Source organism: the organism of the source record quoted next, unplaced genomic scaffold, assembly GCF_019419815.1.
Source record: "Pyrus x bretschneideri cultivar Hongxiangsu unplaced genomic scaffold, Pyrus_bretschneideri_v1 Contig62, whole genome shotgun sequence".
Taxonomy (NCBI): domain Eukaryota; kingdom Viridiplantae; phylum Streptophyta; class Magnoliopsida; order Rosales; family Rosaceae; genus Pyrus; species Pyrus x bretschneideri.
In genome coordinates, this window is record NW_025999801.1 from 745,525 (window position 1) to 889,321 (window position 143,797).

At 38.5% G+C, this 143,797-nt stretch overlaps 8 protein-coding genes, 2 long non-coding RNA genes and 4 pseudogenes across 21 annotated transcripts in view; 2 read left to right on the forward strand and 12 right to left on the reverse strand.

Annotated features, from left to right (window-relative positions):
• Positions 1-3,600: 3,600 nt before the first annotated feature.
• LOC103946197 (disease resistance protein RPV1-like) lies at positions 3,601-8,369 on the reverse strand. The gene is made up of 4 exons (XM_048572677.1): positions 7,810-8,369; positions 5,995-7,099; positions 5,503-5,814; positions 3,601-5,403 (listed from the first exon to the last, which is right to left on the reverse strand). The coding sequence occupies exons 1-4, from the start codon at positions 8,286-8,288 to the stop codon at positions 3,601-3,603; spliced, it is 3,699 nt and encodes a 1,232-aa protein (XP_048428634.1). The 5' UTR covers positions 8,289-8,369.
• A 221-nt stretch (positions 8,370-8,590) lies between these two features.
• On the reverse strand, positions 8,591-12,198 carry LOC125471838 (annotated as a pseudogene).
• An 11,346-nt stretch (positions 12,199-23,544) lies between these two features.
• LOC125471879 lies at positions 23,545-24,356 on the reverse strand. Its single transcript, XR_007253990.1, has 2 exons — positions 24,214-24,356; positions 23,545-24,049 (listed from the first exon to the last, which is right to left on the reverse strand). It is a non-coding gene; the product is annotated as an uncharacterized LOC125471879 (long non-coding RNA).
• A 1,322-nt stretch (positions 24,357-25,678) lies between these two features.
• Positions 25,679-51,649, forward strand: LOC103946203 (annotated as a pseudogene).
• On the reverse strand, positions 31,256-37,655 carry LOC108866064 (disease resistance protein RPV1-like). The gene is made up of 4 exons (XM_048572799.1): positions 37,001-37,655; positions 35,176-36,277; positions 34,522-34,833; positions 31,256-34,422 (listed from the first exon to the last, which is right to left on the reverse strand). The coding sequence occupies exons 1-4, from the start codon at positions 37,477-37,479 to the stop codon at positions 32,299-32,301; spliced, it is 4,017 nt and encodes a 1,338-aa protein (XP_048428756.1). The 5' UTR covers positions 37,480-37,655; the 3' UTR covers positions 31,256-32,298.
• Positions 51,650-71,228: 19,579 nt separating the features above from the next.
• Positions 71,229-74,550, reverse strand: LOC103946200 (TMV resistance protein N-like). Its single transcript, XM_048572678.1, has 4 exons — positions 73,991-74,550; positions 72,133-73,270; positions 71,645-71,956; positions 71,229-71,543 (listed from the first exon to the last, which is right to left on the reverse strand). Exons 1-4 carry the CDS (start codon positions 74,467-74,469, stop codon positions 71,229-71,231), a joined length of 2,244 nt encoding a protein of 747 aa, XP_048428635.1. The 5' UTR covers positions 74,470-74,550.
• A 231-nt stretch (positions 74,551-74,781) lies between these two features.
• Positions 74,782-77,401, reverse strand: LOC103946205 (annotated as a pseudogene).
• A 10,791-nt stretch (positions 77,402-88,192) lies between these two features.
• On the reverse strand, positions 88,193-89,308 carry LOC125471839 (50S ribosomal protein 5 alpha, chloroplastic-like). The gene is made up of 3 exons (XM_048572679.1): positions 89,275-89,308; positions 88,867-88,923; positions 88,193-88,551 (listed from the first exon to the last, which is right to left on the reverse strand). Exons 1-3 carry the CDS (start codon positions 89,306-89,308, stop codon positions 88,193-88,195), a joined length of 450 nt encoding a protein of 149 aa, XP_048428636.1.
• Positions 89,309-89,626: 318 nt separating this feature from the next.
• Positions 89,627-114,504, forward strand: LOC103946208 (annotated as a pseudogene).
• On the reverse strand, positions 93,722-99,137 carry LOC103946094 (disease resistance protein RPV1-like). The gene is made up of 4 exons (XM_009356722.3): positions 98,381-99,137; positions 96,557-97,661; positions 96,043-96,351; positions 93,722-95,943 (listed from the first exon to the last, which is right to left on the reverse strand). The coding sequence occupies exons 1-4, from the start codon at positions 98,857-98,859 to the stop codon at positions 94,063-94,065; spliced, it is 3,774 nt and encodes a 1,257-aa protein (XP_009354997.3). The 5' UTR covers positions 98,860-99,137; the 3' UTR covers positions 93,722-94,062.
• A 911-nt stretch (positions 114,505-115,415) lies between the features above and the next one.
• LOC125471878 lies at positions 115,416-116,482 on the reverse strand. The gene is made up of 2 exons (XR_007253989.1): positions 116,342-116,482; positions 115,416-116,018 (listed from the first exon to the last, which is right to left on the reverse strand). It is a non-coding gene; the product is annotated as an uncharacterized LOC125471878 (long non-coding RNA).
• A 9,863-nt stretch (positions 116,483-126,345) lies between these two features.
• On the reverse strand, positions 126,346-131,859 carry LOC103946209 (disease resistance protein RPV1-like). Its single transcript, XM_018647171.2, has 4 exons — positions 131,320-131,859; positions 129,579-130,683; positions 129,006-129,314; positions 126,346-128,906 (listed from the first exon to the last, which is right to left on the reverse strand). The coding sequence occupies exons 1-4, from the start codon at positions 131,796-131,798 to the stop codon at positions 126,972-126,974; spliced, it is 3,828 nt and encodes a 1,275-aa protein (XP_018502687.2). The 5' UTR covers positions 131,799-131,859; the 3' UTR covers positions 126,346-126,971.
• Positions 131,860-135,546: 3,687 nt separating this feature from the next.
• LOC103946092 (50S ribosomal protein 5 alpha, chloroplastic-like) lies at positions 135,547-137,800 on the reverse strand. 3 transcript variants are annotated; one of them, XM_048572802.1, is made up of 3 exons: positions 137,636-137,800; positions 136,849-137,231; positions 135,547-136,067 (listed from the first exon to the last, which is right to left on the reverse strand). In XM_048572802.1, the coding sequence occupies exons 1-2, from the start codon at positions 137,760-137,762 to the stop codon at positions 136,873-136,875; spliced, it is 486 nt and encodes a 161-aa protein (XP_048428759.1). In that variant the 5' UTR covers positions 137,763-137,800; the 3' UTR covers positions 135,547-136,067; positions 136,849-136,872. The 3 variants fall into 3 exon arrangements, with proteins under 3 accessions (XP_048428759.1, XP_048428758.1, XP_009354995.2); XM_048572801.1 differs by having other exon boundaries at positions 135,547-136,080; XM_009356720.3 differs by lacking the exon at positions 135,547-136,067 and having other exon boundaries at positions 136,601-137,231.
• Positions 137,801-142,961: 5,161 nt separating this feature from the next.
• LOC103946090 (sucrose-phosphatase 1) overlaps positions 142,962-143,797 on the reverse strand; it is a 5,854-nt gene continuing 5,018 nt past the window's right edge. For 4 of the 10 annotated variants that reach the window (XM_048572629.1, XM_048572636.1, XM_048572637.1 and 1 more), the window contains 3 exons: positions 143,518-143,562; positions 143,308-143,412; positions 142,962-143,188 (listed from right to left, as the gene is read on the reverse strand). In XM_048572629.1, the coding sequence (XP_048428586.1) occupies positions 143,408-143,412; positions 143,518-143,562 (50 nt within the window). In that variant the 3' untranslated portion in view covers positions 142,962-143,188; positions 143,308-143,407. Of the gene's footprint in view, positions 143,189-143,303; positions 143,413-143,517 lie in introns of those variants that run through there. The other 6 variants (XM_048572633.1, XM_048572631.1, XM_048572630.1 and 3 more) reach the window with 5 other exon arrangements.

The following is a 143,797-nucleotide window of genomic DNA, read 5'->3' on the forward strand; positions in this document are numbered from 1 at the left end:
TATAGGGTTTAATTTGTGTCTTAGTTTATATCACATCAAAATAAGAGTTTATAGCATTAGCAGCCGCATGCAAAGAAGCAGAATGATTGAGAGATTTATTGTTCAACATAGAGTTGTGGCCACAACCAATGCCATCTATTTCTTTGTATTGCGATAGTGAAGCTACATTGTCTAGAGCTTATAGCAAAGTATATAATAGCAAATCTGGACATATTAGCTTTAGACATGAATTTGTTAAACAATTAATAACACAAGGAGTTGTTAATATAACTTATGTAAGGTCAAATAAAAATTTGGCAGATCTTTTTACTAAGGCATATGTCCCTTGTTATGAAATCAGAAAGTTATGATCTTTTGATAAATAAAAAAAAATACATACATGATCTAGCAATAGGATTGCATCTTTTCGGAAAATGAAAGGATGCAGCAAGTTGTGATTTTGATTAAAAGATGGATCCATTTGGTGGCAATGATGCAGGAAAGAACATGACTTTTATATGCACACTTTGATCCATCTTCAAAGGGTTCCATAGTATCTATATATAGCCCATGTTGGCTACATATTTGGATATACAATTATTCAAACAATAGTTTCTTTTACTCTTTCTCTCCATCAAAATCATACAGTTTGATTTTAGAAGATTTTAAGGGAATTTCAGTTCTTACTAAACTAAAATTCTAAACTTTGTTGTATCCTGAAAGTGATTTGCTTTAGACCCGTTAGCAAACTCATATTAGAGTGGGGGCAAATATCACTTTAAGGAAAACGTAATAACGTGCCTCAAAGTCATTTTTCTATCAATTTCTCAACCTTATCCTAACACATGGCAAAATAACATTTTTGGATTCGGATTCATCATATTGGAGAGATAATTATGGGAGTTTAAAAAATATTGGGAGACAATTTCTATATTTCTAGGGGTTGCAAACAAACTTCAGTTACAGGGTTTTTTATGCCATTCAGCCTACCCTGCATTCTTGGTTTAACATAATGTAAATGTTGGAGCAGAACTCGAGACAATTTCTACATTTTTAGATGAAAGGATTGCCTGAATCAACCAAATTTCTCACATCTACGACACGGAAAAAGCAAATGCATTTATGCGATCTATAATCCTAGTTCAGATCGTAATGGGCAATACTTTTTTTATTATTTTAATATCTACATGGCGCTCAATCATGGTCCATGTGGGTGTCACGTCATTAGTTAACAGAGGTTCTGACGGAAAACTTAACAGATGTATGAAAGTGTCCCAGAATTATGGTTTTGAGTAACAGATTGGGACCAAAAAAATCTTGATGTATGAAGTATTGAAAACCAAGAAAATTAAAGGTAGTAAACTAAGATTAACCCTATACAATTTGTAATTTTAATTGGTAGAATTTGATGAATTTGAGACGAAGGATTGAAAGGAAAAGAGATGAGAATAAGAGAGAAAATACAAGAAGGAATCGTTACAAACTTCACATGCATCGCACGCCTCGCATGCTCACATGTTTTGCACGAGTATATCTAAGACAAAGTCAGCTACTGTGACACCTAGCACAATCCTAGCCTATGAACTAGTCTAATCGCAGGCATCCAATTCCAATTCAAACAAATAAGGACAAGACTAAGGAACTTGAACTCTAAGACCATCTCCAAACCGGCCGGCCATAGGCCAAAGGATAGCCCTTTTTGACACAAAACTCATCTCCAATGGAGGTTTGGGCCAAAAAACCTTGGGAGCCACTAGGCCAAAATCTTGCCATATGGCCATCGCGCTGGGAATCCTTAACCAACCAGCCAACCCGTTCAGTTAGGCAATTAGATTTTTTTAAGACGAAATTTAAAAAAAAAAGAAAATTTTTAATTTTTTTTTCCTATAAATACCTAAGACATTTCTACACCATTTCTCACATCCTTTCCACCCTTCCGTACTATCTTACCTCATTTTATTTCAATTGTTCACATTCTATTCATCTCAAATACTCTTTTCATACACCCCTCTCTTACCTCTTCCAATAATCTTTCCTTTAATTATTTCAATAATTTTCAAATTGCCACATCTTAAAGTGGCACTCAAAATGTGTCTGGAGGCTTATTCATTTAGCAACAACTGGCACTCCAAATATGTCTAGAAACCTGATTTTAATATGGTAGTTTAATTCAATTAACCAATAAAATTAAAGAACATACTTAAAATAATATATTATTGAAAGGGCTAAAAAATAGCCCCATTCGGTTGGAGATGGTATATAAATATAGTCAGGCACTAATCATTAAAAAATAATTTCTTTCAGGGCTATAATCTGGATAGGGGCTAAACATAGTCATTTTGGTCCAAAGGGTTATAGGGCAAAATATGACATTTTTGACACAAAACTCATCTCCAATAGAGGGCTAGGCCAAAAAAATTTGGGACCCACAGGCCAAAATCCAGCCATAGCTAGGGGGCTAGAAAATATAACCAGCCAGCCCAAAAAGTTGAGCCTAACTGTCATCAACCCACTTGCTAGGTAACGTTAGCTAACTGTTGGATTTGAATTTTCTTGTTCTTTAAGACGAAATTAAAAAAAAAAATTAAAAATTCTAATTTTTTCCCTATAAGTATCTAAGTCATTTCTACACCATTTCTCACATCCTTTTCACCATTCCGTACTATCTTACCTCATTTTATTCAACTCTTCATATTCTTTAAACTCTCAACCGAAAAATTATTAAGATTACAAAGATAAGAAATATGGAGAGTTACACATTTAGAAATATGGTAGTTTAATTCAATTAACCACTATTTATTAAAGAATAATTTCTTTCAAGTTTATAATCTAGATGGGGGGCTAAACATAGCCCCTTTGGTTAAGATGGCCTAAGAAATCAGCTTCAATGCTTAATCACTAACTACATACCTGATTGAAAAGAAAGAAAAAAACAACTTTATCGTACAAACAGATAAGTAAATACTAACCACCACAGGTGAAGAAAGAATATGCGAAAAAGCAAAAAAACTAAATAGAAGAGCTCTCAGAAGCAGAAACCAACTCAAAACACGAAAGAGTCACAAACTCTTACCACACAAAATCACCATTTCTTCCCTCTCCCAGGTCCCTTAGTCTTACTACCATACCAGTGATAATGCGCCAAATACCTCAATCCCCATCACCCCGTGACCCACAGATACAATCCCATATCCTCCCACCTCTCCTTGAGGCAGCCACCGCCTTCTCATTCTTCACTTCCTCATGTCTCGACTGCTTGAGATCACTCAAAATTGCCTTAACAACCATCGCCTCCTTTTCCCCGTAGCTTGAGTCCACCATATCACTCAAAGATGCAGTGCTCTGACACTGATCCAAATACCCCCAAGTGCTAAGAAATTATCATTTTTAAAGAGAGAGATGCTACATTTCCCTCCACCTCAAGGAACTCCAAATGTCGCTGCCTTATCTCTTCCAAACGTCGACATCGCTGCCTCATCTCTTCCAAATGTCGCTGCATCATCTCTTCCACATCACTTGACTCCTCTGGATTAGTGAAAATGTGATGAGAAATTTGTTGGCAGTCTCACATCGGGGGGAAGAAAACGAATGAGTTTAAATACAATTACCCCTTTCTAACAATTACTGAGACCTTTTGTGGTAAAACCCCAGCCCCAAACGTCGACGTTTGATCTCTTCCAAACGTCGATGTCCCTGCCTGGTCTCTTCCAAATGTCGCTGCCTCATCTCTTCCATATAGCTTGACTCCTCAAGATCAATCAAAATTTCTGAATCATTCCTACCGGGGAAGAGGGATTCCACATAGCTTGACTCTTCAGGATCAGTCAAAGTTTCTGAATCATCCTTCCAGGGTAGGCAGGATTCCACATCATCCACCTTCTCATTTTGCTCATTGTTTGGGACCATCGCATTAATCATAGGTGCAGTGCTTCGAAACTGAGCCAAATCCCCCAAAGTGATGAAAAGCTGTTCTGGGCGGTAACCATGTATACCAGTTTCCTCTATGTCAAGGCACTTCAAATACCGTAAGTCTTCAGGCAACTTCGAAAGTTTTGAGCACCCATGGAGAGTGAGCCATTCGAGGCTTAACAAATTGCAGATACTCTCCGGTAGATATACCAGGCTTTTGCAGTTTTTCAGATTTAACGACACTAACCCCTGAAGCCGTTCAATTGATGCGGGAAGCTCTCTGATAGATGTTCTATCCAAATCAAGGCTGGCTAATCTTTCCATATTTTCTAATATGTCTGGAAACACCTGAAACTTTGTACAACCAGAAAGAGAGAGATAATTTAGGGACTTGAGTTGACAAATGCTGCTCGTAAGACTCTTAAAGTCTTTGCTATACCGTAGCGTTAAAGTAGCAAGTCCCGTAAGACTATAAATTATGGATGGCAATTCTTCAATTGCAATCCCTGAAAACTTAAATTGTCGGCTGCGAAAGGCTTGCTCATATTCAAGCTCAGTAAATATAGTCCAATCTAAATGAAGCTCCGTTAGGTTCTTCAGAACTTTTAGAAACTCTGGAAGATTCTCCAGATTTAAGCAGCCAGAAACATTCAGGGTTTGAAGAGATCTCATACGAATGCTGCCTGGAAGAATCTTTAATCTTCTGCAATCCTTCAAGCTCAGGGTAACGAGTCCTGTAAACTTTTTGATGGATGAGGGCAATTCTGAAATTGCAGTCTCATCTAAATTAAGCTCTAATAGGTTCATAAATTCAGGAATTTCTGAAAAATTATACAGATTTGAGCAGCTGGAAAGATTAAGGGTTCGAAGAGATCTCATATGAATGCTCTTTGGAAGGCTATGAAATTTCTTGCATTGCTTTAGACTCAAAATCTCAAGGTTTTCAAGAGATGAAATTGATGGGCAAAGGACTCCAACAGATGTCTCATCCAAGCGAAGCTCTCTTAATCCTTCCATATTTCCGACATTTCTTGGAAAGGCCTTGAGCTTTGGACAACCAGAAAGATTAAGAAATTGCAGTGACTTCAGTTGAACAATGCTGCTTGGAAGAATCTCAAGTTTTCTGCAGTATTCGAGATTCAAGGTAACAAGCCCTGTAAGATTGTTAATTGATTGAGGCAGTTCTTTTATTGCAGTCCCTTGCAAATAAAGCTTTGAAAGCTTCTTCGTAACTTCTGAAATCTCTGGAAACTTCTCAAGTATTGAGCAAAAAGAGAGATCAAAGGTTTCAAGAGATTTCATACAAATGTTGCTTGAAAAGGTCTTGAGTTTGCCGCACCAACTTAGATCCAAGAGGATAAGTTTTTCAAGGGCAGAAATGGATGGGTGAACCTCATATAACCTTGTGCATCCACTAAGAATTAGCTTCTCAAGATTCTTTGCCTCAGTGAAATCAGGTGTTTCCTTAAGACGATGAGAGCCTTTTAAATTGATAATCTTCAACTTTCCAAGAGGCTGTCAATATACATCAGGGAAAATATGTGTTACATACATAATAAGGCATTTAAAAACTAAACCATTTAAAAGTAGTATATAGGCAAATGATGAACGTACCTTAGTTCCTTTCCATAGGTGTTCAACCCAACTATATTGCATGTCAATTTCAACAAGAGTCTCTGGGTTAAAATTGGATGATAAAGACTTTAGGGGACATTTGTCCCAGAATAGATAACTTAATTTTTTAAAGAGAAACTTTAGATCCTCGTATTTCCATTGATCAACGGACTTCCTGATCGGTGGTCGTAAATAGTGGGTATAGACTTTGAGTAGTCTTAGTTTTGTCATTTCAACAAAAGCGGTGTTTAATTTCACCACATTGTCTCCATGTGGCCAACACACGATTATGCTTTCAACTGCTTCTGTAGCCTATAACCAAAATTACAAATTGAATGAGTACAAAACTTAAGATTATAACACCTAATGCACATGTTTCTCATGAATTGGATATTGATCAAAGTTGAAGCATTATACTTTTTATAATAATAATGGAGGGAGAAGATTTGAAACAGTTACATTAATGGAGGGGAGAAGGAGTGCATTTCTCACCGTTTTTTGAGTTAACACATGATGCACATCTTCATAGCTCCACAGCCTACTGCGCCTCCCGGGCTCTTTTATAGATTCCTGACGTACGATTTCACGACCCATTTCCTCTAATAAATCATGCATCTCAAGTACACCGTCAGATGAGATAACAACAAGAGCTCTTCCAACTAGGACGTCTAATCCGGTATGGGGATGCAAGTCGCAACCTTCCATAATCCGTATTGCGAAGTCTTTCTTCATTTGTTTAAAGAAACATGCAATATCAAGAAATATTTCTTTTTGTAAACCATCTAGTCCATCAAAGCTTGTTCTAAGGACTTTCTGAATTCCCAGGTGCGGGTTTCTCGCTATTTTCTTTAACTCATCTTTCCACAAAAGTACACTTTTGTTATCGAGAAATGCTCCCAAGACTTTAAGTGCTAAAGGCAAACCTTGAGCATATTTTATGAAATGGCCTGACAGATCAATGTATTCTTCTGTGGGTTGCTTTGTACTGAAAGCATACTGCATAAACAGCTCAAGAGCGTCATCGTCATTTAACAACTCGGGCTCATATATCTGATCACCAAGTCTACTTAGTGACTGCTTATCTCTAGTTGTTATAATGATTCGACTTCCGCCACCAAATGAAGGTTGCTTTCCAATTAAGGCTTCAATTTGGGATGAACTCTCCACATTATCCAGAACAAGTAAAACTTTTTTCTTACCAACTCTTTCCATCATCTTCTGAAAGCCATTTCTCAAAATCTCTGAACTCCCCACCTTCATATTTGTGATACTAGATAGAAGTTCTGCCTGCATATCTAGTGGTGCTTCACCTGCATCAGTGGAGGGAAAACGTCCCTTGACATTTTCAAGAAAGCAACGACCTTCGAAGTGATGATTGATTTTGTCATACACAGCTCTAGCGATGGTGGTTTTGCCTATACCGCCCATACCCCATATTCCAACAAGGCGAACGTTAACGACCTCAGGACATAATAGTGAATCCATTTTCTGTAAGCGGGAATCCATTCCAACCAAGCCACTCTTTTCACTTGATAAGTTGTTGATCAATTTATTAAAAATATCATCTACAATCAACTCAATAAGCTTGGCATCATCCCTGCCAAATTTGAAAAACAGTAAGTCCTGCGATTGCTAGTTATATAACACTCATCACACTGTCATTGAAAACACAAAGTAACGATCCAATAATTCTCAATTTATTCTTCTTTCATTTACTCAATGCACTCTTCTAAGTTCAATCAACGTATAAGAGAACTAGTCATGTATATCCTCCCCAGATGTTTTATAGACCCTTTAATCGTGGCCATATATATATTGATCTTGCGGTTTGAAGAATTAATTTAACTTGTTCTTGTTTACTTATTAACGTTGGACAACGTCTTTTGTAAATTATGTCTCCTCTCTGCTTCTTACACCTGGTCTTTCCTCATCATGAAAGAGGGAGAAAATTAAGAGGTTTTGTACAAATGACGTCTTCCCATGTGAAAAAGTAAATAAAAACAAGTGAATTCTTCACCGCAAGATCAATATCAAGGGCCCCTAATTTTTTAAATTAGTTTCCTCTTCCCTTCTCATAGAAAATATCTAGGTGTCGTGGTGGAAAGTTTTGCAGACGGTGGGTATTCATTTTTGTAGAGGGTTGGGAAGGAAGTCTTGGTTCTAGTTGTATTAACATTAATTATAACCACAGGAAATTAGCGACTATAAACGAAATAAGAATTTTCTTCGAGACTAAAAAGACCAAAACAGGAAATTAGCTAAACTTCTAAACTAGTAAGTTCATAAGATTATGAAGGAATGAGTTACTGGTAATTTTGTGAATCCCAGCCACATAAATTGGGGGCTCTTTGTAGAGCGGACCTCCACCGCTGCACTTCCTCCATGTCGGCGTTAGGATCATGTTCATGTTTAGAAAAAGCTTCCTCAAAACTTCCCTCGATTTTACGAACATGAGATGGGTCTACTTCGTAGAAAATGGGAATCACAATCTGCTTCTTCTGATCCATGCATTGCAGTATTTGGACGAGTTCTTTCAAGCACCATGTGGAAGAAGCGTAGTTTTGAGAAAAAACTACAATTGAAAGCCTCGAGTCGCTTATAGCTGTGAGTAGCTGCGAAAGGCCGTTGCCTTTTCTGAGCTCTTCAGCGTCAATGAACGTGTTGATTGAGTTCTGAACTAGAGCTTTGTAGAGATGGCCAATGAAGGTCCTGCGAGTGTCTTCGCCTCGAAAATTCAAGAAGACATCATATTTCCAATCAGGAACAGATGAAGAAGAAGAAGCCATCAACAAGCACAAGATCGACAGCCCAATGTGAGTCTCGTGTAGCCCCTTAACAAACTCAAGACTGCAGATCAACGACCCCCTTCATTGGTTCTCACTAGAAAAATGGGATGCATCTTCAAGGGGGGAGCTTTGAAGTTGCCGGGAAAGAATGGTCGTTTGGCTAAAGTCCAATAACAAACACAAATGAAAGAAAGTAACATTCATATTTTTTTGTTTTTTTTTTTACCCTAATTCCTCGTAGTATATTAAATTTGTTTTAATATGTGATGTTTTACTCCAAAAAATTAAATAAACTAAAATCCTTAACTGCAATCATTCTGTTCTGCCTAGAAAAGCCTTCCCCAGCCTCGAAGCAACATTTTCGGAGGTCGGGAGAGTCCTTAGGTTTCCAGCATCCGACATGTAAAAGTAATTGTAGTTGATCCTAGTAACCAAATCTGCTAAATGAGGAAAGTGTCCGACGTTGAGCTTGAACGAAAGCACTCTGAGCAGGAAAGCAATGCAATCATCAAACTGCTTCTCAATACGATCGACTTCCATTTCGCATTTGGCCTTAATTGCAGAAACTGTTCCGCCGCTAAGCGTCAGTTGTATAGAATAGAAGTCCAATGCTAATCCCAGGATGTTGTTTATCCTGCTTGCTATGAGAGCCCACAGCTTATCTGGAACTACAAAGCACTGCCGCTGAATTGTCAACAAGTACAATTCATGTACTTCTATGACTTCGTCCAGAGATCGAGCGGCTGCCATACCTTCGCATAGCTCACGCCATGCATTGTGATATACTCTGTCCATCACATACTGGTGAAAAGCATCGACAAAGTGGAGAAGTTTTTGCTCCACTAACCAGTGACGCTTGTGGTTGTTTGCGGCACTGCCTCTACCCTTCCACATCCACCTTCGAGCTATATCAAGTACGAATTTTGCTCGCTTAACCTTCAACAAGAACCCCATGACCTGGTTATATTTCTTGATTGCCTCCGCGTTTGCAATAAGTTCAAGTGGCCAAGAGACCTTATATGTGAAGTTTAGTTGATCAAGTCCATCCATTCCAAAGCTCTGAACACGACTTTTATGAGGAGTTGAGGGAAGGGAAGCCATCTTAGGTTGCTCATTTCCATTTAAGTCGTGATTTTTGGTGAGGGATACAATCAATGAATCAGGAAAACTTAGTAGCACTCCATCAGCAGAGTTTCTTATAGATTCCTGCAATATCGTGTTTAACTCTCAAAATCATCATCCCATGTTTCTCCTTTATCCAGCTTATTGAATATTACAGTCAAGAAGTGCTGTAGCAGATCACCTGACCATAGCAAGAAAATCGCGCACAAGACTGCTAGTTCATCCATCAATTTCCAGTCATTCATCAGTTTTGACAAAATATGCCTGCCAATACAATCCACCTGCTTCTGCATGTAGACAGTAAGACATTCCTGCACTATAACCACCGGAAGTGGAGTACTTCTTGGTTCAAAATGTTGAATCCAGGCAAGAACTCTTGATGAAAGGGTGCTATTTTTTTGGAAAGGTAAGAGCTCTGACATACAGAGCTCATCCTGAACAGATGGTAGAAGAGTAGGAAAAGGAAACAACGATTGTAACATATGTGAGTCATCTTGTGAACGAAGATATTCTGATTCACCAAAGCGGAAACCAAAAGTACAATTTGTTCCTTCAGCCAAAAAAGTTGATCCACTCTCCACACCGAAAATAGCCTTTCGTAAAGCTTCATCGTTTAAAGGGGGCAGACATAAATTTCTGGAGAAGTTCAAGGATTTCCATGCATCCCCGTTCTTAGAAGGGATCTTTTGGCAGACTGTTAGAACTGGATTTTCTGACAGAAGGATCTTGAATGAGGAAACCCATTTACCACACCTGCAAACATTTTCTCTTCATTTGCATCTGTAAATCCTTTTCCATTATCACGTGCAGACTCTGGTTCTGTTACTCTTTTCTCTGCCAGTGTATCAACCAAGAACTTACACCAAAGTTTCTCTGAGCATTTTACTGGCACAATCACACTATCATCACTCTCCACTTTTTGTTTAGTGGATATATGTTGAAAGATATGGTCACCATGGCCTATAAGGCCTAACTTCTGACAAAGTCAAAAGTTTCTCTGAGCATTTTACTGGCACAATCACACTATCATCACTCTCCACCTTTATTAAAACTTCCAAAACCATCAACCTCAGAGTCATTTCCGTTTCTATATACAACTGAGGATGTCATGGGAATATGCCGGATCAGCTGTAACAATTTTCCAGCAGAAACAGTAGACTTAGCTATGTCCTTAATAAACAATGGACATGATTGAAGGTCTTTATTGCCACATTCCTTTCCTTTCATAAAACTTGTCACTGAGGCAGAGGTCGCAACATCTAACATTTGATACTGTACTTGCCTTAATAGATAACTCTTCTCCCAAAAGTCAGTCTCGTAAACAGATATTGCTTTATTAGCATAAAGGAACATCTCCCCGTATGGATCATCTAGTGTTCCTTCAAAAAGCCAAGAATCAAGACCCTCATTATACGGCAATATACTTCCAATAAATAAATAAAGAAGCATCTGGTAATCTTCCTCCTCACCACCTCGCACTAGACACACTTCATCCAGCTTCTTGTAAAGATGGTCAAGGACGTGAACAGCCAAGTAAGCAGCAGGAAGAGACGAATTAGACTCAAAATACACCTGTGGGATGGCACCATGCACTATTTGCAACAGATACTCAGCACCTGAGCAGAGACTAGACAAAGAAGTGGCCAATCCCAATAACGTAGGGGTTGTACTAATGCCATCTTCTCTTATCTTCATTTCCTTCTTTAAAGCAATATCGCGCAACCTCTTAAGCCATGCAGAAACAGAACATGCAAAAGCCCTCAAAGTAGGCGGGGGTAATCCAGCAGACTTCTTGATTTTGTTGACTATAATTTCCACCAGTTGTAAGCATAAAAAGCACCAGTAGTATCCATAAGAGTAAATTCACAAAGCTCAGTGGTACTTCGAAAGTCCTCACACGAAGTTCGAGCAGGCAAGTGACCACCCATTTGCTCATGCGCTCCAAGGATAGCATTAAAGTCACCAATTGCCATCCATGGCATTGTAGTATTAGAACGGATATTTAAGAGGTCACACCATAAATCATGACGAAGAGTTGAGGTAGTAGCCGCATAAACAATAGTAAACTGAGAAAGAACACCTTCAAAAGAAGCCTGAAAAGTAACTTGTTGCCATGAAGAAGAAATTATAGTAGGAGAACAATAATCCGTAGAATACAAAACCCAAATATTAGGCAATAAATCACCCCTGTTATTGACAGTAAGTAAAGATAGACCTGATGAATTCCAATAAGCAGAAGGAATAGAATCAAAAGTAACCATGGGTTCAGAGATGCAAACCAAGTCGGGATGATGGGAGTGGCAAACATTTGAAAGCTCCGTACGTGTATCAGAATTACCAATACGGCGAATATTCCAATAAACTAGCTTCATTTGGAGGTAGAAATCACTTGTCTTCCTGCCCTTGTAACATAGGGTTCTTCTTGCCTACATGCGTCAACTTTTTGGTTTTTCTTTTGTTTCTTTTGCTGAGATTTACTAAGAACTAGAGTAAAGTCATTTGAATCCTTCCCTGCATCCACAACGTTGATCTCTTTCCTCGAACCAAAACCAGGTGGGACATCAACATCCACATTGTGGTCGATATTATTTTCTTCCGTAGGCTCATCTCCTATCTCCTCTGAAAGAGTACCATTCAAGTTGCGAGAAGGGGAATCATTAATAATATTGGTTGGTTGTACCTCTAGAAGCTGTCTATCTGAAATTGTCTCTAAGTGACCATGAAAATCTGTCGATGAATCAATGACCTTGTCAGCCAACACACTTAGCTCATTATTCACAACAGTCATTAATATTTGATTTACAAAATCGTTGACTTGTTCAGCAGGGCGTTGCTCAAGAGAGCTACAAAGTGGGACCCCCATATCATTATTAAGTCCAGTAGAACACTTATTGTGAATAATTTCAACTGAACGGGAACGTTCCATGTGTATAGTATCACCTGAGAAACAGTCTTAGCCGACGGTTTTGGACGATAGACTTGACGAGTTGGTGATCGTCCACGACGATGCGCCTCAACATCTGGATGCATCCCATCGGAATGATTACCCTTTAAATGTCGGCATTTGTTTGTATTATGGCCAATTACACCACAATGTCCACAGGTTGGTGGCAAAATCTCATAAATAATATCAGCAGAAAAACCATGTTGTTCCCGCTCAACCATAATAGATGAAGGCAAATCAGCAGAAAGATCCACATCGACCAGAATTCTAGCATAATAACCATATAACTTTTCACGTGTAGCATGATCCAACTGAAGTGGGGTACCCACCCCACAAGCAATTTCCATAAGAATGCGAGGGTGCCAATACTCTTGACTTAGGCCATATATTTTGATCCATACCTGTGCATGTGTTTGGGGAAGGACATCACCAAGTTTGAAATCTGGTTGCCATTGAGACAACCTAAAACGACCAAATTGAAGTGTACAGGTTCCACCACCCCATACTCTTCTCACATCTTCTTCGTTGGAAAAGTGAAGATCAAAATATCCCTTGCCAAGAGGTACCAGTTTCCATGAATTGTGAGGCTTCCATAAAGAAGCCAAAGCACTCTTGAGAAACTCAATCTTCATCGGCATCGTTCCTTTTCTTAACAAAAGCCTACCAATGAGGTTTGTTCGGCATGAACGTAATTGTTCTTGATAAAGGTCCTCACTGATTTTGACGTAAGTCACATCTCCCCGAACAGTAGGAGAGGGAAGTTGACTTAAATTAACTGAACTTTCCGAACCATTTGTGACAATGGCAGCAAAGGTCCGTGCTTTTGGAAGTTGACCGGATAATTGACCAGTGGCAATATTCAATTTGGAAGAAGTAGCAGAGAAGTCAAGAAAGCCCCATGGGCACAAGGCAACGGGTGACTTGTCCATGGAAACCAAGAGATTAACCTACAACAAAATGCATTCGAATATAATAATATAAAAAATTAAATATAAAATTAGATGATTCAACCTGTTGAAGAGTGTGTAGGTGCAGCCAATTGTTGAAAATCCTTCAAAAGCAAAGTCTGTTGGTGCAACTCTTTACTTTGGTTCTTGAGATTTAAAATCAACAAAAGTGGTTTTTGAGATTGTCCACCATCAATCATTTTGATCATCCTGTGAAAAAACTCGGTTAAAATTAAGGGCATTTTTGTCAAATGAACCCCTCCCTTAATTGATGCTTTCTTCAATTTGATGGAGATTTTTCACAAATTATGATGCATATTAGGGTAGTCCAAGGCTCCTTTATGTATGTAGCTTCTGCTTATGTCATGATCTTTCTACTTCTACCAATTATCGTTTCAGATGATTTTGTTTTTACTACTTGTTTTACTTTGTACATGGGGTGGCTTTTAGGTTCTCCTGCCATCTTTGACACGCCCCGACCCCGAGGTCCTAGGGACATCGAGATGGTCACGTGCTGGCCGACACCCGAAGGGTGACGAAACCATTTAATTAAAACAAAAACTGAGAAAATAAACTAAAGTACGCAATAAAGGCTAAAAACCCAAATAAAAGTTCAACTTCTAAAATATTGAAATTAGGTAAACACACAGCACGTCCAGAGCATAATTCTAATACAGAATACAAGTAGAACTAAGAATAAAGAAGTGATATTACAATAAGTGGCGAAGCGGAGCGAATATGACACAAATCACTGGTAGGGGAACGCCTCGTAGCTTAGGTCGTAATCCTCGTTCCTAGGTTCTGAAGGGGGCGCAAAACAAAGGTGAGTGGACCAAGTTTATATATATACAGTACTAGTAAAACAATTATTAACATACTAACCCACAGGTTTTATGAAAACACAAGTATAATGAGAAACATAGGTTTTCCGAAATCTAGCATGTCGTGCAATGTCTCAAATCATAAATCGCATAAATAGTAAACACTAGTGAATGTCCGATATAACACTTCAGGCCCCATGCCGGCTCCCCGTCTCTGAACCAACAGTCAAAGGAAAATACACTTCAGGGCCCTTGCCGGCTCCCCGTCTCTGAGCAGACAGTCAGAGGAAAACACACTTCAGGCCCTATGCCAATACCAAACCGTCGCCCGGGACGGACCGGATCTATCCCTACGTCCCGTAGCGGAAATGACCACTAGGTAAGTACAAAACCAATGAACATACATATATTGAAAATCAACTTCATAGTATAAAGTCATCCATCATCTATACTATAAAAAAGTGTTCTAAACATGTTCTAATTATCATATCGTCATCCATCAGATATTCTATAAGAACATGGGTTATAGGAAAAATAGTAATAATTCAAACTAGCCTTAGTAAGCATGTTATCTCAAAACGTTTCATAAAACATAATCATAAAGTCATGCTTTTCTGTGCATGCAATTCTATCATTAAAACATGCATTTTTAGAAGGGGTCCACTCACCGTACACCGATGGTGCAAGCCGTACCAAATAGGAATAACGGAATAACCGCTAAGAATCGCACCTAAACACATAATTGAGTACTTTCAGTCAAACTCTACTCAAACGATTGAATTTGAGAAAACGGACATCCGAAACGGATTTAGAACGTCGAAATTAGCCTAGGAGGGTTCCTGCACGAAAACTCAAAAAGTCAACGGTCAAAGTCAACGTTGATCGATGACCCGGTCAACGGGCAACGGGTCAAAGTCAACATGTCAGAGTCAACGGGTCAACGGGTCAACGGGTCACGGGTCGGGTCAGGGCTTTAGGGTTTTGGGTTAGGGTTTTGGGTAATTGGGTTTAGGTTTTTAGGTGGGTTGGGTTGGGTAAAAACAGAAAATGGTTTGGGTTTTGGGCTAACAGGCCCGAAGGCCTTAAATAAGAAAAAGGGAAATGGGTTTTGCGCTGCAACCAAGGCCCTAAGGCCTTTTGGGTTTTTAAAATGAAATAACTAAAAACAAAAAAGGAAAGGGTGGGGATATTGGGCCAAAGACCCAAGTCAGGCCTAAGGCCCGCGGGGAAACAGAATGGCCCGAAGGCCTGGGTGCCCGGAGAAGAACACCGGAGCTTCCATAGCTCCGGCCAACTTCAAACACTTGACCTAGACCCCGATCTAGGTACCAAAATGAAGCACTAGAGGAGAGGAGTAAGTTTATACCTTGGGTTCGCCGTGAAACGGCTTGTGGTGGCCAGAAAAGCCCTCGGAAAACACACACTCGCCGGAAAATTTGGGTGCCTTCACCCGTGCCAAAAACACTCCAAAACCTTGGAAATCAAGAACCCAAACTCAATAACCATATTTAACCAACATCTAACTTGACTAAAAAGGAAGAAACCATGCTTACCCAACCGGAAAACAAGCTAAATTCGCCGGAGTTGATGGGATTTTCTACCTCCTCACGGTGGTGCGGGCAAGGGGGAGAGAGAGAGAGAGCTAAGGTTTGGTGATGATGGTGGTGGCTGTGTCCTCAAGCAAGTGCAACAATGGGTGTGTGTGTGTGTGTGTTGTCATGGGTAGAAAAAGAAAGAAAGGGAGGAGTTTTCGAAAAGAAAGGAAAAAGGTGCAGACAAACCAAAAGAAAAGAAGGAAAAAAAAAAGAAAAAGAAGAAAGAAGAAGGGAAAGGATGTCACGGCAGGGGGGCCAAAAAGAGAAACAAAAGTAAGGGAGTTGGGGTGCTGCCACGTGGCAGCCTAGGGTAGAGAAATAATTTAAATTTTTCAGATCTTGAATGTATAACAAAATAAGGACCAAAGTGATAATTCTATAAATTTTTAAGGAGAAATACAGAATTATCCTTATAAGCAGGGGCGGGTGTAACAATCTTACTTGTGTTGTTATTTCTTCAACGAGGTTTGCTTTTTGTCCCCTTGTTTGTAAATTTCCTCCGTTAATTTTAATATGATAATGGGATAATTGGTGAGCACTATTACCCCATGCTTTTCACACTTGCACACAAAAAACTTTTAGAGAGTTTCTCGTCACAACCAACATTTATCAAAATACTCAAAAAGTTTAGAGAGTTTCTAGTCACAGCTAACATTTATAAAAATTTCATCCTCAAAATTTGCAATAATTTGCCATATAGTCAAAATGCTCAAAGTATAGAAAAGAAATATAAAGAAGATATCAAGTTAGAGCAGTTACATATAGAGAATGTCATTCCATCGCATGATGAGATTGCAATGATTTATCTATCATGCCTCTAAACCTACTTCTAAACACCAAACTGAAATGTAAAATGACCAAAATGCCCATCAAATCACTTTTCTCAAGGCTGTAAAATAAATAAATAAAAATTAAATACACCTAGAAATTCAAAATACTAAAAACAAATAATAAACTTGGAGTGGCATATCACAAATATAGACGGATGACTTTTAAATGAGATCAATCTTTTTAGAGAAGACTTGATTAGAAAAAAAAAAAAAAACAATTTATTTAAACCCAGTAATTTTAACTTCAGCCATTAATTTTTGTATAAACTTTATATTCCATTTCCAGTTATACCTTAAAACAGATGTGGATGTAGAGGTAAATTACTCAATTATATAAACTGATAAATGGGTTGGTGTGGCGTCACTCATGGGAGCCACCATTTGTCACCGGTCACAGGTCTGATTTCCCTGATATTTTTTGGTCTCTGTTGTGTCTTCTTTTTGCTAATATTTTGTCAAATGTCCTATGATTTAACTAAGAGATAGCTTTGTTAACTCTTTTATTTGACATTCAAAATAAATGAAACAACTCCAAATACAATGAAATACGTGTATGCAAGCGTATTGTTAAATATGGCGTATCTTCTTCTCAGACTATCATGTCTCAAACCCTATGAAAACCCAACTATCTGAATCTCTATCCTCATAATTTGCAAGAAAAACACCATTGATCTCATATCTTTTTTCTTATGCTTTCTCACAGCCCATTTTATCTTCACTTTTTTTTCCACCCATATACAATGATTGATAAAAAAAACTCTCTTCTACTACCTGCCCCAAAACACCAATCCACTACTTGTTCTTATGGTTTTAAATCATAATAAATAAGCAAAACACACGGTTTCTATATCTCCATGTGAACTCCAAATTCCAGATCCATAAGCAACCCCGCCTTTTACAGTTTCAAGTTTTAGTCGCCACCCCTTGCTCTTACTTGGGGTAGGTAGCAGCCCGCTACTCCTTATCTTCCTCCTTCCTTCCTCTCTTCTTTGCCCTTTCCTTCTTTTTCTCCCTTCTCATCTCCTTTGTCCATTCCCCATCCTGCATCCACCTCCTCTTCCTTTTTCTTTCTCAGTTTCCTTGGGATTTTTATCTCAGTTTTCCTGAGCCAGATCTGAACTATCCCCTGAGTTTGTCTCAGATTTGGACTTCATGGTCCTTATCTGGCGTTTTTCGCCTGCTGCTTTATATCTTTTATTTTTCCTTTTTCCCTCATCCCTAGCTGTGATACTTCATCCCATCCCACTATGTGCTCAAGTCAGCAGGCTTCGTTCAGAAAATTGGATATCAAATCCACTGCCCTCCTTCACTTCCCCTACCCCAACTGGCATGCCGAATCCTCATCGAGGTCAAGTGTGGGGTATTTTACAAACCCCTTAGCCTCACTCTCTACCCATATGATACTTTGTTTGTATATATTTGTGGGGGTTCGTGAAGGGGACCTGGATGTGGTGGCTACTTTCTTGATTCAGAGTTTGGCTTCCTCCGAGGATGTGACGACGGTGGCGGTGTGGTCTTTGCTTTTGCAACATTCAGGCCTAAGCTTGTGTAGGCTTCCCATTATATCTTGGATTGTCGCTATCATTTTGCTTCGACTTTATTTGTTGTTGTTTACCCGGTTTTTTTGGGTCTTGTTAATGTAATGAAAGATATATTACTTGACCAAAAAAATAATCACAATAAATTACTTTCCATGTGGAACAACCTAATTAGACTTTTAGGATCCACATGTGCACCACATTAGGACAATAAAACATATATGATAGAATTATATCAAAAGGAGACATTGGTTGGTTTTCACCTTCAAGGCGAGAGCATTTTTGCTCATCAGCATAACTCTAGTGCAAGCTCAGCATACACCTCATCTTCTGACACGTGTCATTTCAACTAATTTTGGTTAACTCTAATATTAAATATACATTTTCTAAAAAAAAAAAAAAAAAAAAAAAATTAATGAAGGTTAAGTGAAAGGACATATCATGATGAGGTATATGATGATCATACACCATAATTTATGGTGTTGAGCAAAAATGCACCACTGTTAAAACCAAAATGATTGGGGGGTGCCCATTTGTGACCAAAAGTAGACCTGCCAGCTTCTGACACAACACGAAAATAAAGGGTTTCGGGTCAACACGATAACTAATTGGGTCATTATCGGGTGACCCGTTAAGAAAAAAATTATTTTGATAATTTGAAAGTTTAATTACTAAAAGGTTTATTATAAAATACAATAGCCATATTAATAAATACAATATATTCTATATTCAATATATAGTTTTGTATTATTATTCTATATAAGTTAAAAAATAAAAAATTTTAGTCATTATTTATTTTTATTATGAGAGTTCCTTATCATCATTACTTGGATAAATTTTACTTAACAGTTAACATGTTGTTGTCCAAAATTAAAATAAACTAGTATAGTATTTGTATAGGCAAAAACTAAGAAGACATACATACAAGTATGAAAAATGTGAAAGAATATATAAACACTCGTGATTCATCATTATTCCTCCACGAGTAGATAATGGTTACACTTACATTATCATTTAGATTTTTAAAATCCTCCAAACCTTCATGAATAATGTTTTTTATTTGAGGGAAAAATTAATAAAATTAATAATAATTATTGTAGAAGTGTAAAAAATGTATTTAAAAAAAAAAAAAAAAAACAATCTCTCATAGTGACAAGCTTTACAACTTTCATGAAGGGGCCAGCTTTGAAATCCAACATGATCCATAAACCTTAATTTTATATTTAACCATCGATTGTCATTTACACTTTATTCTTCTTATTGAATTTCATTTTTAAAATTTTCTTTTTTGAAAACATGATCATCTGGTGGATATAAGAAGATGAATGGTTTAGATCTTTGATATCACGTTTCGATATTTACGGTTAATTGAAATATGAGTCGATATCATATAGTTTGTAGAAACTTTATAAACATCAAGCAATATTTTCACTAATTGTAAAACTCTGAATATAATATCAACGATCCAAACGGTTTATCTTCCTGCATCCTCTAATAGATCATGTTTTCAAAAAAGAAAATTTGAAAAAAGAAAATTTGATGAGAACAATAAAGCGTAAATGTAAACAATAATCGCTGTTATAATCTACATATTTGTATTGTTGAGATTTTTATCTTTCAGGATATTATATTAATTTATTTGAATTTAGATTTTAATTAAACTAGTTACGAAGAGTGAACTTTGAAAACTAAATATTTAAAATCTGTAGATCGTTCAATGTCACAATTTATATTTTTGAATAGAGCCCGATCTCATGAACGCGTAGGCGTAAATTGTTTATGAAATGGAGTTATAACAAGAGAGTTATTAATGTTTAAAGTTAGGGATATTTTTGTAATTTTGCCCTCATTTAGAAGGCTCCAAAAAATCTGGAGCAAAAGATGTGCCACGTGTGTGGCTAGAATGCAGGCAAAAGAAGAGATGGACAACTGGGATAAAAAGGAAAGAAAAGAAAGGAGAGAAAGGAGAGAAAAGGAGGGGGAAGAAGGACCAATCGAAAAGAGAAGCAAGGAGGGGAAAGGAGAGGGGGGGAGAAAGAGGGGAACTGGACCCTTATTCGACCCGGTTGCACTTCTTGACTTGACCCCGTCTTTTTCATATTCTCCAGTGGTTTTTCATCAGTTTTTCCAGCGAACCACGTTATCTAACCCCTGCAAAATGTTCTGCGACCTTTCCTCTACCCATTAAAACCCAAAATTGTAGAAATTTAGCCATGAAATTATGAAAACCGCACCAGTGGGTACAGGAACCCCTTGTCGTCGATTCTCCCATTATTGAAACGATTTTCACCAATTAGCACCACCATTAGACTCTCCTTGAACCCAGGAACAAAGCCCAAACAACCTTGGAGGCAGCGGAGCACTGGAGGTGACAGATCGAAGTCACCCAAATCAAGGGTTTCAGGCAGTTCATGGGCCATTTGAGGTATTTCCCGAAAAAAATTGGCCTTGGTCACATGTATGAAACTTACTCTACTCATTGAGATATTTATTTTAGTAAAACTTGAGAATTTTTGGAAATAGTTGAATTTTCCAGCAAGTCAGGACGGGCGACCGCCACCTGCAGCGGCGCATGGTTAGTGGGCCAACGATGTCTTTTTAAGTACTATTAGATGCCCTGGGTTCATGTTTCATATCCATATGACGTACATTGATTGTTTGAACTTAGTTTCATTACGACACATTACTTGATCAAAATATGAATCGCCAATCCGACCGTTGGATCGTCACTAAACCTTAATGTTTATAGAACATAATATTTGAGGATAACTGGAAATGATAGATCAGGAATCCAACATACAGATCTTCCCGAATTAGATTCTAAGTTAATAAAATTAATTGTTAACTACCACCTAATTCTAGCAATTGGCGGAGATCCGACTGTCGGATCGCGGTGAGATTTTAGTATGTTGTTTTTTTAGCATAATATGGACCTTAGGAAGTTACAGATCTATATTATGATGGGCGGATCTTCCGGATTAAATTGCTAGGGTGTGGACCCCACCATTGACGTTTGGTCAACAGGTCTTGAACCATTTGAATTACTAAAATTAGTATTACTAAAGACTCAGTGAAGCTTTAAGGACTTGTGAAAACGTGATTTGATTCATGGATTAGTAATATTTGTGAAAAAGTGATTCGAATTACGTATTGAAGTGTTTTGTAAATTGAGGGCTAGTAGGGGACTATGACCTTGCTTGGTTAGTCCGCATTAGGGGATCATACTCTATATGGATCGCGCTTGGTTAATCCGTGTTAGGCGATCCTTATGGCCATTTATACTTAGGGGTGATCATGTTTGGTTAATCCGCGTTGGGTGGTCACTGCCTAACAGTTATGTAGGTGTGACTCTGCTTGGTTAATTCACGTTGGGGGGTCACTACCTACCTGATTATCTTGACCCTACTTGGTTAATCCGCATTGGGGGGTCACTAGTGGCCCTGCTTGGTTAATCCGCATTGGGGGACCATATTGTATATGGTTTGCGCTTGGTTAATCCGCGCTGGGCTATCCTGATGGCCATGTTTGCTTAGGAGTGATCATGCTTGGTTAATCCGTATTGAGTGATCACTTCCTAACAGCTGTAGGAGTGACTCTGCTTGGTTAATCCGCGTTGGGGAGTCACTACCTACTTGGTTATTTTCTCAGGGGTGGCTTTGCTTGGTTAATCCTCTTTGGGGGGTCACTTCCTGTTTGGTTACTATGTAGGCTTTGGCTAAATTGCGTCCCTCTAGCCCTAGTTTTTAATGTACATATGAAAATTGGTTTTTTAAAATCTTGTGGTTTGAATTAGAAAAACCTGTTAGATGTCTGGGTGACTCATATGAAGTTTTCAGTGACTTGATTATGATTCCATAAAGCATGATTCTATACTTGATGTTTATAGATTGTGATCGATGGTCTGTTTTAATTGAATATCACATACTTGTATTATTGTCACTCACCCGAGCTCCGTAGGTTATCCGAGTTCCGTTTGGCTGGTGCACCATTTCTATGATGTAGGCACTGATTTTACATATGACAGGTCTGGGTGGATTATGAGAAACTGCTTGATATTTTGGTTCCGTTGAGTGGTCCAAAACCCGGTGTTGTTGGATTTTGTTGAGTGTTCCGGAATCCTTGCTTTCGCTCGTTCCCATAAGATTAGTCTAGAACCCTAGATTCGAGTGAATGGGAATTACCCACAATAGACCTTGTGAATATAAAATAGATTTACCATGTTATTGCTCATAATCCAAGTCGGAAATTATATAGAGTTCCTTGGTTAAATTTGTGAAATGATATGTTATCGCATTCATTGATTAACATAATTAAATGCTAAGATCATGTATCTTTGATTTATGAATTGATTGATTGACGGGATTGTGGAATGACCTTGGTTATGGTTGTCATTATTATAATTATTTTAGTTGATCAATGTGGCTTGAGAATAATATGTGCTTCGTTGGTTAATTGATGTTTACATGCTATGGATGGAAGTATCGTGCTGAAAACATGGAAGTTATACGATGGATGGAATGAGAATCGTGAACGGCATGTTGGTTTGTTATGTAACCTGAGTCCAGGAATTTCATGTTGTCAGGTTATAATAAATGATTATTGAGGAAGGGTATGCTTTTCTGCTTGAACTTAGTGGGATAAACGTCTGATTTTGTGAATGTTGAACTACAAATGGCTTGATCCCTATTGAGGGTACGTAGGCACTCTAACGAGGAGGTTAGATGCAGCCATAAAGTGTACGAAAAATTACTATGTAGTTGGATCGTGAGTTGTGTTTGCACATATCCCGGAGGCGGGGTATGTTAGAGATACAGATTCTTGGTGACATCACGGGTCGATCCTGGACGTATGTCGGGATCGGGGCGTGTCATGAAATTTGTAATACAAGCGTTTATACATTTTTCTATATGTTTTACACTTGTACATTAATTAAAAAACTATTAAAGACTTTACTTAATTAATTAAGCTAGTAGTTAATTTATACCCATTTTGTTTCAGAAGCAATGAATGCTAGAGATTCAGATTCAGTAAACCTTAGTGATGAGGAGTCCGTGGAGATTATAATGGGAACAGAACGAGATCTTAAAAGTGAAAGTATAGACAATACAAATACGAGTCTTGCAAAGAAAAAGGCTAGAACAATCAATTTAGGTAAGCGAAAATATACTTAAAAAAAAATGCGTTTTTATGTTTTGGATGTGTCAATATGATATGTATATACTTATTTAGTATTATGTTTTTTATTTGATTATTTATTGGTTTAAAATATATTTTCCTTACCGTGTAATGGGTCAGATCATTACTTGTTAATATTATCGGATTGATTTCGGGTCGGGTCATTTTACCTGTTTATTTTAACGGGTTTTACACGATACGACCCGTTAAGATATCGGGTATGACATGAAAACAACACGAACACGAAAAACACGACACGAATACCAGGTCTAACCAAAACTCTCTTTTTCGGGTGGAAAGGAGAATTTTCTTCATTCGTAATACGGGAGCAAACTACATGTTAGGAATAATACAATCAGCCCCGCATAGGGAGGGTTTTGCCATATAAATATTGAAACCCGGTACAACGGACAAAACTCATTAGAGCTGACAACAAATTAGCAATAGGATCTGCTTCACATTAAACACTAGTGTCGCAGCAACACTCAACAAAGATGGACCTCAAAGGGGAAATGGCAATTCCGCTCAATTTTCCCCTACCGCCCCGTTGGAGGGCCAAAGTACTTGCTCGTCATCAAAGACGGCATGAATTTGCTGATCCACTAGTGAAATATCGGCCACTCCTCTTTATATATCGATACAAACTCAAAACTTTATTTCTCCACCAGCTAAAGGAAAGATCCACACACCAGATCCGAAATAGATCTTCAGCCTTCGCCCAAAGCAAAAAAGAACGCTTGCATTGGATGTCTTGGAAGAAAGATCCAGCTATAAAACTGGAGAACAGCCCTGAACAAGCCAGGGGATGATCAAAACCTTGCAAAAACGTAAGGAATTTTTCCATTGACAGCATCAAGATTCAAACTAAGAAATTACATCAATACGAAGAGACATTTGATCTTGCAATAACAAAAATCACGCGTCCGCATAAACAAAAAGGGTCAGAACTAAACCTGCAAGAAAGCATGAGGTAAACCTCAGACATTCTTTAACTTCTTCATATTTGATGGAGGCCATCTGCCTTTCTTTCTCAGTTTTCGCTTGCGAACAAGTCGCTTCCTGCGAAGCCTTATTTTCTTCGCCAGTTGCATCTTCTTCTTCTGCTCTAGCTGCTCTTGCAGCTTTGACTCCAAAGGAAGCTTGTCGACAGGTACCACCGCCTTTTCCTTGCTATCTGGAAGGGGCTCACTGCCCTCATTTGCGGCAGCAGTTCCATCAATGTCAGAGGAGGCCTTAACAACTACTCAAGCTGACCTTGTCACAACGGGCATATGAAGTCGAACTCCGCTGAAAGATTTCGGATGCAGATTATTGTGTTTCATGTGCATCCATGAAACTGAAAGCCAGAGACACAAAATAAAATTATCATACGAATATGAGCCGAAAAATATACGAAAAAAAGCTGATATACAAACCAAATTAACTATAAAAACTAAAATAGTTGCTCAACAAGTTTTCAGTTTTCAAAAAAGCAAAAACAAAACCTGGAAGACTGAAAACGAAATGGAATAACTTGAGAATTAATTTACTGCAGCCGAATGTAGTACTTATTGCATCACATTGTGTAAACTAGCATATCAGATTGTGTACTTCGTAGCAGTAGGATTCTGCAATTGGCCTACACATCAATCAAACTTTAGTCACCATGTACTTTGACCTGGTCCTGGTAACTTATATGTACAAGGATGCCTTATTGTGACCAGTAAACCTGGAATTAACCACCGGATTCTGAACACAGCATTCAAGATAGATGTGTAAACAATATGGAATCAGATCCCCCAATCCCGACCCTAAGAAAGTGTGTCAAAATGTGTCTCCCGATCTTGACCCAAGAAAATAGATGCAGACCTGGTTAGGAAGCAAAAATAACCATCTTTCTTGTTCTTTAATTTCTGAACTGTCCAGCCATGTCCGATGCATGTGCAACCAAGTGAAAGCAGCTGTCACCTCAGCCTGGTAAAGCCATAACAAATCATGAGTAATATAACTACCAGATTAAAATCTCTCCCGAGTTATTACATTCTAGGCCAAGAGGGGACATGAACTTAAAAGGTTATACCTTCGACCTCATCAAAACTGTAGTCAGACAGCATTGCTGCTCGCTCTCTACACCAATAAATCCAACAATCTGTCATCAATAACAATCCATTTCTATCAGAAAACTAAATCATCAAGTTCGGCACGATAATTAGCACTCACAAAAAAGAGTCTGCATGATGACTTTTCTGGAGTGCCAATAGCAGCTTCCGTAATTTTTCCACTTACATTTTACATGACCCTTTCAGCTTTAATGTCTATACTTGGAGAGTCTCAGATATTTAACTAACGACTAGCTACCAGTTTTGATACAAATGTTAGATATTCTACTGGATTAACTCAACGAAGATATTCTTCAATTCTTATTCTATTCTCGTAAAAATGCTAGAAAGGAAGCCTTATCTCACCTTCAACACGCAGATTGATAGTAGTGTTGCCTCTGTTGATACTATGAAAACTTACTTCATTGGTATGTAATTTATCTATTTCAATACAACCTTCAACAGTGTTGGATGCACACCAACATAAATTGTTTGATTTCTAGTGTTCGTCTCATTCTGTCCGCATTTCATTCCTGTTATTTCTTCAAATCAAGCCGTTAAATGACTTTTTATGATGGCACAACACAATTCTTGTCTATCTTTCTTGTGGATTTTATCTTATTAAGAAAGGAGTTTACGCACGAGTTGAGGTGTTCTTTAGTGATTTAATTTATATATACGGATAAAATGGTTGAAGTAGCAAAATGAATAGCAAAATGAAGGGGTGCAGTTGGTAAAAATAACCCCTGCAATTGGGGTTATTCTGCAGAGATAATGTCTGTGCATAGGGTGTTGGAGATGTCAATATTAGGATTTTGTACTTACTGTGCAATTTTCCCTAAACATATGTCTAGAATCCTGCCTTGGTGTCACCAAAAACCACACGTTACCTCTTTTTGCTGCATTTCTAACTTTGTACAAACTAAACAGGAAGTATCACTTTGAATCTGGAGGCAGCAAGAACATATCCTGTTATGAGATTGGTTCTTCTTTATTCAATTAACAAGCCTTCAGATTGTTCTCCTTTTGCCCCATTCTTTTTTGCCTTTGAGGGAGGAAGACTTTTGGTAAAGAGAAAAATATTGAACACACAGATGATATGACAATGGAGTGAGGATGTGTTCTGATTTGTGCAGGTAGTGTATTGAGCGGTGGTGGCAGTGCACCACTTCCAGAAGCTAGTGCTGAAGACTGGGTTAACATGATTAACGGATTTCAGAAGGGAGCTCTATCTAGTCGTTTGGGCATTCCTATGATCTATCGCATTGATGCTGTTCATGGACACAATAATGTCTACAATGCTACAATATTTCCACATAATGTTGGGCTTGGAGCTACCAGGCAGGTAAAAGTTTCAGATTCTATTTGCTTCATTTCAAAACATGATAGGGCATTGTTCTATTTTTACACAAAGGATGAGATCTGTCACCGTCGTTTAAAAGCAGCACTCTGTAACTCTATAACTACAACAAGGTCCCATTAGGGTCAAATCCTTGCAAGTAAATCTCTATTATACTTCAGCAAGTATTAAAATAACTAACCATGCATTTCAAAATCCTTTTAGATGTTTTTCGTTTTATAGTTCATTGAATGTGTCTTCTTTCTATTAAATATTTCCAGTATACAGGGACCCTGAACTGGTACGAAGAATTGGTTCTGCAACTGCTCTTGAAGCCCGAGCTACAGGGATTCCTTATGTATTTGCTCCTTGCATTGCGGTAAATAATACATTACAAAAGGATTTATGCGTTCAGCATTTTCTTCTTTTACATGCTTAACAATGTCCTTTGAGTGCGTTCATATTTTCTCCATCTGATGACTTCTGTGCATTGCCTGGAAGATCCTATATAGGTATGTAGAGATCCAAGATGGGGCCGGTGTTACGAAAGCTACAGCGAAGATCACAAAATTGTGCAAGAAATGACGGAGATTATTCCAGGTTTACAGGGAGATATCCCTGCAAATTCTCAGAAAGGAGCGCCATATGTTGGTGGAAAGTACGAATTTTATGAAAATAAGCGTACTTCTATCTTTCCTTTTTTATTTTTCTCTGTTCATTCCATTTTCATTTTTCCTTCTTTTGATTTAAAAGATACAATCCTTTGTATTGTAACTATTACTCATGATCTCAATTTACTGGATTTTGCGAGCTTAGGGAAGATAATTTGGCTGAAATATAATTTAGAGAACACGCGTCGTGTTTTTCTAGTTATGGATTCAATTAATAAATCAAATGAATTTAGTGGTTCTTTTTATCTTTTATTTCCTTTACTAATGTTAAAATACTCAAGCTTTCAGTGATTCCTGATGTATATTTATTTATTTATTATATTTTAGTAAAAAGGTTGCAGCTTGTGCAAAGCACTTCGTTGGTGATGGTGGCACGAGCAAGGGCATTAATGAGTACGACACTGTGATTGACCAACAGGAATTGCTTAGCATCCACATGCCTGCCTATTCTGACTCCATCATCAAGGGTGTCTCAACCGTGATGATTTCCTACTTCAGTTGGAATGGGAAAAAGATGCATGCAAACCGTGATCTAATTACGGACTTCCTAAGGGCACCCTTAAATTTAAGGTATCATTTTATTCACTTTTATTTAATATCCAAGCTTGTTAAAGTTTTTCTGGAGTTAACAATCACATGCACAGAAAGATATAAAGTGCAATCATGTCTCATCCATGTACCGAGATTTGATGTAAGCACGAAACTAGCATGCGCAGTGTTAAATCTTACCATGAATTCAAAGAAAGGTTTTTGGCACCAAAACCTTTGCACATTGCTATTATCAGTGCTTTTATTTGTGTGGTTTTCTCTTCCTTGGCATCTCATAGCTTAAATTACAGATTTTCAAAATATATGCTCTTAATCGTGACTAGTTGACTGCTTTATAACTGTTCTTTCCTTCAATCTCTTCTTATTCTTCAAATGCTGTCAGCCTTATCTGTTTTTATTGCCTTTCTCAACCTTGTGTATTTCCTACATGTTGGGTTTTAATACATCCAATATTATCTAATCAAATTCAAATTACTTCCACATTACACATTAATGCGGTCAGGTTTTCTTGGACATTGCTTAGTGATTAGCATGATTCTTCACTTTCCCATGTTACCACTTTTGGTGTCTATAGATGGGTTCGCTGCATTTACATACTTTCTCGTATTTCCCCTCTAACGTCATCTTTATTTCATACAGGCAAACCCCACTTAGTAGGATAAGGCTTAGATGTTGTTGTTGTAGCCATTACAGATTATTGTCTTTGTAGCCATCATAATACATTCAAACAAACTTCTGATGCAGTTTTTGTGCATTTCTCTTGATACAATTGAAGTGCCTAGCATACATCAGTACCGCATCAGTTATATGATTTATCCTGTATTGCATCAGTTCCCACTTTTTAGCGTCTTTAAGCTTCATCTGTGTTAATGAGTTGAAATTTCAGATTCAATATGAAATTAAGGTATTTGTGATAAGTTGATAACTCAATAATATCACTGATCTCGAGTTCTGGTTGTTATCGGTCTCACAATAGGTGCTTCATTTTGGTGACTGTAGTGTACCTTTGTCTGTGTTCTGCACTGTTTCATGCTAACAGCACATGATGTTTTTGGTTGAACATTCAGGGTTTTGTTATATCAGACTGGGAGGGTATTGACAGGATTACCTCGCCTCCACATTCAAACTACACACTCTGTCCAAGCTTCAGTTCTAGCTGGAATTGACATGGTTCGTGGCTTATTTTATATAAAAACCTCTTACAGAAATGAAAGAAGACAATAGCATCTCTTTTACACTAAATAGAACTGTTTTTCTATTCTGGTTCGAAATTATAAAACTCTGAAAATGGTTCTCTTTGTTTTGAAGGTCATGGTCCCTATCAACCATAAAGAATTCATTAATGATCTCATTAACCTGGTCAAGAATAACGTTGTCCCAATGGATCGTATTGATGATGCTGTGGGAAGGATTCTGCTTGTCAAATTCACCATGGGTCTTTTTGAGAACCCGTTGGCTGATTTCAGCCTAGTCAATGAGCTTGGAAGCCAGGTCAGTTTATCCGAGATAATCAATTATCAGGATTTGCAACCCTCCTATTGGTCATTTGATTGATGTATATAGTCTGCTTTCATCGTTGTATTAAATACTAATATTCTGTCTATGTGCACTACTTTTGTGCTCTACAACAAAATGATAGAATTGAATATTCACAAAATAGAACATTAAGTACTTAATAAGAAGATTTCATAGGTGCTGGTTAGTTGCAACAAGAAAATCGTCCTCACAGTTTATTAGAATGTATGGAAATATAATCTTGTGCGTATAGGATGTTCATACATAAATGTATCTAATCTTGGCTGTATTTTTCATAAAACTTCCTTTTCATGATTAGGGACTACGATCCTTGGTGCTATAAAATCAGCAGTCGACTCAAGCACAGAAGTTATCTACAGTGAGAATCCTGATGGTAATTTTGTAAAGTCCAACAATTTTGCATATGCCATCGTTGTGGTTGGCGAGCATCCTTATTCTGAGACTGCAGGAGACAGCCCAAACCTAACGATGGCGGAACCTGGCCCAAGTGTCATCAGCAATCTGTGTGAAAGTGTCAAGTGCATTGTTATCGTAATAACTGGCAGACCTATTGTAATAGAACCATATGTTTCCTCGATTGGTGCTCTGGTGGCAGCATGGTTGCCGGGCTCTGAAGGCCAAGGCATTACTGATGTCCTTTTTGGGGATCATGGATTCAGTGGAAAGCTTCCAAGAACATGGTTCAAAAATGTCGATCAACTCCCAATGAATGTTGGTGATTCACACTGATCCACTTTTCCCGTTTGGGTTCGGACTGGAAACTGAGTCAGTAAAGGAGCTTGTAACAAGGTAACCCTTCATACATGTATATCTATATAGGACCAGCTACGTAGTAGGTATCCTGTTTTCCTGCAAGCTTGTTCATATAACAAAACTTGATGGGAAAAAGAAAGAAATGAAATTTACAAGGGATTTGGGACCGGTGGTGGCTTCTAGGTTTCAATCTATCAATACTACATATTGTTTTAAAGCATTCATGTGTTCCGGTGTAATATAAACCGAAGAACTTGGTTACCTGTATCGATACTGACTTCAGCTTCGTGATTCCTGCAGGTCAACCTCAGCTGGTGTTGTTGCAAGGCCATGCATACTTATCGTCATGGTTGCTCTGGTTCTCGGCTTATAGTTTAGAGGTATAGTTTTGGGTCTAGGATTATTGAGTTCTCGGCTTTTCCGAATTGCATAGGTTTCTGCTTGCACGGTGCCTTTTTCCTCTAAAACTTTCAGGGAGCTTTTACTAATGGTAGATTCCTACAGCAATTGGATTTGTTGACTGACACAGTTTATGGCAGAAGGAAGGGAAAAGCTTTGAGTTGATTAGATTGTGGCGGCCACAAATTCTGGTTAACAAACAAATTATAAGCATTCATTGTCGAGCCATTTTAACGATTACAATTTACATGTAGCAAATTTGAATAATAAATTAAATTGATTTTTGTTTTGAAATTCTTCGGTGAAAAGAATGTTAGGAGGATCACCTTCTATTGGTCTATTATTATTTGTTTTTTTTTTTAAGCAATTTTTTGCAATTTTGCCTCCATACTACGTAGTAATGAATTATGTGAAAAATGCATGTTTGAGATAGTTTGGATTTTTATCATAAAAGATCCTTGAAAGTGACATTGTTCGTCACCTTAGTCTTTGAAGTTGAAAATTAATCAACGTCGTTCCTAAAATTTACTAGAAACATCGAGGAGCTGATTATCCCAACTTTTTTTTGGGTATCACACCCCTTAGTCCCTTCTAATTGCCCAGATCACCGCCCACTGCAGCTCCATGACCCGGAACGAGAGGACGCAAGCTGAGAGAGAATACAAGAAGAAACCGTCACAAACTTCACATGCATCACATGCTTCTCATACTCATGTGTCTTGCACGAGTATATCTAAAACAGAGTCAGCTACTATGACAGCCGGCACAATCCTAGCTTATGAGCTAGTTTAATCTCAGCCATCCATTTCCAATTCAAGGCTTCATCACTAACAATACATTACCTGATCGAAGAGAAAGAAAAAAACAACTTTACAACATATACGGATAAGTAAATACTTACCACGTACCAACTGCAGGTGAAGCAAGAAATACCCCAAAAAGCAAAAACCTAAATAAAAGAGCTCTCAGAAGCCGAAACCAACTCAAAACACGAAGGAGTCGCAAACTCTTACCACACAAAATCACCATTTCTTCCCTCTCGCAGGTCCCTTAGTCTTGCTACTATATCAGTGATGATGCGCTAAATACCTCAATCCCCATCACCCCGTGACCCACAGATACAACCCCATATCCCCCCACCTCTCCTTGAGGCTGCCACCGCCTTCTCCTCCTTCTCTTCCTCATGTCTCGACTGCTTGAGATCACTCAAAATTGCCTTAAAAGCCACCGCCTCCTTTTCCCCGTAGCTTAAGTCCACCATATCACTCAAAGGTGCAGTGCTCTGACACTGATCCAAATACCCTTAAGTGCTGAGAAATTATCGTTTTTAAAGAGAGAGATGCTACAGTTCCCTCTACCTCAAGGAACTCCAGACATTGCTGCTCCTCTTCCAAACGTCAACGTCGCTGCATCATCTCTTCCAAATAGCTTGACTCCTCAGGATCAGTCAAAATGTGATGAAAAATTTGTTGGCAGTCCCACATCGGTGGGTGAAATGAAAACAAATGAGTTTAAATATGATTACCCCTTAGAAACAGGTACCTAGGCATTTTAGGGTAAAACCCAGCCCTAAACGTCAACGTTTGATCTCTTCCAAAGGTCAAAGTCGCTGCCACTTCTCTTCCAAATGTCGCTGCTGCCGCTTCTCTACATAGATGCGCCACATCTATGCCGCTTCTTCCGCAAAGAGCCGCTGCATCTCTTCCGCTTCTTTCACAAAGAGCCGCCGCATCTCTTCCGCTTCTTTAGCAAAGAGCCGCCGCATCTCTTCCGCTTCTTTCGCACTGCTTCTTCCGCAGAGCGCCGCCGTATCTCTTCCGCTTCTTCCGCAAAGTGCCGCCGCATCTCTTTCGCTTCTTTCGCAAAGCGCCACCGCATCTCTTTCGTTATCGCAAAGTGCCGCTGCATCTCTTCCGCTTTTTCCGCATAGTGCTGCCGTATCTCTTCCGCTTCTTCCGCATAGCGCCGCCGCATCTCTTCCGCTTCTTTCGCATAGCAGCGCCGCATCTCTTCCGCTTCTTTCGCATAGCGCCGCCGCATCTCTTCCTCTGCCGCCGCTGCCACCGCTGCCGCCGCTGCCGCAGAGCGCCGCCGCATCTCTTTCGCAGAGCGCCTTTCCGCTGCCGCTTCTTCCGCATAACGCCGCATCTCTTCCACATAGCTTGATTCCGCAATATCCTGCTGCCTCTCTTCCACATAGCGCCCCTTCCCTTCCACATATCTCTTCCACATAACTTGACTTCCGCATAGATCCTGCCTCTCTTCCACATGGCGCCACATCCAGGGGAGGCGGGATTCAACATCAGCCACCGCCTCATTTTGCTCAATGTTTGGGACCATGGCATTAATCTTAGGTGCAGTGCTTCGAAACTGAGCCAAACCCCCCAAATTGATGAATTGCTGTTCTGGGCAGTAACCATGTATACCAGTTCCCTTTATGTCAAGGCGCTTCAAATACCATAAATCTTCAGGCAACTTCGAAAGTTTTGAGCACCCATTGAGAGTGAGCCATTCGAGACTTAACAAATTGCAGATACTGTTCGGAAGATAGACCAGGCTTTTGCAGTTTTTCAGATTTAACGACACTAGTCCCTGAAGCCGTTCAATTGATGCAGGAAGCTCTCTGATAGATGTGTTATCCAAATCAAGGCTGGCTAATCTTTCCATATTTTCTAATATGTCTGGAAACACCTTAAACTTTGTACAACCGGAAAGAGAGAGATAATTTAGGGACTTGAGCTGACAAATGCTGCTTGTAAGACTCTCAAAGTCTTTGCTATACCGTAGCGTCAAGGTAGCAAGTCCCGTAAGACTATAAATTATGGATGGCAATTCTTCAATTGCAATCCCTGAAAACTTAAAATTTTCTTGGCCTTTTGCAACTAAAGTCCAATCTAAATGAAGCTCTGTTAGGTTCTCCGTAACTTTTAGAAACTCGGGTAAATTCCTCAGATTTGAGCAGCCAGAAACATTCAGGGCTTGAAGAGATCTCATATGAATGCTGCCTGGAAGAATCTCTAATCTTCTGCAATCCTTCAGGCTCAGGGTAACGAGTCCCGTAAAATTTTTGATGGACAAGGGCAGTTCTGAAATATCAGTCTCATCTAAATTAAGCTCTAATAGGTTCATAACTTCAGGAATTTCTGAAAAATTATACAGATTGAAGCAGCTGGAAAAATTAAGGGTTCGAAGAGATCTCATATGAATGTTCCTTGGAAGACTATGAAGTTTCTTGCATTGCCTTAGACTCAAAATCTCAAGGTTTTGAAGAGATGAAATTGATGGGGCAAGGCCTTCAACAGATGTCTCATCCAAGCGAAGCTCTCTTAATCTTTCCATATGTCCGACATTTTCTGGAAAGGCCTTGAGCTTTGGACAACCAGAAAGATTAAGAAGTTGCAGGGACTTGAGTTGAACAATGCTGCTTGGAAGAATCTCAAGTTCTCTGCAATATTTAAGATTCAAAGTAACAAGCCCTGTAAGGTTGTTAATCGATCGAGGCAGTTCTTTCATTGCAGTCCCTTGCAAATAAAGCTTTGAAAGCTTCTCCATAACTTTGGAAATCTCTGGAAACTTCTCAAGTTTTGAGCAAAAAGAGAGATCAAAGGTTTCAAGAGATTTCATACAAATGTTCCTTGAAAAGGACTTGAGTTCGCCGCACCAACTTAGATCCAAGAGGACAAGTTTTTCAAGGGCAGAAATGGATGGGTGAACCTCATATAAACTTGTGCATCCACCAAGAATTAGCTTCTCAAGATTCTTTGCCTTAGTGAAGTCCGGCGTTTCCTTAAGACGATAAGAGCCTTTTAAATTGATAATTTTCAACTTTCCAAGACGCTGTCAATATACATCAAGGAAAATATGTGTTACATACATAATAAGGCATTTAAAAACTAAACCATTTAAAAGCAGTATATAGGCAAATGATGAACGTACCTTAGTTCCTTTCCAGAGGTGTTCAACCCAACTACATTGCATGTCAATTTCAACAAGATTCTCTGGGTTAAAATTGGACGATAAAGACTTTAGGGGACATTTGTTCCAAAACAAATAACTTAGTTTTTCAGAGAGAAACTTTAGATTCTCGTATTGCCAGTGATCATCGGCCGGCTCGCCCTCTGGTAGTAAACAGTGGGTATGGACTTTGAGTAGTCTTAGTTTTGGCATTTGAGCAAGGGCGATATCTAATTCCACCACATTGTTTGAGTGTGGCCATTGCACAATTATGCTTTCAACTGCTTCCATAGCCTGGATTATCAAAATTGCACTTTGAATGAGTACAAACTTAAGCTTAAAACGCCCAATGCACATGGTTCTCATGAATTGCATTTTGGTCAAAGTTGAAGCTTTACTTTTATTATTAAGGAAAACTAACAAAAAATCCAAAAAAACTTTATTTTAATGAAAAATGACAAATAAAGGTGCAGTGAATAGTACTAGGAAAATGTAAAAATGTGGTTTTTTGTTAAAAGTGAACAATACCAAAAGTATTATTATTATTATTATTATTTTAAAATTTACTAATATTACTGGGAGAGAAAAGATTCAATGCAATTACATTAATGGAGTGGATGGGAGCGTATTTCTCACATTTTTTTTATTTAGCACATAATGAACATCTTCACAGCTCCACAATCTGCTGCGCCTTCCAGGCTCCTTTATATCCTGGCGTACGATTTGGTGACCCATTTCCTCTATTAAATCATGCATCTCGAGTACACCATCAGATGAGATAGTGACAAGAGCTCTACCAACTAGAACGTCTAATCCGGTATGGGGATGGAAGTCACAACCCTCCATAATCCTTGTTGCCAAGTCTTTCTTCATTTGTTTAAAGAAACATGCAATATCAAGAAATATTTCCTTCTGCAAATCATCTAGTCCATCATAGCTTGTTCTAAGGACTTTTTGGATTCCCGGGTGCGGGTTTCTCGCTATTTTCTTTAACTCATCTTTCCACACAAGTACACTTTTGTCATCGAGAAATGCTCCCAAGACTTTGAGTGCTAAAGGCAAACCTTGAGCATATTTTATGAAATGGCCTGACAGATCAATGTATTCTTCTGTGGGTTGCTTTGTACTCAAAGCATACTGCCTAAACAGCTTGAGAGCATCATCGTCATTTAACAACTCGGGCTCATATATCTGATCACCAAGTCTACTTAGTGACTGTTTATCTCTAGTTGTTATAATGATTCGACTTCCGCCACCAAATGAAGGTTGCTTTCCAATTAAGGCTTCAATTTGGGATGAACTCTCCACATTATCCAGAACAAGTAAAACTTTTTTCTTACCAACTCTTTCCATCATCTTCTGAAAACCATTTCTCAAAATCTCTGAACTCCCCACCTTCATATCTGTGATACTAGATAGAATTTCTGCCTGCATATCTAGTGGCGCTTCACCTGCATCAGTTGAGGGAAAACGTCGCTTCACATTTTCAAGAAAGCAACGACCTTCGAAGTGATGATTGATTTTATCATACACAGCTCTAGCGATGGTGGTTTTGCCTATACCGCCCATACCCCATATTCCAACAAAGCCAACGTTATCGACCTCGGGACATAATAGTGAATCCATTTTCTTTAAGCGGGAATCCATTCCAACCAAGCCATTCTTTTCACTTGATGGGATGTTGATCACTTTCTTAAAAATATCATCTGCAATCAACTCAACAAGCTTGGCATCATCCCTGCGAAATTTGAAAAAACAATATTGTCAAGTCCTGCGATTGCTAGTTATATAACACTCATCACACTGTCATTTAAAACACAAAGTAACGACCCAACAATTCTCAGGAGTTTATTCTTCTTTCATTTACTCAATGCACTCTTCTAAGTTCAATCAACATATAAGAGAACTAGTCATCTATATCCTCTCCAGATGTTTTATAGACCTTTTAATAGCGGCCATATATTTTGATCTTGCGGTTTGAAGAATTAATTTAACTTGTTCTTTTTTTACTTATTAATGTTGGACAACGTCTTTTGTACATTATGTCTCCTCCCTGGTTCTCACACCTGCTCTTTCCTCATCATGAAAGAGGGAAGAAATTAAGAGATTTTGTACAAACGACATCGTCCCATGTGAAAAAGTAAATAAAAACAAGTGAATTCTTCACCGCAAGATCAATATCAAAGGCCCCTAATTTTTTATATTAGTTTCCTCTTCCCTTCTCATGGAAAATATCTAGGTGTGGTGGTGGAAAGTTTTGCAGAGAGTTGGTGAGTATTCAATTTTGTAGAGGGTTGGGAAGGAAGTCTTGGTTCTAGTTGTATTAACATTAATGATAACCACAGGAAATTAGCGACTATAAACGAAATAAGAATTTTCTTCAAAACTAAAACGACCAAAACAGGAAATTAGCTAAACTTCTAAACTACTAAGTGAATAAGATTATGAGGTTATGAGTTACTGGTAATTTTGTGAATCCCAGCCACATAAATCGGGGGCTCTTTGTAAAGCGGACCTCCACCGCTGCACTTCTTCCATGTCGGCGTCAGGATCATGTTCATGTTTAGAAAAAGCTTCCTCAAAACTTCCCTTGATTTTACGAACATGAGATGGGTCTACTTCGTAGAAGATGGGAATCACAATCTGCTTCTTCTGATCCATGCACTGCAGGATTTGGACGAGTTCTTTCAAGCACCATGTGGAAGAAGCGTAGTTTGGAGAAAAAACTACAACCGAAAGCCTCGAGTCGCTTATAGCCGTCAGTAGCTGCGAAAGGCCGTTGCCTTTTCTGAGCTCTTCAGCGTCAATGAAGGTGTTGATTGACCTCCGACCTAGAGCTTTGTAGAGATGGCCGATGAAGGTCCTGCGAGTGTCTTCACCTCGAAAATTCAAGAAGACATCGTATTTGCAATCAGGAACAGATGAAGAAGAAGAAGCCATCAACAAGCACAAGATCGACAGCCTAATGTGATTCTCAAGTAGCCCCTTAACAAACTCAAGATTGCTGGTCAACGACCCCCTTCATTGGTTCTCACTAGAAAAATGAGATGCATCTCCAGGGGGGGCGCTTGGAAGTTGCCAGGAAAGAAAGGGTCGCTTTGGGCAAATAAAGTCCACTAATCTACGCGGTCCGATTGAATAAAGCAAGTGGGACTGCACATGTTGGCCGGCAACCCCATCGGGCTGGGCCCCAGTCCCTTCAGCATTCCCTTGCTTTTTGGCGCGTTGCCTTCCTTTTAGCGCGTCAAAGAGCGCAGCTTTCTCTCTTTCTCAGCGAGTCCACACGCAGAGTGGATCGGAAAGTTAGTCTAACAAATACAAATGAAAGAAAGTAACATTCATATTTTACTAAGCCTTTTAATTTTTATTTAAAATAGTCTCTAAGATTAACATAACTTCTCAGTTTGGTTCCTGAATTTAGATCGATAGAAGTGATGGTTGAAATTGTTTACCATCAATCATTTTGGTTATTCTATGAAAAATCTTGGTTAAATTAAGGGTATTTTTGTTAATCCCTTTGAATTGATCATGATGCAAATTATTGGTGATCCAAATCTCCTTTATGCCTGCAGCTTCTACTTATGTCATAATCTTTCAGCTTTTACCAATTATTGTTTCAGATGATTTTATTTTTACTATTTATTTTACTTTGTCCATGGGTGGCTTTTAGGTTCCCCTGCCGTCTTACTTGCTGTGTTATTTTCTCAACAAGTTTTGCTTTTATGTCCCCTTTGTTCGTAAATTTCCTCTTTTAATTTTAATATGATAATGGGATGATTGTTGAGCACTATTACCCCATGCTTTTCACGCATGCACACAAAAAAAAAATTTAGAGAGTTTCTCGTCACAAGTAACATATTTATCAAAATACTTGAAAAGTTTAGAAAGTTTCTAAGTCACAACTAACATTGCCATATAGTCAAAATGCTCAAAATATAGAAAAGAAATATAAAGAAGATATCAAGTTAGAGCATTCCGTTGCGCTATGGGATCACAATTATTTCTCTATCTTGCCTCTAAACCCACCTCCAAACACCGAAGTGAAATGTAAAATGACCAAAACACCCATCAAAACACTTTTCTCATGGCTCAAAAATAAATAAATAAATATAAATCAAACACACATAGAAATTCAAAATACAAAAACTAAATAATAAATTTTGGAATGGAACAACTTTTAAATTAGATCAATCTCTTTTGAGAAGACTTGATTAAAAAACAAAATTTATTTAAACCCAATAATGTTATCTCTTCACTCATTAGTTTTTGTATAAACTTTATATTCCAGTTACACCTTAAAACAAATGTGGTCCACATTCTGTGGGTGTGGAGATAAATTACTCAATTATATAAACTAATCAATGGGTTGTAGTAGCGTCATGGGAGTCCCCATTGTTGAATCGGTCACAGGTCTGATGACTCCCTTTTTTGTGTCTTTTTGCTAAATATTTGTGACATGTCCTATGATTTGGTTGAAAAATAACTTTGTTAACTCTTTTACTTGACATTCAAAAATAAATAAAACAACTCCTAATACGATGAAATGCGCGTGCGAGCACATTGTTAAATTTGACGTATATTCTTAGACTATCATTAGAAATTACGCCCTCGTGTTGCTGTGGGAATCAGCTGTTTCACACATATAATGTGTCCTAAAAGGCCAAGGAGAAAACAATGATTAGTCTTGTGTAAGCAAACCTGATATACAAGGTGTTGATTGAGTTCTGAACCAGAGCTTTGTGGAAATGGCCGATGAAGGTCTTGCGAGTGTCTTCGCCTCGAAAATTCAAGAAGACATCGTATTTCCAATCAGGAACAGATGAAGAAGAAGAAGCCATCAACAAGCACAAGATCGACAGCCTAATGTGAGTCTCGTGTAGCCCCTTAGAGCAGTTCCACCGGAGGTGGAATAGCCCATCACCCAGTCAAAAAACCAAGCTAGCACTTTGTCAATTCATTCCAGCCCGTGTGTTTGCCTGGCACCTAGCCTAAGTTGGTCTCCAGACTAGCCCCATTTTTGACAGACCTTGGGATGGGCCATTTGTGTTGTTACGCGTGGCGCGTGGCACGTGGGCGCGAGTAGCAGACAACAAAATCAGAGGCGGGGCCCAATGGCACAGGCGCACTAACATCTCCCCTGGGTGGCCGACGTGGTCCAATTTCTGTCATTGGATTTCCAATGGTAAAAAAAATTTGAATTTCACTTTTAAACTGGACCGTCCAATCACAGATCAACAGTACAAGTTTTTTCCCCCAAAAAAAAAAATTAAGTCAGAAATTAAAAATAAAATAATTAATTTTTATTATTTTATGATAAAAAATAATAATATTTTAATAAAATTGACCAACCTATTTTTTGTGTTTAAGGGTGGAGATGCTTTGGCTATTACTATTCATTGAGGTTTATTATTGTTCACTTGAGTGAATAAATACGCTGGATGCTAAAGTAAAATCTTTAGGGTGGAACTGCTCTTAACAAACCCAAGATTGCCGGGCAACGACCCCCTTCATCGGTTCCACCAAAAGTTTAAATTTCTTACCTTGAGTACAGAGGGCTTCAGAAAACGACGGCATTCTAGCCTGGAAATAAAATCCCCAAAATCAGAAAAATGAAATTTGCACAGAATTCACTGTTGTAAACCCAAAATTACCCACCCCAAATCGGCTAGAGAACTTCCCCTCTAAACTCGAACAAAATCAACTCCAATCTTAATTAAATTTGTTTTCTTTTCCAAAACTTCTCTCAATCTGCAACATCATGACCAAATCAAAACCCCTAAATGCAATTGATCACAAACTGGATCAGTGCTCTGTCTCTCAGACACAACGAAAGCATAACCATATTGCCCAATAATATATAAAGTTCGCTAAACTAATAGGATTTCAAAATTTTGAGACAAAGAGATTAATACCTTAGTCAATATCAGAAATGTTCGTAGCTGAAACACAGAAATGATGAGCCTAAAAATCATAACCTAAACAAATGATAAGATAACCATAATCTCACACAATAACATTATACAAAAATTTAACCACAAAAATAGAAAATGGACAGATTCGTAAGGGAAAGCAGCAGCAGAGCAACTAATGGACTCTCTCAAAAGATAATATTGTCAAATTTGTAAGATTAAGCATGGAAGAGCGACTGCTGGCTTGCGGAGCGGAAGTTGTTAATCGACACATTATTTTGTCCCAAGTTAAGCAACTAAAGGTTTGTTTAGGCACAATCGTAATTAAACCAAGCTTAAATATTCTTAAATATAACAGAAGAATTTTTTTTTTAAACCAAGATAAAAATCTGAAAAAAAAAAACTCACAAAATGCAAGGTTCTCCAAAAAATTAAAAACTCACAAACCAAAAACTTAAAATAAAAAAATTTAAAACAAAATCAAATTTCTTTCTCCAGAGGTTCTGATAAAGAAACCTCTTTACCTGCACAAAAAATAAAAAATAAAAAACCCACAAACCAAAAACCAAAAACTTAAAAAATAAAAAGAAAATCAAATTTCTTTCTCCAAAGATTATGACAAAGAAACTTGAAGAGATCTCCGATGGGTTTCCAAGGGAGAGGTCGAAATGGAGGAGATGTTGTCCAACGGATGGGGAGGAGGAAGGAAGAACAGCATATCATATCTATTTTTTCAGAAAAATATCTGCACAAATTTTGACTGGTTCGTCTTTCTTAGCAAGCAAGTGAGAGAGAGAGAGAGAGAGAGACAGAGAACCCAAGATCAGTGAGCCAGAAAACGTGAGGATTGAGAGGAAGAAAAGCATTTATGAGACATGGATCGAAAAGGATGGAAGGCTCCAGAAGACCAACGCGTCGACATCGTATGGAAGCAGACGGACGCGTGGCCAGCATGGGCAAAACTGAGAATTCACTATAGAGAAGCCAAAACAAAAGGCAGTCAGAGTAGCATTGCAAGGACATTTTCGCCATTTTACTGTTATAGAACAGTGCCTAATGACCAGCACGTGTGAAACATGGCACAAACGAAATAAACAAAGCAAGTAAGGGCAAAATAGGTATCACACTTCTTTATGAACAGTATTTCAGTTCATTTTCTCTTTTAGCGTGTGTGTGTGTGTGTGTGTGTGTGTGTGTAGAGTTGGAGTTAGTATCTAACAAATAAAATGAAAGAAAGTAACATTCATATTTTAGTAAGCCTTTTAATTTTTTTTTAAAATAGTTTCTAAGATTGACATAACTTTTCACTTTGGTTCTTAAATTTAAAATCGATAGAAGTGATCCTTGAGATTGTCCACCATCAATCATTTTGGTCATTCTGTGAAAAATCTCAGTTAAATTTAGGGTATTTTTATCAATCCCTTTGAATTGATGGTTTCCCTTATGTGTGTAGCTTCTGCTTATGTCATGATCTTTCTGTTTCTACCAATTATCGTTTCAGATGATTTTGTTTTACTATTTGTTTTACTTTGTACATGGGGTGGCTTTTAGGTTCCCCTTTCTTACTTGTTATATATTTCCTCAACAAGGTTTGCTTTTATGTCCCCCTCGTTCGTAAATTTCCTGTTTTAATTTTAATATGATAATGGAATGATCGCTGAGCACTATTACCCCATGCTTTTCACACTTGTACACAAAAGTTTTTTTTAAGAGAGTTTCTCATCACAAGTAACATATTTATCCAAATACTCGAAAAGTTTAGAAAGTTTCTAGTCACACAACTAACATTGCAATATAGCTCAAAGTATAGAAAAGAAATATAAAGAAAATATCAAGTTAGAGTAGTTACATAGAGAGAATGTCATTCTGTCGCGCTATGGGATTGCAATGATTTCTCTATCTATCATGCCTCTAAACCCACCTCCAAACACCGAAGTGAAATGTAAAATGACCAAAACACCCATCAAACTACTTTTCTCAAGACTGGAAGATAAATATATAAAAACCAAACACACCTAGAAATTCAAAATACAAAAAATAAATAATAAATTTTAGAATGGAATATCACAAATAATAAATGTGGGCCACCTTATGTGGCCAGGGATTTGCTGTCCCGAATTGGATGTCCCATTTGTGTGTCGATCTTAATTTTTTGACATTTGTCTATTAATTTAACACTAATGTTAACACTGTTAATTTTTTATAAACTAATTGAAAAATTAAAAATTAAAGAAAATAAAAACCCATTCGATAGCTATCCACTGCGACTACAGAATCCCATTGCCGATGACCACTGCAACCACACAACCTATCGCCGCCGACCACTGCAACCACACCAATGACACCACCCCATCGCCGCCGATGCTGCTCCTCACGGCGGCAAAGCTTTCTTTCCTTTCCCTTCTCTCTTTTCAAATTCCCGTACTCTCGTCAATACGTGTGAAGTTTAAAGTTTGAAAATTGGGATATCTAATCGGTCGGTATGTGATCGATCCGTCCCTTCACAGCCATCAAACAATGTGTGAAGTTTGAAATTTGAGAATATCACATCGATCGATTGGGGGAGGATGCTGAAGGGTTTAGGTTGGTGGCTGCGGTGACAGATTGAGAATATCTAATCTAATCGATCCATCTCGTGGCCGAAATGCATGGTGGAGAGGTTGGGTATGGTGGCTGCGGTGATAGATTGGGGGAGGATGTTGAAGGGTTTCTTAGGATGCTAAAAGGTTTCATCAGCTATGGTGCCTTTAATTTTACAGTTTAGTAAAAGTTAACAGAGTTAGGTTAGAGTTAAGTGGTAATACATGTGTCAAATAAACAAAGGAGTAGACATGAAGGAGACACCATTTTCAGGACAACATACCCGGAGCCACCTTATATGGGTGTGGAGATAAATTATTCAATTATATAAACTAATAAATGGGTTGGTGTAGCGTCATGGGAGCCATCATTGGTGACTTGGTCGTAGGACTGATGCCTCCCTTTTTTGTCTCTGTTGTGTCTTTTTACTAATATTTTGTCACATGTTCTATGACTTAGCTGAAAAATAACTTTGTTAACTCTTTTACTTGACATTCAAAAATAAATAATACAACTCTTAATCCGATAAAATGCGCATATTCGAGCGTATTGTTAAATTTGAGGTATCTTCTTCTTAGACTATCATGTCTCAAACCCTAACAAAACCCAACTATTTGAATTTCTATCCTCGTAATTTGCAATAAAAGCACCATTGATCTCATATTTTTTTTCTTATGCTTTCTCAAAGCCCGTTTATCTTCACTTTTTTTTTTCCTACCCATATACAATGATTGAAAAAAAAAAAAAAAAAAAAACCTCTCTTCTGCTACCTGTCCCCAAACACAAATCCACTACTTGCTTTTATGGTTTTAAATCCGAATAAATAAGCCAAAAAACGTGGTTTCTCTCTCTCTTTGAACTCCAAGTCCTAAATCCAAAGCAACGCCCTTCCTCTAGTTTCAAGTTTTAGTTGCCGCCCCTTGCTCTTGCTCGAGGTAGGTTGACAAGCCCCAACCTCAATATCTCCAAATAACAGGATAGGCACGTGTTGGCCAACACCTGAGAGTGACGAAACTATTTTAACATGCATGCAAGTTACAACGAAAGGACTAACATAAATAAAATATGTAATTTAGGAATATAATGAAGTATGCAATTGCAGGAACGTGTTCAGAGCATACAATTAATCAAGAGAAGTACGAAGGAATATTTTAAAATAAATGAGATTACCAAGAAAGTGGGTCCTACACTGAGAAGACTTGAAGATACCTAAGCGGAAGTGCCCTGATGTTAGGATTGTATGCCTCGATTCTAACTTTCAAATGGGGCGCAAAACTAAAAGGGTGAGTGGACCAAAGTTTATAATAATAATAATAATAAAAACCCTTTTCTTTATGACCATACTAACCCCCTATTTTGAAAACATATATGTAGTACTACATAGTAGGTTTTCTGAAAACTCTAACATGCCATGAAAAAATTCGTAAAACAAGTACGTAAAATCCAGTGCTCATTAATGGAAATATCGCTACCTGAATCCAAATCCATAAATCTCATCGATGATGTACTCACTAGGGGTATCATAGTGGCTTGAAGGCATAACCATCACCAAAGGTGAAGCTGTACGACATCAGGTTATGGCAATGAAGAAATCATAGTCCATCACCTGAAGGTGAAGCTATATGACTCTGGGTTACACCAAAGAAGAAACATATACATATAACATCACACATTGACACTAGCCTCAGGCTAGTGAAGCTAGGAGTATGTCATAAATATCCTCAATTGTGTCATATGGCCATAGACGTCTACATACTTGGTTGTGTGTATGTGCTGTATGATAACCCCTTAGATAAGCACCGAAAACATATCTCAAAAATCTCATATCAATCTGGGGCTCAAAGGCTTAAATCCTCATTTCATAAATCCATGATAATTCATATTCATAAACCATAAATAAATCATATCCGTAAATCCGTGGCATTTCATATACAAAAATCCAATAATTCATAACCTTTCGTAAAACGTAAATTCGATAAATCATAAATAATCATGCTTTTCGTGAATGCAAGCCTAATATTTTATAAAAACATGCAAGTTAAGAAGGTGTCCACTCACAGATATTTCATTGCCTGGAATCCGCTCGGACTAGCAAGGATGGTGTTACTTCCCACCGACGCACCTAAGCATAAATAGAAGCCATTTAATAAAACTCTACTAAAACGGTCGAATTTGGGAAAACGGACAATGAATTCAGATTCAGCACGTTGAAAAACTGAAGGTAAGACTTCGGGTTCCCTTACGCATCGAAAAACCTAAAGATACCTTGAGGCATAAATGACATAGTCCAAGAGCCTTGCTGGAGGTTTTCTTGCACGAGAAGGATTTTTTCGTACACCTTGGGTTGACTGTGATGGTTGTCTATTGTGAACTTGATCTTCAGATTCATGCTCAATGTTGCCTTGTGAGATGACCTGCGAATTTGAAGAATGAGTGACTTGGCTTACTTACTCATTACCATGAGTGTTATGCACCGCTGGAACATCATCATCATGCTTTGTGCACATAGGTAATGGAAACAAATCTTGTAAAGACTCCCCCTCACAAGAAGCATGCCTTCTTGGTTGAAAGAAAATGGTGTCTTCATCAAAGAAGACATCTCTGGAGACAATACATTTGTTGGAGCGAGGATTGAAACATTTATATCCCTTCTGTGTAGGTGAATCCCTACAAACACACATTTTTCAGCCCTAGCATCCAATTCGTCACAATGTTGATGTTGTATATGAACAAAACATGAGCAACCACACTTTCAAGTGAGACAACTTGATAAGTCTCTTTTCAAGAGTTTCATAAGGAGATTTAAACCCTAGAACCCGACTTAGGAGTCGGTTGATGAGGTATGTAGCTGTTAAAATTGCATAGGACCAAAACTTCTTTGAAACATTCATATGTAACATTAGTGCACAAGTTTTTTCAAGTAGGTCCCGGTTCTTTTGCTCAGTAATCCCATTTTGTTGTGGGGGTACCCACACAACTGGTTTGATGTACAATTCCTTGTGAACTCAAGTATTCAACCATGTCGTTGGATAAAAACTCAGTACCATTATCTAATCTCAGTGTTTTAATAGTTGAATGGAGTTGATTTGACACAAATGTATGAAAGTCTTGAAAGATAGTTGGAACTTCACTTTTAGCCTTCATGAGATAAAGAAAAGTGACACGAGTGTAATCATCCATAAAAATGACAAAATATTTGTAACCTTCCATTGATTCAATAGTAGGACCCCATACATCGGTGTGAACAAGTTCAAAAGATATTCTAGACCTAGACATTGAGGTTCCAAATGGTAACCTAGCAAAAATTGAGAAATGACAAGTATCACACTTAATCAATGGGCGACAAAACTTTGGAAATAGTTTTGACAAAACAACTTCGGATGGGTGGGCTAGCCTTTGGTGCCAAACTTGTTGATCCTTGGAAGGGCTTGGTTGAACTTGAAGGGCTGTTGATAAAGAGGGCTTCGTGCAAAAATAATAAAGGCCATTTTGATAGAATCCTTCACCAATCTTCCTTTTGGTGAAAGCATCCTAAAGGGAATTACATTTGTGGGTGAGAATATGGCTAGGCAATTTAGAGTGTTAGTGAATTGTCCTACTGACATCAATTGAAATAGAAAAGATGGTACTTATAAGGCCGTAGACTCTATGGTGTTTGAGACTAAACCTAGTTTTCCCTTTCTCATAACTGAGACATTTTTTCCATTTGCAACTGACACATGAGATGGTTTTGATAAGGCTTGGAATCATGTTGGTTTGAAGCTTTATTTGTCATGTGATCAGAGGCACCCGAGTCAATTATCCAATAATCATGATTAATACTAGTTTGTAGTGCAGTTGAGAATCTTTGAAGATACCTGGAGCTATATCACATGGAACATGATTATGATCAGCTAGAAATCCTACAAACTGTCCAAGAAGTGCAGTGTGATTGTTCCCTTCACCCTTTGATGTTTGTGCAGCTTCTCCATGGTTTTTAGTTTGCAAGTAGGTTGCAAACTCGTTGATAAGAGTCATAAGGTTGATTGTGAAGTACACCAAGCCATGAGTGAGAGAGCTGGCAGCATTGTTGGCAACACGTTGAGCTTTGAAAGGAACCACTGATGGAGATTTTGGAGCCATCATCTTGTTGTCTTTGAACTTGGGCTTAAGTTCATGATGTAACTCCTAACACCTCTCTTCTGTGTGACTAGTAACATTTCAGTACTTACACTTAAGATGTGGATTATTTCCCTTCTGTACCTTGGAATCATGGCTCTTGTGGTTTGCAACATATCCTCGAGTCTTTGATAGCTTGAGCTTAGACTCTATATTCATCACCCTCCTTGCTTCTTCATGTTGTATCGTAGCACAAACAGTCTTGAATGGTGGTAGCTCCGCACTCATTAATATGTAACTCCTCAGATCCTTATATTCTAAGCTGAGACTTGCAAGCAGTTGATAGATCTTATCCTTCTCAGCTCTTTTGAGAGGAATAATAGAGTCCGTGGTATGGGGAAGGTATACATCCAGCTCATTCCCTATAGTCTTTAAACTGCCAAGATGTTGAACAAAGGACTTCTTTTCTTGCTGAAGACAAGTGATATCTCTTTTCAACTGGAATACCCAAACATAGTTGTTCTGGTTTCCATACATTTGCTTCATAGATTTCAACAAATCTTGTGAAGATTCAGAATAACTAAATATCTCAACAACATGTTTCTCCATGGTGTTAAGTAGCAAGGACATAACAGTAACTTTCATTGATGAACCATAACTTTCCCCTTCCTCTTGGAGCAAGTGAAACTGCCTTAGACCAAGGAAGGTAGTTGAGCTCATTCAGCAACATCGAGCATTGGTGCTTGTTGATATTGACTTTGGAGTCTAAGAAACTCGAAATAGCTACCTGCAAGGTAAGGAGCTACTTGCGAGCCTTCTCCCTCAAGAATAGCAACGAAAACTAAACGGGCAGAGAGAGAGGTCAAGGATGACACTGCTCTGATACCATGTGGATTTTAGTTTCAAAGTATTTTGATTTCATAAATAGTTTTGAATGCACATGGCAGTATATGTAGGCAAGAAAAGTGAATGATTATAAGCAACCATCTTTACATGAAACCCTAGAGACCAGGTAAACCTAGGATACAAGATTTTCCTTAATTTAAGGTGATTTACATCAAACCCAAGACCAAGAAGTTATCAGCAAGTTAAGTGCCTTGAATCAAGGTGGAGAGAAAGTTGGAAAGCTGGAAAGCAAAACTGGCGGTTGACTTTGTGCATCCATGATTACTTGGAGACTTGTGATACGAGGTGACATGCTAGGGTTTAGTGACTGGTTCCAACAACCATTTATTCCGCTAAAGAGTTTGATCTTTAAGTTTCTTGGAAATTTGTGATCTTGAAGTCTGGTACACATGCTTTGTTAGGGAAGATCGATGTATGAGATTGGGTCATCTGGAATTAGCAGTTTGAAAGGCCAACTTCGCAATACATATGGATGCTATATTTTAATTTGTAATTTTAGTTAGCAGAATTTGATGAAACTCAGAAGAAGGATTGAAAAGAAAAGAGATGAGAAGCAAACTGGTAAACGTAGCTCCAACTTCCTCTTTGATTCAATTTCGCCCACTGAATAAAAAAGAGAGAAAATACAAGAAGGAACCATTACAAACTCCACATGCATCACAAATGTCTCATACTTATGTGTCTTGCATGAGTATATCTAAGACAAAAAGTCAGCTATTATGACAGCTGGCACAATCTTAGCCTATGAGCTAGTCTAATCTTGGCCATCCGTTTCCTATCCAAACAAATAGGAACAAGACTTAGTAACTTAAACTTTAAGAAATCAGCTTCAAGGCTTAATCACTAACAATACATACCTGATCGAAAAGAAAGAAAAAACAAGTTTACCACACATATGAATAAGTAAATACTGATCACGTACCAACCGTAAGCGAAGAAAGAAATACTCGAAAAAGAAGAGCTCTCAAAACACGAAAGAGTCACAAATTCTACCAAAGAAAAATCACCATTTCTTCCCCCTCCTATGATCTAAGTCTTCCTACTATATTAGTGATGATGCGCAAAATACTTCAATCCCCATTACCCTATGACCCACATATGCAACCTCATATTCTCCCACCTCTCTTTGAGGCTGCCACAACCTTTTCCTCCTTCTCTTCCTCATGTCTCGACTGCTTTAGATCACTCAAAATTACCTCAACAGCCACTGCCTCTTTTTCCTCGTAGCTTGAGTCCACAATCTCACTCAACGGTGCAGTGCTCTGATTCTAATCCAAATACCCCAAAGTGCTGATAGTTTGTCGTTTTGGGTGGGAACCAGTTGATCCTTGATTGTTGTCTTCCCTCTAGCATACTCCCTACCTCAAAAAACTCCCAATGTTGTTGCCTCATCTCTTCCACATAGCTTGACTCCTCAGGACCAGTGAAAATTTCTGAATCATCGATCCAGGGGATGAGGGATTCCTCATCAGCCACCGCCTCATTTTGCTTATTGTTTGGGACCATGGCATTAATTATAGGTGCAGTGCTTTGAAACTGAGCCAAATCCCCCAAAAATGATGAATTGTTCTGGGCGGCAACCAAAACCTTGGCATTATAAATTATTGTCTTTGTAGCCATCATAATACATTCAAACAACCTTCTGATGTAGTTCTTGCGCACCCTTACCTGTTTTCTGCACTGTTACATGCTAACAACACAAGGTGTTTTTGGTTGAACATTCAGGGGTTTGTTATATCAGACTGGGAGGGTACTGACAGGATTACCTCGCCGCCACATTCAAACTACACATACTCTATCTAAGCTTCAGTTCTAGCTTGTTATTTTATATAAAAACCTCTTACAGAAATGAAAGAAGATAATTTCTGGTTCGAAATTATAAAACTTTGAAGATGGTTCTCTGTGTTTTGAAGGTCATGGTCCTTATCAACTATAAAGAATTCATTAATGATCCCATTAACCTGGTCAAGAATAACGTTGTCCCAATGGATCGTACTGATGATGCTACAGGAAGGATTCTGCTTGTCAAGTTCACCATGGGTCTTTCTGAGAACCCGTTGGCTGATTTCAGCCTAGTCCATGAGCTTGGAAGCCAGGTCAGTTTATTCGAGATAATCAAATATCAGGATTTGCAACCCTCATATTGGTCATTTGATTGATGTATATAGTTCGATAAAATTAGAATGGACATTCCTTTGAAATTGGTGTTACACTCAATGGCCAAAAGACTGCTTGGTAAGTTTTGTATTTATTGATTTACTGACATGAATTAATCTTTTTGTATTTTAATTTAACATTACCAGGATCATAGAGATTTGGCAAGAGAGGCTGTCAGAAAATTCGTCGTGCTTTTGAAGAATGGGAAAAACGGGAACATTACAGATCTAGTTATACCTCTTCCCAAGAAGGTGTCTAAAATTCTAGTCGTCGGCAGTCATGCTGATAATCTGGGCTACCAATGTGGTGGATGGACAATTGCATGGCAAGGATTCAGTGGCAACAATTATACAATCGGTATAGTCTGCTTTCATCGCTGTATTAACTACATAATATTTTGTTTATGTGCACTACTTTTGTGCTCTACAATAAAATGATATAATTTACTATTCACAAAATAGAACATTAAGCACTTAATAAGAAGATTTCCCAGGTGCTGGTTAGTTGCAACAAGAAAATCATCTTCACAGTTATTAGAATGTATGGAAATATATACCCGTGCGTATAGAATGTTCATACATAAATGTATCTAATCTTGGCTGTATTTTTCATAAAACTTCCTTGTCATGATTAGGGAGTACGATCTTTGGTGCTACAAAATCAGCAGTCGACTCAAGCACAGAAGTTATCTACAGTGAGAATCCTGATGGTAATTTTGTAAAGTCCAACAACTTTGCATATGCCATCGTTGTGGTTGGCGAACATCCTTTTACTGAGACTGCGAGAGACAGCCCAAACCTAACGATGGCGGAGCCTGGCCCAATTATCAGCAATGTGTGTGAAAGTGTCAAGTGCATTGTTATCTTAATAACTGGCAGACCTATTGTAATAGAACCATATATTTCCTCGATTGATGCTCTGGTGGTAGTATGGTTGCTAGGCTCTGAAGGCCAAGGCATTACTGATGTCCTTTTTAGGGATCATGGATTCAGTGGAAAGCTTCCAAGAACATGGTTCAAAACTGTCAATCAACTTCCAATGAATGTTGGTGATTCACATTATGATCCACTTTTCCCGTCTGGGTTCGGACTGGAAACTGAGTCAGTAAAGGAGCTTGTAACAAGGTAACCCTTCATACATGTATATCTATATAGGACCAGTTATGTAGCAGGTATCCTGTTTTCCCGCACGCTTGTTCATATAACAAAACTTGATGGGAAAAAGAAAGAAATGAAATTTACAAGGGATTTGGGACCGGTAGTGGCTTCTAGGTGTCAATCTATCAATACTACATTTTGTTTTAAAGCATTCATGTGTTCCGATGTAATATAAACCAAAGAACTTGAAACTTGTATCGATATTGACTTCAGCTTCGTGATGCCTACAGGTCGACCTTAGCTGGTGTTGTTGCAAGGCCATGCATACTTATCATCATGATTGCTCTGATTCTCAGCTTATAGTTTAGAGGTATAGTTTTGGGTCTAGGATTATTGAGTTCTCGGCTTTTCTGAATTGCGTAGGTTTCTGCTTACACATTGCCTTTTTCCTCTAAAAATTTCAGGCAGCTTCTACTAATGGTAGATTCCTACAGCAATTGGATTTGTTAACTGACACAGTTTATGGCAGAAGGAAGGGAAAAGCTTTGAGTTGATTAGATTCTGGTTAACAAACAAATTATAAGCATTCATTGTTGAGCCATTTTGACGATTACAATTTACATGTAGCAAATTTGAATAATAAATTAAATTGATTTTTGTTTTGAAATTCTTCAGTGAAAAGAATGTTAGGAGGATCACCTTCTATTGGTCTATTATTATTTGTTTTTTTTTTTAAGCAAATTTTTGCAATTTTGCTTCGATACTACGTAGTAATGAATGATGTGAAAAATGCACGTCTGAGATAGTTTGGATTTTTATCACAAATGGTCCTTGAAAGTGACGTTCGTCACTTTAGTCTTTGAAGTAGAAAATTAATCAACGTCGTCCCTAAATTTTACTAGAAACATCAAGGAGCTGATTATCACAACATTTTTTTTTTTGGGTATCACGCCCCTTAGTCCCTTCTAATTGCCCGAATCACCGCCCATTACTGCCCCATGATCCGGAACAAAAGGACACAAGTTGCGAGAGAATACAAGAAACTGTCACAAACTTCACATGCATCATAGGCTTCTCATACTCATGTGTCTTGCACGAGCATATCTAAAACAAAGTCAGCTACTATGACAGCTGGCACAATCCTGAAGCCTAGCTTGCTGCATCATATCCCTAAATACCATGGGTTGTCCATGAAAGATTCGAACAAGCATTTGAAGGAATTTGAAGTGGTATGTTCGAGCATGACACCAATTAACGTGGATGGCAATATTCTGAAGATGAAAGCCTTTCTATTCTCTCTTTTGGAAAAGGCTAAGGATTGGCCCTTTGAATTAGCACCTAGAACCGTCACTTCTTGGGAATGCATGGAGAGAGCATTCTTAGAGAAATTCTTCCCAACTTTGAGAGTCATTCTTTTGAAGAAGAAGATTAGTGGAATTCAACAAAACCAAGGAGAATCATTTCTAGCATATTATAAGCGTTTCAAGACTCTAGTTGCATCATGCCCTCAACATCAAATGAAAGAATACCTTCTAATTCAATATTTCTACGAATGACTCCTTCCAATTAAGAGACAAATGTTAGATGCCTCGGTAGGAGGTGCTTTGGTTGACAAAACACTAGTTGATGCCAAGACCTTAATTACAAATCGAGCCTTGAATGTGCAACAATACGAAGGGGTTGGACAAAGAGACCCCCCACGGCAACAACAACAAGTGAATGGGGTAAGTTCAATTTCAGAATTGCAATCTCAAATGGCTAATCTCACTGTTCTTTTGTCACAGTTTGTTGAAGGATCAAAAGTGCAAGGAACAAGTACTTGTGGCATGTGCTCTATACAAGGACACCCCTCTGAGCAATGCCCTTAATTGATAGAGAATGGGGGATGGGAAAGTGCCAACGCCGTTGGGTATCAAGGCCAAAATATGATCCATACGCCAACACTTATAATCCGGGCTGGAGAGATCACCCAAACATGAAGTGGAGGGAGCCTCAACAAACTCAACAAGGAGGATTTCAACAACCACCCCCCTGGATATTTCAAAGGCCATTCACACCAATGCAACCTCAACCACATTTGGCCCAACCAAACTCGGGTATGTCTTTGGATAATGATAAAGTTATTCAATTACTCACCTCTTTAACACATGGAGTATAAAATCAAACCAAAGAGATGCAAAATCAAGCTAAAGAGGTGGACAAATTGAAGAAGCAAATGGGGCAAGTAGTGGAGTTCACCGGACAGTTTAAAGAACAAGGCAAACTACCTAGTTCAACCATTGTTAATCCAAAGGGAGGTTTTGAAACCGCTAACGCTATCACTTTGAGAAGTGGCAAGGAGGTTGGAACAAGTTCAAAAACGTCCAAACCAAGCCAAGAAGAGGTTAAAAAGTTGCTGCAACAAGAAGAAAGAGCCACGGCAAAGGAAGAACACCCTTTGCCGCAGCCCCCTAAGCACCCTATGTCGTCCAACTCAACTAAGGTAGGTCCAAATTCAATTCCTTCTAACATTATTCCACCAAATATGCCTTTCCCTGGCAGGTTTATGCAATCTAGGAACAAAGAGAATGAAAAAGACATTCTAGAGATCTTCAGGAAGGTGCAAGTCAATATCCCGCTCCTTGATGCGATAAAGCGAATTCTGAAGTATGCTAAGTTTTTGAAGAAGCTTTGTACAACAAAGAAACAAATTCGGGAGAAAAAGCTGGTACATGTGAGTGAAAATGTCTTTGCAATGTTGCAAAGAAAGCTGCCACCTAAATGCAAAGATCTAGGTAGTTTCACTATCCCTTGTGTAATTGGTAATACAAGGTTTGAACATGCTATACTAGATTTAGGTGCTTCCATTAATGTCATGCCTTGTTCTATCTATGCATCTATGAACCTAGGAGAGCTTAAAAACGATGGTGTTATTATTCAACTAGCTGATCGTTCTAATGCATATCTGAAAGGAGTTTTGGAAGATATTTTGGTGCAGGTTAACCATTTGATTTTTCTAGCAGATTTTTATGTGCTTGACATGGAAGATTCGGCCCATTCTACACCATTGCCGATCCTACTTACGAGACCTTTCATGAAAACAACCTGTACCAAGATAGATGTGTTCAAGGGGACTTTAACCATGGAATTTGATGATAAGATTATTGATTTTAACATTTCTTAAGCTATAAGGTATCCTAAAGATGATTATTCTTGTTTTTCTATTGATGTAATTGATTCGTTGGCGCAGGAATACCTTGAAGACCTAAATGGGGAAGCCCTTGAAATAACCATTATAAAAGGAATGAGACTAAAAAACCAAGGTGCAAAACTTATGCACACTCACGGCAGGAATAAGGATCCCCTTGCAGTGCCCAATTGTGAAGAGGTGGTCGAGATGGTGGATGCCCTTGAATCATTGCCACAACATGTTGGTAAGCCTTCAATCCCAATTCCAATTCCCGTTTTTACTAATCAGTTGTTACCCTCAGTGATTCAGGCACCCTCCCTCGAGCTTAAACCATTACCAAATCATTTGAAGTACGTTTTCTTGGGAGATAAAGAGACTTTGCCCATCATAGTCTCTTCATCACTCACGGCAGTGGAGGAGGAAAAACTAGTTCAGGTGTTGCAAGAGTACAAAACAACCATTAGATGGACTTTAGCTGACATCAAGGGAATTAGTCCTACAACATGCATGCATCACATACGTTTAGAGGAGGGGGAGAAACCAACTCGAGAGGCTCAACATCGACTCAACCCTCCAATGATGGAAGTTGTGAAAAAAGAGATTATCAAGCTTCTTGATTATGGAGTGATTTATCCAATTTTGGATAGTCATTGTGGTAAAGAATGCAGAGAATGAACTTATGCCCACCCGTATCCAAACAGGTTGGAGAGTTTGCATTAATTATAGGAAGCTCAACGTCACCACAAGGAAAGATCACTTCCCTTTACCGTTCATTGATCAAATGCTTGAAAGGTTAACCGGTCATTCTTTTTATTGCTTTCTTGATGGTCATTCAGGATATAATCAGATTGTTATAGCTCCAGATGATCAAGAAAATACTACTTTTACTTGTCCGTTTGGTATTTTTGCTTATCGTCGAATGTCATTTGGTTTATGTAATGCACCAGCCACCTTTCAAAGATGCATGGTAAGTATCTTTACAGATTTTGTTGAGAAGATTTTGAAGTTTTCATGGATGATTTTAGTGTTTTTGGTGATTCGTTTGATGATTGTTTAGATAATCTCACATTAATCTTGAAACGATGCATTGAAACTAACCTTGTTTTAAATTGGGAAATATGTCACTTCATGGTAAAACAAGGTATAATTTTAGGCCACATAGTTTCAGAAAGGGGAATTGAAGTTGATAAATCAAAAATAGATCTTGTACGCTACTTACCCTTTCCCACTTCGATGAGAGAGGTTCGTTCTTTCCTGGACGTGTAGGATTCTATAGACAGTTCATCAAAGATTTCTTGAATATGTCCACACCCTTATGTCGACTCGTCCAAAAGGATGTGCCATTTGAGTTCAACGAGGAATGTGAAAAGGCCTTCAATCACCTCAAGGAGATGCTAACTTCGGCCCCCATGATAGTTCCACTAGATTGGAGTCTTCCTTTTGAGCTTATGTGCGATGCCTCTAATTATGCAATAGGAGCTGTTTTAGGCCAAAGGAAGAACAAGCAACCATATGTCATCTATTATGCATCCCAGACCTTGAATGACGCTCAATTGAACTACTCTACCACTGAAAAAGAACTCATTGCTGTTGTGTTTGCTTTAGATAAGTTTTGTTCTTATTTACTTAGCACTAAAGTTATCATTTATTCTGACCATGCAGCATTGAAGTACTTACTCACAAAGAAAGAGGCCAAGCTAAGGCTTATTCGCTGGATGCTTCTTCTCCAAGAGTTCGATATCGAAATCCGGGATAAGAAATGAAGTGAAAACGTGGTGGCTGACCACTTGAGCCATTTGATACACAATGAGGAGCCAGTACCTATCCTAGAAGCATTCCCAGACGAGCAGCTGCTGTCCATTGAGGTAAGTGAGTCATGGTATGCTGATTTAGTGAATTATTTAGTGTCTTAACAAGTTCCAAGCACCCTAAACAAGCACCAACGTGACAAACTTAAAAAGGATGCATGGTTTTAAGTGTGGGATGACCTGTACTTGTGGAAATATTGCCCTGATCAGATTTTTTTGTAGGTGTGTGCATGAATATGAGTTTAATTCAATTTTAACTTTTTGTCACACTTATGCATGTGGGGTCATTTTGGCACTAAAAGAACAGCACTTAAAGTTTTAGAATGTGGACTTTATTGGCTTACTATATTTGCTAGAACTTTTTGCATAACCTGTGATCGTTGTTAAAGAACAGAGAATATAGGTCCAAAAAACCAAATGTCGTAGGTCCTAATCTATTCTGTCGAAATTTTTTATGTTTGGGGTATCGATTTCATAGGTCATTTTCCTTCATCTTATGGTTTCAATTATATTTTACTTGCGGCGATTATGTATCGAAATGGGTGGAAGCTAAAACCACCCGTACTAATGATTCCAAAGTGGTTGCAGATTTTGTCAAAACTAACATATTTGCCAGATTTGGAATGCCAAGAGTACTTATAAGTGATGGGGGTTCCGATTTTTACAATCAAACCATCAAGGTGTTGCTCAAGAAATATAACGTCACGCATAAGGTTTCAACACCTTATCATCCTCAAACAAGTGGGTAGGTTTCTAATCGCAAAATCAAGCAGATTCTGGAGAAGACAGTTGGGCCAACTCAGAAGGATTGGAGCTTGCGTTTGAATGATGCATTATGGATGTATTGTACAGCCTACAAAACACCAATTGGGATGTCTCCATTTCAGCTCATCTATGGGAAACCGTGCCATCTTCCAGTTGAGTTGGAACACCGAGCTCATTAGGCAGTCAAGATGTTCAATATGGATATAGATGCGGCTAGCATTCATAGGAAGCTTCAATTGAATGAGCTTGAGGAGATTCAGAATGAGGCTTATGAGAATGCTTATATTTACAAGGAGAAAACGAAGACATTCCATGACAAGATGATTTATAGTAAGACGTTCTCTGTAGGGCTGAAAGTGTTGCTTTTCAACTCCTGCCTTGGATTGTTTCTAGGTAAATTGCGTTCTAAATGGGTTGGTCATTTTGTTGTTACTAATGTCTTTCCTTATGGTGCAGTCCAAATTCAAAGTTTAAAGACAGGACATGAATTTAAAGTGAATGGACACCGTTTGAAGAGCATGTCGTGGAGGATGTACCCCTCCATACCGTTGGCCCTAGTGAAGTTTGAATGGAGGTATCGTTCGGCTGGAAGACATTAAAGCAAGCACTTCTTGGGAGGCAACCCATGTGTTTAAATAAACAAGACCTAGGAATCTCCGGCTTCACAACCAGATTTGCGTTCCTTAACCCTACTCTTTATTGCTTTTACTTTGCCATAATTGTCATGTTTGTTAGTTGTGTGTTTCATTGTTTGCGTGTCAGTCTACTTTTGAAACATTGAGGACAATGTTTGGTTTAAGTGTGAGTGTGTGTGTGTGGGGGGGGGGGGGAGGGGGTAAATAAATGCTTTTCATGACTTATTTTCGAATTTTATCACCTATCACTTCTAAAGTTGTTACTCACTATTTTTAAGTGTTTTTATTCTGTTTTAATGTATCCTATAACAGAAAATCCTAAAATTAAAAAAAAATCGAAAAAGCTTGAGAAAATACCAAAAAAGAGTCGTTTTTGTTTGTGTGTTGTGTCTTAGGGTACCTTTCAACACGATGATGACGATTTGGTTTTTAATTGCATGACTGTTAAAGAAAGTTACAAACATGGTTGGAAGTTTGATATGCTCTTTGGTTAATGCTTAGTTGTAGTTGTCATTTACGAATTCACATGTAATCACAAAGAAAAAAAAAATCAGTTTTTGTAACATGCTTGAAGGAAGAAACTCAAACTAACGCTACAACCTTGAGAGACTTGAGCCTAAACTTTGTTTGGAGAGTTATTAATCTGTGATGTTTTTGTTTTCTAAAAGTCGTTGCATGATCTCATTATTTCTTTGTTTGTTGCTACTTAGAATGTGTTTTCATCATTTTAGTTCCAAATACTAGAACTGATGCCCGTTTCATTCAAAGCATAAAATTGATTGCATAACATATAACAAGATGAAGTTGTTTAGTTAATCCAGAGCCAAAAAGCCTTATCCCTTGCATATTTATTGTAGGTTTAACCCCTTTGAGCCTTAGCTAGCCTATTTTCTTTGTTAGCCATATTATCCTTACCTAGCCTAGAATAGAACTATCCATACCCTTGTTCTAAAGAATAGTGGAGCATGACTTAAAGGGAATTCCTTTTGATCAACATTATGCAGAAAAACAAGGTGGGGGGGGGGTTTGTTGGAAATCAATGAGGATGTACGTTTTGTGTGCCAAAGAAAGAGAAAGGGCACAAAAGGAAAAAAAAAAAGAAAGAAAGGAAAAGAGTTGAGAAATAAGTGAGAATGAACTCACAAGTATTGTTTGTTGAAGAAAGGGTCCAAAAGTTTGAATCTAGCCCTAAGTGTTGTGTGAATCTCCCCTTTGTGTTTAAAGTTGATTTTTGTATTCAAAAGTGAATTCTAAATGTTTATTTCATTACTTTGCTTACTATCGCTTTAAGAACTTTTGTTTATCCTTACCTTTCTTTGTTAGCTAATGCCTTAGCCCCGTTACAACCCTTAGACTTCTATCTTGATTGTTATGTTTCAATATGTGGAGTTTGAAATTGGTACGAGCATATGGTATCCCTGGTTCTCGCGTCTAAGTAGTGGCATTCCATTCATGAGATCATATACATGTTGTATTAATAATTCCAGAAAGTGCCTTCTTTGTTATAACATATGTGAGTGTTAGTCTACATGTTTACATCAATCTTCTCAGATGTACTTAGTATAGGGAGTGTAGTTAGAAAATTTGTGTGAAAATAGAGAGTACTCCAATGAGGAATTGAGTGAATTCTCTAAGGCATGTTACTACATTCAAAATGTTGTTTTAATTGATTAAATACAAGCTAGTGAGTGGCTACTGTGGTGAAGTATAAGCTCGAGGGTAAAGATAGCTAAAATCTGTGGGAGTAGTGATTTTTAACATGTCATGTTTCATTGGAAATGCCTGAGGCAATTGTTGGAAGGTTTAGGTTGTGTTTTGTTTTCTTTGTTTTGCTCGGGGACTAGAAAAAGCTAAGTGTGGAGGAATTTGATAGGAGCATATTTATGCGACTTTGTTAGCCTATTTCCTTGCATTTACTCAATTAGTTTCTATCTATTAGAGTGTTTTAAGCCATTTTCATGTGTTTGTACGTCCAAATGGCAAAGTTGGCAAGAAAAGGCAATTGGAGCATTTTAGAGTAATTTTGGTCTTGGAATGGATAGCACTTGCATGGAGCAAGATGGATGAATGTTTTTGAAGATCAAAAAAGGCTAGGAATGTGCTTAACATCCAGAAGAATTGATTCAAGACATTGAAGATAAGGAATCAACTAAAAGGAAGGAACATTATCCAAACCTTATCCAAACTAACCTTATCTTATCCTATCCTAATCTTATCCTACCTTAATTCCAGCTGCAAGGGGGAATCAATTTCACATTAAATCACCTAAATATATGGTTCTAGAAGCCCTATCCCCTGCCCTAAATTAGTGCCGCATATCTTATCCCTTATCCTTCTAGAAACCTGTCACAATACCCCTTTCTAGAAGCCCTAGATTTGTGCCGCACCACCCTAACCTTTTCCCCCTACAACTCTGCCACACCCTATCCTTGTCCCCCCAAGGATTGGTGTGTGAACCCTAGCCCTATATACACACATTTATGCCACACAAAATAGAGAAAGCTTAGAGAGAAAATCGGAAAATATACTTTGTGCCGCAGCAAGGAAAGAAGGAGAAGAAGGAGTTTGGAGCCGTGACCTACTATCCAAGGATTATGCAATCTGCCATTGGAGTGCTAGAGCATTTCTGGGTTCTTTCTATCCTTAGATTTAGTTCAATGTTTAAATTAGATTGGTTTTGTTTAATTGCAAACATGTGGAACTAATTTCGTTTTAGTTAGAGGTGAATTCAAAGCCATGAACATATATGTGATATGAATTGATTTCCTCCAGTTATTGTTTCGTAAAACATGAATGCAATTTACTTATCTGTTTGATTGATAACTTATTCTTGTATGTTGATTAAGGGTGCACACTTAGTTTGCATGCATGAATCGGATGCTAAAATATAAAGGAATTTCACCTAATAGTTATGAACTTATATTTATAAGTAGTGGAAATCACTAGTCATGATTGTGTTAAGTAAATCATGGCAGGAGTATCATGTAGTTCATAGTTACGAATGCCTTGTCAATGCTTATGATTTTCATAGAACTTAATGATCTTTGATATGTATCTCTATCATGCAGTTCATATAAGGAACTTGATAAGAATAATTTGATTGCGTTGCTGAGTCCAATTCAATGAAATTAGGAAAATCTGAGATTTAATTTGTGCAGTTCACTATTAATTTGGGGCATTGTCATTCATGGTTTATAGGAACAATAACTGGAAATCGATTTGTATGCATATGTGTCATGTGTGGAGAAGGACCATCTAGCTAGCCTTTAACCCTTTAATTCACCCAAATTCGTGCAACATTTAGTTTGTTTATGCAATTACTTAGTTTTAGTTTAAATTTGTCAAAACAACCCCCAATTAGCATTTTGAGTCTTTTTAGTTTAATTTTCGTCCAAACTTCTTTACAGTTCTTGTTTTGAGTTAGTTTAACTTAGTTTTGTGTTATTTGAGTCAGTTTAGCTTGTTTTGAGTTGTTTGAGTCTAGTTTTCAGTTTTTGAGTTTAATTTATGTTGATTAGCATCCTTAACTAATCCTCGCCCTAGAACGATCCCTACTTACTCATACTACAATTGCATAATATATAGGGTTTAATTTGTGTCTTAGTTTATATCACATCAGAATATGAGTTTATAGCATTAGCAGCCGCATGCAAAGAAGCAGAATGGTTGAGAGATTTATTGTTCAACATAGAGTTGTGGCCACAACCAATGCCATCTATTTCTTTGTATTGCGATAGTGAAGCTACATTGTCTAGAGCTTATAGCAAAGTATATAATAGCAAATCTGGACATATTAGCTTTAGACATGAATTTGTTAAACAATTAATAGCACAAGGAGTTGTTAATATAACTTATGTAAGGTCAAATAAAAATTTGGCAGATCCTTTAACTAAGGGATATGTCCCTTATTATGAAATTAGAAAGTTATGATCTTTTGATAAAAAAAAATGCATACATGATCTAGCAATAGGATTGCATCTTTTCGGAAAATGAAAGGATGCAGCAAGTTGTGATTTGGATTAAAAGATGGATCCATTTGGTGGCAATGATGTAGGAAAGAACATGACCTTTTATATGCACACTTTGATCCATCTTCAAAGGGTTCCATAGTATCTATATATAGCCCATGTTGGCTACATATTTGGATATACAATTCTTCAAACAATAGTTTCTTTTACTCTTTCTCTCCATCAAAATCATACAGTTTGATTTTAGAAGATTTTAAGGGAATGTCAGTTTTTACTAAACTAAAATTCTAAACTTTGTTGTATCCTGAAAGTGATTTGCTTTAGACCCGTTAGCAAACTCATATTAGAGTGGGGGCAAATATCACTTTAAGGAAAACGTAATAACGTGCCTCAAAGTCATTTTTCTATCAATTTCTCAACCTTATCCTAACACATGGCAAAATAACATTTTTGGATTCGGATTCATCATATTGGAGAGATAATTATGGGAGTTTAAAAAATATTGGGAGACAATTTCTATATTTCTAGGGGTTGCAAACAAACTTCAGTTACAGGGTTTTTTATGCCATTCAGCCTACCCTGCATTCTTGGTTTAACATAATGTAAATGTTGGAGCAGAACTCGAGACAATTTCTACATTTTTAGATGAAAGGATTGCCTGAATCAACCAAATTTCTCACATCTACGACACAGAAAAAGCAAATGCATTTATGCCATCTATAATCCTAGTTCAGATCGTAATGGGCAATACTTTTTTTTATTATTTTAATATCTACATGGGGCCCAATCATGGTCCATGTGGGTGTCACATCATTAGTTAACAGAGGTTCTGACGGAAAACTTAACAGATGTATGAAAGTGTCCCAGAATTATGGTTTTGAGTACCAGATTGGGACCAAAAAAAACTTGATGTATGAAGTATTGAAAACCAAGAAAGTTAAAGGTAGTAAACTAAGATTAACCCTATACAATTTGTAATTTTAGTTGGTAGAATTTGATGAATTTGAGACGAAGGATTGAAAGGAAAAGAGATGAGAATAAGAGAGAAAATACAAGAAGGAATCGTTACAAACTTCACATGCATCGCACGCCTTGCATGCTCACATGTTTTGCACGAGTATTGTGAACACGAAAAATTCCTGAAAACAGGAAACAAGAATACGTGTACAAAATAATATTTTGTGTGTTTAATGATTTTGGGGTTACGATCTCTCAAATTTGGTCCTCTGATTCGATCTCCGTAGGGTGTAGATTTGTTGATCCAAGGGCCGTCGAGGCTTGATCTTGGATGAACAGTTGTAAGTTTCTTCAAGGGCCTTCGTGGCTTTGATCTTGAAGGTTGATGGAAGTTTCTCCAAGGGCCTTCAGGGCTTGATCTTGAATGTTGATGGATGAACGGATCTTCAAGGGCTTTTGGGCTTGATCTTGAAGAACGGTTGGTTTTCTTCAAGGGCCGTCGAGGCTTGATCTTGAATGAACAGTTGGTTTTCTTCAAGGGCTTTTGGGCTTGATCTTGAAGAATAGATGTGTGGATTTGTTTGTTGATCCAAGGGCCGTCGGGGCTTGATCTTGGATGAACGGATCTTCAAGGGGGGTTGGGCTTGTTCTTGAAGAATGGGTGTATAGGTTTGTTGAGGTCGTTGATCCAAAGGGCCGTTGAGGCTTGATCTTAGGATGAACGGATGATGAATGAATCTTCAAGGGGCGTTGGGCTTGATCTTGAAGAATGGGTGTATGGGTTTGTTGAGGTTGTTGATCCAAAGGGCCGTTGGGGCTTGATCTTAGGATGAACGGATGATGAATGATGAACACTTTCTTCAAGGGCCGTTGGGGCTTGATCTTGAGTTGGTGGGAGTTCTTCAAGGGCCGTTGGGGCTTGATCTTGAAGGAGGATTTGACGAAGAACGAAGAGTGCTTTCTTGATCCTTCGGGATTTTCTTGAGAGCTTTAGAACTTTAAGGCTTCAAGGTTTTGGTGTGTGGGTTTGTTGAGGTTGTTGATCCAAAGGGCCGTTGGGGCTTGATCTTAGGATGAACGGATGATGAATGATGAACACTTTCTTCAAGGGCCGTCGGGGCTTGATCTTGAATAATGGTTGTGTGGATTTCTTCAAGGGCATTTGGGCTTGATCTTGAAGGTTGATGGATGAGTGGATCTTCAAGGGCTTTTGGGCTTAATCTTGAAGAACGATTGGATGTGTGGATTTGTTGAGGTTGTTGATCCAAAGGGCCGTCGGGGCTTGATCTAAGGATGAACAGTTGATGAATGGATCTTCAAGGGGGGTTGGGCTTGATCTTGAAGAATGGGTGTATGGGTTTATTGAGGTTATTGATCCAAAGGGCCGTTGGGGCTTGATCTTAGGATGAACGGATGATGAATGATGAACACTTTCTTCAAGGGGCCGTCGGGGCTTGATCTTGAGTTGGTGGGAGTTCTTCAAGGGCCGTTGGGGCTTGATCTTGATGGAGGATTTGATGAAGAACGAAGAGTGCTTTCTTCATCCTTCGGGATTTTCTTGAGAGCTTTAGAACTTTAAGGCTTCAAGGTTTTGGTGTGTGTTCTTCAAGGGCCGTTGGGGCTTGATCTTGAAGGTTGATGGATGAGCGGATCTTCAAGGGCTTTTGGGCTTGATCTTGAAGAACGGTTGGTTTTCTTCAAGGGCCGTCGAGGCTTGATCTTGAATGAACAGTTGGTTTTCTTCAAGGGCTTTTGGGCTTGATATTGAAGAATAGATGTGTGGATTTGTTTGTTGATCCAAGAGGCCGTCGGGGCTTGATCTAAGGATGAACAGTTGATGAACGATGAACACTTTCTTCAAGGGCCGTCGGGGCTTGATCTTGAGTTGGTGGGAGTTCTTCAAGGGTCGTTGGGGCTTGATCTTGAAGGAGAATTTGACGAAGAACGAAGAGTGCTTTCTTGATCCTTCGGGATTTTCTTGAGAGCTTTAGAACTTTAAGGCTTCAAGGTTTTGGTGTGTGTTCTTCAAGGGCCGTTGGGGCTTGATCTTGAAGGAGGATTTGACGAAGAACGAAGATTGCTTTCTTGATCCTTCGGGATTTTCTTGAGAGCTTTAGAACTTTTAAGGCTTCAAGGTTTTTGGATGTGTGGGGAGTATTCTCTTCCATTTTGGGAGTAGAGAAATGTATTTGTGAATTGGTCTCCTATTCCTCTTGATGGAGAAGCCTATTTATAGGCTTTGAGAGTGAATCGCCACCATTCATTTTTTTGGTGAAGTGAGTGGATGATGTAGGTGAAGTGAATGGAGGTTGTAGGTGAAATGAGTGGAGTTTGTAGGTAAGGTAAATGGATGATGTAGGTGAAATGAGTGGAGGTTGTTGGTGAAGTGAGGGAATGATATAGGTGAAATAAGTGTTGTATTGGTTAACATTTATTTCACTGAAATTTCGATGTCTACAAATGCCCCCACTTCAAGGCGCGTCGTAGACATGTGCTTGTCACGTGTAGAAGATGCGTTTTGAAGTCCCTTAATGTAGATGTCAACCCAAGGGCCGTCGAGGCTTGATCTTGAATTGGGCTGGAAATTTCTTCAAGGGCCATCGAGGCTTGATCTTGAGTTCGACTGGAAGATTTTCTGGTTTCCTCCAATTGTTGATTTTCCACAGGCTTAATCTTGAACTGGGCTGGAGGATTCTTTTGGTCTTACTCCTTTTATCTGGAGTTGAATTTGATTCAAGGGTGGTGAACACTTGATTTTGAATCGGACTTGTGATTTCTTCAAGGGCCATCGAGGCTTGATCTTGAGTTCGTGTAACATCCCGTCCCGGGATTTACGTAAGAAAATGGGTATTTTTGTATTTTTTCACTAAGTTTGGGGAATACCTTCCTTTTTAAAATTGTTTTTATCCTTAATTGGTGAGCCCAAGGGGCCCACCCCCTGTTTTGTTCCCGGTTCCCTATCCCTTTCCCTTTTCCTTTTTTTCTGAAAAGTCTCTTCTCTCTTCTCTCTTCTCTCTTTCTTCCTCTATGATTTCTCCATCCCCCCTCTCGGTCCGACAAGAACACACACACACACACACCCAAGCCCACACCTATAGCTCTTTTCGAACCCTGTGGTTGTGTTTTGGACGTCAAACCATGAAGAAACCACCTCGGAGACATTTCCCAGTTTTCCGGCGAGCACCGTCCCTTTCGAGGCGATTTCCGGCCAAACCACGGCGAGTTGGCCGGCGTGCGAGGTATCAATCTCTTCGTCTCGCTGAGTACTACAACTTTCCTTTTTGTTTCACCTAATTTCATTGAGTATTGAAGAAGTTATGCTCATTTGAATCTTACCCAGTTTCCGGCGGACACCCGTGGCTTCCAGGCTGTTTTCCGGCCAACTCCGACCACGATGATGGGAACCAAGGGTATATTTCGATTCCTTACCTTCGGGGCTTCAATTTGGTATATTGAATGACATGTTTTGGTTGAGTTTTGAGCTCCAACGGAGCTTGGGAATTCTCCGGCCGAGAACCGGCCTTCTCCTTCCTTGGACTCCGGCGAACCACCAAAACCCAAGGCCTTTGGGCCTTTCCTGCCAAGCCCAAGACCCTGGGCAGCCCAAACCCATTACCCTTTTTAATTGGGCCATTGGGCCGTGAGGTTTCCAACCCAAACCCATTTTCCTTCTAGCCCAAACCCAACCCACCTAAAACCTAACCCAATTACCTAAACCCATTTACCCTAACCCAAACCCAAAACCCTAAAGCCCAAACCCGTGACCCGGACCCGTTGACCCGTTGACCTTGACCCGGACCCGGACCCGTTGACCGTTGACCGGGTCAACGGTCAGCGTTGACTTTGACAGGTCAACGGTCAACGTTGACTTTGACCTCGGGTTGACTTTTTTGGGTTTTCGTGCGGGACCCCCCCTAGGCTAATTTCGACGTCCTGAACCCGTTTCCGATGTCCGTTTTCCCAAATTCAATCGTTTGAGTAGAGTTTGACTAAATGTACCGTTTATGTGCTTAGGGGCAATTATCGATGGCGTTTCTTTCTTCGCTAGATGATGTGGCTTTTCGACGGCGAAGTACTGTGAGTGGACCCCTTCTAAAAATGCATGTTTTAATGGTAGAATTGCATACACAGAAAAGCATGACTTTACGATTATGTTTTATGAAACGTTTTGAGATAATATGCTTACTGAGGCTAGTTTGAATTATTACTATTTTTCCTATAACCCATGTTCTTATAGAATATCTGATGGATGACGATATGATATTTAGAACATGTTTAGAACACTTCTTTATAGTATAGATGATGGATGACTTTATACTATGAAGTTGATTTTCAATATATGTATGTTCACTGGTTTTGTACTTACCTAGTGGTCCTTTCCGCTACGGGACGTAGGGATAGATCCGGTCCGTCCCGAGCGACGGTTCGGTGTTGGCATAGGGCCTGGAGTGTGTTTTCCTCTGACTGTCTGCTCAAAGACGGGGAGCCGGCACGGGGCCTGAAGTGTATTTTCCTCTGACTGTGTGCTCAGAGACGGGGAGCCGGCATGGGGCCTGAAGAGTTATATCGGACATTCACTAGTGTTTATTATTTATGCGAATTATGATTTGAGATATTGCACGACATGCTAGGTTTCGGAAAACCTATGTTTATCATCATATATATGTGTTTTCATAAAACCTGGGGGTTAGTATGTTGATAACTGTTTTATTATATATATATCAACTTGGTCCACTCATGTTTGTTTTGCGCCCCCTTCAGGACTTAGAATCGAGGCATACAATCCCGACGTCCAGGCACATTCGCATCGGCATCTTCGAGTCCTCTTGGTGTAGGACCCACTCCTTGGTTTCATTCAATTTTATATTATTTTCTTTTAGTGTTCTAGATTAGTGGTGTGCTCTGAACACGGTCCTTATTTGCATATTCATTATTCTTTTATATTTATAAACCTTATTTATCCCTTGTTTTCAGCATTTGCACTCAATAAATGGCTTTCGTCACCCTCGGGTGTCGGCCAGCACGTGCCTATCCTGGTATTCGGGGAATATCGGGGTCGGGGCGTGTCAGTTCGACTGGAAGATTTTCTGGTTTCCTCCAATCATTGATTTTCCACAGGCTTAATCTTGAACTGGGCTGGAGGATTCTTTTGGTCTCCCCCGAAGGTCTGAACTTACTCCTTTTTTTTTTTTTTTTGGTGATTTTGATGATGATTTTGCCGTACACAGTTTATGCTCTTGCGGGCCAGGAGCGTGGTGCCCCCAGCAAGGTCAGGTTGATGACCGACTCGCGCCTTTGATGCTGCTCTTGCTTGCTTAGCGGTATCAACTTTGCAGCGGCATGTTGAGGAGTGGTTGTGGCACCAATGGATGCTCCATTTGTGGCGGAAGTGCTCATGCTTCTTCCCTTGGTGGTTGCAAGAACGGATTGTCCCTTGCTTGATGCCATTGATTTTGGAGGTGTGCTTTGGTTTTCTTGAACGGAGAAAAAGATGAGAGGTAGAGATTGTCCCACCGGGCGTGCCAAATTTGTGAACACGAAAAATTCCTGAAAACAGGAAACAAGAATACGTGTACAAAATAATATTTTGTGTGTTTAATGATTTTGGGGTTACGATCTCTCAAATTTGGTCCTTTGATTCAATCTCCGTAGGGTGTAGATTTGTTGATCCAAGGGCCGTCGAGGCTTGATCTTGGATGAACAGTTGTAAGTTTCTTCAAGGGCCTTCGTGGCTTTGATCTTGAAGGTTGATGGAAGTTTCTTCAAGGGCCTTCAGGGCTTGATCTTGAATGTTGATGGATGAGCGGATCTTCAAGGGCTTTTGGGCTTGATCTTGAAGAACGGTTGGTTTTCTTCAAGGGCCGTCGAGGCTTGATCTTGAATGAACAGTTGGTTTTCTTCAAGGGCTTTTGGGCTTGATCTTGAAGAATAGATGTGTGGATTTGTTTGTTGATCCAAGGGCCGTCGGGGCTTGATCTTGGATGAACGGATCTTCAAGGGGGGGGGTTGGGCTTGTTCTTGAAGAATGGGTGTATAGGTTTGTTAAGGTCGTTGATCCAAAGGGCCGTTGTGGCTTGATCTTAGGATGAACGGATGATGAATGAATCTTCAAGGGGCGTTGGGCTTGATCTTGAAGAATGGGTGTATGGGTTTGTTGAGGTTGTTGATCCAAAGGGCCGTTGGGGCTTGATCTTAGGATGAACGGATGATGAATGATGAACACTTTCTTCAAGGGCCGTCGGGGCTTGATCTTGAGTTGGTGGGAGTTCTTCAAGGGCCGTTGGGGCTTGATCTTGAAGGAGGATTTGACGAAGAACGAAGAGTACTTTCTTGATCCTTCGGGATTTTCTTGAGAGCTTTAGAACTTCAAGGCTTCAAGGTTTTTGGATGTGTGGGGAGTATTCTCTTCCATTTTGGGAGTAGAGAAATGTATTTGTGAATTGGTCTCCTATTCCTCTTGATGGAGAAGCTTATTTATAGGCTTTGAGAGTGAATCACCACCATTCATTTTTTTGGTGAAGTGAGTGGATGATGTAGGTAAGGTAAATGGATGATGTAGGTGAAATGAGTGGAGGTTGTTGGTGAAGTGAGGGAATGATATAGGTGAAATAAGTGTTGTATTGGTTAACATTTATTTCACTGAAATTTCGATGTCTACAAGTATATCTAAGACAAAGTTAGCTACTATGACACCTAGCACAATCCTAGCCTATGAGTTAGTCTAATCTCAGTCATCCAATTCCAATTCAAACAAATAAGGACAAGACTAAGGAACTTGAACTCTAAGACCATCTCCAACTCGGCCGGCCATAGGCCAAAGGAAAGCCCTTTTTGACACAAAACTCATCTCTAATGGAGGTTTGGGCCAAAAAACCTTGGGAGCCATTAGGCCAAAATCTAGCCATATGGCCATCGGGCTGGGAATCCTTAACCAACTAGCCAACCCGTTCAGTTAGGCCCAGTTAGATTTTTTTAAGACGAAATTTAGATAAAAAAGAAAAATTTTAATTTTTTTTTTCCAATAAATACCTAAGACATTTCTACACCATTTCTCACATCCTTTCCACCCTTCCGTACTATCTTACCTCATTTTATTTCAATTGTTCACATTCTATTCATCTCAAATACTCTTTTCATACACCCCTCTCTTACCTCTTCCAATAATCTTTCCTTTAATTATTTCAATAATTTTCAAATTGCCACATCTTAAAGTGGCACTCAAAATGTGTCTGGAGGCTTATTCATTTAGCAACAACTGGCACTCCAAATATGTCTAGAAACCTGGTAGTTTAATTCAATTAACCAATAAAATTAAATAACATACTTAAAATAATATATTATTGAGAGGGCTAAAAAATAGCCCCATTCGGTTGGAGATGATATATAAATATAGTCAGACACTAATCATTAAAAAATAATTTCTTCCAAGGCTATAATCTGGATAAGGGCTAAACATAGTCCTTTTGGTCCAAAGGGTTATAGGGCAAAATATGACATTTTTGACACAAAACTCATCTCCAATAGAGGGCTAGGCCAAAAAAATTTGTGACCCACAGGCCAAAATCCAGCCACATGGCTAGGGGGCTAGCAAATATAACCAGCCAGCCCAAAAAGTTGAGCCTAACTGTCATCAACCCACTTGCTAGCTAACGTCAGCTAACCGTTGGATTTGAATTTTCTTGTTCTTTAAGACGAAATTAAAAAAAAAATTAAAAATTCTAATTTTTTCCCTATAAGTATCTAAGTCATTTCTACACCATTTCTCACATCCTTTTCACCATTCCATACTATCTTACCTCATTTTATTCAACTCTTCATATTAAAGAATGATTTCTTTCAGGTTTATAATCTAGATGAGGGCTAAACATAGCCCCTTTAGTTAAGATGGCCTAAGAAATCAGCTTCAATGCTTAATCACTAACACTACATACCTGATTGAAAAGAAAGAAAAAACAACTTTATCGTACAAACAGATAAGTAAATACTGACCACCGCATGTGAAGAAAGAATATGCGAAAAAGCAAAAATCTAAATAGAAGAGCTCTCAGAAGCAGAAACCAACTCAAAACACGAAAGAGTCGCAAACTCTTACCACACAAACTCACCATTTCTTCCCTCTCCCAGGTCCCTTAGTCTTACTACTATACCAGTGATGATGCGCCAAATACCTCAATCCCCATCACCCCGTGACCCACAGATACAATCCCGTATCCTCCCACCTCTCCTTGAGGCAGCCACCGCCTTCTCATTCTTCTCTTCCTCATGTCTCGACTGCTTGAGATCACTCAAAATTGCCTTAACAACCACCGCCTACTTTTCCCCGTAGCTTGAGTCCACCATATCACTCAAAGGTGCAGTGCTCTGACACTGATCCAAATACCCCCAAGTGCTGAGAAATTATCATTTTTAAAGAGAGAGATGCTACAGTTCCCTCCACCTCAAGGAACTCCAAACGTCGCTGCCTAATCTCTTCCAAACGTCGACATTGCTGCTTCATCTCTTCCAAATGTCGCTGCATCATCTTTTCCACATCACTTGACTCCTCCGGATCAGTGAAAATGTGATGAGAAATTTGTTGGCAGTCCCACATCAGGGGGAAGAAAACGAATGAGTTTAAATACGATTACCCCTTTCTAACAATTACTGAGACCTTTTGTGGTAAAACCCCAGCCCCAAACGTCGACGTTTGATCTCTTCCAAACGTCGATGTCCCTGCCTGGTCTCTTCCAAATGTCGCTGCCTCATCTCTTCCATATAGCTTGACTCCTCAAGATCAATCAAAATTTCTGAATCATTCCTACCGGGGAAGAGGGATTCCACATAGCTTGACTCCTCAGGATCAGTCAAAGTTTCTGAATCATCCTTCCAGGGGAGGCAGGATTCCACATCATCCACTTTCTTATTTTGCTCATTGTTTGGGACCATCGCATTAATCATAGGTGCAGTGCTTCGAAACTGAGTCAATATACATCAGGGAAAATATGTGTTACATACATAATAAGGCATTTAAAAACTAAACCATTTAAAACTAGTATATAGGCAAATGATGAACGTACCTTAGTTCCTTTCCAGAGGTGTTCAACCCAACTATATTGCATGTCAATTTCAACAAGAGTCTCTGGGTTAAAATTGGATGATAAAGACTTTAGGGGACATTTGTCCCAGAATAGATAACTTAATTTTTTAAAGAGAAACTTTAGATCCTCGTATTTCCATTGATCAACGGACTTCCTGATCGGTGGTCGTAAATAGTGGGTATAGACTTTGAGTAGTCTTAGTTTTGTCATTTCAACAAAAGCGGTGTTTAATTTCACCACATTGTCTCCATGTGGCCAACGCACAATTATGCTTTCAACTGCTTCTGTAGCCTATAACCAAAATTGCAAATTGAGTGAGTACAAAACTTAAGATTATAACACCTAATGCACATGTTTCTCATGAATTGGATTTTGGTCAAAGTTGAAGCATTATACTTTTTATAATAATAATAATAATTATTTAAATTTACTAACATAAAGGGAGGGAGAAGATTCGAAATAGTTACATTAATGGAGGGGAGGGGGAGTGCATTTCTCAACGTTTTTTGAGTTAACACATGATGCACATCTTCATAGCTCCACAGCCTACTGCGCCTCCCGGGCTCTTTTATAGATTCCTGACGTACGATTTCACGACCCATTTCCTCTAATAAATCATGCATCTCAAGTACACCGTCAGATGAGATAACGACAAGAGCTCTTCCAACTAGGACGTCTAATCCGGTATGGGGATGCAAGTCACAACCTTCCATAATCCGTATTGCGAAGTCTTTCTTCATTTGTTTAAAGAAACATGCAATATCAAGAAATATTTCCTTCTGTAAACCATCTAGTCCATCAAAGCTTGTTCTAAGGACTTTCTGAATTCCCAGGTGCGGGTTTTTCGCTATTTTCTTTAACTCATCTTTCCACAAAAGTACACTTTTGTTATCGAGAAATGCTCCCAAGACTTTAAGTGCTAAAGGCAAACCTTGAGCATATTTTATGAAATGGCCTGACAGATCAATGTATTCTTCTGTGGGTTGCTTTGTACTGAAAGCATACTGCATAAACAGCTCAAGAGCGTCATCGTCATTTAACAACTCGGGCTCATATATCTGATCACCAAGTCTACTTAGTGACTGCTTATCTCTAGTTGTTATAATGATTCGACTTCCGCCACCAAATGAAGGTTGCTTTCCAATTAAGGCTTCAATTTGGGATGAACTCTCCACATTATCCAGAACAAGTAAAACTTTTTTCTTACCGACTCTTTCCATCATCTTCTGAAAGCCATTTCTCAAAATCTCTGAACTCCCCACCTTCATATTTGTGATACTAGATAGAAGTTCTGCCTGCATATCTAGTGGTGCTTCACCTGCATCAGTGGAGGGAAAACGTCCCTTGACATTTTCAAGAAAGCAGCGACCTTCGAAGTGATGATTGATTTTGTCATACACAGCTCTAGCGATGGTGGTTTTGCCTATACCGCCCATACCCCATATTCCAACAAGGCGAACGTTACCGACCTCAGGACATAATAGTGAATCCATTTTCTGTAAGCGGGAATCCATTCCAACCAAGCCACTCTTTTCACTTGATAAGTTGTTGATCAATTTCTTAAAAATATCATCTACAATCAACTCAATAAGCTTGGCATCATCCCTGCCAAATTTGAAAAACAGTATTGTCAAGTCCTGCGATTGCTAGTTATATAACACTCATCACGCTGTCATTGAAAACACAAAGTAACGACTCAATAATTCTCAATTTATTCTTCTTTCATTTACTCAATGCACTCTTCTAAGTTCAATCAACATATAAGAAAACTAGTCATGTATATCCTCCCCAGATGTTTTATAGACCCTTTAATCGTGGCCATATATATATTGGTCTTGCGGTTTGAAGAATTAATTTAACTTGTTCTTGTTTACTTATTAACGTTGGACAACGTCTTTTGTAAATTATGTCTCCTCTCTACTTCTTACACCTGGTCTTTCCTCATCATGAAAGAGGGAGAAAATTAAGAGGTTTTGTACAAATGACGTCTTCCCATGTGAAAACGTAAATAAAAACAAGTGAATTCTTCACCGCAAGATCAATATCAAGGCCCCCTAATTTTTTAAATTAGTTTCCTCTTCCCTTCTCATAGAAAATATCTAGGTGTGGCGGTGGAAAGTTTTGCAGACAGTTGGTGGGTATTCAATTTTGTAGAGGGTTGCGAAGGAAGTCTTGGTTCTAGTTGTATTAACATTAATTATAACCACAAGAAATTAGCGACTATAAACGAAATAAGAATTTTCTTCGAGACTAAAAAGACCAAAACAGGAAATTAGCTAAACTTCTAAACTAGTAAGTTCATAAGATTATGAAGGAATGAGTTACTGGTAATTTTGTGAATCCCAGCCACATAAATTGGGGGCTCTTTGTAGAGCGGACCTCCACCGCTGCACTTCCTCCATGTCGGCGTTAGGATCATGTTCATGTTTAGAAAAAGCTTTCTCAAAACTTCCCTCGATTTTACGAACATGAGATGGGTCTACTTCGTAGAAAATGGGAATCACAATCTGCTTCTTCTGATCCATGCATTGCAGTATTTGGACGAGTTCTTTCAAGCACCATGTGGAAGAAGCGTAGTTTTGAGAAAAAACTACAATTGAAAGCCTCGAGTCGCTTATAGCTGTGAGTAGCTGCGAAAGGCCGTTGCCTTTTCTGAGCTGTTCAGCGTCAATGAACGTGTTGATTGAGTTCTGAACTAGAGCTTTGTAGAGATGGCCAATGAAGGTCCTGCGAGTGTCTTCGCCTCGAAAATTCAAGAAGACATCATATTTCCAATCAGGAACAGATGAAGAAGAAGAAGCCATCAACAAGCACAAGATCGACAGCCCAATGTGAGTCTCGTGTAGCCCCTTAACAAACTCAAGACTGCAGGTCAACGACCCCCTTCATTGGTTCTCACTAGAAAAATGGGATGCATCTTCAAGGGGGGAGCTTTGAAGTTGCCGGGAAAGAATGGTCGTTTGGCTAAAGTCCAATAACAAATACAAATGAAAGAAAGTAACATTCATATTTTTTTTTTTTTTTTTTTTCCCTAATTCCTCGTAGCATATTAAATTTGTTTTAATATGTGATGTTTTACTCCAAAAAATTAAATAAACTAAAATCCTTAACTGCAATCATTCTGTTCTGCCTAGAAAAGCCTTCCCCAGCCTCGAAGCAAAGAGTCCTTATGTTTCCAGCATCTGACATGTAAAAGTAATTGTAGTTGATCCTAGTAACCGAATCTGCTAAATGAGGAAAGTGCCCGACGTTGAGCTTGAACGAAAGCACTCTGAGCAGGAAAGCAATGCAATCATCAAACTGCTTCTCAATACGATCGACTTCCATTTCGCATTTGGCCTTAATTGCAGAAACTGTTCCGCCGCTAAGCGTCAGTTGTATAAAATAGAAGTCCAATGCTAATCCCAGGATGTTGTTTATCCTGCTTGCTATGAGAGCCCACAGCTTATCTGGAACTACAAAGCACTGCCGCTGAATTGTCAACAAGTACAATTCATGTACTTCTATGACTTCGTCCAGAGATCGAGCGGCTGCCATACCTTCGCATAGCTCACGCCATGCATTGTGATATACTCTGTCCATCACATACTGGTGAAAAGCATCGACAAAATGGAGAAGTTTTTGCTCCACTAACCAGTGACACTTGTGGTTGTTTGCGGCACTGCCTCTACCCTTCCACATCCACCTTCGAGCTATATCAAGTACGAATTTTGCTCGCTTAACCTTCAACAAGAACCCCATGACCTGGTTATATTTCTTGATTGCCTCCGCGTTTGCAATAAGTTCAAGTGGCCAAGAGACCTTATATGTGAAGTTTAGTTGATCAAGTCCATCCATTCCAAAGCTCTGAACACGACTTTTATGAGGAGTTGAGGGAAGGGAAGCCATCTTAGGTTGCTCATTTCCATTTAAGTCGTGATTTTTGGTGAGGGATACAATCAATGAATCAGGAAAACTTAGTAGCACTCCATCAGCAGAGTTTCTTATAGATTCCTGCAATATCGTGTTTAACTCTCAAAATCATCATCCCATGTTTCTCCTTTATCCAGCTTATTGAATATTACAGTCAAGAAGTGCTGTAGCAGATCACCTGACCATAGCAAGAAAATCGCGCACAAGACTGCTAGTTCATCCATCAATTTCCAGTCATTCATCAGTTTTGACAAAATATGCCTGCCAATACAATCCACCTGCTTCTGCATGTAGACAGTAAGACATTCCTGCACTATAACCACCGGAAGTGGAGTACTTCTTGGTTCAAAATGTTGAATCCAGGCAAGAACTCTTGATGGAAGGGTGCTATTTTTTTGGAAAGGTAAGAGCTCTGACATACAGAGCTCATCCTGAACAGATGGTAGAAGAGTAGGAAAAGGAAACAACGATTGTAACATATGTGAGTCATCTTGTGAACGAAGATATTCTGATTCACCAAAGCGGAAACCAAAAGTATAATTTGTTCCTTCAGCCAAAGAAGTTGATCCACTCTCCACACCGAAAATAGCCTTTCGTAAAGCTTCATCGTTTAAAGGGGGCAGACATAAATTTCTGGAGAAGTTCAAGGATTTCCATGCATCCCCGTTCTTAGAAGGGATCTTTTGGCAGACTGTTAGAACTGGATTTTCTGACAGAAGGATCTTGAATGAGGAAACCCATTTACCACACCTGCAAACATTTTCTCTTCATTTGCATCTGTAAATCCTTTTCCATTATCACGTGCAGACTCTGGTTCTGTTACTCTTTTCTCTGCCAGTGTATCAACCAAGAACTTACACCAAAGTTTCTGTGAGCATTTTACTGGCACAATCACACTATCATCACTCTCCACTTTTTGTTTAGTGGATATATGTTGAAAGATATGGTCACCATGGCCTATAAGGCCTAACTTCTGACAAAGTCAAAAGTTTCTCTGAGCATTTTACTGGCACAATCACACTATCATCACTCTCCACCTTTATTAAAACTTCCAAAACCATCAACCTCAGAGTCATTTCCGTTTCTATATACAACTGAGGATGTCATGGGAATATGCCGGATCAGCTGTAACAATTTTCCAGCAGAAACAATAGACTTAGCTATGTCCTTAATAAACAATGGACATGATTGAAGGTCTTTATTGCCACATTCCTTTCCTTTCATAAAACTTGTCACTGAGGCAGAGGTCGCAACATCTAACATTTGATACTGTACTTGCCTTAATAGATAACTCTTCTCCCAAAAGTCAGTCTCGTCAACAGATATTGCTTTATTAGCATAAAGGAACATCTCCTCGTATGGATCATCTAGTGTTGCTTCAAAAAGCCAAGAATCAAGACCCTCAATATACGGCAATATACTTCCAATAAATAAATAAAGAAGCATCTGGTAATCTTCCTCCTCACCACCTCGCACTAGACACACCTCATCCAGCTTCTTGTAAAGATGGTCGAGGACGTGAACAGCCAAGTAAGCAGCAGGAAGAGACGAATTAGACTCAAAATACACCTGTGGGATGGCACCATGCACTATTTGCAACAGATACTCAGCACCTGAGCAGAGACTAGACAAAGAAGTGGCCAATCCCAATAACGTAGGGGTTGTACTAATGCCATCTTCTCTTATCTTCATTTCCTTCTTTAAAGCAATATCACGCAACCTCTTAAGCCACGCAGAAACAGAACATGCAAAAGCCCTCCAAGTAGGCGGGGGTAATCCAGCAGACTTCTTGATTTTGTTGACTATAATTTCCACCAGTTGTAAGCATAAAAAGCACCAGTAGTATCCATATGAGTAAAGTCACAAAGCTCAGTAGTACTTCGAAAGTCCTCACACGAAGTTCGAGCAGGCAAGTGACCACCCATTTGCTCATGCGCTCCAAGGATAGCATTAAAGTCACCAATTGCCATCCATGGCATTCTAGTAGTAGCCGCATAAACAATAGTAAACTGAGAAAGAACACCTTCAAAAGAAGCCTAAAAAGTAACTTGTTGCCCTGAAGAAGAAATTATAGTAGGAGAACAATAATCCGTAGAATACAAAACCCAAATATTAGGCAATAAATCACCCCTGTTATTGACAGTAAGTAAAGATAGACCTAATGAATTCCAATAAGCAGAAGGAATAGAATCAAAAGTAACCATAGGTTCAGAGATGCAAACCAAGTCGGGATGATGGGAATGGCAAACATTTGAAAGCTCCGTACGTGTTTCAGAATTACCAATACGGCGAATATTCCAATAAACTAGCTTCATTTGGAGGTAGAAATCACTTGTCTTCCTGCCCTTGTAACATAGGGTTCTTCTTGCCTACATGCGTCAACTTTTTGGTTTTTCTTTTGTTTCTTTTTCTGAGATTTACTAAGAACTAGAGTAAAGTCATTTGAATCCTTCCCTGCATCCACAGCGTTGATCTCTTTCCTCGAACCAAAACCAGGTGGGACATCAACATCAACATCAACATTGTGGTCGATATTATTTTCTTCCGTAGGCTCATCTCCTATCTCCTCTGAAAGAGTACCATTCAAGTTGCGAGAAGGGGAATCATTAATAATATTGGTTGGTTGTACCTCTAGAAGCTGTCTATCTGAAATTGTCTCTAAGTGACAATGAAAATCTGTCGATGAATCAATGACCTTGTCAGCCAACACACTTAGCTCATTATTCACAACAGTCATTAATATTTGATTTACAAAATCGTTGACTTGTTCAGTAGGGCGTTGCTCAAGAGAGCTACAAAGTGGGACCCCCATATCATTATTAAGTCCAGTAGAACACTTATTGTGAATAATTTCAACTGAAGGGGAACATTCCATGTGTATAGGATCACCTGAAGGAGAAGCAGTCTTAGCCGACGGTTTTGGACGATAGACTTGACGAGTTGGTGATCGTCCGCGATGATGCGCCTCAACATCTGGATGCATCCCATCGGAATGATTACCCTTTAAATGTCGGCATTTGTTTCTATTATGGCCAATTACACCACAATGTCCACAGGTTGGTGGCAAATTCTCATAAATAATATCAACAGAAAAACCATGTTGTTCCCGCTCAACCATAATAGATGAAGGCAAATCAGCAGAAAGATCCACATCGACCAGAATTCTAGCATAATAACCATATAACTTTTCACGTGTAGCATGATCCAACTGGAGTGGGGTACCCACCCCACGAGCAATTTCCATAAGAATGCGAGGGTGCCAATACTCTTGACTTAGGCCATATATTTTGATCCATACCTGTGCATGTGTTTGGGGAAGGACATCACCAAGTTTGAAATCTGGTTGCCATTGAGACAACCTAAAAAGACCAAATTGAAGTGTACAGGTTCCACCACCCCATACTCTTCTCACATCTTCTTCGTTGGAAAAGTGAAGATCAAAATATCCCTTGCCAAGAGGTACCAGTTTCCATGAATTGTGAGGCTTCCATAAAGAAGCCAAAGCACTCTTCAGAAACTCAGTCTTCATCGGCATCGTTCCTTTTTTTAACAAAAGCCTACCAATGAGGTTTGTTCGGCATGAACGTAATTGTTCTTGATAGAGGTCCTCACTGATTTTGACGTAAGTCACATCTCCCCGAACAGTAGGAGAGGGAAGTTGACTTAAATTAACTGAACTTTCCGAACCATTTGTGACAATGGCAGCAAAGGTCCGTGCTTTTGGAAGTTGACCGGATAATTGACCAGTGGCAATATTCAATTTGGAAGAAGTAGCAGAGAAGTCAAGAAAGCCCCATGGGCACAAGGCAACGGGTGACTTGTCCATGGAAACCAAGAGATTAACCTACAACAAAATGCATTCGAATATAATAATATAAAAAATTAAATATAAAATTAGATGATTCAACCTGTTGAAGAGTGTGTAGGTGCAGCCAATTGTTGAAAATCCTTCAAAAGCAGAGTTTGTTGGTGCAACTCTTCACTTTGGTTCTTGAGATTTAAAATCGACAAAAGTGGTTTTTAAGATTGTCCACCATCAATCATTTTGATCATCCTGTGAAAAAACTCGGTTAAAATAAAGGGCATTTTTGTCAAATGAACCCCTCCCTTAACTGATGGTTTCTTCAATTTGACGGAGATTTTTCACAAATTATGATGTAGGATAGTCCAAGGCTCCTTTATGTATGTAGCTTCTGCATATGTCATGATCTTTCTACTTCTACCAATTATCGTTTCAGATGATTTTGTTTTTACTATTTGTTTTACTTTGTACATGGGGTGGCTTTTAGGTTCCCCTGCCATCTTACTTGCGCTGTTATTTCTTCAATGAGGTTTGCTTTATGTACCCTTGTTTGTAAATTTCCTTCCTTAATTTTAATATGATAATGGGATAATTGGTGAGCACTATTACCCCATGCTTTTCACACATGCACACAAAAAACTTTTAGAGAGTTTCCCGTCACAACCAACATTTATCAAAATACTCAAAGAGTTTATAGAGTTTCTAGTCACAACCAACATTTATAAAAATTTCATCCTCAAAATTTGCAATAATTTGCCATATAGTCAAAATGCTCAAAGTATAGAAAAGAAATATAAAGAAGATATCAAGTTAGAGCAGTTACATATAGAGAATGTCATTCCATCGCATGATGAGATTGCAATGATTTATCTATCATGCCTCTAAAGCTACTTCTAAACACCAAAGTGAAATGTAAAATGACCAAAACACCCATCAAATCACTTTTCTCAAGGCTGTAAAATAAATAAATAAAAATCAAATACACCTAGAAATTCAAAATACTAAAAACAAATAATAAATTTGGAGTGGCATATCACAAATATAGACGGATGACTTTTAAATGAGATCAATCTTTTTAGAGAAGACTTGATTAGAAAAAAAAAACAATTTATTTAAACCCAGTAATTTTAACTTCAGCCATTAATTTTTGTATAAACTTTATATTCCATTTCCAGTTATACCTTAAAACAGATTTGGGTGTAGAGGTAAATTACTCAATTATATAAACTGATAAATGGGTTGGTGTGGCGTCACTCATGGGAGCCACCATTTGTGACCGGTCACAGGTCTGATTTCCCTGATTTTTGTTGGTCTCTGTTGTGTCTTCTTTTTGCTAATATTTTGTCAAATGTCCTATGATTTAACTAAGAGATAGCTTTGTTAACTCTTTTATTTGACATTCAAAATAAATAAAACAACTCCAAATACAATGAAATACGTGTATGCAAGCGTATTGTTAAATATGGCGTATCTTCTTCTCAGACTATCATGTCTCAAACCCTATGAAAACCCAACTATTTGAATCTCTATCCTCATAATCTGCAAGAAAAACACCATTGATCTCGTATCTTTTTTCTTATGCTTTCTCACAGCCCATTTTATCATCACTTTTTTTTCCACCCATATACAATGATTGATAAAAAAAACTCTCTTCTACTACCTGCCCCAAAACACCAATCCACTGCTTGTTCTTATGGTTTTAAATCATAATAAATAAGCAAAACACACGGTTTCTATATCTCCATGTGAACTCCAAATTCCAGATCCATAAGCAACCCCTCCTTTTACAGTTTCAAGTTTTAGTCGCCACCCCTTGCTCTTACTCGGGGTAGGTAGCAGCCCGCTACTCCTTATCTTCCTCCTTCCTTCCTCTCTTCTTTGCCCTTTCCTTCTTTTACTCCCTTCTCATCTCCTCTGTCCATTCCCCATCGTGCATCCACCACCTCTTCCTTTTTCTTTCTCAGTTTCCTTGGGATTTTTATCTCAGTTTTCCTGAGCCAGATCTGAACTATCCCCTGAGTTTGTCTCAGATTTGGACTTCATGGTCCTTATCTGGCGTTTTTCGCCTGCTGCTTTATGTCTTTTATTTTTCCTTATTCCCTCATCCCTAGCTGTGATACTTCATCCCATCCCACTATGTGCTCAGGTCAGTAGGCTCCGTTCAGAAAATTGGATATCAAATCCACTTCCCTCCCTCACTTCCCCTACCCCAACTGGCATGTCGAATCCTCATCGAGGTCAAGTGTGGGGTATTTTACAAACCCCTTAGCCTCACTCTCTACCCATATGATACTTTGTTTGTATATATTTGTGGGGGTTCGTGAAAGGGACTTGGATGTGGTGGCTACTTTCTCGATTCAGAGTTTGGCTTCCTCCGAGGATGTGACAACGGTGGCGGTGTGATCTTTGCTTTTGCAACATTCAGGCCTAAGCTTGATGTAGGCTTCCCGTTATATCTTGGATTGTCGCTATCATTTTACTTCGACTTTACTTTATTTGTTGTTGTTTACCCGGTTTTTTTGGGTCTTGTTAATGTAATGAAAGATATATTACTTGACCAAAAAAATAATCACAATAAATTACTTTCCATGTGGAACAACCTAATTAGACTTTTAGGATCCACATGTGCACCACATTAGGACAATAAAACATATATGATAGAATTATATCAAAAGAAGACATTGGTTGGTTTTCACCTTCAAGGCGAGAGCATTTTTGCTCATCACCATAACTCTAGTGTAAGCTCACCATACACCTCATCTTCTGACACGTGTCATTTCAACTAATTTTGTTTAACTTTAATATTAAATATACATTTTCTAAACAAAAAATAAATAAAAATTAACGAAGGTTAAGTGAAAGGACATATCATGATGAGGTATATGGTGATCATACACCATAATTTATGGTGTTGAGCAAAAATGCACCACCGTTAAAACCAAAATGATGGGGGGGTGCCCATTTTTGACCAAAACTAGACCTGCCAGTTTTTGACACGACACGAAAATAAAGGGTTTGGGGTCAACACGATAACTAATTGGGTCATTATCGGGTAACCCGTTAAGAAAAAAATTATTTTGATAATTTTAAAGTTTAATTACTAAAAGGTTTATTATAAAATACAATAGCCATATTAATAAATACAATATATTCTATATTAAATATATAGTTTTGTATTATTATTCTATATAAGTTAAAAAATAAAAAGTTTTAGTCATTATTTATTTTTATTATGAGAGTTCCTTATCATCATAACTAGGATAAATTTTACTTAACAGTTAACATGTTGTTGTCCAAAATTAAAATAACCTAGTATAGTATTTGTATAGGCAAAAACTAAGAAGACATACATACAAGTATGAAAAATGTGAAAGAATATATAAACACTCGTGATTCATCATTATTCCTCCATGGGTAGATAATGGTTACACTTACATTATCATTTAGATTTTTTAAAATCCTCCAAACCCTCATGAATAATGTTTTTTATTTGAGGGAAAAATTAATAAATTTAATAATAATTATTGTAAAAGTGTAAAAAATGTAAAAAAAAAAAAAAAAAAAAAAATACAATCTCTCATAGTGACAAGCTTTACAACTTTCATGAAGGGGCCAGCTTCGAAGTCCAACATGATCCATAAACCTTAGTTTTATATTTAACCATCGATTGTGATTTACACTTTATTCTTCTTACTGAATTTCATTTTAAAAATTTTCTTTTTTGAAAACATGATCATCTGGTGGATATAAGAAGATGAATGGTTCAGATCTTTGATATCACGTTTCGATATTTACGATTAACTGAAATATGAGTCGATATCATATAGTTTGTAGAAACTTTATAAATATCAAGCAATATTTTCACTAATCGTAAAACTCTGAATATAATATCAATGATCCAAACTATTTATCTTCCTCCATCCTCTAATAGATTATGTTTTCAAAAAAGAAAATCTGAAAAAAGAAAATTTGATGAGAACAATAAAGCGTAAATGTAAACAACAATCAACGATTAAATTTTGATCTATGATTTATATGATTATAGTGGCGAATTTTGAAGTTAAGCTCTTCATGAATGTGAAATCCTATTCTCGGATTTCGCTGTTATAATCTACATATTGTATTGTTGAGATTTTTATCTTTCAGGATATTATATTAATTTATTTGAATTTAGATTTTAATTAAACTAGTTACGAAGAGTGAAGTTTGAAAACTAATTATTTAAAATCTGTAGATCGTTCGATGTCACAATTTATATTTTTGAATAGAGCCCGATCTCATGAACGCGTAGGCGTAAATTGTTTATGAAATGGAGTTATAACGAGAGAGTTATTAACGTTTAAAGTTAGGGATATTTTTGTAATTTTGCCCTCATTTAGAAGGCTCCAAAAAATCTGGAGCAAAAGATGTGCCACGTGTGTGGCTAGAATGAAGGCAAAAGAAGAGATGGACGACTATGATAGAAAGGAAAGAAAAGAAAGGAGAGAAAGGAGAGAAAAGGAGGGGGAAGAAGGACCAATCGAAAAGAGAAGTAAGGAGGGGAAAGGAGAGGGGGGAGAAGGAGGGGAACTGGACCCCCATTCGACCCGATTGCACTTCTTGACCTGACCCGGTCTTTTTCATATTCTCCAGTGGTTTTTCATCAGTTTTTCCAGTGAACCACGTTATCTAACCCTTGTAAAATGTTCTGCGACCTTTCCTCTACCCATTAAAACCCAAAATTGTAGAAATTTAGCCATGAAATTATGAAAACCGCACCAGTGGGTACGAGAACCCCTTGTCGTCGATTCTCCCATTATTGAAATGATTTTCACCAATTATCACCACCATTAGACTCTCCTTGAACCCAGGAACAAAGTCCAAACAACCTTGGAGGCGGCGGAGCACTGGAGGTGACAGATCGAAGTCACCCAAATCAAGGGTTTCAGGCAGTTCATGGGCCATTTGAGGTCTTTCCCGAAAAAATTGGCCTTGGTCACATGTATGAAACTTACTCTACTCATTGAGATATTCATTCTAGTAAAACTTGAGAATTTTTGGAAATAATTGAATTTTCCAGCGAGTTGAGACGGCCGACCGCCACCTGCAGCTGCGCATGGCTAGTGGGCCAACGATGTCTTTTTAAGTACTATTAGATGCCCTGGGTTCATGTTTCATATCCATATGACGTACATTGATTGTTTGAACTTAGTTTCATTACGACACATTACTTGATCAAAATATGAATCGCCAATTCGATCGTTGGATCATCACTAAACCTTAATGTTTATAGAACATAATATTTGAGGATAACTGGAAATGACAGATCGGGAATCCGACATACAGATCTTCCCGAATTAGATTCTAAGTTAATAAAATTAATTATTAACTACCACCTAATTCTAGCAATTGGCGGAGATTCGACCGTTGGATCGCGCTGAGATTTTAGTATGTTGTTTTTTGAGCATAATGTGGACCTTAGGAAGTTACAGATCTATATTATGATGGGCGGATCTTCCGGATTAAATTGCTAGGGTGTGGACCCCGCCATTGACGTTTGGTCAACAGGTCTTGAACCATTTGAATTACTAAAATTAGTATTACTAAAGACTCATTGAAGCTTTAAGGACTTGTCTCGGTGAGTAATTTTAATATATGTGATATGGTGATTACCCGATTCTTTATATTAATATCCTTTGTGGATATGACATGGTTTTATATATGTGTTTTCTGTTAAAATGTGATTCTTTTATAATTGGCCATCGATCTATTTTTATTAAACGTGATTTGATTCATGGATTCGTAATATTTGTGAAAAAGTGATTCGAATTGTGTATTGAAATGTTTTGTAAATTGAGGGCTAGTAGGGGACTATGACCTTGCTTGGTTAGTCCGCATTAGGGGACCATACTCTATATGGATCGCGCTTGGTTAATCCGCGTTGGACGATCCTTATGGCCATTTATACTTAGGGGTGATCATCTTGGTTAATCCGCATTGAGTGATCATTGCCTAACAATTATGTAGGTGTGACTCTGCTTGGTTAATTCACGTTGGGGGGTCACTACCTACCTGATTATCTTGACCCTACTTGGTTAATCCGCATTGGGGGGTCACTAGTGGCCCTGCTTGGTTAATCCGCATTGGGGGACCATATTGTATATGGATTGTGCTTGGTTAATCCGCGTTGGGCTATCCTGATGGCCATGTTTGCTTAGGAGTGATCATGCTTGGTTAATCCGTATTGGGTGATGACTTCCTAACAGCTGTAGGAGCGACTCTGCTTGGTTAATCCACGTTGGGGAGTCACTACCTACTTGGTTATTTTCTCAGGGGTGGCTTTGCTTGGTTAATCCTTTTTGGGGGGCCACTTCCTGTTTGGTTACTATGTAGGCTTCGGCTAAATTGTGTCCCTCTAGCCCTATTTTTTAATGTACATATGAAAATTGGTTTTTTAAAATTTTGTGGTTTGAATTAGAAAAACTTGTTAGATGTCTGGGTGACTCATATGAAGTTTTCAGTGACTTGATTATGATTCCATAAAGCATGATTCTATACTTGATGTTTATAGATTGTGATCGATGGTTTGTTTTAATTGAATATTACATACTTGTATTATTGTCACTCACCAGAGCTCTATAGCTTATCCGAGTTCCGTTTGGCTGGTGCACCATTTCAATGATGTAGGCACTGATTTTACATATGACAGGTTTGGGTAGATTATGAGAAACCGCTTGATATTTTGGTTCCGTTGAGTGGTCCAGAACCCGGTATTGTTGGATTTTGTTGAGTGGTCCGGAATCCTTGCTTTCGCTCGTTCCCATAAGATTAGTCTAGAACCCTAGATTCGAGTGAATGGGAATTACCCACAATAGACCTTGTGAATATAAAATAGATTTACCGTGTTATTGCTCATAATCCAAGTCGGAAATTATATAGAGTTCCTTGGTTAAATTTGTGAAATGATATGTTATCGCATTCATTGATTAACATAATTAAATGCTAAGATCATGTATTTTTGATTTATGAATTGATTGATTGACGGGATTGTGGAATGACCTTGGTTATGGTTGTCATTATTATAATTATTTTAGTTGATCAATGTGGCTTGAGAATAATATGTGCTTCGTTGGTTAATTGATGTTTACATGCTATGGATGGAAGTATCGTGCTGAAAACATGAAGTTATACGATGGATGGAATGAGAATTGTGAATGGCATGTTGGTTTGTTATGTAACCTGAGTCCAGGAATTTCATGTTGTCAGGTTATAATAAATGATTATTGACGAATGGTATGCTTTTCTGCTTGAACTTAGTGGGATAAACGTCTGATTTTGTGAATGTTGAACTACAAATGGCTTGATCCCTATTGAGGATACGTAGGCACTTTAACGAGGAGGTTAGATGCAACCATAAAGTGTACGAAAAATTACTATGTAGTTGGATCGTGAGTTGTGTTTGCACATATCCCAGAGACGAGGTATGTTAGAGATACAGATTCTTGGTGACATCACGGGTCGATCCTGGACGTATGTCGGGATCGGGGCGTGTCATGAAATTTGTAATACAAGCGTTTATATATTTTTCTATATGTTTTACACTTGTACATTAATTAAAAAACTATTAAAGACTTTACTTAATTAATTAAGCTATTAGTTAATTTATACCCATTTTGTTTCAGAAGCAATGAATGCTAGAGATTCAGATTCAATAAACCTTAGTGATGAGGAGTCCGTGGAGATTATAATGGGAACAGAACGAGATCTTAAAAGTGAAAGTATAGACAATACAAATATGAGTCTTGCAAAGAAAAAGGCTAGAACAATCAATTTAGGTAAGCGAAAATATACTTAAAAAAAATTCGTTTTTATGTTTTGGATGTGTCAATATGGTATGTATATACTTATTTAGTATTATGTTTTTTATTTGATTATTTATTGGCTTAAAATATATTTTCCTTACCGGGTAATGGGTCAGATCATTACTTGTTAATATTATCAGATTGATTTCGGGTCGGGTCATTTTACCTGTTTATTTTAACGAGTTTTACACGATACGACCCGTTAAGATATCGGGTATGACATGAAAACAACACGAACACGAAAAGCACGACACGAATACCAGGTCTAATCAAAACTCTCTTTTTCGGTGGAAAGGAGAATTTTCTTCATTCGTAATACGGGAGCAAACTACATGTTAGGAATAATACAATCAGCCCCGCATAGGGAGGGTTTTGCCATATAAATATTGAAACCCGGTACAACGGACAAAACTCATTAGAGCTGACAACAAATTAGCAATAGGATCTGCTTCACATTAAACACTAGTGTCGCAGCAACACTCAACAAAGATGGACCTCAAAGGGGAAATGGCAATTCCGCTCAATTTTCCCCTACCGCCCCGTTGGAGGGCCAAAGTACTTGCTCGTCATCAAAGACGGCATGAATTTGCTGATCCACTAGTGAAATATCGGCCACTCCTCTTTATATATCGATACAAACGCAAAACTTTATTTCTCCACCAGCTAAAGGAAAGATCCACACACCAGATCCGAAATAGATCTTCAGCCTTCGCCCAAAGCAAAAAAGAACGCTTGCATTGGATGTCTTGGAAGAAAGATCCAGCTATAAAACTGGAGAACAGCCCTGAACAAGCCAGGGGATGATCAAAACCTCGCAAAAACGTAAGGAATTTTTCCATTGACATCATCAAGATTCAAACTAAGAAATTACATCAATACGAAGAGACATTTGATCTTGCAATAACAAAAATCACGCGTCCGCATAAACAAAAAGGGTCAGAACTAAACCTGCAAGAAAGCATGAGGTAAACCTCAGACATTCTTTAACTTCTTCATATTTGATGGAGGCCATCTGCCTTTCTTTCTCAGTTTTCGCTTGCGAACAATTCGCTTCCTGCGAAGCCTTATTTTCTTCGCCAGTTGCATCTTCTTCTTCTGCTCTAGCTGCTCTTGCAGCTTTGACTCCAAAGGAAGCTTGTCGACAGGTACCACCGCCTTTTCCTTGCTATCTGGAAGGGGCTCACTGCCCTCATTTGCAGCAGCAGTTCCATCAATGTCAGAGGAGGCCTTAACAACTACTGAAGCTGACCTTGTCACAACGGGCATATGAAGTCGAACTCCGCTGAAAGATTTCGGATGCAGATTATTGTGTTTCATGTGCATCCATGAAACTGAAAGCCAGAGACACAAAATAAAATTATCATACGAATATGAGCTGAAAAATATACGAAAAAAAGCTGATATACAAACCAAATTAACTATAAAAACTAAAATAGTTGCTCAACAAGTTTTCAGTTTTCAAAAAAGCAAAAACAAAACCTGGAAGACTGAAAACGAAATGGAATAACTTGAGAATTAATTTACTGCAGCCGAATGTAGTACTTATTGCATCACATTGTGTAAACTAGCATATCAGATTGTGTACTTCGTAGCAGTAGGATTCTGCAATTGGCCTACACATCAATCAAACTTTAGTCACCATGTACTTTGACCTGGTCCTGGTAACTTATATGTACAAGGATGCCTTATTGTGACCAGTAAACCTGGAATTAACCACCGGATTCTGAACACAGCATTCAAGATAGATGTGTAAACAATATGGAATCAGATCCCCCAATCCCGACCCTAAGAAAGTGTGTCAAAATGTGTCTCCCGATCTTGACCCAAGAAAATAGATGCAGACCTGGTTAGGAAGCAAAAATAACCATCTTTCTTGTTCTTTAATTTCTGAACTATCCAGCCATGTCCGATGCATGTGCAACCAAGTGAAAGCAGCTGTCACCTCAGCCTGGTAAAGCCATAATAAATCATGAGTAATATAACTACCAGATTAAAATCTCTCCCGAGTTATTACATTCTAGGCCAAGAGGGGACATGAACTTAAAAGGTTATACCTTCGACCTCATCAAAACTGTAGTCAGACAGCATTGCCGCTCGCTCTCTACACCAATAAATCCAACAATCTGTCATCAATAACAATCCATTTCTATCAGAAAACTAAATCATCAAGTTCGGCACGATAATTAGCACTCACAAAAAACAGTCTGCATGATGACTTTTCTGGAGTGCCAATAGCAGCTTCCGTAATTTTTCCACTTACATTTTACATGACCCTTTCAGCTTTAATGTCTATACTCGGAGAGTCTCAGATATTTAACTAACGACTAGCTATGATACAAATGTTAGATATTCTACTGGATTAACTCAACGAAGATATTCTTCAATTCTTATTCTATTCTCGTAAAAATGCTAGAAAGGAAGCCTCATCTCACCTTCAACACGCAGATTGATAGGAGTGTCGCCTCTGTTGATACTAAGAAAACTTACTTCATTGGTATGTAATTTATCCATTTCAATACAACCTTCAACTGTGTTGGATGCACACCAACATAAATTGTTTGATTTCTAGTGTTCGTCTCATTCTGTCCGCATTTCATTCCTGTTATTTCTTCAAATCAAGCCGTTAAATGACTTTTTATGATGGCACAACACAATTCTTGTATATCTTTCTTGTGGATTTTATCTTATTAAGAAAGGAGTTTACGCACGAGTTGAGGTGTTCTCTAGTGATTTAATTTATATATACGGATAAAATGGTTGAAGTAGCAAAATGAATAGCAAAACGAAGGGGTGCAGTTGGTAAAAAAAAACCCCTGCAATTGGGGTTATTCTGCAGAGATAATGTCTGTGCATAGGGTGTTTGAGATGTCAATATTAGGATTTTGTACTTACTGTGCAATTTTCCCTAAACATATGTCTAGAATCCTGCCTTGGTGTCACCAAAAACCACACATTACCTCTTTTTGTTGCATTTCTAACTTTGTACAAACTAAACAGGAAGTATCACTTTGAATCTGGAGGCTGCAAGAACATATCCTGTTATGAGATTGGTTCTTCTTTATTCAATTAACAAGCCTTCAGATTGTCTCCTTTTGCCTTGGAGGGAGGAAGACTTTTGGTAAAGAGAAAAGTATTGAACACACAGATGATATGACAATGGAGTGAGGATGTGTTCTGATTTGTGCAGGTAGTGTATTGAGCGGTGGTGGCAGTGCACCACTTCCAGAAGCTAGTGCTGAAGACTGGGTTAACATGATTAACGGATTTCAGAAGGGAGCTCTATCTAGTCGTTTGGGCATTCCTATGATCTATCGCATTGATGCTGTTCATGGACACAATAATGTCTACAATGCTACAATATTTCCACATAATGTTGGGCTTGGAGCTACCAGGCAGGTAAAAGTTTCAGATTCTATTTGCTTCATTTCAAAATATGATAGGGCATTGTTCTATTTTTACACAAAGGATGAGATCTGTCACCGTCGTTTAAAAGCAGCACTCTGTAACTCTATAACTACAACAAGGTCCCATTAGGGTCAAATCCTTACAAGTAAATCTCTATTATACTTCAGCAAGTATTAAAATAACTAACCATGCATTTCAAAATCCTTTTAGATGTTTTTCGTTTTATAGTTCATTGAATCTGTCTTCTTTCTATTAAATATTTCCAGTATACAGGGACCCTGAACTGGTACGAAGACTTGGTTCTGCAACTGCTCTTGAAGCCCGAGCTACAGGGATTCCTTATGTATTTGCTCCTTGCATTGCGGTAAATAATACATTACAAAAGGATTTATGCGTTCAGCATTTTCTTCTTTTACATGCTTAACAATGTCCTTTGAGCGCGTTCATATTTTCTCCATCTGATGGCTTCTGTGCATTGCCTGGAACATCCTATATAGGTATGTAGAGATCCAAGATGGGGCCGGTGTTACGAAAGCTACAGTGAAGATCACAAAATTGTGCAAGAAATGACGGAGATTATTCCAGGTTTACAGGGAGATATCCCTGCAAATTCTCAGAAAGGAGCGCCATATGTTAGTGGAAAGTACGAATTTTATGAAAATAAGCATACTTCTATCTTTCCTTTTTTATTTTTCTCTGTTCATTCCATTTTCATTTTTCCTTCTTTTGATTTAAAAGATACAATCCTTTGTATTGTAACTATTGCTCATGATCTCAATTTACTGGATTTTGTGAGTTTAGGGAAGGTAATTTGGCTGAAATATAATTTGGATAACACGCGTCGTGTTTTTCTAGTTATGGATTCAATTAATAAATCAAATGAATTTAGTGGTTCTTTTTATCTTTTATTTCCTTAACTAATGTTAAAATACTCAAGCTTTCAGTGATTCCTGATATATATTTATTTATTTATTATATTTTAGTAAAAAGGTTGCAGCTTGTGCAAAGCACTTCGTTGGTGATGGTGGCACGAGCAAGGGCATTAATGAGTACGACACTGTGATTGACCAACAGGAATTGCTTAGCATCCACATGCCTGCCTATTCTGACTCCATCATCAAGGGTGTCTCAACCGTGATGATTTCCTACTTCAGTTGGAATGGGAAAAAGATGCATGCAAACCGTGATCTAATTACGGACTTCCTAAGGGCACCCTTAAATTTAAGGTATCATTTTATTCACTTTTATTTAATATCCAAGCTTGTTGCAGTTTTTCTGGAGTTAACAAGCACATGCACAGAAAGATATAAAGTGCAATCATGTCTCATCCATGTACCGAGATTTGATGTAAGCACGAAACTAGCATGCGCAGTGTTAAATCTTACCATGAATTCAAAGAAAGGTTTTTGGCACCCAAACCTTTGCACATTGCAATTATCAGTACTTTTATTTGTGTGGTTTTCTCTTCCTTGGCATCTCATAGCTTAAATTACAGATTTTCAAAATATATGCTCTTAATCGTGACTAGTTGACTGCTTTATAACTGTTCTTTCCCTCAATCTCTTCTTATTCTTCAAATGCTGTCAGCCTTATCTGTTTTTATTGCCTTTCTCAACCTTGTGTATTTCTTACATGTTGGGTTTTAATACCTCCAATATTATCTAATCAAATTCAAATTACTTCCACATTAAAACATTAATGCGGTCAGGTTTTCTTGGACATTGCTTAGTGATTAGCATGATTCTTCACTTTCCCATGTTACCACTTTTGGTGTCTATAGATGGGTTCGCTGCATTTACATACTTTCTCGTATTTCCCCTCTAACGTCATCTTTATTTCATACAGCCAAACCCCACTTAGTAGGATAAGGCTTAGATGTTGTTGTTGTAGCCATTACAGATTATTGTCTTTGTAGCCATCATAATACATTCAAATAAACTTCTGATGCAGTTTTTGCGCATTTCTCTTAATACAATTGAAGTGCCTAGCATACATCAGTACCGCATCAGTTATATGATTTATCCTGTTTTGCATCAGTTCCCACCTTTTAGCGTCTTTAAGCTTCATCTGTGTTAATGAGTTGAAATTTCAGATTCAATATGAAATTAAGGTATTTGTGATAAGTTGATAACTCAATAATATCACTGATCTCGAGTTCTGGTTGTTATCAGTCTCACAATAGGTGCTTCATTTTGGTGACTGTATTGTACCTTTATTTGTGTTCTGCACTGTGTCATGCTAACAGCACATGATGTTTTTGGTTGAACATTCAAGGTTTTGTTATATCAGACTGGAGGGTATTGACAGGATTACCTCGCCGCCGCATTCAAACTACACATACTCTGTCCAAGCTTCAGTTCTAGCTGGAATTGACATGGTTCGTGGCTTATTTTTTTATAAAAACCTCTTACAGATATGAAAGAAGAGAATAGCATCTCTGTTACACTATATAAAACTCTTTTTCTATTCTGGTTCGAAATTATAAAACTCTGAAAATGGTTCTCTTTGTTTTGAAGGTCATGGTCCCTATCAACTATAAAGAATTCATTAATGATCTCATTAACCTGGTCAAGAATAACGTTGTCCCAATGGATCGTATTGATGATGCTGTGGGAAGGATTCTGCTTGTCAAGTTCACCATGGGTCTTTTTGAGAACCCGTTGGCTGATTTCAGCCTAGTCAATGAGCTTGGAAGCCAGGTCAGTTTATCCGAGATAATCAATTATCAGGATTTGCAACCCTCCTATTGGTCATTTGATTGATGTATATAGTTCGATAAAATTAGAATGGACATTCCCTTGAAATTGGTGTTACATTCAATGGCCAAAAGACTGCTTAGTAAGCTTTGTATTTATTGATTTACTGACATGAATCAATCATTTTTTTATTTTAATTTAACATTACCAGGATCATAGAGATTTGGCAAGGGAGGCTGTCAGAAAATCCGTCGTGCTTTTGAAGAAGGGAAAAGCGGGAACATTACAGATCCAGTCATACCTCTTCCCAAGAAGGTGTCTAAAATTCTAGTCGCTGGCAGTCATGCTGATAATCTGGGCTACCAATGTGGTGGATGGACAATTGCATGGTAAGGATTCAGTGCTGAGAAATTATCGTTTTTAAAGAGAGAGATGCTACAGTTCCCTCTACCTCAAGGAACTCCAGACATCGCTGCCTCCTCTTCCAAACGTCAACGTCGCTGCATCATCTCTTCCAAATAGCTTGACTCCTCAGGATCAGTCAAAATGTGATGAAAAATTTGTTGGCAATCCCACATCGGTGGGTGAAATGAAAACAAATGAGTTTAAATAGGATTACCCCTTAGAAACAAGTACCCAGGCATTTTAGGGTAAAACCCAGCCCCAAACGTCAACCTTTGATCTCTTCCAAAGGTCAAAGTCGCTGCCACTTCTCTTCCAAATGTCACTGCTGCCGCTTCTCTACATAGATGCGCCGCCTCTCTTCCACTTCCGCATCGCGCGCCGCATCTCTTCCGCTTCCGCCGCTTCTTTCTCTTTCACTTCCACGAAGCGCAAGCGCCGCAGCATCTCTTCCGCTTCTTTCGCAGTGCGCCGCAGCATCTCTTCTGCTTCTTTCGCATAGCGCCACAGCATCTCTTCCGCTTCCACAGAGTGTCGCCGCATCTCTTCCACATAGCTTGATTCCGCAATATCCTGCTGCCTCCCTTCCACATATCTCTTGCACATAGCTTGACTTCCGCATAAATCCTGCCTCTCTTCCACATGGCGCCACATCCAGGGGAGGCGGGATTCAACATCAGCCACCGCCTCATTTTGCTCAATGTTTGGGACCATGGCATTAATCTTAGGTGCAGTGCTTCGAAACTGAGCCAAACCCCCCAAATTGATGAATTGCTGTTCTGGGCAGTAACCATGTATACCAGTTCCCTCTATGTCAAGGCGCTTCAAATACCATAAATCTTCAGGCAACTTCGAAAGTTTTGAGCACCCATTGAGAGTGAGCCATTCGAGACTTAACAAATTGCAGATACTGTTCGGAAGATAGACCAGGCTTTTGCAGTTTTTCAGATTTAACGACACTAGCCCCTGAAGCCGTTCAATTGATGCAGGAAGCTCTCTGATAGATGTGCTATCCAAATCAAGGCTGGCTAATCTTTCCATATTTTCTAATATGTCTGGAAACACCTTAAACTTTGTACAACCAGAAAGAGAGAGATAATTTAGGGACTTGAGCTGACAAATGCTGCTTGTAAGACTCTCAAAGTCTTTGCTATACCGTAGCGTCAACGTAGCAAGTCCCGTAAGACTATAAATTATGGATGGCAATTCTTCAATTGCAATCCCTGAAAACTTACAATTTTCTTGGCCGAGAAAGACTACTGCAACTAAAGTCCAATCTAAATGAAGCTGTGTTAGGTTCTCCGTAACTTTTAGAAACTCTGGTAAATTCCTCAAATTTGAGCAGCCAGAAACATTCAGGGCTTGAAGAGATCTCATATGAATGCTGCCTGGAAGAATCTCTAATCTTCTGCAATCCTTCAGGCTCAGGGTAACGAGTCCCGTAAAATTTTCGATGGACAAGGGCAGTTCTGAAATATCAGTCTCATCTAAATTAAGCTCTAATAGGTTCATAACTTCAGGAATTTCTGAAAAATTATACAGATTGAAGCAGCTGGAAAGATTAAGGGTTCGAAGAGATCTCATATGAATGTTGCTTGGAAGACTATGAAGTTTCTTGCATTGCCTTAGACTCAAAATCTCAAGGTTTTGAAGAGATGAAATTGATGGGGCAAGGCCTTCAACAGATGTCTCATCCAAGCAAAGCTCTCTTAATCTTTCCATATTTCCGACATTTTCTGGAAAGGCCTTGAGCTTTGGACAACCAGAAAGATTAAGAAGTTGCAGGGACTTGAGTTGAACAATGCTACTTGGAAGAATCTCAAGTTCTCTGCAATATTCAAGATTCAAAGTAACAAGCCCCGTAAGATTGTTAATTGATTGAGGCAGTTCTTTTATTGCAGTCCCTTGCAAATAAAGCTTTGAAAGCTTCTCCATAACTTCAGAAATCTTTGGAAACTTCTCAAGTTTTGAGCAAAAAGAGAGATCAAAGGTTTCAAGAGATTTCATACAAATGTTCCTTGAAAAGGACTTGAGTTTGCCGCACCAACTTAGATCCAAGAGGACAAGTTTTTCAAGGGCAGAAATGGATGGGTGAATCTCATATAAACTTGTGCATCCACCAAGAATTAGCTTCTCAAGATTCTTTGCCTCAGCGAAGTCCGGTGTTTCCTTAAGACGATGAGAGCCTTTTAAATTGATAATTTTCAACTTTCCAAGATGCTGTCAATATACATTAAGGAAAATATGTGTTACATACATAATAAGGCATTTAAAACTAAACCATTTAAAAAGCAGTATATAGGTAAATGATGAACGTACCTTAGTTCCTTTCCAGAGGTGTTCAACCCAACTATATTGCATGTCAATGTCAACAAGATTCTCTGGGTTAAAATTGAACGATAAAGACTTTAGCGAACATTTGTGCCAGAACAGATAACTTAATTTTTCAGAGAGAAACTTCAGATCCCTGTATTTCCATCTAGTATCTAGCATCGTCAGTGGTTGTATATTGTGGCTATGGACTCTGAGTAGTCTTAGTTTTGTCATTTTAAAGAAAGCGATATCTAATTCCACCACATTGTCTGAGTGTGGCCAATGCACAATTACGCTTTCAACTGCTTCCGTAGCCTGGATTACCAAAATTTCACATTGAATGAGTACAAACTTAAGATTATAACGCCTAAAGCACATGTTTCTCATGAATTGGATTTTGGTCAAAGCTAAAGCTTTATAATTTATTATAATAATTATTTTTTAAATTTACTAACGTTAAAGGGAGGGAGAAGATTCGAAACAATTACATTAATAGAGGGGAGGGGAGTGCATTTCTCACCGTTTTTTTAGTTAACACATGATGCACATCTTCATAGCTCCACAACCTACTACGCCCACCAGGCTCTTTTATAGATTCCTGGCGTACGATTTCGTGACCTAGTTCCTCTAGTAGATCATGCATCTCAAGTACATCGTCAGATGAGATAGTGACAAGAGCTCTTCCAACTAGGACGTCTAATCCGGTATGGGGATGCAAGTCACAACCTTCCATAATCCGTATTGCAAAGTCTTTCTTCATTTGTTTAAAGAAACATGCAATATCAAGAAATATTTCCTTCTGTAAACCATCTAGTCCATCAAAGCTTGTTCTAAGGACTTTCTGAATTCCCAGGTGCGGGTTTCTCGCTATTTTCTTTAACTCATCTTTCCACACAAGTACACTTTTGTTATCGAGAAATGCTCCCAAGACTTTAAGTGCTAAAGGCAAGCCTTGAGCATATTTTATGAAATGGCCTGACAGATCAATGTATTCTTCTGTGGGTTGCTTTGTACTGAAAGCATACTGCATAAACAGCTCGAGAGCGTCATTGCCATTTAACAACTCGGGCTTATATATCTGATCACCAATTCTACTTAGTGACTGTTTATCTCTAGTTGTTATAATGATCCGACTTCCGCCACCAAAGGAGGGTTGCTTTCCAATTAAGGCTTCAATTTGGGATGAACTCTCCACATTATCAAGAACAAGTAAAACTTTTTTCTTACCAACTCTTTCAATCATCTTCTGAAAACCATTTCTCAAAATCTCTGAACTCCCCACCTTCATATTTGTGATACTAGATAGAATTTCTGCCTGCATATCTAGTGGCGCTTCACCTGCATCAGTTGAGGGAAAACGTCGCTTCACATTTTCAAGAAAGCAACGACCTTCGAAGTGATGATTGATTTTATCATACACAGCTCTAGCGATGGTGGTTTTGCCTATACCGCCCATACCCCATATTCCAACAAAGCCAACGTTATCGACCTCGGGACATAATAGTGAATCCATTTTCTTTAAGCGGGAATCCATTCCAACCAAGCCATTCTTTTCACTTGATAAGAAGTTGATCAATTTCTTAAAAATATCATCTACAATCAACTCAATAAGCTCGGCATCATCCCTGCCAAATTTGAAAAAACAATATTGTCAAGTCCAGCGATTGCTAGTTATATGACACTCATCACACAGTCATTGAAAACACAAGTAACGACCCAACAATTCTCAGTTTATTCTTCTTTCATTTACTCAATGCACTCTTCTAAGTTCAATCAACATATAAGAGAACTAGTCATCTATATCCTCTCCAGATGTTTTATAGACCTTTTAATAGCGGCCATATATTTTGATGTTGCGGTTTGAAGAATTAATTTAACTTGTTCTTTTTTTACTTATTAATGTTGGACGACGTCTTTTGTACATTATGTCTCCTCTCTGTTTCTCACACCTGCTCTTTCCTCATCATGAAAGAGGGAGAAAATTAAGAGATTTTGTAGAAACGACATCGTCCCATGTGAAAAAGTAAATAAAAACAAGTGAATTCTTCACCGCAAGATCAATATCAAAGGCCCCTAATTTTTTATATTAGTTTCCTCTTCCCTTCTCATGGAAAATATCTAGGTGTGGTGGTGGAAAGTTTTGCAGAGAGTTGGTGAGTATTCAATTTTGTAGAGGGTTGGGAAGGAAGTCTTGGTTCTAGTTGTATTAACATTAATGATAACCACAGGAAATTAGTGACTATAAACGAAATAAGAATTTTCTTCAAAACTAAAACGACCAAAACAGGAAATTAGCTAAACTTCTAAGCTACTAAGTGAATAAGATTATGAGGGAATGAGTTACTGGTAATTTTGTGAATCCCAGCCACATAAATTGGGGGCTCTTTGTAGAGCAGACCTCCACCGCTGCACTTCCTCCATGTCGGCGTTAGGATCAAGTTCATGTTTAGAAAATGCTTTCTCAAAACTTCCCTCGATTTTACGAACATGAGATGGGTCTACTTGGTAGAAAATGGGAATCACAATCTGCTTCTTCTGATCCATGCATTGCAGGATTTGGACGAGTTCTTTCAAGCACCATGTGGAAGAAGCGTAGTTTTGAGAAAAAACTACAACTGAAAGCCTCGAGTCGCTTATAGCTGTCAGTAGCTGCGAAAGGCCGTGGCCTTTTCTGAGCTCTTCAGCGTCAATGAAGGTGTTGATTGAGTTCTGAACTAGAGCTTTGTAGAGATGGCCGATGAAGGTCCTGCGAGTGTCTTCGCCTCGAAAATTCAAGAAGACATCGTATTTGCAATCAGGAACAGATGAAGAAGAAGAAGCCATCAACAAGTACAAGATCGACAGACTAATGTGAGTCTCGTGTAGCCCCTCAAGAAACTCAAGATTGCAGGTCAACGACCCCCTTCATTGGTTCTCACTAGAAAAATGAAATGCATCTTCGGGGAGGGGGCGCTTGGAAGTTGCCAGGAAAGAAAGGGTCGCTTTGGCTAGATAAAGTTCACTAATCTACGCCGTCCGATTGAAATAAAGTAAGTGGGATTGCACATGTTGGCCGACAGCCCCATCAGGCTGAGCCCCAGTCCTCTCAGCATGTTCCCTTTTCCCTTGCTTTTTGGCGCGTTGCCTTCCTTTTAGCGCGTCAAAGTGCGCAGCTTTCTCTCCTCCTCAGCGCGTCCAGACCTAGTGCGGGTCAGAATTTTTCATCCGGGCCGGTTTCTTGTGTTGAATTTGCCCCAAATATCAGTTTCGACCAAAAATTGATTTTTGATCCAAGGGTTCGATCAAATAAGGGAAGTTTAAATACTAAATTTTAAATTATAACCCAAGGGTGGGTTGAAGTTAGTCTAACAAATACAAATGAAAGTAAGTAACATCCATATTTTAAACCTTTTAATTTTTATTTAAAATGATCTCTAAGATTGACATAACTACTTATTTTGGTTCTTGAATTTAAAATCAATATAAATGGTACTTGAGATTGTTCAACATCAATCATTTTGATCATCCTGTGCAAAATCTTGGTTAAATGAAGCGTATCTTTGTCAATTCATTTGAATTGATGGTTTCTTCTATTTAATGAATTTTTTTCACAAATCATGGTGCATATTATTGGTGGTCCGAAGCTCATTTATGTGTGTAACTTCTACTTATGTCATGATCTTTCTGCTTCTACCAAATATTATTTCAGATATTTTGTTTTTACTATTTGTTTTACTTTGTACATGGGGTGGCTTTTAGGTTCCCCTGCTGTCATACTTGCTATGTTATTTCCTCAACAAGGTTTGCTTTTATGTTTCCCTTGTTCATAAATTTCCTCTTTTAATTTTAATATGATATTGGGATGATCGGTGAACACTATTACCCCATGATTTTCACGCATGCACACAAAAACAAAATTTAGAGAGTTTCTCGTCACAACTAACATATTTATCAAAATACTCAAAAGGTTTTGTTTGGACCCGATTTTACACTATCGGCCCGAGCAATCGAGGCCATAGAATAAGTAAAATTCTGAGTCGTTGGATTGAAAGAAGATTGAGATGATTGATTAATAATTTGTCTAGATATTATTATGATTTTAATAATCATGATGTTATCTAAGGAATTATTGAAAATTATTTCTAAAGTGCAAAGATAATTAAGGAGTCCAAAAGATTGAAATGCTATCGGATCAAAAGATCGAAGATAAGGCTCAGTTTGGATTTTATCCTAATGCATGTTTTTTTGGGTTGGCAAATGGATATTAATTGGCAGAAAGATTAATGCATGTGTGGAGGAAGAGTTGAAATGAAGGAGGACTTCTCTCTCTGTTTATGCAAGTCTGCTTAGGATATACCACATCTGGAGAAGCCAAAAGTGAAGAGTCGTGCATGGTAATAACTGGCATCAGGATAGCATCAAATCCGTTTAGATTAGGTCACGGCATGATAATTCACTATTATTATGCATGCCACTTGGATTGGACCATTAGTTTGGATTGCCTCCAAATAATGGTAGGCGTTGATTGGTTTTAATGCAATTGCATTATATCCACTGGAGCTACATTATCATTTTTTTTTTTAAATCCAAATCGATGGGATTTCACGCATTATCACATCCCAAAAAAGTGGGAGTGCCTATACGAGGGATTATCTAATATTCTTAGGAATATTACTTCTGCACGGGGGATACTCACGGCAAGCAACAAGCGATGAAGCGTTCTGGCACTATAAATACAGAGGCAATGGAAACAGAATAAACCTCTCCAATTCAACACACAAATTGCCCTGCACAAACCTCTCAAACATCTTGAGATTTTTTTATTATTTTCTTTTTCCGCCAACACATCTTCAGTTTGGATAAACAGCACTGTGAAGGCAATCGGCGAACATCTTCAGTTTGGATAAACAACATTGTTGTCGTAGAATCAACCAACCGAGGAGCACCTTCAGTTTCGATAAATAGCATTGCGTCAAGGCCGACTAGTTACCTATCCAAGTCTCTGTCGAGAAAGGTTTCCGAATCTTTATTGGCAGAGGTCATCTTATTAGCCTTCTCTGTGGAGTAAGGTGTTACCAATTACTACATTTGGCACATTGAACGTCGAGTGGTTTTATGATTGAATACTCACAAGTGAGTTTCAGAGTTCGGAATTCTGACGGCCGAACTGCATTTACCATCAAGACATACATCTTTTTTGAGTACCTGTGTCCGTATAATTTGGAGCCGGTTCGACATGCTTATACTCTTATGAATATAATCACCGTGACCGAACCCGGCGCCAACGATTCGTGAACTTTGCAAAACCAGCAGCCTTGTCTTCAGGCTCGAGAACCCGAAGGCCGAGATGTGTTTCTTCCTCGGTCGCAGTTGCAAGATCAAGAAGTCAATAGCGCGTTCAACTTAACATCAACAAATTTTACTCCTCGGTTGACGAGTTGGCATGCCCCGCATCAACCGAATGACGTAGTTAACTCATTAGTTACTCGGCCAGCGCGCCATGTAGGCTTTGTAATTTTTAAGGTCAATAGGTTTCTAGAGTTTCTAGTCATAACTAACATTGCCATATAGTCAAAATGCTCAAAGTATAGAAAAGAAATATAGAGAAGATATCAAGTTAGAGTAGTTACATATGGAGAATGTCATTCCGTCACGTGATGGGATTGCATGATTTCTCTTTCATTGCAATGTATTTTTCATAAAACTTCCTTTTCATGATTATGGACTACAATCCTTGGTGCTATAAAATCAACAGTTGACTCAAGCATAGAAGTTATCTATGGTGAGAAACCTAATGGTAATTTTGTAAAGTCCAACAACTTTGCATATGCCATTGTTGTGGTTGGCGAGCATCCTTATGCTGAGACTGCGGGAGACAGCCCAAACATAATGATGTCAGAATTGTTGATGTAAATTTCTGCCGTTTTCAGTCTTGACGAAAATGCACATGTAAAACAATCAACACCTTTGATCAGAGACCTAAGCCTCACGCGCCCACGAGGTGGGGGGGGATTAAGTCAACGGATCTCTGATGTATAAGTTAGTTTATCTGAGAGAGTAAAGTGTTTAGGGCATTTTTAGGGTTTCAAAAGCTCTGAAAAATTGGTAGAATATGAGGTATTTATAGGGTTAGGGCCAGCCATATAATGTTTAATGGAGAAATATTCTCTAAATATATATTCCCAAGAGATTAAATAGGAAATAATATCTTGAGATAATGGTGTAATTATCCTATTTAAATTAGGATTAGTTACTTGATTGGAGTCAATCTTCAATTGGGAATGTATTAAAGATAGGATTTGGGTAATTAATCCTTATCTTTAAGTCCTTGCCAAGGGCAGGTGAGCTGTGGGCAGTCGTATTCAGCTACTGAGACCTCCAGGGGTGTGAGCTGCACGTGGGAACATCTAAGAAGCCTACCCATTTATTAAGGGCAATCTTGTCTTTCTTGAATAAAAGTCCACGTGTTGCCTCTAGAATTATTGGGATTATTTTAGGCTCCATAAATGCCCCCACACCTACTGTGCTGCACGCAGGAAAATGATAGTAGGTCTAGGAATCCCAAGCTGCTTAGGCTTGTGAAGTTGTTTCCCAATTTGAACTTGATCTTCTTTCTTGATTTGGAGAGACTTCTTCTAGGAAAAGGAAAATAATTATTCACTATACCTATTTAATTTTTCCTTAAGTAGGGGATTAAATAAATTTGGAGAATAATTATTATCCCAACAAGAAAGAGAAGCCAAAGGAAATTTTTATTCCCCCTCCCCTAGCGTTCTTCTTTTCTTGCCCATGTAGATAGTCGTCTCTCGTTGTAGTTCTTCTTCTCCGTGCTGCACAAAGGTAAGAAAAAATTGAATTTTTTTCTTCTTGAATTTTTTGGGAGTCTAGGGACTTGAAAAATTGGCTCGGTGGGTGCCAAGAAGGTTGGTGACACATGGCATGGAAGTCGTGGGCTGCTTGGTGGCACGACACGGGTTGGCTCGACTTTGTCGAGGTGTTGGGTGACTAGTATTACAACACTTTAAAACCAAGTCGCTTCATGAAGATTTACATGTCGAGGACGAACCATCTTGTCACATGAATTCTTTCATGGGCAGGTGTCCTGCACTTAACATCTCTTCCGGTTTGAGATTCAGGATCTTGCAGAATTGAATTCTCCAGTTGGCTAAGTCTATTCCGAGGGGAGGACTATTGTGGCCAATTCTGGGAGTCATCTGGTGATAGGGATTTTTACCACTTGCAAAAGTAGGGATAAAAACACTTAAAAATACTTGCAAGAGTACAAGGTTGTCGTAGTATAACAGCTCAAGCAATGTCGTTTTCCATAGGGATTGAATGAATAATTTATGTGAAAACCAAATCTTAATTAATTATTTGAAAACAAAGTTTGGAAGATGTTGATTTTATGACCTAAAATATTAAAAACGAATTTAATTAAAAACAATTAAATAAATTGGGAAAGTAAAGAAAACAAAAGAAAATAGTTTTGAAAATAAATTTGAGCACTAGGGTTCCGCCGTCACCTTAACAATTCTAAGTAGTTCTTTCAATTACTTATGAATTACACATTCATATTTTGAAGGTTAGGTTTTCCTAAAGTATGCCCTACTTGGAACCTCCAACACAAAACGTATATCTAACATGCAACCTGTCCGTGGCGTCCAGATCGAATGTGAACATGCAAGATTCATTAAGTTTTGTGAAAACCTTCTGAAAAACCGTATAACCCTTAAGACGTGTCGTCCATCCTAAGAAATTACACATATTAACCACAAGAAGTTGGCGCCAATTTCAGGGACAACCCTCCACCAAAATTGCATCAAATTACTTTTCTAAATATCCTAATGGTGGCCAATCACTAAGACAAATAGATAGTTTAAAGTACAATGATTAACAATTCACATGCATAATATCATAAGTAAATTGAAAAGAAACTACATATTCTTACTAAGGCTCGTGGCCTTGCCTTAGCAAACGAAACTAGTTACTAACAACCATAAAACAAAATAATATTAAGAACATAGATAGAAAACACCTTGAAAATAAACTTGAATCGTCAAGGCTCTCTAAAGCCAAAGTATTGCGTTCTCCCCCTTTCTCTTCTAATGGCTAAAAAGTCTTATTTATACTACTAGAAAATAAAACCCTACCTTGAAAAGGTCTTAGAATAAAACTAGGAAACGTAATTAAATGATAAAACAGAAAATAAAAGGTTTCCTATTTGAACTAGAATTCGGAGTTCTCAGAAAATCACACTTTTGACCGACCAAATCAACTTTGATTTGGTCCCAAATTGTCTCTTTGGAAAGCTGAAGACGTCCCCTACAAATTCTTAGAAGTAATCTTCCTCAAAATACGTCATCTTGACCTCCAAAATACCCAAAGAGTCCAGAAACAACAATCTGGGAAAGCTGCACGCTGGGCCTTAATTTTATCGCCACGGTCAAACGGCTTGGTAGAAAAATATGGACTTTTGATACAATCATCTTGAAAGGCACACAAACATCCTCCAATTGGAATCACTCCAAAATTCATCCGTTTGGTTACTTTTTGCTCCAGAGGAATTCGAATGTCCTACATTGAAAATGCATTACAAAGTATCAAAATTCTACCAAAATAACCAATAAATTAATACTAAGATTAGGGTAAAATATATAGTATAATATCGACTCATCATCCGGCTCAGTTAATCGCTGCATTCAGGAGAAACTGAGCAGTCGTACCACCCTTCCACGTCTGGATATTCCGGATTAGTTTACCCTCTCGTATTGGAGAGCACACGCCATGTCTGAATGGGCAGAGTGTGTCTTTTGCTTGTCACAGCGGTACACCATGCTGCAAGGCAGCATGCGTTTTCTGCTTGTCACTAGGGTACACCATGTGCAGGGTAACATGCGTTTTCTACTTGTCACAGGGGTACACCATGTCTGCAGGGCAGCGGGCGTCTTCTGTTTGTCATAGGGGTGATTAGCTTATCATATTTCATTGGAGAGCTTACGCCATGTCTACAGGGCAGTGGGCGTCTTCTGCTTGTTGTAGGGTTGATTAGTTTATCCTCTTTTGCTGGAGAGCTTACGCCATGTCTGCAAGGCAGAGGGCGTCTTTTGCTTGTTGCAGGGTTGATTAGTTTATCCTCTCTTGTTGGAGAGCTTGCACCATGTCTGCAGGGCAGCAGGCGTTTTCTGCTTGTTGCAAGGTTGGTTAGTTTGTTTATGCATTTAGCCTAGACTTGTGAATAACTCCTTCAATCTTCATTGAAAATAGAGGCTTTTATTAACTTTACTCGTAGGCAGTAATGGCATAACAACTGATAATTCTCAGCATGCAAGGTTTTGTCCGTCGAGTTGCTTGAGTCTTCGAACTTTTCATCTTGAACGGGGTCCAAGGAATGGTGGGAGGTCACATGTAGTACTTTCTCAGGTTGTAGACATTTCATTGTTTGTTAATCTCTTTGTTGCTCATAGTGGTGAGGGTGTGGCTGCCCCTTCCGCCTATTCGGCTAATTTTGTAAAGACCTGCCCAGATGGGAGCCATTTTTTGGAGCTTTCCTGTCAGGCAGTGATTAAGGCTTTTCTGAGGACTAAATCTCCTGGCTGGAACTGTAGGATTTTTGCCCTCTTGTTATAGCTAGAGAGGAACTGCTGCTAATAAGCCGTAATGCGGGTAATAACATTCTCGCGCTCTTCCTCTGCCAGGTCTAAGTTGGTGGCCATCTCCTTCTTGTTTTGCTTAAAATTTAAAAGTACAGTGTTGATGTTTAGCACCATGACATTAGGATGAATGATCACCTCAGAACCATACACTAGGGAGAATGTTGATTGCTCGTCTTTTGGTGGTGCAATATGGCCATAGAACACTAGGGAGTTCGTTTGGCCTCTTGCCTTTCTTATCTGAGAGGGTCTTCTTAAGGCAGTCGAGGATGGTCTTGTTGGACGCCTCGGTCTGCCCATTGCCCTACGGATACCGGGGCATGGACATGTGCTGCTTGATGCCATATTTTTTGAAGAACTTCACCAAGTCTTTGCCCACAAACTGTGGACCATTGTCAGTGACGATGGAGTGTGGGATACCGAAGCGGCATATTATGTTCTTCCATATGAAGCGCTTTATGTCCGTCTGGGTAATTGTGGTCCTGGGTTCAGCGTCGACCCATTTTGTGAAGTAGTCGGTCACTACGATCATTATGCCTCTGCCCTAGTAACAGGCAGCATTGGTTTTACCAAGTCAATTGCCCACTGCATGAATGGCCAAGGGCTCGTCTACGGGTGGAGTTCGCTAGCAGGTAGCGCAGGCACGGACTTAAAGCGTTGGCAGCTGTCGAACCTTTGTACATACTCCTTGGCATCTTGATACATGGTTAGCCAATAATAGCCAACGTTAAGAGCTTTTTGTGCCAGGGAACGGCCTTCTGAATGGTTTCTACAGACGCCTTCGTGGATTGAGCTAAGGATCTTTAGGTCGTCGGAATGCGATAGGCAGCGGAGGTGTGGTCCTGAAAATGATCTTCGAACAAGTATGTTGTTCCACATGTAGTGGCGTGCTGCCTTCATTTGGAGCTTCCTTGACTCCAGTCTGTCTAGAGGGAGTGTTCCATTGACTATGTAGTCAATGATGAGATTTTGCCAACTCGAGGTCGTGCTGATTTGCGCCACCTCGACTGCTGGTTCCTCATCTATGTTTAGCTTTTCCAGATATTCGACTGGTATGGAGCGTCTAAGCTAATGGTCTAGTGCGGAGCCTAGGCTCGCTAGTGCATCTGCGTGGGCATTTTCTGCTTATGGAAACTGAGTGAGTATGTACGCCTAGAACGTCACTAGCTGATCTCGTACCTTCTCGAAGTATCGAGCCATCCTTAGATGCTTTGCTCCGTACTCCCCTGAGGTTTGGTTGGTGATCAGCTAGGAATCGGAATAGATCTTGAGCTTTTTCACCGCTAGGTTTTTTGCCAATAGGAGACCTACTAGTAGGGCTTTATACTCTACTTCATTGTTTGATGCCTTGAAGCTCAGAGTGATCGCTTGCTCGAGCATTAAATCATCTGGGGTAGTAAGAATTATGCCTGCTCTCGATCCTTGGTAGTTGGATGATACATCGACGTGTAAGCATAAAAAATCTCCTACATGTGGGGCTGATGTTGCTACGGTGTGCTCGGCTGCCTCTGGGGCATTTTTGGGCTAAGTTGCTGCGTTAGTCGGAACATCTGCCAGTTTTCGCTCCTTTAACATCGTGTGTCTGGGCCGTGCAAAATATCACGTCATGACTGCATACGTCTAAAGGTACAGCTTAAGCTTCTAGGTTGCAACAACTAGCGTTAAAATCAAAGTTTTGATTTTTGGGTATCCAGCTTCCTGATAGTAGCATATTTAGGCGACTTAGTTAGCTTGTTTTCTTACATTTATGTTGTTAGTTCATAGTTATTTTAGCATTTTGAGCTATATTCGTGTGTTTGTAGGTCCAAATGGTTAAAGTGGCAAAAAAGTGCAATTTGGAGCAGTTTTGGGCTTGGAATGATTAGCACATGCTTGGAGCAAGGTGGATGGACGAAATTGAAGACCAAAGGAGACTAGGAATCTGCTAAAGAGATGGAAGAAATTAATTCAAGATTTGGAAGTAAAGGAATCAGCCACAAAGAAGGAAACATGAGTCAAACTTCCTTATTTTGACTTTGCTTCCCTAATCTTTTCCTACATAAGTTCCAGCTACCAAAGAGGGTCCCTAATTAATTTAGGACACTTAAATATAAATTCTAGAAGCCTTAGTCCCAGTCAAAGGGGGATGCCCCACCACCTTACCTTTTATTCCTTCCTTGTCGTGCAAGGGAAACACCATTCCCTTTTCTATTTTCCTTGCTGCAAATCCCTTCCCTTTTTCCTTAGGATTTTGACTTTAATTCTCCTTTTCCTTGGGGATTTGGGGTCCAATTCTTTCCTAAAACATTTAATTAAAGTTAAGATCCTTTCCCTAAAATAAAAACCTTGTGCCGCACCCATACACACATCCATTCATTCATATACACAAATCAGCCATCATTCATCCCTGTCTTCACCCATAGCCGCATCCTTCTATTCAGCCATCATCTATACACACTTCCACACCCTATCCTCCATCATACTTCCCTGCCATTTGTCAATCCTTCACCATAATACACCAAAACCCAATTTCACACCCTCACGCCCTTGTGCCGTAGCCTAGCAAGGAAGAATGAGAGGAGAAGCAGCCTTGGACGTTTTTGGCTATTCAAGTTAGATTGTTAGAACGTTTTTAGGTGTAATCTATCTTTTGCTTTCAATGTTTAATTTAAATTCTCTTTGTTTTGCTGTGAACAAGAGAGGCTAAACTTGTTTTAGCTAGACAAGACTTTGAAACCATGATTATATTTGTGATATGAATTGATTAATTCTAGTTGTGATTTCATAAATTGTGAATGCAATTTACTTAATCGTTTGATTAAGAACTTATTCTTGTATGTTGATTAAGGAGGCCTACTTAGTTTGCATGCTTGAATTTGATGCTAGAATATAAGGGAGTTTCACATAATCGTTACAAACTTATATTCACAAGTAGTAAAGGTTGCTGGTCACAATCATGTTAAGTTAAATTCCTGGCATGAGTATCATGATGTCATAGTTACAAATGCCTTGTCAATGCTTATGATTTTCATGAAACTTAATGATCTTTGATCTTTGCCTGTGTCTCTATTATGCAGTTCATGTAGGGAACTTGGGAAGAATAATTTGGTTGCCGATGCGTTGTCCATCCAATTCAATGACTTAAGGAAAATCTGAGGGTTAATTAGTGATGTCACGGTTAATCTGGGGTGTTGAGGTTTATGGTTTATTAGAAAAGCAACTGGAAATCAATTTGTATGCATGTGTGTCATGTGTGGAGAAGGACCCTCTAGCTAGCTAATCACCCATCAATTCACCCAAATTTGTATTCCTTTACTTAGTTTCTATAGTTTACTTGTTTTTACTTCAAATTCGTCAAAAACCCAATCCCCTTTACTTTGTTGTGTCAAAATTAGCTAAAATCTGTCCAATTTGTGTTTTTAAGTGTTTTAAGTCAAGTTAAAGTTAGAATTCGTCCAAATTAAGTCCTAGAGTCTAGTTTGAGTCTATTTGATTGTTTTGTGATGTTTTGAGTCTTTTTAGTTTGTTTTGAGTTCTTTGAGTCTAGTTAAGTGTTTTCAAGCCTAGTTTTATGTTTTAAAGTCAGTTTTAAGTAGATTAGCAATCCCTCCTAATCTCCGGTCTAGAACAATCCCTTCTTGCATCTTTACTACAATTGTCAACAAGAGGGGTTTAATTTGAGTGCTATCTTTTATCACATCACTTCCGCATCGAGGAGAGCTTTTGAACTGTGGAATACAGGTGGTTAGGCCCCCAGCTCTTCTCATATGAGGGTATAGCTTATTGCTTTTACTTAGTTTCTGCAATTTACTTGTTTTTACTTCAAATTCGTCAAAAACCCAATCCCCTTTACTTTGTTGTGTCAAAATTAGCTAAAATTTGTCCAATTTGTGTTTTTAAGTGTTTTAAGTCAAGTTAAAGTTAGAATTCGTCCAAATTAAGTCCTAGAGTCTAGTTTGAGTCTATTTGATTGTTTTGTGTTGTTTTGAGTCTTTTTAGTTTGTTTTGAGTTCTTTGAGTCTAGTGAAGTTTTTTAAGCCTAGTTTTATGTTTTAAAGTCAGTTTTAAGTAGATTAGCAATCCCTCATAATCCCCGATTTAGAACGATCCCTTCTTGAATCTTTACTACAATTGTCAACAAGAGGGTTTAATTTGAGTGATATTTTTATCACATCACTTCCCCATCGAGGAGAGCTTTTGAACTATGGAATACAGGTGGTTGGGCCCCCAGCTCTTCTCGTACGAGGGCATAGCTTATTGCTGCTTCAGATACCGCCATATAGATGCATAGATCCTACGCTGCCTCCAGCTTGGATAGTAAAGGAGGTGATATCAGGTACTCCTTCAAGTCCTATAATCATTTCTCGCACTTCGTCGTTCCCTTTGCCTCGCTATGCATCTTGTTTGTCTTGAAAAAAGCTTGCATTGGTTGATAATTCGTGGGAGGAATTGGTTAAGTGCAGCTGCTCGTCAGGTCATGGATCTCCTTCAGAGTGGTGGGGGACTTCATATCCAGGATCACTTAGATCTTCTTTGGATGCGCATTCGACGTGGTCTGACCGCTGCTTAGGGTCAAGGAAGATGTGCTCGGCGTCTTCTTCGGGTTTCCATCCTGATTCATCTTCCAAGGCATTGTCGACCTTGATGCCAACTTCTTGACCTGCCTGCTGTGATTGTTATTCGGTAAAGGTAGAATCATTTTTTTGCACTTTAGTTGCTACTATGAGGCAAAAGATTTCTTCTTCGTCTCCTTAAGAACTTGTACATTGCATCGCCTGGACATGGCCTGGTCGCCTTTGATCTCTCCGACTGCTCCTCCCGAGATGCGAAATCGGATTTTCTGGTACTTGATCGAGGTCACAACTCCAATCTTCACAAGCCAGGGTCGGCCCAATATCCCGCTATAAGGAGATGGGTCGCTGACGATCATGAAGGTCTATGATGAAACAATCGGTGTACTGGTTACGTTGAGTGTGATAGTGCTAATGGCAGTTGAGGTAAGTCCGTTAAATCCGGTCAAGACCTCTGCTTTGCGTTGGATCGTGCTTTCTAGGCCCATCTTCTGGATGACTAAGAGTTGTAGGATGTTGACTGAGTTGCCGTTGTCCACCATGATTCTGTCAACGATGTCTTAGGCTAGTTGTACAAAAATCACCTGGGCGTCGTTGTGGGGAAAGTCTACTCCCTCAACGTCCTACTCGGTGAAGCTGATGATTGGTCCAGGTACTGTATATATGGCTTGATCCTGATTGACCGATCTCGCCTGCTGGATTTTCCTCTTCTTGGAATTGTTGGTGGCCTCTAAATTCTCAGATTCGGCAAAGACTTTGTTGATTCAGATTGTCTTGGTTGGGGGTTCGGCATTGGCATCTGCTTCTCACTTTGGCTAGGCAGCTGGTCTGTCGATATACTGGTAGCATTCACTTTCCATCACGAGCTGCTCAAGGTACCTTTTTCATGTGGTGCAATCATTGGTTGTGTGCCCATGACCTCTGTGGAATGTACAGTATTTGGTTTGGCCCATCTTAGCGGTGTCACCCCTTATGGGTGGCAGCGGCTTGAACTATGGCTTGTCCTTGAGATCGCGAAGGTTCTGGTTAATCAAGACTGAGAACTTGGTGCACGTCTTGGGTCATGTGCCTCCCTTTGATGGGGACCAGTCCCTGCGTTTGTCTCCTAGGTTACTTTTGTTGTTGAGCGGTTTATCGCTTGCCTTTTTCTAAGCTGGTTCCGCGTCTTTGCATTTTTGCTCAGCTGCTTCTGGGAGCGTTTTTCTTCATCCCAGAGGGAGTGCTTTTCTGCCAAAGCATAAGAGTTTGCCAGGGACAGGTTCTCGCCCATAATCAATTCTCCGAAAAGTGGGTGATCTGCTAGGAGCCCCTTTCGGAAAGCTGAGCATGCGATGCTGTTATCGTATCGGACAATTTTTGCCTTTTTCGCCTTAAATCTTTTGACATAAGTGAGGAATGACTCCTTCGGGTCTTTCTTCCTGTTGAAGAGGTGGTCAGACTTCTTTTTAATTGAGTAGTAGAACAAATATTCCTTAATGAAAACCAAGGAAAGTTCGCTGAAGTTCCGGATTGAACGTGGCGGCAGGGTATGGAACCAGTCTTGTGCCTCACCTTGGAGCATCGTGGCAAAGATCTTGCACATAATAGCATCATTGTTGGCATAGAGGGTTATGGCACTTCGGTTGTGCATCAAGTGCCTGTCCGAATCTTCATCTCCCATGAACGATGTGAAATATGATGAGTTGAACTTCCGTGGTATCGTCTGTAAATGGTGACTTACTTAGGTTGGCCACGTCTTTACGGAGGGCATCATCAGTAGTGTCAATGCGCTGGAATCCAGTCAGCTGCTCTGCTATGAGCCCTTGTACTTCTTCCTGAATTTAGGCCTGATGGGGGCAACGGAGCCTCTAGCTGCCCTTGGTGTTGACCTGCCGATCCATGTTGCTCTTCTGTGCCGCGGTTGTGGTACATGCAGTTCGCCCTGTGCTACTCGTCGCCGCTCTAGGCGGGGGCTGCCAATGGAACTTGAGCTAGATGGCTTACGTACTCTTCTCTGGGTGTCATGCGGCTGCCTACTCCATTGCTTCGTAGAAGGATCTCCTTATGGGCCTAGCCTAGTATGGACGCTTCTCCCGGAATGTCCTGAGTTCTCATCGAAGTATGAACTCAACCTCGAATGCATACTGACTCGTGAGCCTAGTCAGGAATGAACGTTTTTATGCACATCTAAGCGGGAGAAGACGTTTCCCCGAGGGCCCAAACGAAAGTGCACACTAGCCAAACGCACGGTTCTTGAGGGTTGAGCGGCTCTTTGCCGGGACATCGCTGGAATGAGTCACGTTCTTCTGCCCTTGTCCTGCTTCGGGACACCTCATCTGGGGTGCGCTGCAACTCGATGCGCTCGAGAAGTTAGTTCACTAAGGTGGTTTGCTACGCGAGGGCGTTCGTCAAATTGGCGACTTGTTAGGGCAGGTGATGCTCGCCATTTGGATTAGAAGAGCTTAGAAATGGGTGTCTCCATGTGTGGTGGAAGTATAATGGACTGCAAGTACAAAACTTGAGCTAAAAGTGAGCATTCCTGCAGAAAAGTGAGGTGAAAGTAACCTTGAATCGATCACGGGACCTGTGGTCGAAATCTGGATTGTTGGAGGTGGCCTTAGAATGGATTGGGTCGCGGGCCTGGTCATTGAAGCTGGTCGCTGGGCAAGTTGGATCGGCGCTTGCTAGCTTTGGGCTTGTATGGCAATGGGCCCTCCTGGTCGTTGGGCTACCACATCATGGCTTGCTGGCTATGTGGCTTGGGCTTGGGCCAATTGAGTTGCTTGGCTGGCAGCAGCTGCCATGTTCTGGGCTCGGGTTTAGGCTTGCCGTTGCAATGGGATGGGGCTCCTATGGCAGCTGCCAAGTTTAGTCCTCCTGCCCATGGGCTTGGAAATTGACTTGGGCCTCCTGCTTAGGGTTTGGCTGGGTGCGGCACTGCAAGGGTAGCGACGGTGGGAGTGGTGTGGTGGCCTGGTGGCCTTGCCGTGGCTGCTGGGTCACGATGGTAGTGATAGTGGCGCAGCTTCACGGCGGTGGGGTTCCTCCTGCCGTCGTGTTAAGCCTTGAGGACCTCTGCCATCGCGTTAACACCTTTGATCAGAGACCTAAGCCTCACACGCCCACGAGGTTGAGGGGGGGAGTTAGGTCAACGGATCTTCGATGCCTAAGTTAGTTTCTATGAGAGAGTAAAGTGTTTAGGTTTTTTTAGGGTTGCAAAAGCTCTGAAAATTTGGTAGAATATGGCGTATTTATAGGGCTAGGGCCGGCCATATAGTGTTTAATGGAGAGATATTCTCTAAATATTCTCATTATATTAAATAGGAAATAATATCTTGAGATAATGGTGTAATTATCCCTAATTTATTTAAATTAGGATTACTTACTTGATTGGAGTCAATCTTCAATTGAGAATGTATTAAAGATAGAATTTGGGTAATTAATCCTTATCTTTAATTCCTTGCCAAGGGCAGGTGAGTTGTGGGTAATTGTATTCAGCTATTGAGACCTCCAGGCGTGTGAGTTGCGCGTGGGAACATCTGAGAAACCTACCTATTTATTGAGGGTAATCTTGTTTTTCTTGAATAAAAGTCCACAAGAACCTGACCCAAGTGTCATCAGCAATGTGTGTGAAAGTGTCAAGTGCATTGTTATCTTAATAACTGGCAGACCTATTGTAATTGAACCATATATTTCCTCGATTGATGCTATGGTGGCAGCATGGTTGCCAGGCTCTGAAGGCCAAGGCTTTACTGATGTCATTTTTGGGGATCATGGATTCAGTGGAAAGCTTCCAAGAACATGGTTTAGAACTGTTGGTCAACTCCCAATGAATGTTGGTGATTCACACTATGATCCACTTTTCCCGTTTGGGTTCGGACTGGAAACTGAGTCGGTAAAGGAGCTTGTAACAAGGTAACTCTTCATACATATATATCTATATAGGACCAGCTTCGTAGCAGGTATCATGTTTTCCTGCACGATTGTTCATATTACAAAACTTGATGGGAAAAAGAAAGAAATGAAATATACAAGGGAGTTGGGACCGGTGGTGGCTTCTAGGTTTCAATCTATCACTACTACATAATGTTTTAAAGCATTCATGTGTTCCAGTGTAATATAAACCGAAGAACTTGTTTACTTGTATTGCTACTGACTACAGCTTAGTGATGCCTGCAGGTCGACCTCAGCTGGTGTTGTTGCAAGGCCATGCATACTTATCGTCGTGGTTGCTCTGATTCTCAACTTATAGTTTAGAGGTATAGTTTTGGGTCTAGGATTATTGAGTTCTTTTCCGAATTGCGTAGGTTTCTGCTTACACATTGCCTTTTTCCTCTAAAAATTTCAGGAAGCTTTTACTAATGGTAGATTCCTACAGAAATTGGATTTGTTGACGGACACAGTTTATGGCAGGAAGGGAAAAGCTTTGAGTTGATTAGATTATGGCGGCCACAAATTCTGGTTAACATAAAAATTATAAGCATTCATTTGTCGAGCCACTTTTAACGATTACAATTTACATGTAGCAGCAACTTTGGATAATAAATTAAATTGATTTTTGTTTTGAAATTCTTGAGTGAAAAAGAATGTTAGGAGGATCATCATCGTTGGGCCCTTCTGTTGGTCTATTATTATTTGTTTTTTTTTTTTAAGCAATATTTTGCAATTTTGCTTCAATACTAAGTAGTGAAGCATGATTCAAAAAATATATGTTTGAGATAGTTTGAATTTTTATCACAAATGGTCCTTGAATGTGACACTGTTCATCACTGTAATCTTTGAAGTTGAAAATTAATCAAAGCCGTCCCTAAAATTTATTAGAAACATCTAGGGAGCTTATTTTCACAACTTTGTTTGGGTCTCACACCCCTTAGTCCCCTCGAATAATTACCCAGATCTAATCACCGCCCGTTGCAACCCCTATGACCCGGAACAAGAGGACGTCAGCTAAACACCACGGCAATTCACTATTTGTTGTTTTTTTTTTTTTTTATGGTTTTAAATATTTTTATTTATTTATACATTTTAATTAGTTTTCACGTGGCACTACTTAATTAGATTTGTAGGACTCATGCGTGTGCCACATTAGGACAATAAAATAATATTTGACAGAATTAAGATGGAAGGAAGACATTGGTCGGTTTTTAACTTCAGGACCAAAGCGATGAGGGATGCCAATTTCAAGGATCATTTATTATCAAAACTCTTTTTTCCGATGGAACTGAGAATTTTCTTGATTCTTAATAAGAGAGCAAACTACATGTTAGGAATAGTACAATCGACCCCGCGTAGGGAGGGTTTTGACATACAAAAGTAACACAGTACAACTACAACAGAAAAAAACTCATTGGAGCCGACAACAAATTAGCAGTAGGATCTGTTTCACATTAAACATTAGTGTTGCAGCATCATCCAACAAGGGACAAAACTTGCATCGTCTCAACAAAGATGCACCTCAAAACGGAAATGGCAATTCCGCTCAATTCCCACCCCCCACCACTTGGAGGGCCAAAGTAGTTACTCGTGATCATAGGTCCAAAGGCGCCATGAATTTGCAGATCCAATGGTTAAAATAATACTCCAAACTGTAGGGTTGATCTTCGAAGAGCCTACACAGACACAATCATGGAATACTTGCAAATTCACCTTGACACTGAATGTCAATCTGTACATGCTCAGTGGCAAGAGAAAATTTTCGGATTTGGATTTATCATATTGGAGAGATAACCAGGGGAGTTCAAAAAATATTGGGAGGCAACTTCTTCCTTTCTAGGGGTTGCAAACAAACTTCAGTTACAGCGTTTTTTGTGCCAAGCAGCCTACCCTGCATTATTTGGTCCAAAATGTTGGAGCAGAATTTGAGACAATTTCTACATTTTTAGATGAAAGGATTGCCTCAACCAAATTTCTCACATCTACGACACAGTAAAAGCAAATGCATTTTTGTCATATAATCCTAGTTCAGATTGAAATGGGCAAAAAAAAAAAACTTGATGTATGAAATGCTGAAAACGAAGAAACTTCAGGACAGTAAACTGAGATGAATTAACCCTATATTTTAATTTGTAATTTTAGTTAGCAGAATTTGATGAATCTGAGAAGAAGGAATGAAAGGAAAAGACATGAGAAGGAATATGGAAAACGTACCTCCAACTTCCTCTTTGATTCAATTTCGTCCACTGAATAAAAATGAGAGAGAGAATACAAGAATGAACCGTTACAAACTTCACATGCATCACATGCCTCGCATACTCGTGTCTTGTACGTGTATATCTAAGACAAAGTCAGCTACTATGACAGCTGGCACAATCCTAGTCTACGAGCTAGTCTAATCTCAGCCATCCATTTTCCAATTCAAACAAATAAGAACAAGACTAAGTAATCAAGGAACTTGAACTTTAAGAAATCAGCTTCAAGGCTTAATCACTAACAATACATACTTGATTGAAAAGAAAGAAAAAACAAGTTTACAAAACATATGGATAAGTAAATACTGACCACGTACCAACCACAAGTTTAGAAAGAAATACGCAAAAAAGCAAAAAACTAAATAGAAGAGCTCTCAGAAACAGAAACTAACTCAAAACATGAAAGAGTCACAAACTCTTACCACACAAAATCACCATTTCTTCCCTCTCCCATGTCCCTTAGTCTTACTACTATATCAGTGATGATGCGCCAAATACCTCAATCCCCATTACCTTGTGACCCATAGATGCAACCCCATATCATCCCACCTCTCCTTGAGGCTGCCACCGCCTTCTCCTCCTTCTCTTCCTCATGTCTCGACTACTTGAGATCACTCCTCATTTTCCCTGTAGCTTGAGTCCACCATATCACTCAAAGGTGCGGTGCTCTGACACTGATCCAAAACCCCCAATGTGAAACCCCGTTCCTGAATTTCATTGTTATAATCTACATATTTGTATTATTGAGATTTTATATTATTTTTCGAGAATTTATATTAATTTATTTGAATTTAGATTTCAATTAAACTAATTACGAATAGTGAAGTTTGGAAAATTATTATTTACTTGTTGACCTTTCAAGGTCACAAGTAGCGTTTTCGAATAGATATCGAAACCACGAACGCATAGGCGAAAACCGTTTACGAGTCCGAATTTTAATGGTGTAGTTATGGACGTTTGAAGTTGCGAAACTTTAGGTTGTGGAAATTATTTAATTTCCACTTTGAGGCTAAAGGGCCCAAATATATAATTGGGTTAAGGGAACCGGCTACTAGGAGTAAAAAAAAAAAAAAAGGTGGGGACAATCCAATTATTAGAGGAAGAGAAAGGACCAGTAGGGGGTGGACATTTCTTTAGCCCATTTCTTGAACTCGTGTACTCCACTAGCCATTTTTCAAAAACCGGCCAACTTCATGCCAATTTCTACCATTTCTCAAATGATTTTCTTATCCCCTTCACCAGCAACCTGCTCCACTACCTTCCTCCTTCCATCTCCACCAAAAATCAAGGGTTTTTAAGGTCTAATTCTAGTAGAACTCGACGACGATTCGTCGTTTTGATGAGCATCACCATTCACCATCACCCTTGATCAACTTCTCTTGGACCCAAGAACAAGACCCAATCACTTGTAAGGGCGTTGGAACATCAAGGAAGTCGAATAGAAGAAGACCCATCTTAGGGTTTCCAGCGGGTTTGAGTGAATTTGGGATTCTTCCCGGTCGAATTGGACTTCGGCCTAGGTATGAAAGTTGTTCCTCTCATTGAACTCTACTTGCTTGTAAAAATTGGAAAATTTTAAAATAGTTGAATTTTTTCAGCGAGTCAGGGAGGCCAACCGCCACTGGCGGCGCATGACCAGTGGGTCTATATTGGTTAGATAGTGACTTGAATATATGAGATATGTTTATTATCTTAATTTCTTATATTAGTATCAATTGTGAACATGAATTGGTCTTATAAATATGATTTCTATTGAAATGTGATTTTTATATATTTAGCCATAGACCTTTGCTTATTAAATAGGTTGTGGCTTGTGCACTGATGATGTTGTGATATATATGTGTTTAATTATCTTTTTAATAATGTGATTGATAATTATGATGAATGTTATGACAATTATGGGATTTAAATATTGTTTGATAACTATTTGGATATGATTGCCAACTGAATACCTATTTGAACTTGGCATTACTACCTAGCATGAGATGGAGATGGAAGTCAGGAGATGAGTTAGGTACTTTATTAGATTTTTAGTAGAAATAGTAATTAAGGGAATTCCTTGTGTTGTGCTTCATATGACTAGATGTTGGTTAATATGTGGAATCGATAGCTTGTATGCGCATAATTATGTTTAATGTGTGATGATGAGATTGCACCACGTAGTAGTGGTACATGGATGGTCCTGCTTGGTATATCCGCGATGGGGGACCATATGTATTCAGGGGTGATCATGCTTGGTATATCCGCGATGGGTGATCACTGCCTGTATGATGAGTTTATGCCTATGGTCCTGCTTGATATATCCGCGATGGGGGACCATACGCATTCTAAAGGTGATGATGATTGGTTGTACATGGTACATTTTATAGGCGATCATATTTGGTTTGGTTCCGTTGAGTGGTCCAGAACCCGAGGTTGTTGAATTTCGTGGAGTGGCCTAAAATCCCATTAGTTGGAGAAGTAGGCTTGGCCTAACTGTGTCACTCTAGCCTTAGTTTTATATATATTTGTGTCAATGGTTTCGAGAGTCTTGTGAATTGAATTAGAAAATATGTTGGACATCTGAGTGACTCCTTCGGGATTTCTATGATTCGATTATGATTTCATAAGGTATGAATTTAGAAGATATGAGAATGATTGTTATTACTTTAATCAAATTAATTAATTAATGCAGCTAGAGAATGGTTTTGTGTTTTGTCGACTCTTAAATATGATGTGTGTTGTGAATTGCGATATCGTGATGAGACATAATGATTTATATGTTGGATGGGAGAGAAATCATGTTTTCATGGGGATTGGTTATGTAGCCTGAGTCCAGGAATTACATGTTGTCAAGTGATAATAAATGATTGAGGAATGCTATGCTTTTCTGCTTGAACTTAATGGAATAAACGTCTGATTTTGTGATAAGTGAATTACGAATGGCTTGATCTCTATTGAGGGTACGTAGGTAGTCTAACGAGGAGGTTGGATATAGCCATAAGGTTAACGAAAATTTCTTTGCAATTGGATTCTCGAATTGTGATTTGCCATATCCCGGAGACGAGGTATGTGAGATATACGAGTATTTGGTGACGTCACGTGTCGATCCTAGACGTATGTTGGGATCGGGGCGTGATACCCAAGTGCTGAGAAATTATCGTTTTTAAAGAGAGATGTTACAATTCCCTCTACCTCAAGGAACTCTAAACGTTGCCGCCTCATCTCTTTCAAACATTGACGTCGCTGCCTGATCTCTTCCAAATGTCGCTACCTCATCTCTTCCACATAGCTTGACTCCTTAGGACCAATCAAAATGTACTGAGGAATTTGTTGGCAGTCACACATCGGTGGGGGAAAAGAAAACTATTGAATTTCGAAGTTTGTATATTGATCATAAACTTTACAAGAGAGAGAACAAAGATCTTTTAAAGTGATGGAGAACTCACTACAAATCAGTGGACTTCAGCCACTACACCACCACATGGTTTCTACCCTAAAAACCGAACACAACAAAGACTAAACAAATAACAATATACAAGTAAGGAAATCCCAAATTTTTGGGAAAAAGCATTGACAAAAGAGAAGTATGGTTGAACAAGAAATGCGATGACAAGTTGGAAGGTTGTAGCCATCACTTTAACCCATAACTTAGCTATAATGATAAGTACAACCCATACTTGTGATTTTGATCTATTCCAACACTCCCCCTCAAGCTTGGATCAAGGAGATTGATTGATCCAAGCTTGGACAAAAGACCTTGAAACACAGCAGTCGTCAATAGCTTTGTGAAGAAATCAGCAAACTGACGGGAACTCGAAGTGTAACGAGTTTGTAAGATCTTTGATTGAACCTTTTCATGGATGTAATGGCAGTCAACCTCGATGTGTTTGGTCCTCTCATGGAAAACAGGATTTGAAGCTATATGCATGGTTGCTTGGTTATCACACATGAGAGTCATTGGTTGAGAGCTAGAAAACCCTAAATTAGAAAGAAGGCCTTTGAGCCAGATTAATTCACAAGCAGTAGTTGCCATAGCCCTATACTCAGCCTCAGCACTGGATCGAGCAATCACACTTTGCTTCTTGCTTTTCCAACTTACCAGATTTCCTCAAACAAAAATACAAAAACCAGTAGTTGACTTGCAATCCAAGGAGTTGCTTGCCCAGTCCGCATCAATGTAACCAAGGATGTGAGTGTGAGCATTGTTTTGCATCAAAAGACCACGTCCCACAGAACCTTTCAAGTACCGCAGTATTCTCTTAACTTGCAAATGATCCATTGTTGGAGAATGCATAAATTGACTAACAAGACTGACAGAAAAAGCAATGTCTAGTCTTGTTATTGTAAGATAAATAAGTCTCCCAACTAACCTTTGGTAGTAACTGATATCATTGAGTGTTTCTCCATCCATGGTCATTTTGTATTTGCAGTCAAGAGGTGTAGAAGCAAGCTTGCAATCTACCATATCGGCTTCTTGAAGCAAATTGAGAATATACTTTCGTTGATTTAAAAACAGTCCCTTCTTAGAAGTTGCCATTTCAATGCCAAGGGAATATTTGAGTGTCCCAAACTTGAGGGTGTTCTTAAGTAACACAATTTCACTAGCGTTATCACCAGTGTCAATGAGATCGTCCACATAAATAAGAACCACCTCCACTAGAACAAATTCGAACAAAGAGATGAATCTGCGTTGCTTCTCTTGAAGCCAACTTCTTCAAGAACTAAACTTAATTTTGAGTACCAAGCACAAGGGGATTGTTTTAATCCATAAATGGATTTGTGCAGCTTGCAGACTAACTCAGAGTTAGTGGATTGAGAATGACCAAGATGGAGTTTCATGTAAACTTCTTTTTCAAGTTCAACATTCAGAAATGCATTTTTTACATCCATTTGATGTAAAGGCCATGCATGATTAATTGCAACAGATAACAACACTCAAATTGTGTTCATCTTAGCTATAGAAGCAAATGTCTCCTTGTAATTTACCCCAAAAGTTTGAGTAAAACCACAAGCTACCAGTCTAGCCTTGTGTCTTTCTAAGGTGCGATTAGAGTGAAACTTGGTTTTGTACACCCATCTACTTCCCACTGTCTTTTTTCCTGGTGGTAGTTTGATAACACTCCAAGTTTTATTGTCATCCAAGGCCTTCAACTCTTCCTTCATACCTTTCTTCCACTCATTGTGCTGCATTGCCTCCTGAAAGCTTCTTGGTTCAAAAGCATTGGATATGGAATTGAGAAAAGACGCATGTTTTGGTGCCATCCTTTGGTATGAAAGGTACTCAACAACTGGATACCTTGCATTGTAAGTCACATAATCCAGCAGCCTTGAAGAATGGTGACGATCACAAAAAGGATTTCTTCTTCTTCGAGGTAAGACAGGCGTTGGTTCTGGATCATCAGGAGGTGAGTGGGTGTTGGAAATGTGCCCTAAAGCCAATCATATGATGATACTTTATGGACATTTCACATGTTAAACTAATCTAGCTTAATATAAAGGGCAAAGATTATTGTTTAAAGCCGTCTCATATAAATGCTATGTACTTAAACGATAAGTCCAAGGAATACGTAATTGGGAGAATATGATCTAAAGAAGTTAAATACATGAGACCATTCTCTTTCGTCTACATATCCTAAATGTTCCTGATCATAGGATTGCCAATTGAACATTGACAGTCCGTTAAAATCAGTATGTGTTATGTCTTCTCTTAGGGGGAGAGTGACTAGTCTTGAGTCATTGGTGTGACTGACACCAAGACAAACATGTAGGTGCTCAATAGAGAATGAGTCCACTGAACGCGATCAACAAGAAGTTCTCATACTCATGTCACATGAGAACTCATAGTTGGGATAATGCAAAGTAGTCCTTTGACATGAGGCATTATAGTTGTCTTGTGGTTAGGTCCTTGATCTTTGACTATGTCAAAGTCACTCTATCAGAGGGTGTCCACAGCATAGTTGGGGTTAAGCCACTTAGCCATAGAGGTAAGTGAATGCGCAACAAGGGATCTCTAACATTCAAACTGTTTGAGGGAGAATACTCTATGATATGATTAAGAATCTCTGGCCAGAGTATGAATGAGATTTAGGAAGTCATTCCATATCACATTCAAGGTAATCATATAAGTAAATGAATCACATTGGATAGTAGACATGAATAAACTATTAAACCAAACAATGTGGCCAAGAGTATTGTATTAGAGAAAGACCGTATTGCATTATAATCCTAAATTGAATAGGTTCTCCACCTCTTCTGATTAGCTTGGGCAACCATGATATACTGCTAGGTGTCACTCATGATTTGTGGAAGCCCTAAAGGTGTATAATCACTAAAGGGAGAATTGAAAGTATGTTTCAATTCACAATTGATTTGAAAAGTTCTAATCACCCACTACCTTGCTAAAAGGAACCTAATGGATCGTACATCATGTAAGGTAGAGATTGAATAAACCACAGAGATGAATGAGGACAATTAAATGGTTTAATTATTTATGGCTATGATTGATTAATACGTTAATTAATCAAACGAATAAGTTCGTTATAGACCTCGGGTTAGTTTTGGGTTGCAAGGCCCAATGGGATTTGAATGTCAAGCCTATTAACTCAAGTAAAACACAAAGGGCTTGAAAGCCCAATGAATCCTTAAGGCCGGCCACATTATAGGATGAAGGGTTTTTGGTTCTTTTGTCACTTAATTGAAGGGACTATATAAACAACTTTATAACATTTCATCATTAGGGTTTCTTTTGGAGAAAAGATGAGAACACAAAGCTCTCTTTTCTCTCTAAGAGGTTGGCCACCCTAGAGGAAAATAGCTAGCAATCTTACTTCCTCTAGGTCACTCATCTCTTCATCAATGCTCTCCTTGGTGTGGAGACTTAGAGGTTCTCTATTTTAGGAACTTGGAGAATCCATTCTACCATCCTCATCCAAGAAATCCATAGAGCTAAGCAGTAAGGAATGAAGGCCCCATCTCTTGGGTGATTAGCCTTTGCTTATGCAAAGAGGAATCAACAAAGGTATAATATTTCTCAACTCACTTTGTTCTTGAGTTAAGTCTTGGTTCACCACACTTTGTTCTTAAGTTGAGTCTTGGTTCACCACACTCACTAGGCCTTGAATTTCATGGGTAAAGTTTTATTTTTGAGTGCATACAAGCATGATTCCGCCTTTTAATTGTTAATTGCATGCATAGATGTTGCTCAAATGAACTAGTTTTCAAAAATATTTCCTTTAGTGGGATGTAAGTGATTGAATTGATGGCTCTAGCAAAGTTTCCTCTTCATGACTTAGAGGATTCTCGTATTCTCTGTCAGTGGACATGGATATATTTTCATCACTGGTTGTTAGACTTGGTAAAGGGAAGGTTTCGAAAACATTCTCCCCCTAACTTAAATCCTCCATTGATTGTTTAAAGAAAGGTGTAGTTTCATCAAACTTTACATCCCTCGAGACAATGATTTTCCTTGAAGAAGGATTGTAGCACTTAGAACATTTTTGTGTTGAAGAATATCCAAAGATAACGCATTTGCTAGCTCTTGGATCAAGCTTGTCATGATGTATTGAAGCAACATGAACATAACAAGTACAACCAAACACTTTCAAATGAGACAGGTCAATCTTTCTTCCTTTCATGACTTCGTACAGTGATTTTTGATCCAAAACCCTACTAGGCAGTTTATTGATCAAATAGGTAGCAGAAAACACCCCTTAAGACCAAAACTTCTTAGGAACATTCATATGCAACATTAAGGCAGTAGTCTTTTCAAGCAAATCCCTATTTTTTCTCTCAACCACTCCATTTTATTGAGGAGTGCCAACACAACTTGTTTGATGAAATATCCCATGGGAACTTAAGTATTGAGACATGTTATTTGACATGTACTCAATGCCATTGTCAGACCTTAAGGTTTGAATATGACAACCAAAATGAGTTGTTACAAGTTTATGAAAATCTTTAAACACATTCATGACTTCACTTTTGCACTTTAAAAGGTATAACCAAGTAATCCTTGAATAATAATCCACAAATGTTACAAAGTATTTATAACCATCAAAATATTCAATTGTAGGTCCCTAGCTATCTGAATGAACAAGTTTAAACAATTTACTATCTCTAGACACTGAGGAATTGAAAGGTAACCTAGTAGATTTTGAGAAGTGATAAGTATCACACTCCAAACTATTTTTACACATTGTGGGAAACAAAATGGACAAAACATGGTTTGAGGGATGAGCAAGACAGTGATGCCAAGATAGTTGTTCCTGAGAAGGGCTTGAGCTGACTTGAAGACTCTTAGATTTTGGAAGATCCTTTGAAAGATAATACAACCCATTTAGGAAGAAACCCTCACCAATCTTCTTCTTGGTGACCATATCCTGAATGATGACTTGATCAGAAGAAAAAACAGCATGACAATTTAGTTGTCTTGTGATTTTTCCTATTAACAAAATGTGAAATGGAAAGGAAGGAACATACAAGGTTGTTGACTTTATTTGATCGGAGATCAACTTAATTTTCCATTTTCCAACAACTGAGACACCCTTACCATTTGCTACTGATATTTGTGAAGAGTTTTTCATTTTTTCGAAGCCATGTAAATGTGAATATTTGTTTGTCATATGGTATGTGGCTCATGAGTCTATTATCCAAAAATCATGCACAAGACTAGCATTTAAAGCAGTGCATAAGGCTTTCAATATACCTGGAATATGTTTACTTGAGCCTCCATGATCAGAATCAGCAAGAAACCTAGCAAATTTGCTCAGCAAGGCAATAGGGTTTTCAATTTCAGTCCCAGTTATGTTCTCTAGACCTCCACTTCTTTGTTTTCCTTCTAAATAAACAGCAAACTCATTGATCAAGCTTACTGGATTTGAAGTGAAGTTAAGCAAACTTTCATGAGGAAGGAGAAGCAGCTAAAGCTACATGATTAGCTTTGTACAAGGGTGGTTGTGAGTTTCTCTGGAATCCCTTGTTCTTCTGGAAGTTTGGCTTGAGCTCAGGATGCAGAATCCAACATTTGTCAATGGTATGTCCACCATAGTTGCAATGTTTGCACTTCAGGTCAAACCTTCTACCATTGTCTTTTCTATCATCTAAGAACCTGTGGTTAGAAATATATGCCTTAGACACAGGCAAGCTGTTCTTGGTTTCAAGGTTCATCACTTTCCTTCGAGTTTCTTCACGTTGAATAATGGCACATACACTTGAGAAGGAAGGCAACTCACTGTTCATCAAAATGTGGCTACGTAGATCTTCATAGTCTGAGCCAAGACTAGCTAAGAGTTGAAAAATCTTATCTTCTTCAGCTCTCTTTAGAAGCACGGAAGCAACTGTGGTGTGAGGCCTATACATATCAAGCTCATTCCAGATACTCTTGATATCACCCAAGTGTTGAACAAAAGACTTACTTTCTTGTTGCAAACCTACAAGATCTCTTTTCAGTTGAAAAATCTGGGCAGCATTGTTTTGATTTCCATACGTCTCGCAGACATTTTTCCAGAGATGAAAAGAAGACTCTGAGTAGCTAAAGATCTCAGCTAGCTTCTTCTCCTTGGAGTTGAGAAGCCATGACATGACAAGTTGATCATTGCATAGCAATGTCTCATATAAAGGTGATGAGATTTCAGGTGTCTGAATGGTTCCATTCATGTAACCAAGCTTTGATCTTCCACCGAGAGCAAGTGAAACAGCTCAAGACCATGGAAGATAGTTGAACTCATTCAACAAAACTAAACTGAGTCTTTGATTTGGATTAACTTCTACTTCGGTAAAATTTGATGTGGCTGAAATACTAGAGCTCGCAGTATCAGGACTGAAAGGGTTTTCCTCAGCCATTTGAAACAGCTATGGAAAAACAAAGAGGTTGAAGAAGATATGCAGAGACAGGCCACTACGGTCAGTGCTTTGATACCATATTGAATTTCAAAGTTTGTATATTGATCGTAAACTTTACAAGAGAGAGAACAAAGCTCTTTTAAAGAGCCAAAGAATTGACTACAAATCAGTGGACTTCAGCCACTACACCACCACATGGTTTCCGCCCTAAAAATCGGACATAACAAGGACTAAACAAATAACAATATACAAGTAAGGAAATCCTAGATTTTAGGGACAAAACATTGACAAAAGAGAAGTATGGTTGAACAAGAAATGAGATGACAAGTTGGAAGGTTGTAGCCATCACTTTAACCCATAACTTAGCTATAGTGATAAGTACAACCGATACTTGTGATTTTGATCTATTCCAACAAAACCAATGAGTTTAAATAGGATTAGCCCATTCTAAATTAATACCAAGGTCTACTAGGATAAAATCCACACCTGACGGAATGGACAATTGGTAATTAAACCCCACACCTGACAGATTGGGCAATTGATAATTATCAAGTTGGAGACTCTATCGAGTTGTTAGAAGGTCCCCCAGGCCCGTCCATCTTACAAAAACCACAACAAAAAAAAGGCCAAAAAAAAGCCAAAAAAATATCTTTCCTGAAGAGATGTCGGCCCGTCCATCTAACAAAACAAACAAAAACCAAAACAAAAAAAAAATATCTTCAGAGATAGATGCTACTGCCTCATCTCTTCCAAATGTCGCTGTATCTTCATCTAACAATACAAACAAAAACCATAACAAACACACCCAAACAAAGTATCTTTATATGAGAGAGATATGCTACTGCTACTGCTACTGCTACTCCTACTGGTACTGCTACTACCTCATCTCTTCGAAATGTCGCTGTTTCTTCTTCCAACCATCTAACAAAACAAACAACAACCGCAGCAAAAAAAATTCTCTTTATCTTTAAAGAGGTAGGTGCTACTGCCTCATGTCTTCCAAATGTAGCTGTATCTTCTTCCAAATGTCGCTGCCTCATATCTTCCACATAGCTTGACTCCTCATGATCAGTCGAAATCTCCTCAGGATCAGTCGCAATTTCTGAATCGTGGGATTCCACATCAGCCACCGCCTCATTTTGCTCATTGTTTAGGACCATGGGTTTAATCTTAGGTGCAGTGCTTCGAAACTGAGCCAAATCCTCCAAAGTGACGAATCGCTGTTCTGGGCGGTAACCACGTATACCAGTTTCCTCTATGTCAAGGTGCTTCAAATACCATAAGTCTTCAGGCAATTTCGAAAGTTTTGAGCACCCATGGAGAGTGAGCCATTCGAGACTCAACAAATTGCACATACTGTCTGGAAGATAGACCAGGCTTTTGCAGTTTTTCAGATTTAACGACACTAGCCCCTGAAGCCGTTCAATTGAAGAAGGAAGCTCTCTGATAGATGTTCTATCCAAATCAAGGCTGGCTAATCTTTCCATATTTTCTAATATGTCTGGAAACACCTTAAAATTTGTACAACCAGAAAGAGAGAGATAATTTAGGGACTTGAGTTGACAAATGCTGCTTGTAAGACTCTTAAAGTCTTTGCTATACCGTAGTGTCAATGTAGCAAGTCCCGTAAGACTATAAATTATGGATGGCAATTCTTCAATTGCAATCCCTGAAAACTTAACAATTTTTCGGCGGCGAGAGGCTTGCTCATGTGCACGCTCTGTAAGATTTTTGAATGTTGATGAGAATACGGTCCAATCTAAATGAAGCTGTGTTAGGTTCTCCGTAACTTTTAGAAACTCTGGAAAATTCTTCAGATTTGAGCAGCCAGAAACATTCAGGGCTTGAAGAGATTTCATATGAATGCTGCCTGGAAGAATCTTTAATCTTCTGCAATCCTTCAGGCTCAAGGTAACGAGTCTCGTAAAATTTTTAATGGATGAGGGCAGTTCTGAAATTGCAGTCCCATCTAAAATAAGGTCTGATAGGTTCATAACTTCAGGAATTTCTGAAAACTTATCCAGATTTGAGCAGCCTGAAAGATTAAGGTTTCGAAGAGATCTCATATGAATGCTGCTTGGAAGGCTATGAAGTTTCTTGCATTGCTTTAGACTCAAACTCTCAAGGTTTTGAAGAGATGAAATTGATGGGCAAAGGCCTTCAACAGATGTCTCATCCAAGCGAAGCTCTCTTAATCCTTCCATGTTTCCGACATTTCTTGGAAAGGCCTTGAGCTTTGGACAACCAGAAAGATTAAGAAATTGCAACGACTTCAGTTGAACAATGCTGCTTGGAAGAATCTTAAGCTCTCTGCAATATTCGAGATTCAAAGTAACAAGCCCCATAAGATTGTTAATTGATCGAGGCAGTTCTTTTATTGCAGTCCCTTGCAAATAAAGCTTTGAAAGCTTCTCCGTAACTTCTGAAATCTCTGGAAACTTCTCAAGTATTGAGCAAAAAGAGAGATCAAGGGTTTCAAGAGATTTTATACAAATGTTGCTTGAAAAGGTCTTGAGTTTGCCGCACCAACTTAGATCCAAGAGGACAAGTTTTTCAAGGGCAGAAATGGATGGGTGAACCTCATATAAATTTGTGCATCCAACAAGAATTAGCTTCTCAAGATTCTTTGCCTCAGTGAAGTCAGGTGTTTCCTTGAGACGATGAGAACCTTTTAAATTGATAATTTTCAACTTTCCCAAAGGCTGTCAATATACAACCAGGAAAATATGTGTTACCTACATAATAAAGCATGAAAAAACTAAACCATTTAAAAGCAGTATATAGGCAAATGATGAACGTACCTTAGTTCCTTTCCAGAGGTGTTCAACCCAACTATATTGCATGTCAATGTCAACAAGATTCTCTGGGTTAAAATAGGACGATAAAGACTTTAGAGGACATTTGTGCCAGAACAGATAACTTAATTTTTCAGAGAGAAACTTTAGATCCTCGTGTTGCCATTGAATACCGAACTTGTTCAGTTGTTCTATACTGTGGGTATGGACTCTGAGTAGTCTTAGTTTCGTCATTTTAACAAAAGCGGTATCTAATTCCACCACATTGTCTGAGTGTGGCCAATGTACAATTATGCTTTCAACTGCTTCCGTAGCCTGGATTACCAAAATTGCACATTGAATAAGTGCAAACTTAAGATTATAATGCCTAATGCACATGTTTCTTGTGAATTGGATTTTGGTCAAGGTTGAAACTTTATACTTTTATTATTATTATTATTATTATTATTATTATTATTATTATTATTATTATTATTATTATTATTATACTTTTATTAATATTATTATTATTATTATTAATGGGAGAGAGAAGATTCGAAGTAATTACATTAATGGAGGGGAGGGGAGTGTATTTCTCACCGTTTTTTTATTTAACACATGATGAACATCTTCATAGCTCCACAACCTACTACGCCTCCCAGGCTCTTTTATATATTCTTGGCGTACGATTTCGCGACCCATTTCCTCTATTAAATCATGCATCTCGAGTACACCATCAGATGAGATAGAGACAAGAGCTCTACCAACTAGAACGTCTAATCCGGTATGGGGATGGAAGTCACAACCCTCCATAATCCTTGTTGCAAAGTCTTTCTTCATTTGTTTAAAGAAACATGCAATATCAAGAAATATTTCCTTCTGCAAACCATCTAGTTCATCAAAGCTTGTTCTAAGGACTTTCTGGATTCCCAGGTGCGGGTTTCTTGCTATTTTCTTTAACTCATCTTTCCACACAAGTACACTTTTGTTATCGAGAAATGCCCCCAAGACTTTGAGTGCTAAAGGCAAACCTTGAGCATATTTTATGAAATGGCCCGACAGATCAATGTATTCTTCTGTGGGTTGCTTTGTACTGAAAGCATACTGCACAAACAGTTCGAAGGCATCATCGTCATTTAACAACTCGGGCTCATATATCTGATCACCAAGTCTACTTAGTGACTGTTTATCTCTAGTTGTTATAATGATTCGACTTCCGCCACCAAATGCAGGTTGCTTTCCAATTAAGGCTTCAATTTGGGATGAACTCTCCACATTATCCAGAACAAATAAAACTTTTTTCTTACCAACTCTTTCCATCATCTTCTGAAAACCATTTCTCAAAATCTGTGAACTCCCCACCTTCGTATTTGTGATACTAGATAGAATTTCTGCCTGCATATCTAGTGGCGCTTCACCTGCATCAGTTGAGGGAAAACGTCCCTTGACATTTTCAAGAAAGCAACGACCTTCGAAGTGATGATTGATTTTGTCATACACAGCTCTAGCGATGGTGGTTTTGCCTATACCGCCCATACCCCATATTCCAACAAAGCGAACGTTACCGACCTCGGGACATAATAGTGAATCCATTTTCTGTAAGCGGGAATCCATTCCAACCAAGCCATTCTTTTCTCTTGATAAGATGTTGATCAATTTCTTAAAAATATCATCCACAATCAACTCAATAAGCTTGGCATCATCCCTGTCAAATTTGAAAAACATTATTGTCAAGTCCGGGGATTGCTAGTTATATAACACTGTCATTGAAAACGCAAAGTAACGACCCAATAATTCTCAATTACTCTTCTTTCGTTTACTCAATGCACTCTTCTAAGTTCAATCAACATATAAGAGAACTAGTCATCTATATCCTCTCCAGATGTTTTATAGACCTTTTAATCCTGGCCATATATATTGATCTTTCTGTGAAGAATTAATTTAACTTGTTCTTTTTTACTTATTAATGTTGGACGACGTCTTTTGTACATTATGTCTCCTCTCTGTTTCTTACACCTGCTCTTTCCTCATCATGAAATTTTTGTACAAACGACGTCATCCCATGTGAAAAAGTAAATAAAAACAAGTGAATTCTTCACCGCAAGATCAATATCAAGGGCCCCTAATTTTTTTAATTAGTTTCGTCTTCCCTTCTCATATCAAATATCTAGGTCTGGTGGTGGAAAGTTTTGCAGAGAGTTGATGAGTATTCAGTTTTGTAGAGGGAAATTAGCAACTATAAACGAAATAAGAATTTTCTTCAAAACTAAAAAGACCAAAACAGGAAATTAGCTAAACTTCTAAACTAGTAAGTTAATAAGATAATGAAGGACTGAGTTACTGGTAATTTTGTGAATCCCAGCCACATAAATCGGGTGCTCTTTGTAGAGCAGACCTCCACCGCTGCACTTCTTCCATGTCGGCGTTAGGATCATGTTCATGTTTAGAAAAAGCTTCCTCAAAACTTCCCTCGATTTTACGAACATGAGATGGGTCTACTTCGTAGAAAATGGGAATCACAATCTGCTTCTTCTGATCCATGCATTGCAGGATTTGGACGAGTTCTTTCAAGCACCATGTGGAAGAACCGTAGTTTTGAGAAAAAACTACAATTGAAAGCCTCGAGTCGCTTATAGCTGTCAGTAGCTGTGAAAGGCAGTTGCCTTTTCTGAGCTCTTCAGCGTCAATGAAAGTGTTGATTGAGTTCTGAACTAGAGCTTTGTAGAGATGGCCGATGAAGGTCCTGCGAGTGTCTTCGCCTCGAAAATTCAAGAAGACATCATATTTCCAATCAGGAACAGATGAAGAAGAAGAAGCCATCAACAAACACAAGATCGACAGCCTAATGTGAGTCTCGTGTAGCCCCTTAACAAACTCAAGACTGCAGGTTAACGACCCCCTTCATTGGTTCTCACTAGAAAAATGGGATGCATCTTCAAGGAGGGAGCTTTGAAGTTGCCGGGAAAGAAATGGTCGTGTGGCTAAAGTCCAATAACAAATACAAATGAAAGAAAGTAACATTCCTATTTTATTAAGCTTTTTTATTCAAAATAATCTCTAAGATTGGCATAACTCTTCATTTTAGTTTCTGAGATTTAAAATCGACAAAAGTGGTTCTTGAGATTGTCCACCGTCAATCATTTTGATAATTCTGTGAAAAAACTCAATTAAAATTAAGGGTATTTTTGTCAAATGAACCCCTCCCTTAACTGATGATTTCTTCAATTTGACGGAGATTTTTCACGAGTATTTATCAAATATTAGCCCCTAATTTCAAAAATGTTGGTTTTTATAAAAATTTTCAAATATATCCAAAATATCACTTAAATAGACACAAATACCCTTAAGCTTTAAACCTAATAAATTAAAAAAACCAAAACCCTATTAGATGAAGAGTTCTCACAACAAAACCTTAAAATTGGAGGAGACCTAGTGAAAGTATCGACTGTTGGTGAAGAATTGTGCACTCCTAAACGAAGATGAGTGTAGATGGTTAAGTTTTTGCACTTTTCCTCGTCTACGCTTTCTCTTTGCTTTTGTAGTTTCTTCCTTCGATTGAATATTTATGGAAGAATGAACTGTCAATTTTTGTAACATTATTTATCTCAATTTTCCTTTGGATTATATGTGCTTTTTCCACTTTTGCAATATTAAGGGTGTTGTCTGTGTCCGGATTCTGTTTTGAAGGTTATCATTGATTGTGGTAGTGAATCAAGAGATTTGTTGTGTTCTTAGAAAGTGCAAAAAACATATTTTAAGGTTTATGGAATAGAAATTCTTATGGTGCACAATAGAAAAATTAGTGAAAGCACCACTTGATTATCGCACAAGAATCTTTTTATCAACTAGTTATTTGTATGAATTAAGGGTGTTTGTGTCTATTTAAGTGATATTTTGAATATATTTGAAAGTTTTTATAAAAATTGACATTTTTGAAATTAGAGGCTAATATTTGGCTATATTTGATAAATACTCATTTTTCACAAATCATGATGCATATTATTGGTAGTCCAAAGCTCATTTATGTGTGTAGCTTCTGCTTATGTCATGATCTTTCTACTTTTACCAATTTTCGTTTCAGTTGATTTTTTTTTTTTTTTTACTATTTGTTTTACTTTGTACATGGGGTGGCTTTTAGGTTCCCCTACCATCTTACTTGCGTTGTTATTTCCTCAACAAGGTTTGCTTTATGTCCCCATTATTTGTAAATCTCCTCTTTTAATTTTAATATGATAATGGGATGATTGGCGAGCACTATTACCCCATGCTTTTCACACATGCACACAAAAAACTTTTAGAGAGTTTCTCGTCACAACTAACCATTTATCAAAATACTCAAAAAGTTTAGAGAGTTTCTAGGCACAGCTAACATTTAAAAAAATTTCATCCTCAAAATTTGTAATAATTTGCCATATAGTCAAAATGCTCGAAGTATAGAAAAGAAATATAAAGAATATATTAAGTTAGAGCAGTTACATATAGAGAATGTCATTTCATGGTGCGATGGGATTGCAATGATTTTTTTATCATGCCTCTAAACCCACCTCCAAATACCGAAGTGAAATGTAAAATAACCAAAATGCCCATCAAACCACTTTTCTCAAGGCTGTAAAATAAATAAATAAAAATCAAATACACCTAGAAATTCAAAATACTAAAAACAAATAATAAATTTGGAATGGCAAATCACAAGTATAGACGGACGACTTTTAAATCAGATCAATCTTTTAGACAAGACTTGATTAAAAAAACAATTTATTTAAACCCAATAATTTTATCTTCACCCATTAGTTTTTGTATAAACTTTATATTCCAGTTATACCTTAAAACAGATGTGGGTGTAGAGATAAATTATTCAATTATATAAACTGATAAATGGGTTGGTTTGGCGTCATGGGAGCCACCATTTGCGACTAGTTACATGTCTGATGTCCCATTTTTTGTCTCCGTTGTGTCTTCTTTTTACTAATATTTTGTCACATGTCCTATGATTTAACTAAGAGATAGCTTTGTTAACTCTTTTATTTGACATCCAAAATAAATAAAACAACGCCAAATACAATGGAATACGCGTATGCGAGCGTATAGTTAAACATGGCGTATCTTCTTCTCAAACTATCATTCTCAAACCCTAGGAAAACCCAACTATCTGAATCTCTACCCTCATAATCTGCAATAAAAGCACCACTGATCTCGTATCTTTTTTCTTATGCTTTCTCACAGCCCATTTTTATCTTCACTTTTTTTTCCACCCATGTACAATGATTGATAAAAAAAACTTTGTTCTGCTACCTGCCCCCAAACACCAATCCACTACTTGTTCTTATGGTTTTAAATCACAATAAATAAGCAAAAAAACACGGTTTATGTCTCTCAATGTGAACTCCAAATTCCAGATTCAGAAGCAACCCCTCCTTTTACAGTTTCAAGTTTCAGTCGCCGCCCCTTGCTCTTACTAAGGGTAGGCGGCAGTCCGCTACTCCTTTTCTTCCTCCTTCCCTCCTCACTTTTTTGCCCTTTCCTTCCTTTTCTCCTCTCTCATCCCCTCTGTCCCTTCCCCCTCCTGCATCCACCTCCTCTTCCTTTTTCCTTCTCAGTTCTCCTTGGGATTTTTATCTTAGTTTTCCTGAGTCAGATTTGAACCATCTCCTGAGTTTGTCTCAGATTTGAACTTCATGGCCCTTATCCGACGTTTTTTGCCTACTGCTTTCTGTCTTTTATTTTTCCTTCCTCCCTCATCCCTAGTTATGATACTTCATCCCATCCCACTATGTGCTCGGGTCAGCACATTATGGTTCAGAAATTGGATATGAAATCCGCTTCCCTCCTTCACTTCCCATCTCCCAACCGGCATGCTAAATTCCCATCGAGTCCAAGTGTGGAGTATTTTACAAACCCTTTAGCCTCACTCTCTACCCATATGATACTTTCTTTGTATATATTTGTGGGGGTTCATGAAGGGAACTCGGATTTGATGGCTATTTTCTCAATTCTGAGTTTTGCTTCCTCCGAGGATGTGGCGGTGGTGGCAGTTTGGTCTTTGCTTTTGCAACATTCAAGCCTAAATTTGTGTGAACTTCCCGTTGTATCTTGGATTGTCGCTCTCATTTTGCTTGGACTTTACTTTATCTGGAGTTATTTACCTGGTTATTTTTGGGTCTTGTACTAGTTTTTAATGTGATAAAAGATATCTTACTTGACCATAAAAATAATCACAATAAATTACTTTCCATGTGGAACAACCTAATTAGACTCGTAGAACCCACATGTGCACCACATACGGATAATAAAATGTATATGATAGAATTATATCAAAGGGAGACAATGGTTGGTTTTCACCTTCAAGACGAGAATTTTTGCTCATCACCATAAATCTGGTGTATGCTCACCATACACCGTATCGTCTGACATGTGTTCTTTCAACTAACTTTAGTTAACTTTAATATTAAATTATTCATTTTCTAAAAATTAAAAAAAATAAAAAAAAAACTAAGGGTAAGTGAAAGGAGAAATGCACCACCATCAAAACCAAAATGAAGGGGGGTGCCCATTTGTGACCAAAACTCTATTTTTCGGGTGGAAAGGAGAATTTTCTTCATTCGTAATACAGGAGCAAACTACATGTTAGGAATAATACAATCAGCCCCGTAAAGGGAGGGTTTTGGCATACAAATATTGAAACACGGTACAACAGACAAAACTCATTAGAGCCGACAACAAATTAGAAATAGGATCTTCTTCACATTAAACACTATTGTTGCAGCAACACCCAACAAGGGACAAAACTTGCATCGTCCCAACAAAGATGCACCTCAAAAGGGAAATGGCAATTCCGCTCAATTTTTCCCCCACGCCCCCATTGGAGGGCCAAAGTACTTGCTCGTCATCAAAGGCACCATGAAATTTGCAGATTCACTAGTGAAATAACGACCACTCCTCTCTATATACCGATCCAAACTCAAAACTTTATTTCTCCACCAGCTAAAGGAAAGATCCACACACCAGATCTGAAATAGATCTTCAGCCTTCGCCCAAAGCAAAAAAGAACGCTTGCATTGGATGTCTTGGAAGAAAGATCCAGCCATAAAACTGGAGAACAGCCCTGAACAAGCCAGGGGATGATCAAAACCTTGCAAAAACGCAAGGACAAACAATTCTCCACATGGATCGAAGGGGCAAGGCCGAGTTTATTTTTCCAAATTGATTCTAGAGCCCTGAAATCAGAATAGGGAGGTGGCTGTTTGGTGTTCTACGGTGACTGGTTTTGATCCTAAATAGTTTAGAGTTTTCTTTCTCATGTCTCTCCTAAAAACTGAGAGTTAAGTGGATAAAACCCCAAACTAGCGGGTTGGTCTTAGAAGAGCCTGCACACAGACAGAGTCATGGAATACTTACAAATTCACCGCGACACTGAATGTCAATCTGTAAATGCTTACGCAGCAAAAAAACATGAAAGGATTCGGATTCATCATATTGGAGAGATAATTATGGGAGTTAAAAAAGTATTGGGAGACAAATTCTACATTCTAGGGGTTGCAAACAAACTTCAGTTACAGGGTTTTTTGTGCCAAGCAGCCTACCCTGAATTATTGGTTTAACTTAATGTAAATGTTGGAGCAAAATTTGAGACAATATCTACAATTTTAGATGGAAGAATTGCTTAAATCAACCAAATTTCTCACATCTGCGACACGGAAAAGCAAATCCATTTCTGCCATCTATAATCCTAGTTCAGATGTTATTGGGCAATACTATTTTCATTGACATCATCAAGATTCAAACTACGAAATTACATCAATATGAAGAGACATTTGATCTTGCAATAACAAAAATCACGCGTCCGCATAAACAAAAAGGGTCAGAACTAAACCTGCAAGAAAGCATGAGGTAAACCTCAGACATTCTTTAACTTCTTCATCTTTGATGGAGGCCATCTGCCTTTCTTTCTCAGTTTTCGCTTGCGAACAAGTCTGTTCCTGCGAAGCCTTATTTTCTTCGCCAGTTGCATCTTCTTCTTCTGCTCTAGCCTCTCTTGCAGCTTTGACTCCAAAGGAAGCTTGTCGACAGGTACCACGGCCTCTTCCTTGCTATCTGGAAGGGGCTCACTGCCCTCATTTGCAGCAGCAGTTCCATCAATGTCAGAGGAGGCCTTAACAACTACTGAAGCTGACCTTTTCACAACGGGCATATGAAGTCGAACTCCGCTGAAACATTTCGGATGCAGATTATTGGGTTTCATGTGCATCCATGAAACTGAACCAAAAAACAAAATTATCATACAAATATGAGACCAAAAATATACAAAAAAAAATGCTGATATACACACCAAAGTAACTATAAAACCGCTCCTCGAATATGAAAATATTAAACATATTTATGTATTGACACTAGAAAAAACGAAAATGCAGATGAAAATTGGATTATTGGAGGCTGAATGCATATCTAAGGATGGGTGCACGCCAAGTGTTTGACAATAAACCTGAACGAGCAGAAACCAACCAAGAACAACCAATTGAGCTGTGTGATTTGGAGAATTTAGGCGAGCATTTGAAGTAAATTAAATAATACACAACTGAAAAATGCAAAAGCTGATATACTAAGTACATGGGGAGAGAGAGGGGGAGAGAGAGAGAGAGAGAGAGAGAGAGAGCGCTTACTAGTTGCAGAGAAAGATGAAGGTGATGAAGTTGGAGGCGGCGAAGAAGAAGAAGAAGAAGAAGAAGAAGAAGAAGGGTAAGAAGCGGTGGTGAGAGGCAGAGGATTGGAGTAGAGAAGAAGACCCATCTTCGTGCTCTCTCCCTCAAGATTGAATTTTGGTTGGTTATGTTCAAACTTTTGCACTTTTGGATAAGCCGATGAACATTATAATCAAGACCGTTCGTTTTCGGTAAACCCATCTGACCCGTTGATTCTTGGAATTCTTAAAAGCTTCTACAGGGTTCAAAGCTTTTTTTTTTTTTTTTTTTTTTTTTTCAACTTCATTTTAATCCTTAAAATTCAATTTTTGTCTTGATACATTTAATCACTTCATTTATTAATTATATTTTGATGTTTTATTTCTCTTTTTCTTCCCATTTTTAATGTCTTAATTAAAATTTTATTTTATTTTTATTTTATTCATCAGAATGTATTTTGATGTTTACCTTTAGGTAAACTAATTTTTTTTTTTATATTAATATATTCCAATACAATTTGTATGTTCTTTTTTTAGGTACATTAATTCATTTGATATGTTTTGGTATATCCATCAATACAAATATATAAGTACATTAATTGAATATAATACATTTTGGTACACATATGACATTTAGGTTTAATTCAATATAATACATTTCAGTATTGATGTGAAATCCCATCCCCGGAATTTCAACATACATTAAGTATCCCGTATTTTAAATTCGTATTTCATGATTACGTGATCTTTATTAGTTAATTTTAATTCCATTAATTTTAAGTTTGGAAATTGATTTGGTATCGAGTTGGAAGTTTCATAATCAATCTTTATCTCTCGTTGACATTTGGAATTTACAACTAGTTTTTTTTAATAGATCTCAAACCAACAAATACATAGGCGAAAACCGTTTGTGAATCCGAATTATAACGGTATAATTACGGACGTTTGAATTGTGAACTTTAGATTATGGGAATTATTAAATTCCCGCATGTGGGTAAAGGTTAAGTTAGTTTTTTTTTTAAGGGACCAATAAATTTTTTTTTAGGGTTATAAAAGGACCGTTGAGGGAGGTGAGAAGTGGACATTCCCCCCCCCCCCTCCCCTCCCCTCCCCCACCCCCAATTAGTGACCCGTATGCTTCACCAACATATTTTCAAACCCGCTAATTTCAAGCCAATTCCTCCGATTCTCAGCTGACCTTCTTGTCTACTTCACCTATAACTTGCTCGACTATATCCTTCCTTCCATCTCCACCAAAAATCAAGTTTGTTTGAGGCTTACTTCAGGTAGAACTCCACCGGAGAACCCAGGGGTTCTCGACGGCGATTCGTCATTCCGGTGAGTGTCACCATTCACCATCACCCTTATTCAACTTCTCTTGGACCCAGGAACAAGACCCAACTGGTGGTTGGGGCGTTGGAACTTGGAACACCAAAGAAGCCGAATTGAAGAGCACCCACCTTAGGGTTTCGTTGGGTGCAAGCCAATTTGAGGGCCTTCCCGCCCAAATTGGACTCGGCCCAAGTATAAAATTTATTCTACTTGTTGAGATATTCGCTCTTGTAAAATTTGAGATTTTTTTTGGGAAAAAAGGTCGAATTTTTTTTGTTGTGTGACATTGGAGTTATGGAAATGTTGTTGGTTGAATATATTATCGATAATGTCCGCCACTTGATTATTCTAACAATTGACGATCTTACCATTGAATTGACACCAAATTTTAGTGTGCTATGGTAGATATTGTTTAAGGACCTTAGGGACTTACTAGTAAAAATCTAGTGATTGGATCTTATGGAGTAAATGATGTAAGATCATGGACCCTACCTTAGAACAACGGTTTGATCCCTTATTAAATGTGTTGTGGGAGACATATGAGAGTTTTTGATTATGTGAATTATCGAAGGAAATCTAAATGTGGACTTGTGCTTTGTTCAGGAGGTGATAGAACGTGATGCCTTGACTCTCGTGCTAAGGTGCATTAGCGTGGACTCCAGGTCAGTGAATTTAATATATGTGATATTAGTGATTACCTTGCTTTTGTAATTACTACTCTGTGAGGGTATGACTTAGTGTTATAAATATATTTCTATTTTATGAAATGAGATTTGACTATTACATTTTGAAATATGATGTAAATTGTTTGATTGGCATGATGTGATGAAATGTGAGGGCTAGTGGTGGGTTGTTAACCCATTGGGGATTTGCTGCTTCGATATTGTTTCATTTACGTTTCGTTGATCCGTTCTAAAAGTTAGTATTTATGCCTTACTTCTCTTGGTTGAGCTTTTGTAAATGAAGTAACTTGTGCTGGTCTCAATTCTTTGAACCGTTGTACCTTATGGGTGTTGACTTTCCACGATCCCGTTGAGTGATGGTCCGGAATTGTACTCATTCGGATTCCGTTGAGAGATGGTCCGGAATCCCTTCTACTCCGCAATTCCGTTGAGTGATGGTTCGAAATCATAACCATTCGGATTCCATTGAGAGGTGGTCCGGAATCCCCTTTACTCCACAATCCCGTTGAGTGATGGTCCGGGATTGTATCCACCTTAGTTCATTGAGTTTGGTTTGAGATAGTTACAAAGGTGTAGGCTTTGGATAAACTGTGTCACCCTAATTCTACTTTCATTGTGTGTATGTGAATATGGGTGTGAGATGTTATAGTTGTTTCAAATGAACTTTTGGATGTCCGGGTGACTCCTTCGGAGTTTCAAAGGTTTGGTATTGATTATTATCAAGGAATTACATTCAATGTTTATAAATTGTGTATGATGGATGGTTTTTAATATTTGTCTCACATCCTTGGTATTATTGTCACTCACACGAGCTTCGCAGCTTATATTGTGTTGATGGTTGCCGATGTACCATTTCGATGGTGTAGGCACTAACCATACAGGTGACAGGTTGAGTAGACTTCGAGACGTTCGTAGGTGGGGGTAGCAGTGCGGTATCAGAGACTTGGAGCGTTAGGTTACCCTTGATTCACTCTTGTACTTTTTATTTTGGGACTTTCTTTTGAGCATCTTGAACTTGTTTTTAGTCTGGCGAAGGTTGTACTTCTTTTTGGAATTTACATATTTGTAAATATCAAGTGGATAACTTAGTCACCTTCATATTAATTTGGTTTATCATTTAAAGTATTTCATTCAGTCGCTTATACCGTATTCAACGAACGTTATTTTCCTTGTCACGTGTCGATTCTCGACGTATGTTGGGATCGGGGCATGACAATTGACATTTAGGTACATTAATTCAACATAATACATTTCGGTACATATATTTAGATTCATTATAATATACTTCGGTACAAATATTTAGGTACAAATGCGGTACAATGAAATCAATTTTATATATTTCGGTAGAGTCATTTTTGTACACTTGTGTATTTACACATTTATGTGTCACTAATTTCTTTTAAAATTTTCTTATTTTGTTCATTTATAATTAAAGAACTAATATGTGCATATTAATAAAATTAAGAGAGTTTTAACGAAAAACCTACTGTACTGTTCACTTTAATGAAAAATCACATTTTTTCACTAAAAAGTCAAACCTGATACTATTCACTTTACCCTTTATTTTGTCTTTATCGTTAAAACTCAAAGTTTTCAAGCCCTTTTCATTATTTTTTATTAAAATTAAAACAAGTGACCCTCTATCACAGTGGTGGAGAAAAGTGTTGCCCTTGCAATACGGCAAGACTTTGAAACTCTATCGACTTCCTAATCTAACATCTAATCTAACAAATTTATTGTTTGACAAAAAACAAAAATTAACATTTTAATGTGAAGACATTAAATAAAGTTACACATTAAATAACAAGGATAGAAAATAAATTTTAATAAAAGTACATGTTAAGGCATTAAAATGAATATGTAATCTAGCACTACGTTTTTTTTTTTAATTTTAATCATTTTTCAAAGACTAATTTTTTTTGAGCTATTCTATTACGAAAAATATTCTACACTAATTAAATAGGAAAGGATTTAAATAATTGATTAAAAATGAAAGTCTTAACTACTAAGATAATCCATCACTTGTTTTAAATTGTTTTTTTTTTTTTTTTAGCGCTTCTAGACCCCCTAATTACTTTTCTATCCTCGCCTCATAGGCGTGGCATCCATGATGAATATTAACACTAGTTTGGTCGGTGAGAAAAAGTAGTTGGCCGTATCAACAACACTCTATTATTTTTATGATTAATTTCACATTTTTTGGCTCAACTTCTTGGTATTTTCCACTTTAGTACTTCAACTTTATTTCGCTCCAAGTTGGTCTTTAAAGTTTTTAAAGTTTTTGCTGATGTGACTTTTGTTACAAATTTTGATGGAATAGCTCGTGACTACTACTCTTTATAATACATTCACATGTCCTAGAATGCCCTTCATTAGAATGTGACCATTTTTGTCTAAGAGTAGGCCTTCATGATGAAAAACAGATGAACCAACCAAACCCATACGGTCAACTTGGTTTCGAGTTAACCACGAACTAGTAACCCAATGATAAATAATGAATTACGAGGCTTCCTTAAAACTAAAAACTAGAGGTCTCGGGTTCGAAACTCATTGCTGGTGTGGAAGCCAGACTTGTGGCCAAGGAGAGGCTGAAATGCCTCTGTGAGTCTTCCCAGCCCCCGAAACGGATGGATAACCGTGGCTTACTACCAATTATCCCTCTTAAAAATAAAAGATAAAAATAAAAAAAATAAAAAAATAAAAACTTGGTTTCGAGTTAGTTACATGGGACTTATTTTAACTATGATACTTGTACTCTTTATCAAATCTCATTTTCCTCTCTATCTTTTATATTGTCGCAATTTACTCCCCACATTCCATATTCTCACTTTACCCCCCTCTTTCCCCAACTCTATACTATCTTACTTTACCTAACTAAACTTTTTTTCCGTGCCACACTTTACTCCTTACATTCTATATTGTTTCACTTTAATAAGAGATATTTTAGTATGTCCATAACAAAAAGGTGATGCACAATGTAAAAAATACGTCTCTCCACTTATACAATGACACGTAGTGTACCATCCATTCCTGGTACAATGAAGAATTTCTCCAGTTTAACACCTGCACTGATTCTCAATATATCCTTTTCCAATATTCCGTCAAATAAGTTACCGTTGCCGTTCATTGTGTTGACGTGACAGAGAACAGGGAAGGCTACACAGCAAACTATACATATAATACAGGGAATCAAGTCATGCTTCTTTATCTACCCCAAATCAAAACTAAAAATAGTTACTAAACAAGTTTTCAGTTTTCAAAAAAGCAAAAACAAAACCTAGAAGACTGAAAACGAAATGGAATAGCTTGATAATTAATTTACTGCAACCGAATGTAGTACTTATTGCATCACATTGTGTAAACTAGCATATCAGATTGTATACTTAGTAGCATTATTATTCTGCAATTGGCCTACACATCAATCAAACTTTAGTCACCATGTACCTTGCCCTGGTCCTGGTAACTTATATGTACAAGGATGCCTTATCGTCACCAGCAAACTTGGAATTAACCACCGGATTCCGCAACACAGCATTCAAGATAGATGTGTAAACAATATGGAATCAGATCCCCCGATCCCGACCCTAAGAAAGTATCTAAATGTGTCTCGCGATCTTGACCCAAAATAATAGATGCAGACCTGGTTAGGAAGCTAAAATAACCATCTTTCTTGTTCTTTAATTTCCAAACCGTCCAGCCATGTCTGATGCATGTGCAGCCAAGTGAAAGCATCTGGCACCTCAGCCTGGTAAAGCCATAACAAATCATGAGTAATATAACTACCAGATTGAAATCTCTCCAAGTTATTACATTCTAGGCCGACGAGGGACATGAACTTAAAAGGTTATACCTTCGAACTCATCAGGACTAGTCAGACAGCATTGCCGCTCGTTGTCTACAACAATTAATCCATCAATCTTTCACCAATACCAATCCGTTACTATCAGATAACTAAATCATCAAGTTCTGCACGATAATTAGCACTCACAAAATATTGTATGCCTGATGACTTTTCTGGAGTGCTAATAGCAGCTCCCTAAATTTGTCCACTTACATTTTATATGCCCTCTCAACTTTCACGTTTCTATTTCAAGAATCGTCCTTTACTCAGATATTTAACTACTGACTAG

What these genes read in the sequence shown, in the direction of transcription:
- LOC103946197 (XM_048572677.1), bottom strand. Translation starts at nt 8,288, where the DNA reads ATGGCTTCTTCTTCTTCATCTGTTCCTGATTGGAAATATGATGTCTTC. An exon ending in TGGGATTCACAAAATTACCA is followed by an intron (nt 7,100 to 7,809) that starts GTAACTCATTCC and finishes CAAATTTGGCAG; the next exon opens with GGATGATGCCAAGCTTATTG. An exon ending in ACCTATGGAAAGGAACTAAG is followed by an intron (nt 5,404 to 5,502) that starts GTACGTTCATCA and finishes GTATATTGACAG; the next exon opens with CCTCTTGGAAAGTTGAAGAT.
- LOC108866064 (XM_048572799.1), bottom strand. Translation starts at nt 37,479, where the DNA reads ATGGCTTCTTCTTCTTCATCTGTTCCTGATTGCAAATACGATGTCTTC. An exon ending in TGGGATTCACAAAATTACCA is followed by an intron (nt 36,278 to 37,000) that starts GTAACTCATAAC and finishes CAAATTTCGCAG; the next exon opens with GGATGATGCCAAGCTTGTTG. An exon ending in ATGTGCTAAATAAAAAAAAT is followed by an intron (nt 34,834 to 35,175) that starts GTGAGAAATACG and finishes TTGATAATCCAG; the next exon opens with GCTATGGAAGCAGTTGAAAG.
- LOC103946200 (XM_048572678.1), bottom strand. Translation starts at nt 74,469, where the DNA reads ATGGCTTCTTCTTCTTCATCTGTTCCTGATTGGAAATATGATGTCTTC. An exon ending in TCCCCCTCCCCTCCATTAAT is followed by an intron (nt 71,957 to 72,132) that starts GTAACTATTTCG and finishes TTTTGGTTATAG; the next exon opens with GCTACAGAAGCAGTTGAAAG. An exon ending in ACCTCTGGAAAGGAACTAAG is followed by an intron (nt 71,544 to 71,644) that starts GTACGTTCATCA and finishes ATATTGACTCAG; the next exon opens with TTTCGAAGCACTGCACCTAT.
- LOC125471839 (XM_048572679.1), bottom strand. Translation starts at nt 89,308, where the DNA reads ATGCTGTCTGACTACAGTTTTGATGAGGTCGAAG. An exon ending in CAGTTTTGATGAGGTCGAAG is followed by an intron (nt 88,924 to 89,274) that starts GTATAACCTTTT and finishes GGTTAATTCCAG; the next exon opens with GTTTACTGGTCACAATAAGG. An exon ending in GTTACCAGGACCAGGTCAAA is followed by an intron (nt 88,552 to 88,866) that starts GTACATGGTGAC and finishes TCTGGCTTTCAG; the next exon opens with TTTCATGGATGCACATGAAA.
- LOC103946094 (XM_009356722.3), bottom strand. Translation starts at nt 98,859, where the DNA reads ATGGCTTCTTCTTCTTCATCTGTTCCTGATTGCAAATACGATGTCTTC. An exon ending in TGGGATTCACAAAATTACCA is followed by an intron (nt 97,662 to 98,380) that starts GTAACTCATTCC and finishes CAAATTTGGCAG; the next exon opens with GGATGATGCCGAGCTTATTG. An exon ending in ATGTGTTAACTAAAAAAACG is followed by an intron (nt 96,352 to 96,556) that starts GTGAGAAATGCA and finishes TTGGTAATCCAG; the next exon opens with GCTACGGAAGCAGTTGAAAG.
- LOC103946209 (XM_018647171.2), bottom strand. Translation starts at nt 131,798, where the DNA reads ATGGCTTCTTCTTCTTCATCTGTTCCTGATTGGAAATATGATGTCTTC. An exon ending in ATGTGTTAAATAAAAAAACG is followed by an intron (nt 129,315 to 129,578) that starts GTGAGAAATACA and finishes TTGGTAATCCAG; the next exon opens with GCTACGGAAGCAGTTGAAAG. An exon ending in ACCTCTGGAAAGGAACTAAG is followed by an intron (nt 128,907 to 129,005) that starts GTACGTTCATCA and finishes GTATATTGACAG; the next exon opens with CCTTTGGGAAAGTTGAAAAT.
- LOC103946092 (XM_048572802.1), bottom strand. Translation starts at nt 137,762, where the DNA reads ATGGGTCTTCTTCTCTACTCCAATCCTCTGCCTCTCACCACCGCTTCT. An exon ending in TTCATCTTTCTCTGCAACTA is followed by an intron (nt 137,232 to 137,635) that starts GTAAGCGCTCTC and finishes TTTTTGGTTCAG; the next exon opens with TTTCATGGATGCACATGAAA.